This window comes from Macaca mulatta, chromosome 17, assembly GCF_049350105.2.
Source record: "Macaca mulatta isolate MMU2019108-1 chromosome 17, T2T-MMU8v2.0, whole genome shotgun sequence".
Taxonomy (NCBI): Eukaryota; Metazoa; Chordata; class Mammalia; order Primates; family Cercopithecidae; genus Macaca; species Macaca mulatta.
In genome coordinates this window covers 107,522,378-107,662,249 of record NC_133422.1, presented here as the reverse complement: position 1 = coordinate 107,662,249, position 139,872 = coordinate 107,522,378, and the positions used below count along the sequence as shown (strand labels likewise).

The following is a 139,872-nucleotide window of genomic DNA, read 5'->3' as shown; positions in this document are numbered from 1 at the left end:
CAGGACGCTGAGGCAGGAGAATGGCTTGAACCTGGGAAGTGGAGGTTTCAGTGAGCCAAGATGGTGCCAGTGCACTCCAGCCTGGGCAACAGGGCAAGACTCTGTCTCAAAAAAAAGAAAAGAAAAAAAGAGGCCAGGCGCGGTGGCTCACGCCTGTAATCCCAGCACTTTGGGAGGCCGAGATGGGCGGATCACCTGAGGTCAGGAGTTCGAGATCAGCCTGGCCAACATGGCGAAACCCCATCTCTACTAAAAATTCAAAAATTAGCCGGGTGTGGTGGCGGGCACCTGTAATCCCAGCTACTTGGGAGGCTGAGGCAGGAGAATCGCTTGAACCCGGGAGGCAGAGGTTGCAGTGAGCTGAGATTGCACCACTGCACTCCAGCTTGGGGGACAAGAGCGAGACTTCATCTCAAAAAAAAAGAAAGAAAGAAAGAAAGAAAGAAAGCAGCTACAAACGTCAGCATGTTCATAATTCTGGACAGTCGCTCAGTGGTTTACTCCAGGACGGGCGCTCCGCTTCTCCACATGCCTGCAGCTGGGTGGAGGGGCATCGACACGTCCCCTCCCTCCCTGCACCCGCCCCAGGGCCCTCCGCCCCACTCCATGGATGCCATTGTGTTCAGCTCACCCTGTTCTTTATGTTTAGAATACCAGGAGCACTGGTTTTACTTTGAAGCTAAATGGCAGTTTTATTTGGAGGAGAGGAAAATCAGTAAAGACTCAGAAAATAAAGCCATCTTCCCCGACAATTATGACGCAGAAGAGAGGGAAAAGGTGAGCCTTGTCCTGGCACTGAGGCAATGTCTGGCACACCAGTGGTGCTCAATAAGTGCATAGCAAGTGGGTAGATGGGTGGGTAGGTGGATGGATGGATGGATGGATGGATGGATGGATGGATGGATGGATGGATAGATGGGTGGGTGGATAGAAGCGTGGGTGGGTGGAAGGGTGGGTGAATGGATGAATGGATGGGTGGATGGATGGGTGGACAGGGGAATGGATGGGTGCATGGGTGGGTAGGTGGGTGGGTGGGTATATGGATGGGTGGTTGATTAGGTGGATGGAAGGGCACGTAGGTAGAAGGTGGGTGAATGGATGGGTACGTAAATGGGTAGGTAAATGGATGAATGGATGGGTGGATGGATGAGTGGATGAGTGGGTGGATAGGTGAATGGATGAGTGGATGGGTGAATGGATGGGTAGGTGGGAAGGTGGTGGAAGGGTGGGTGAATGAATGGGTAGGTAAATGGGTGGGTGAATGGATGAATGGGTGGGTGAATGGATGAATGGATAGGTGGATGGATGAGTGGATGAGTGGGTGGATAGGTGAATGGATGAGTGATGGGTGAATGGATGGGTAGGTGGGAAGGTGGTGGAAGGGTGGGTGAATGAATGGGTAGGTAAATAGGTGGGTGAATGGATAAATGGGTGGGTGAATGGATAGGTGGATGGATGAATGGACAGGTGAATGGATGGGTGAGTGGGTATATGGATGGGTGGGTGGGTGGATAGATGAGTGGATGGGTGAATGTATGGGTGGGTGGGTGGTGGAAGGGTGAGTGAATGGATGGGTAGATAAATGGGTGGGTGAATGGATGAACAGATGGGTGGATGGATGAGTGGATGGTGAATAGATGGGTGGGTGGGTGGGTGACTAATCTCATCTCTACTAAAAATACAAAAAATTAGCCAGGCGTGGTGGCGTGCGCCTGTAATCCCGGCTACTCGGGAGGCTGAGGCAGGAGAATCCCTTGAACCTGGGAGGCGGAGTTTGCAGTGAACTGAAATCGCATCATTGCACTCCAGCCTGGGCGACAGAGCCAGATTCCATCTCAAAAAGAAAAGGGTGGGTGGATGGAATGGCAGGTCACTAGGATGGGCCCAGGAAGCTTGTGCTGTAATGTACCCAGAAGTGGCTCCACTTGGGCACATGCCCCTGACCCACGGCTCTCTTGTCAGACCTACAGGAAGTGGAGCTCGGAAGGTCGAGGGGGAAGACGAGGCCATGATGCCCCCATGATAGCCTATGACGCCCTCCTTGCAGCAGGCAACAACTGGACTGAGCTGTGTCACCGGGCCATGTTTCATGGAGGTGAGATGTTCCTTAATGGCCGTGGCTTCCAGGAGGGTAGCGCCCTTCTCCTGAAGCACCCCCTTGGAGTGTCCTAGGATGGCAGGCATTCAGGCACCCCCTCCTGAGCCCCAGCATATGCGTCCTTCTCTTCCTTTCTGGAACCGCTTTGGGAGGGCGCAGGCTCCAGGGTACACCGGCTGACGTACGTGCACTCACGTGCAGACGTCACAGGATACAGGTGTGACCGCAGGTCCTGCTGTGAGCTCCAGCAGACCAAGAGTCTCTCGCCTGGTCCACGAGCCTGGAGGGCAGTGCGGCCTTGGAGTAGGTGCGGTGTAGGGGTATGGAGGCTCCTACCCTTGCCACTGCTGCCTCAGGCTGGCCACCTTCGCAGGGTTCTGTTCCGAGGTCACTGTCGTCTTGTCCTTTGCTCTGCAGCCTCTGTGCAAAGTTGCAGACTGCCGCCTGGAGTTAGGTCCTGGGCTCGCATCCTGCTCCATCCATGCTGGCTCTGTGCCGGCCAGGCCGTCTCTGGCCATGGAGGGAGAGGAAGAAGCCCAGCAGAGTGGCTGTGGCAGCTCCAGGCAGCTCCTACCCATAAGATCAACCCCGTGCCTTGTGGGAGCAGCTGTCAGGTTCTGTGAGACTGGCTGAAATTGCCTCACTTCAGTGAGCTGAGCTTGACCAGACATGAGCTGGGAAAAGACAAATGTGGCCCCGTTTGGTCAGGAGCCTCTGCACAGAGCCGGCTCAGCCCCTGAGGGGTTTCCTCTGTGACCCTGGCTCAGGGGTGGGACCGTGCGGCCTCGGGCTCCCCTCCCTCCTCCTTCCTTCTGCACCGTCCTGGCGCCTCACTGACTCTTAGTGCTGAAACACCGCTTCACACAGATGCCTGACCCAGGGAGGGAGAAGGGAAGCACCTGTCCCCCTCCCGTTTGCTTTGGGGGGTTTTTTTGAGACAGGATCTCACTCTGTCACTCAGGATGGAGTGCGGAGAGGCAATCTTGGCTCACTGCCACCTCTACCTCCTGGGTTCAAGAGATTCTCCCGCCTCAGACTCCTGTGTAGCTGAGATGACAGGCGTGAGCCACCGCGCCAGCCTGCCTGTCCCTTTTATCAGCCGCCCCCAGCAGAACTGGGGTTTGGCCCACCTTAGGGGTGGCCAGCCCCAGGGGTCTCGCGGTCCTGGTCAGGTGGAGCCCACTGCGACTGCTGCCTTTGCGTTTCAGGGGAGAGCGCAGCCACGGGCACCATTGCAGGCTGCCTGTTTGGGTTGCTGTACGGCCTGGACCTCGTTCCCAAAGGCTTGTACCAAGACCTGGAGGACAAGGAGAAGCTGGAGGACCTGGGCGCGGCCCTCTACCGCCTGTCCACAGAGGAGAAGTAAAGCCATTTCTGCCACTTTGCCCCTAGAGAGCCAGTGCCACCCTGGGGCCCATAGTGTCCTCTCGCAGCCCCCTGGGTGAGGGTGTCCCTGTGCGGCTCCACTGCAGTCTGCGCCTGACTGGTCACATCTAACTCTCATTTCCAATCTCAGAATCCTAACTGTTGCATAAAATACACTGTTTGTCCTGTGGGAATATTTTCCGTCCTCCACCATCCACATTGACATTGTGTGGCTTGTCGCACTTGGACGTCCAGGCGTGGCACTCACCCGCAGTCTCCCGGACAGACGGTGTATTTTATTCCGCCGCAGAGCTAATGCTGTTTACTCACTCACTTCAACAACACTAACTGTGGTGGCCTCCAGCAGGCCCCCGCTGCAGACCCTCCGTCCCGCCTCCGCCTCCACCTCCAGGCGTGCATTTCCCTCGAGGGCCGATGCGCCACCTCCCCGCCCTCCACCCCCCGCCATGTCCACAGTGGGCCGTGTGTGCCTGGACAGAGAAACAGTCACACTGGGGCCTGGGGGACACATATACAAGCATTGCTCTTAACCCCACCCACCTGTTTAATCACACTAGATTTTAAGATCAATCTCTTTTTGAAACAACTCACAGAGAAAACCAGAACCTAAATGGCCGCCTGCCAGTTCTGGCGTCTCTCTGTGGTCTGCCTTAGTGGGCCAGGTCCAGATGCAGAGCAGGCCTTTCCCCTCCGCGCCTGCCCTGCCGGGCTCGCTGACGAGGAAGCGCTGTCCCTGCCGTGAGGTTCTCTCTCAGAGAGTCTGAGAAAAGAGATCACTTGCTCTTGTTTAAAATACATTTGGACGTGATTTTTCCATGCAGCATCTGGTGTGAATAAAACAGCAGTTGACTGACGTTTATCGCTGTGCTTGGCCGCTTGGCTGGGGCCTCTCTTTTTGTTGTGATTTCATTAAAGGGCTCGCCCCTGGGCAGAGTCGGAATCCCGGGGAAGCCCCAGCCTCAGGGAGAGGAGGCCGAGGGGCCGAAAGCCTGGGTGGTTGGAATCTCTGTGGGCATCCAGAATGCAAGCCCTACCCCCACGGGCTTTGTCGTCTCCTATGGGCTAATTTGAAAGGGGGAAGTGGTGGCGTCTTTATGCTCCCACTTGGGATTCCTGTGTGAGTGGACTGGCAAGAGAGGCTGGTGGGCTTCACAGGCGGGCGCCACGGACCCCCACTCTCAGGTGTGTTGGGTTCAGGCTTCCCAGACGGGCCCTGCCAGCCACTTCCCGGCGCCTCCCTCCCCGGCCGCCTCCCCTTGGTGGAAACAACCCTGGCATTCATTCAGTGCAAGGAGTAGGCGTGTCCGGGGGTAGGCGTGTCCGGGGGGTAGGCGTGTCCGGGGGTAGGGGTGTCCGGGGGTAGGGGTGTCCCGGGGGTAGGCGTGTCCGGGGGTAGGCGTGTCGGGGGTAGGGGTGTCCGGGGGTAGGCGTGTCCGGGGATAGGCGTGTCCGGGGGTAGGCGTGTCCGGGGGTACGCGTGTCTGGGGGTAGGGGTGTCCGGGGGTGGGGTGTCGGGGGTAGGGATGTCCGGGGGTAGGGGTGTCCCGGGGGTAGGTGTGTCCCGGGGGTAGGCAGGTCCCGGGGGTAGGGGTGTGGGTGGGGGAGAAGTGTCACGGGGGGTAGGCGTGTCCTGGGGGTAGGCGGTTCCGGGGGTAGGCGGGACCTGGGTGTAGGGGTGTCCCGGGGGTAGGAGTGTCGGGGGGTAGGGGTGTCCCGCTGTTAGGGGTGTCTGGGGGGGTTGGGGTGTCCCGGGGATAGAAGTGTCGGGGGGGTAGGGGTGTCCCAGGGGTAGGAGTGTCCCTGGGGTACAGGTGTCCCGGGGTAGGGGTATCCCGGGGATAGGGGTACGCTTTGCTTTTTCCATAGAGACGCCCGGCTCGTTTTGTGGGAAGTATAGTCCATGCTGGTGGAGGAGTCTGTGGCCTTCTACGCTGGGCAGGCCGCAGCAGTGCAGCTCTGTGCTGAGCTTCCAAATAACCGGACTAACCGAGCTGCTACTGGCGCTTTAAGTCAGAAGAACCGAGAGACAGGCACATCGGGGCGAGGGGCCTCACGTCACACACATCCGTGCAGCGTGGTCCCAGGACCGTGGGTGTGGGGAAATTAACCGAGGATTACCTTTCAGGAAAAGAAACCCAGTTAAGGTAAGTCAGAACTGTTGCTAGCGTACGTAACACAGCAGTAGTACCTGTGTAGCCGGCTTTCCGGAAAGAGGCTTTCCTCTCCACCTGCTGTGTGCCCCGCTGTGTGGAAGGCAAGGCCAGCTCGCATGAGCAGGGCGCGGCTGGATTCAAACGGGGTGGACTCCGTCTCCATCCGCAAATCAAACCCCTCCGTGAGAATCAGAAAGTGAGTCTATTTAGAAACTGATTCTAGATTAGAACACACAAACACAAAACCCACAAGCATCGTAAACAAAAGCCGGCAGTGCCTTGCTTCACTTTCCTGTTACAGAGAGACCCAAAAGTTGAAAAGAAAAAGCCACAGAAAGCACTGAGGGGACACTGAGGGAGACACTGAGGGGGCACTGAGGGAGCACTGAGGGGGCACTGAGGGGACACCGAGCCAACTCTGCTGTTTAAAACGGCACCGGCGGGTTTCATTGTTGTTATAAAAGTGACGTGTGCACAGCTTCCGGAATCCAAATGCGTTCACAGCAGCGTGTGGGGAAAGCAGCTTCCAGCCACCCAGATAACAAGGCCACGGTGGCCCAAGCGTCCTCCCAGGAGCCTCCTCCACACACACACCCTGGCTGTGCACCTGTACGTGAGACACCCCTGCGTTTGCGTGCTGTGCCACACACACGATTCTTTCCCCAAACAGGAAGCATCGTATATGCCATGGTTTGCTTTTGGCTGTTTTCGTTAAACTAGGTTTTAAAATATTTTTCTGTATCACCATACACAGACCAATCTCCACCTTTTTAACTGCTGCCTGGTATTCCATGGTACTCCTGTGCCATAATTCAAATACCCCGTGGGTGTGGCTCTCAGTGGGTTCCGTCGCGTGAGTGGCGTTTGCAAACACCTGCTCTTATGGCGACCTCCAGTGCTGCTCCCCCGCTCTTCTGAAAAGGCATTAGTCTGTCCCTACAGCACAGTGGTGCCGTATTTCATTCTAGGATGCATTTTTGTCTTTCATTTTTCTGAAATTGTGGTGCATCCTATATTTTATGGTGTCCATAGTTTAAATGATGGAGTTTTTATTTTTGTTTCTCCAAGACATTCTTATGAAATAAGGTGTGGCCAAGTGTAGTGACCCAGGCCTATAATCCCAGCACTTTGGGAGGCCGAGGCGGGAGGATCACTCTAGCTCAGAAGTTTGAGACAAGCCTGGGCAACATGGCAAAACCCTGTCTCTACAAAAAATAATAATAATAATACAAAAATTAGCTGGACGTGGTGTTGACGCCTGTAGTCCCAGCTCCTTGGGAGACTGAGGTGGGAGGATTGCCAGAGCCTGAGAGGTTGAGGTTGCAGTGAGTCGAGATCATGTCACTGCACTCCAGCCCGGGTAACACAGTTAGACCCTAAAAAAAAAAAAGAAAAAAGAAAGGGAGGGAGAGAGGGAAGAAGGAAGGAAGGAGGGAGGGAGGGAAGGAAGGAGAAAAGGCAGGAAGGCAGAAAGGAAAGGAGGGAGGGAGGAAGGAAGGAAAAAAGGAAGGAAGGGAGGGAGGGAGGGAGAAAGGGGAAGGGCAAGGGAAGGAAGGAAGGAAGGAAGGAGGGAAGGAAGGAAAAGAGGGCACATTTCACAATCCCCTAGGCCCAGCAAGGTGTGGCTCCCCAGGAGTTCTCTGGGAGCGTCAGCATTGCACATCCCTGTAGATCCACATCTCTTGTGATACATCAGGCACCAGGAAGGGGCAGGTGGGAGGATGAGCACCTCTCACTCCCAGATGGCAGACAAGGATGCTTCAGAGGCAGGTGAGGCCCAGAATATGCCCGTTCTCAGCCTGAAGCTATCGGCAGACACCTCTCTCTCAGGCCCACGAATGTGAGATCTGAAGCCAGGACTTGGGATGGAGAGTCCCAATCATGGCTGAGACAGGACATGGGCATCCTCACAAACACACCACACAGAAATCACACGCTAGGAACATGTGCCGTGTGGGAATATGAGCACGTCAGTAACACACATGTGGTTTAGACTTCAGGCTGATTTACATGAATCCGTTTTCCCAAACTCTTTGATTAAGAGATTTTGCATTTATATTTAAAATTATTGTCTCTAGTGTTTTCATATCTGAAAGCCATGGCAGAGCTGTCCTTGTCCTTCCTTTCCCACATTGGAGGGAGCGGATCCAGGGAGGCTCCATGACTTGAGCGGGCAGGGCAGCCGCTCGGTGCGCCCAGCCCAGGAAGTGGCAAAGCCCAGCCCCGTCAGGCCTAGAACCGTGGGCTCCCTAACAAATGTTATTTCTATCTATTCCATGCTCCCCTAGAAGCAGGGCCCTTTTTTTTTTTTTTTTTTTTTTTTTTTGAGACGGAGTCTCGCTGTGTCTCCCAGGCTGGAGTGCAGTGGCGTGATCTCGGCTCACTGCAAGCTCCGCCTCCCGGGTTTGCGCCATTCTCCTGCCTCAGCCTCCCGAGTAGCTGGGACTACAGGCGCCCGCCACCTCGCCTGGCTAGTTTTTTGTATTTTTAGTAGAGACGGGGTTTCACCATGTTAGCCAGGATAGTCTCGATATCCTGACCTCGTGATCCACCCACCTCGGCCTCTCAAAGTGCTGGGATTACAGGCTTGAGCCACCGCGCCCGGCCTCAGGGCCCTTTTAACTACCCCCATTTTGTAGACAAGGAAACTAAGATTCAGGAGGTCTGAGTATCTCTCCCAGAGCTGCATTTTGTGAGCACAGAGCAGCTTTTAAACCCGATGCATCTGAAAACCACGCTCAAGCTTTCTCCCTTCCCCTAATCCGGGGAGACCTCACCACCACCACAGCCCGCAGCAAAGCCTGGCGATTGCATAACCTCAGGCCCGGCTGCCAGAGGCCAGTGCCACCTGTTTTGGCTATGGGTATAAAAATTAACAGAACATCAGCTGATAAAATTGGTAATACCCGGACTGGTGTTCAATCCAAACTTCTGCGCTTAAAAAACTCCATCACTGAAGTTCATTCCAAAGGTTGCTTTAGGTTGGAAATAACTTTGGAGTCGGAGTGCAGGCACTGCAGCTCCCCTGATTACAATCCCTGGTGTGCAGACGCATTTCCAGTTAACACACAGAAATAAGTTATCAGCTCACTCAGCCCGCTGCGGGAAAAGCATTCACACGAGGTCTCAAAGAACAGCCTGAGACCGTCTCGGGATTTGTGTGCTGCACCCCGACCGGCTGCTGGTCAGCAAACAAGGGCTTAGACAGACAAAGGCAGGGACTGTGTATGATCTGGGGCAGACAGACAAAGGCGGGGACCGTGCCTGATCTGGGACACTCTGTGTCTGGCACCATGCACATCACGAACGTTCTGTCTGATGGCCACCGGGGTGGTCCCCAGGGTCTGAACCATCGTGCAGCCCTGTGGGCACGATGCCTTCCCCACCCTCCTTGTGCCCCGAGAAGGGTGATCGCCCAGGACCCCCAACTCTGGCTCTCCCTCGGGCAGGACAGGCTGCACGACCTGGGGCCCTGGTGGTGCCGGTGGGGACCATGACCAGCCTGCAGATCCGGGGGACAGCCTTGTCTTGTCCCACCCACCAGAAAGCCGGAGAGCACACAGTCCCCAGGGCCCTGCCAGCGGGATGCTCGTGCACCCCGGGGTTCCGCAAAGCCTCACCTCTCCCAGGACCGTCTGTGCTGTCAGGGTCCTTGAATGACACCTGTCATGACACAGCTGTGCTGTCTCCCTCTCCTATCTTAACGGTTCATTTTTAAGTTTGTTTCAAACAAAACTAGCCCCAACAACTCCCATACCCCTTCGCCCAGCATCAGCAGCTGTTACTGTTTTCTCTTGTCTCTCACTGCACCCACGTGAGCATGCGCACACACTCGCACATACGAGCTCGCACACACAATTGTTTCTGAACCATTTGAGAGTGATCTGCCGACCCTGTATCCTCTCACCGTAAATATTTCCGACGAATTTCCTCAGAAAAGAGCAGGCTCTTCCGTAACCACTGTTTATTCAAAATCGGAATTTAACCTTCGGTAATGCTATCATCCAACATAACGGCATTCTGTTGCAATATAATATACTACATTGTAGTTCTTATCATGTGTTAGAAATTTTGCCTGCTGTTTCATCGGTTTCCTTTATAATCTATATATTTGTAGCACAAATTCGTGACAGAAGCTCACTAACCCGAGGACCTGCACGTCCCACAGGTACTGAGGGGCCCGAGGCAGTTGCTGTCATTAGGCAGCGAGCAAGCGTCCCTGGAACCCTCTGCTGACTTACTCATGTCTCAGGCCTGAAAGAGCGTCCAGTGCTTATGGCCTCAGTCAGCCTGGGATGGACAGTGACCCCGTTATCAGTCACAGCCAACTAGACACCCCTTCGCTGGTCACTGCCGGTTGACCAGACGCCCCTTTGTAGGTCCCAGCTAAGTCACTCACATATAAGGTCTTATGTAGGTCACAAAACATGTTCAGGTCAAGGCCTTAGGGTATCCCGGCCCAAAAGGCCACACCCATCGTTAGCCAGATTTATTTCCAGGAAATACAGATACTCAGTTCTCCGACTGGTTCATTAGCACAGTCTGAACTATTCCCCACCTAGTTACCAAAAATCAACAGGGAGCAGTCAGCAAACACTTGTTCTCGGCTTTCCTAGATGGACAGTGACCGCTGCAATAATGCACAGAAGCTGCTGGGGAGGGGCGTGGCCAGATCAGCTCCATCCCGCCTGAGGGCCGCTCTCCCCACCCCGCAGGATCCTGGCCGGGCCCCCAGCCTTCCAGGATTTTTAGAAAGTACTCATCCTTTGGGGTTAGCTTTTCTTTTTCATAAGTCTAATATTAGATTCTTTAGTAATCTCTTCTCAGCCTTTAGGCTAAGATCAAGCTTAGATTTATTTGTAAAATGTTAGGAGCCTCAACTTAAAGGGATCAGTGTTGTTTAAAACCAATCTTAAAAAAAAAAAAAGCTACTAAGGAGGCGAGCTTGCTTCTCTCTCTCTTTTTTTTTTTTTTTTTGAGACGGAGTCTCGCTCTGTCGCCCAGACTGGAGTGCAGTGGCCGGATCTCAGCTCACTGCAAGCTCCACCTCCCGGGTTTACGCCATTCTCCTGCCTCAACCTCCCAAGTAGCTGGGACTACAGGTGCCCGCCACCGCGCCCGGCCTTTTTTTTTTTTTTTTTTTTTTGAGATGGAGTTTCTCGGCTCACTGCAACCTCTGCTTCCAGGGTTCAAGCGATTCTCCTGCCTTAGCCTCCCGAGTAGCTGGGACTACAGGCACCCACCACTGCGTCCAGCTAAGTTTTGTGTTTTTAGTAGGGACAGGGTTTCACCATGTTGGCCAGGCTGGCCTCAAACTCCTGACCTCGTGATCTGCCCACCTCAGCCTCCCAAAGTCCTGGGATTACAGGCGTGAGCCACCGTGCCCGGCCCTTCTCTTTTTATAACACTAATTCAGTGGACCCTGCCTGGTGGCCTAGAGCCGGCCACGGAGCCCACGCCTGGCTGGTCTCTGGGCAGAATGTCACCTGTCATCAGCAGAGCAGTTGGGCCACAGAGGCCACTTATTCAAGGCCTTTGGTTAAACCCTCCCCAGGTCCACACTCTGCTTGGGGACCACATCTCAGGCAGGCGTCTCTCACCCTGCCTGGCCTGGACACTGGCAGGTCCACGTCTCCAGAAAGGTGTCTCGTTCCTCCAGGCTGGCCAGGGAGAACCCCAGAGGGCAGGGAGACCGGTGCTGAGCCGCAGAGGGCAGGGAGACCGGGGGCGAGCCACAGAGGGCAGGGAGGCTGGGGGCAGAGGGCAGGGATGCTGGGGGCAGAGGGCAGGGATGCTGGGGGCAGAGGGCAGGGAGGCTGGGGGCAGAGGGCAGGGAGGCTGGGGAGCAGAGGGCAGGGAGGCTGGGGGCAGAGGGCAGGGATGCTGGGGGCAGAGGGCAGGGAGACCGGTGCTGAGCCGCAGAGGGCAGGGAGGGTGGGGGCCAAGCTGCCAAGGGGAGGAGGGGTGAGTGGCCCCAGGCTCATCCGCAGAGGGGCAGGAAATGGCAGTGCAGGCCTCTGGTGTGGATGGAGGCCCAGGACGTGTTTTGTAAGCACTGTTGGCTGAGGGCATCCAAATGTCGGTCAGAAGCATGTGGGGGCTGGTGCGGGGATGTGTGTGACATGGCTCAGGCTGATCCGTGTTCTGAGCAGGCTCCTGGAACAGCCGCACAGTCGTAGGCCCAGCTGCCGCATGAAACCGGCCCTGCCCTTCTCTCAGAGGAGGACACCACGGCCGAGGGTGTTCCCACGGCCCGAGGGCTCTCCGAGCAGGGCCAGGCTCAGGTGAGCCCAGCACAGCCACTGACCAGGCAGAACAGTGACCTCCGGGCCTCGCTGTCCAGAGCCCCAGCAAAGAACCTGCCGTAGGGTGCTGCTGTCCGTGTCAGGGTGGGCCCGGGTGTGTCTCCTGCGCTGTGATGGACTCTAGTCTCACTGTATTTTCAAACGACCTCTCTGGCTGGCCAGAGCCACTGACAACTAAATTAGGAAAGCCGGGCGCCCTGCTGTTTATACTGGCCCCGGGAGGAAGGCATTCCATTCCCTGTGGCTCTGCAGCTCGTCCAAGTGCTGGGGGGACTCCGAGGGAGGCCTGGTCTCGCCCCGCACTGCTGGGCGGGCAGCGGTCACACAGGGCAGCCCAGACTCAGACAGCGCAGCTCTGACCAGCGGCCTTTGTGGGAGGCTTTGAGGGGCGGGGCGGACGGCCCAAGGGGCAGCGCTGGCTCTGGCACGTGAGGACGGGTTCACTCAGCAGCACGTGGGAGAGGGCGGGGCCACCTTCGCAGGAGACGCGCAGAGCCTTGTGGGGGAGTCGCCGAAAGTCCTGGGCCCCCCTCTCAGTTCATGACTTGGGGGCGCTCCTGGCGTCCGTGCTGTTCCCCTTTGCGGGGACACCGAGGTCTGTGCGGGTCACCGTGGGGCTCCCAGAGCTGGGCCTCTGGGAAAGGCTCCCTGAGGTGGGGGCATCTGAGCCGGGTTGTGAAGGATGAGCAGGAGCTCGTCAGGGAGGCAGCGAGGCTGTTCCAGGCTGAAGGGCACAGCGAGGTTGTGCATGGGGTGGGCAAGTGGGGTGGAGGCTGGAGGTGGCAGGAAAGGGGGTGGCGAGGAGGGAAAGGGGGTTGCGTAGTGAGTGAACCGAGCCTCCGCGGGCGCTGCCGGCGGTGGGTGAACCGATTCTCTGTGGAACGCTGTTTGCCACCCACGGGTCTGCTGCCAGCCCGCCCAGCTGTGCCCAGCGCTGCTGTAGGCTTGGGAAAGTAGAGATCAGAACCAACACAGGTCCTGCCCACGGAGGGGCTCTGCTCTAGTGGGGAGCTGGGCAAAAACAGAGGTGACTCATTTAAAAGTGCACTCGGATCTTAGAAAATTGTAGTGCTGTGACAGTAGTCACCCGGGACGTGCCAGCAGCAGCAGCCGTGGGCCATGGACTCCTGGAATCCCCCGGCCAGTGAAGCCCAGAGCGCAGAACATGCTGAGCTGGGGGGCTGCTCGTGCAGACCCCAGAAGAAGGAACCACCCGCAGGTTCAAGGAACCCAAAGACAGCAGCACCTCGGAGGCTCCCGCGAGGGGCGGGGACCAGCGAGGGTGAGCGCAACAGTGGGCGGTGGGCGCAGGACCTCGTAATGAGAAGGGGCAGCCCAGGGGGACGGCAGGACAGCAGGGAGCAGGGGAGTGGCCAGGCCAGGCCCAGGGAGGAACTTGGTTAATGATGATTGCAAAACACAAAGGCTCTGTGAAGGGGGCTGTGGAATCTCCTCTCGCTCCCGCCCAAGGGTGTCGTCCTGAACTACGGACGCCTCCAACAGCCACAGGTCCATGGCTGAGGCCACCTCAGCGAGGCGGGACTCACCCCAAAGAGGACTTTCTAGCTCTGGCCGAACCCCTAATCCTCAGCCGATAAACCCAGAGGAGCATCCTGATCTCTGCGAGTGAAAACGTGTTTCAGACGATCACACTGCGGGGTGAATGCCACTGTGACAGCTGAAGAGGTGGACGGGGCGGCCGAGTCTGTGCTCTGTGCCCACCTCTGCTTGCCGGCCAGGTCCTGATGACACCCTGACCTCATAAGCGGTCACAGACTCAGATGTGCTGTGGAGCTAAACTGGATTTTGAGTCACTGTGACTCTTACGGAGGGCGTGAGGCAAGTCCAACCTACGAGGGTCCCACTGACACGGCCATACCACCCGGGACAGGCGCTCGGCCTCGACAGGGCCTCCGAGTGTGGGGAGTGGTCCCCTCCCCAAGCCGCCCACCACCTGAGGTCAGGGCAATGGGAATTTAGAAGTCAGCGTGGAGCTCCATTACTCTCTGCTTCCAAACTCGCCTCCCGTCAAGGCAGGAGGATGAGCTGGTTTAATTCCAGCTCCGTTTTTCATCTTTCTATTTGGACGGTGGGGCTCAGAAGCCGTCAGCGAGGGATGAGGGAAGGGGCAGACGGACGTCACTCGTGGCTGAGCCAGGTGGCCTTTATTCAGATGATCAGAATGTCCCCACCGCAGGCAGTCAGCATGGCTGGGTCAGTCATCCAAATGACTCACCTGCAAAGTCATTAAGACGACTGAGACGCCCAGCCAGCGGGGACAAAACGTGTGACAGGCTCTGTGGGCAACGGCCTGAGAAGTTCAGCCTCCTCGGGCGAAGGGAGCGCAGCCCTCCACGGGCAGCCCAGTCACAGCAGAGGGGACGTGCCCGGAGACGCCCGGCGGAAGGCAGGTAGGGCCGCTGACCCTGTGATGGCGGGGGGTGCAGCCTTCAGAGGGAGCACGATGCCCCCAGGCTGGTCCCCCAACCCCGAGGTCGGCCTGCTCCTCTGTCCTCCCCGTCCCCACGGCGCAGCTGAGAGTGCCTGTCCACCCTGGCTTCGGCGGGGTGTGGGCGGCCACTGGCTGGGGCAGTTCTGGGGCTGCCCTGGATCACTTTACCAGCCACGGGGACACAGCGGCTCCTTCCTGGGTGGGCTCCGATGACTCAGAACAAGGGCGTGCCTGGCAGCAGGACGCACAGCTGCTCCTTGGATTAGTTTATTTTTACAGTCGTCCCAGCTCGCAGCACACTGTGGCCTTGCGGCAGGTTCCGAGTTTAGTTTTCGTGTAAGTGTCTCATCCTCGCCTGGTTTGGAAGGAGCGCCGTCTGCCTCAGTGGTTCCGAGTGAGGTCCCCGGACCAGCCTCAGAATCACCAGGGACTCGTTAAAATGCAGATTCCCAGGCCCCACCCCAGACCGTGGATCACAGGCGGTGGTGGTGTGGCCCCGAAATCTGGATCTCAGCAAGGCCTCTTGATCCACTGATGCCCACCGGGGTTTGGGGGAGAACAGCACACTCTCTCCGCGTGAACTCACTGAACCGGGCAAGGGAGGCGTCTGGGGAGGTGGAGGAAGCAGAGTCCTGTGTTCCATCTGTGGCCCGGCCACTCCTCTGTGTGGGGTCTGTCCTGGCCCTGGGTCATCGCATGCCCACGGCAACACAGCCACGCGGTCATGTGGTCAGCTGCTGTCACCTCCCCCATCAGGGCTGCTTGGCAGCAGCTTTTAACAAGGAAATCTGTCCATGGCTTCAAAAACAGAGCTCTCTCCTTTGAAAAACACAGACAGGCCGGGCGCGGTGGCTCACACCCGTAATCCCAGCACTTTGGGAGGCCGAGGCGGGCGGATCACAAGGTCAGGAGATCGAGACCACGGTGAAACCCCGTCTCTACTAAAAATACAAAAAATTAGCCGGGCGCGGTTGTGGGCGCCTGTAGTCCCAGCTACTCGGGAGGCTGAGGCAGGAGAATGGCGTGAACCCGGGAGGCGGAGCTTGCAGTGAGCCGAGATCGCGCCACTGCACTCCAGCCTGGGCGATAGAGCGAGACTCCGTCTCAAAAAAAAAAAAAAAAAAAAAAATGAAAAACACAGACAAACCCAAAAAGAGAAGTATGTTCACACATTTCCTTCCAGTCTGTTTTCAGCCTGTTCAGTTTCTTTCTTTCTTTTTTTTTTTTTTTTTTTTGAGACGGAGTCTCGCTCTGTCGCCCAGGCTGGAGTGCAGTGGCGCGATCTCGGCTCACTGCAAGCTCCGCCTCCTGGGTTTACGCCATTCTCCTGCCTCAGCCTCCCGAGTAGCTGGGACTACAGGCGCCCTCCACCTTGCCCGGCTAATTTTTTGTATTTTTAGTAGAGATGGGGTTTCACTGTGTTAGCCAGGATGGTCTCGATCTCCTGACCTCATGATCCACCCACCTCTGCCTCCCAAAGTGCTGGGATTACAGGTGTGAGCCACCGCGCCCGGCCTCAGCTTCTTGAAAACAATCGGGTTAGAGTGAGCTTTCCACTTGGCGCCACGTCACCAGCCGCGTCTGGCCGCCGACTCTTCTCCCACGAATGTGGACGTGCCGTTGTGCGGCCGCCTGGAGTTTGACATGGAGGATGCTCTAGATTTTTCAACATTATAAACGGCACCGTGAAGGCGGCTTTTCCTGTAATTCTTGAGTCTTTGTTCCTCGTCCCTGATGATTTCCTTAGAATGAATGACTAACAGGTGTGACAGCTAAGATTCTGGGTGCGTCTACACAGAATTACCATCTGTGGAGGTCAGAGGCGGCTCCACCCCCTGCCACAGATGGGGAGACCTTCCAGCTTTGCTCCTGGGGTCACAGCTGCTCAGGAGCAGAACTTACCCTGGACCCAGGCTCAGAAAACACCATCAAATCACAAAGACCCTGTCTCTCCAAGCTGGACCCACTTGGTCCCGTCTCCTTGAAAGCTGGGCTGGTAGGAAGGAGTCCCTGGTGGACCCGCAGAAAAACATCTCACTGGGAACGGGCGGCCCCCAGCCTCAGGGGCTCCTCTGAGCCATTTTGAAAGGGGCTCCAGAGACCCAGCCAAGTGATGCCAGCCCTCCTCCCTCCTCTCTGCAGCCCCCTCCTCCCCTCCTCTCTGCAATGCCCCCCTCCTCCCCTCCTCTCTGCAGCCCCCTCCTCCCCTCCTCTCTGCAGCCCCCTCCTCCCCTCCTCTCTGCAGGCCCCTCCTCCCCTCCTCTCTGCAGGCCCCTCTTTCCTTCCTCTCTGCAGCCCCTTCTCCCCCACTCCTGGGGGGCCACTGCCCACTGCAGTGCTGGTTCCCGCCCAGGAGCTTGTGAGGAAATTCTTTCTCCTCTCTCCACCCACCCCAGACCTGAGCGATTTACCAAATCTTCAGAATCTCTGCTGTAGGGATCCAAGTCCCTGGACCGTGGCAGAATTTATGCTGTTAGTTTCATCTTTCGTACTTAACAGTAGAGACATACACAGGCCACACAGAGAACAGACACTTCTTTAGACTCGCTGTTTCACTTACTGTACAAGCAAAATATGTTTGTTAAATTTTTTTAATATGTTGCATATGCAAAGTGGTTTTCCAAATGTTTTCACAAAACCGTTCAACGTCAACTCCTCAGTGCCCTCAGGAGGAGCGTGGCTCAGAAGTTCCTGCCATTTAACAGGAAACAGTGACCCAGAAAAGCTTTGACATCCCTGACACCCCCGAATTAGCAGCAGGGACAGCCCAGAAGCCACAGCTCCTGGCTCCTAATCTCTGTCTCTCCCTACCACGCTTTCGGGGCCCCTGAGAACATGGGATTGCCCCATAATCAATGTTCTAGAATCACCTTGCAAAAAACATGATGACGAAATAAGTGACGATTCCTTTTTTTCTACAGTCGGAAGAGCAGAAAGGCCTGCAGTGACATCATGTCTGTGGACGCCCAAGCCCTGAAGAAGAAGATGGGCAAGCTGGCCTGTGACCCGGCCGCCCACTCCATCCTCAGCAGCTTGCTGCTGTACGTCACGGGCCGCGCAGACCGGCCCTCGGGGACAGAGGCTGGGGAGAGCAGGCCCAGCCACCAGACCCAGACCCAGGAGGCCACCCAGAGGCCCACGCGCTTCCAGCTCCTGCAGGCCAAGTTCCTGGGCACTGGCCGGGAGCGCTACCTCAAGAGGACCCGGGAGGTGGGCCGGCTGATCTCCAAGGACAAGCAGGGGCCCGGTGGGGGCCTCGTGGGTGCCACCATCAACAAGCTCCTGGAGAAGACCAAGGAGCCGGCCCCGAAGCCCTGCCCCAGCGAGAAGCCCCGCTGGGGCCACCCGGCCGGGAAGAGCACCGTGAAGAACATCCTGAAGATATTCTTGGCCGCCGAGGAGAAGGAGGCGAAGGAGAAAGAAGCGCGCGAGAAGCCCGCCGCGGAGCGGCCCAAAGTCGCCAGGGGCCTCTTGCCGAAGATCACGGGCAAGAGCTCGGTGCTGTCCAAGCTGCGGGAGAAGTTCGAGCAGAACAGCTGCCTGTGCTCAGAGGCCGGGGCGCTGAGGGTGCACACGCGGGAGCGGAGGAAGAGGAACCTGCAGAGGAAGAAGATGCACCGGCCGGAGGTGTGCGTGCTGCACACGGCCACCATGGCCAGCACCTGCGTCAAGACACCGCTCGCCCGCTTTCTGGCCTGCACGGCCGAGCCCCTGCCGGCCCTCAGCATCGCCACCATCGTGTGCGGCCCCAGGAGCTGGCTGTCCCACTGCACCAAAATCAGCCACTCGGAGGCGAGGCGTCTGCCCAGAGGAGAAGCCAGCGTGCTCCCCAGTGCCAGGGAGACGGAACCCAGTGGCAATAAAGCAGCAGGAAAGGGCCCCCTGGAGGGGGAGCCCCAAAGACAGCCAAGGCCCTCGAAGCCCGTGACACCCCAGGTGATGGCTCGGAGGGACGGCCAGGCTTTCCCCTCGATGGCCCCCTCTTGTGCTCCCTGCACAGGTGAAGTCCTCCCTGGCCTTGTGCCTGCATCGTCCCCACTGGGATCGGCCAGCCTGTGGGGCACCAGATCAGCCGCAGGTGACGGGACGGCAGACCCCACAGCAGAGAGCACTGCAGGAGGCGTCCAGGAGGTGAGGGGAGCCAGACTCACGTGGTCTCCTGGGCCCCCGGGTGAGAGTGCAGGGGAGGGCCCTGAAATCACCATGACTGTTTGCAGTTCAGAGGACGAACGGGAAGGAGCAGGCTTCCCAGACCCAGGGAGAGACCCGCTCTTTGCCACCCAGAAGTATTTCCCAGAACAGAAGGTGCCGGGCCACATCCCACCACTGAACACTCCATCGGTCCAGGCTGCTCGGAGAACACAGCCTGCCACGGAGCCCCCACGGATAACTGTCCAAATCCCGGTTGTCCACGAAATGCCAGCCCCTCCCCCCATGCTGCAAAATATGGCAAGTTGTGAAAACAAACGTTCTCGTATTTTTGGAGGAGGGAATGTGGTTGAAAATGCACACACAGAATTTCCCACCGTGACTGAGAACAGAAAGGGTCACCAAGCCCCAGTGGAACTGAGCAAGCTTTCAGAGACCCAGGTGGGACTCGGTGTCTCTTCGCCGCAAGGGCCAGGGGCAGCCTGGGATCCGGCAGCAGCAAGAAGGACTGCAGGTGCCGACCACAGTGTCCCAGAGAGAGTTCCGACACAGACACTCCAGACAGAGAAGGAAAACAAAGGCAGCTTTGAGAATTCACACGGTCCCAGGAATCCTGACGATATTTCAGGAGAGAGGACCTCTGAGCTCAGAGAGGAGAAGCATCCGTTGCCAGAATCTAATGAAATATCAACGCAGAACAAGGGCTCCGCAACGAGTTATCCTGCAGCCTCACAAAACCTTCTGAGGGGAAACACCAGCCATGCCTCCAGCAGCCAGCAAGTCCTGTCCCCGACCGGGAGAAATCCAACAGGTGCCCCCGCGTCGCTGGCGGCACCATCCAAGGGGCATATGGGGCCTGAGGGTGTCACCCCGATGGGCACGACTGTGCCCGACGCGCTGGAGGAATGCAGAAGGCCACTGCTAACAGAGTCCGCTCAGCCCCTGAAGGCTGCCGAGGAAATCACCAGCCATGAATTTCACGAGAACCCACTGTCCTCATTAAATGAACGACCCAAACCAGGTGTGAAAGCCTGTGGGGCGATGGCAGCTGCAGGGAGCATTGTGAGCCGTGCCACGCCTGCACCAGTGCCAGGCAGCACCCAGAGCCCTGGAGACCGCAGAGTGGGAGAGCCAGAGACGCTGGGCCAGGAGGGAAGCAGAGCCTTGTCCAAAAGCCATCCCAGAGGAGAGGCTCTCCCTCAAGACCCCCACAGCCACGGCCTCCTGGCCCCCGGGGGATCCTCGGAGCCCCAGAGTGGAGCAGCAGGGAGGAGCCTCCTGAGAGGTGCGGCCTTCGCCCGGCACCCAGAGGACGCTGCGGCCCTCGCCCGGCACCCAGAGGACGCTGCGGCCCTCGCCCATCACCCAGAGGACACTGCGGCCCTCGCCCATCACCCAGAGGACGCTGTGGCCCTCGCCCGTCACCCAGAGGATGCTGTCGCCCTCGCCCGGCACCCAGAGGCACCCCGATTACACACTTCAAACACGTCGGCAGCCAGCAGACATACGGCAGCTGTAGGAGGCAGAAAGGATGTGGCTGTGGAAGGAAACCTTTTGGGTTTCAGCACAAAGTCTGGAATTCCTGCTTCTGATCATCCTAGACCACAGGCAAAGAGTGTGGCAGAGTCCCTGAGCTATGGCCCTGGCCTCCCACCGTCGCCTCCTGAGAACCCACAGGCAAAGGGCAGGGAGGGTGTCATGTCTCCCGGTGGGGCAGAGCCTGACCATCTGCTTCCCGCGATGCCTCCCATGCAGGTGGACATGGGGTGGGCAGGTGGCACCCACCAGCGGGACCCTCCCCATCTACAGGCACACCTGCCCCCTGCTGCTGGTGACACACAGGCCAAGCTCTGGGCCAGTGTCCCCGACCCTAGGACCCAAGCAGGTGAATCCCAGGGGCGTCCCCTGACACAGGCGGACCTGGGGAGGCAACAGAGTGACCAGGCGCAGGAGGAGACCCCCCAGCCCAGGGGTGCAGGGAAGAGGGTGGTGCCGTCGGGCCCGAAGGTTATGCTGAACCAAGCAAAAGAGCCTCAGACACGGTGGGCACAGGATCTGGCCGGGGACAAAGGGACGGCCATTGGGGTTGGGGGTGCCTGCCAGCGCAGTGACCAAGGTGAGCAGCATCTGCAGGGACCCTGGGAGGAGCAGGAGAGGAGCACAGCGCGGGGGGAGGGCACCAGGGCTGCCAAGAACCCAGCTGTGCCTCCAGGGGACTCCAAGGGGCTGGGAAGCCTGGCGGCCCAGGGACAGGCCCAGAAATGGGCTCAGGGGCAGGCCCAGGGACAGGCCCAGAAACAGGTTCAGAAACTGGCCCAGGGACAGGTTCAGGGACACGCTCAGGAACAGGCCCAGTGGCAGACCCAGATAGAGGCCCAGGGACAGGCACAGGAACAGGCTCAGGGTGGGACCCAGGGACAGGTTCAGGGACAGGCCCAGAGACAGGCCCAGAAATGGGCTCAGGGACACGTTCAGGGACAGGCCCAGAAACAGGTTCAGGAACGGGCTCAGGGGCAGGCCCAGAAAGGGGCTCAGGCACGGGCCCAGGAACAGGCTCAGGGACAGGTTCAGGGACAGACCCAGAAACGGGCTCAGGGACACGTTCAGGGACAGGCCCAGAAACAGGTTCAGGAACAGGCTCAGGGACAGGCCCAGTGGCAGACCCAGATAGAGGCCCAGAAACGGGCTCAGCAGCAGGCCCAGAAAGGGGCTCAGGCATGGGCCCAGGAACAGGCTCATGGGCAGACCCAGATAGAGGCTCAGGGGCAGGCCCAGAAAGGGGCTCAGGAACGGGCACGGGAACAGGGCCGGGAGCAGACCCAGACAGAGACTCAGGGGCAGGCCCAGAAACGGGCTCAGGGGCAGGCTCGGGAACAGGGTTGGGAACAGGCCTTGATATGTGGGATGGCGTCTCGGGCCTGGGAGCAGCCCATCAGTGGCACGGCTGAGGGAGTAGATGCTGCTGGCAGGAGTGGGGCGTCTGGAAGCCCAGCCCCCAGGGATGGTGGACAGTCGGGGGGCAGCGGCCTAGGGGAGCCCAGCACCCGGCACCCACCCCCAGGAAGCCGCCCCCTCAGGGGCACGAGCGTTGCCACCTCTCCCCTGAGGCTGGGAAAGAGCCCAGCTGAGCCCACGCCCGAGGCTGGGGGCTGCTGGACTCCCCAGGCCCCGGCCCAGAAGGGGCCCCCAGACCACCCCGGGGCTGAGAGGGTCCCGCAGGACACGATGAAGGCATCGGAGCCTGAGCGTCACAGGAGGTCCACGCGCCTGGCCAAGTACAAAGCCCAGAGCTTCAGTGACCAGAGGGCCTTCGATTTGTCCTTCAGACCAATGAGCGTCAGGGCCAGCGACACGTCTGAGCTCCCAAAGTGAGGCCCCGAGTCCACACCATGGCTCGCCCAGCACTGTGACATCTGCCCATCAAGGGCCTTCAGGCATTTTCCTGCCTCCAAATGCGTCTTGGAGAATCCCCTACGGAGACGCCTGTTTCCATAATTCTCTCTCCCTTCTTCACAAGCTGACCTTGGGAGGACTGAGCTACATGAGGGTCGGGTCCCTGTCACCCCACAGAGCCACGAGGCCATGGGGGTGGGAGGTGCGGGCCTGTGGCCTCACCAGGCCCTCCGGATTCTTCGTGTCTTCACCCAAGGGCGCCAGCTCACCCCTGTCTCACATACCCTGCAGCGTGGAGCTCACACCTCCCGCAGTGGCACGGTGTGTGCGCCTCCTCGACCTGCAGGACACTGGTGCTTTGGGACGCCTCCCCAGCTCTCACAGGGCCTCCTCCCACCACTCCCTGTCCATGCCCCGCCATGCCCTGCTCTGACGTGGCCGTGTGACACCCACCCTCCATGGGCCCAAAGTGACACACACGGCCCCACCTCGCAGGACTCGAAAGAAAGGGCAGAGTTTCAGGCTGGGCGCAGTGGCTCATGCCTGTAATCCCTGCACTTTGGGAGGCTGAGGCGGGTGGATCGGGAGGTCTGGAGATGGAGACCATCCTGGCCAACATGGTGAAACCCTGTCTCTACTAAAAGTACAAAAAATTAGCCAGGCATGGTGGTGGGCGCCTGTGGTCCCAGCTACTCGGGAGGCTGAGGCAGGACAATGGTGTGAACCCGGGAGGCAGAGCTTGAAGTGAGCCGAGATCGCGCCACTGCACTCCAGCCTGGGGACAGAGCGAGACTCCATCTCAAAAAAAAAAAAAAAGAAAGGGCAGAGCTTTCTCCAGCCTCAGACGCCCAGGCGGTGCCAGGTGCTGTGTGGCTGCTGGGCCATGTGGTGGTCACCAGAGGGTGTGGGGACGCTGGGAGGCCAGGCCAGAGCCAGCTCATCTGGAGGAAGAGGCCTCAGGAAATGCTCACGTTAAGTTCTGAGAAAGGGACAGTGCGGAGCCCTGGGAAGCCGGGATCCCAAGGAAGCTTGGTGCTGAGTTCCCTTCCCTGCAGTCCTGCGGGTGGCTCCGCTGGTGCCGGTGACCTGAGAGCATCGCTGTCTGTCCTCCGTCCTCCCAAACAGCATAGAAGTGTTTCCTGCCCTGGCCAGAGGCAGCCACGACTCCAGCCTTGTTCAGGTGCTGAGATAACGCGTTTCAGGCTGGAATATTTGAATGCTGTCTAGAAGCACAAGACGGAAATCAAAGCGGCCCTTCGTCACATTGCCTCGAGATGGTTCTTGTTGCTACTCCGGACTACTTTTTAGGCTCTTCCTCCATGCATCTATTTTAAAGCACTTTCTTCCCCATGACGGGGTCATGCACCTCCGTGTCGCAATCTATCGTCCCAGGCCACTCGCTGGCCTCTGAAACCCTGACCCGTGAGGCCACCCGGCTGCCTGAGGGGCCCTGGAGCAGCTGGATTTTCAGCGTGAACCGATGCAGCCTGTCGTCCTACGGGGCCCCGCACCCTCGTTTTTGGTGGTGCCCTCCCTGTGGAAAGTTAATTCCTGCTTTTTGAAGGTGTCTTGGCGTTTTCTGCCTTTGCTACTGAGCAGTTTCCTGAAACAGCCCTACACGTTCGCACAGGGGCTGTGGTGCCTGCTGTGAGCACCTCTGTTTTCTGACTCTAAATAGAGGAAGGTGTTTTCCAGTGTTGGCTTTGAGAGGGCGTTTAGCAAGCACGTCCTACCCACGGCGAGGCTGGGGTCTCTCCTACCAGGGAAGGTCCACTCCGGCAGAAAAAAGGGCCCCATTGTGCCAGTGGCTTTGGCTCCGGGGGCCACGCAGGCGGCAGGACGTCGTGCTCCAGGGAGAGCACAGGTTTCCTTCCCGTCTAACAATTAACTTAAGATCCAGCAGGTTTGACCCACCCTCACCTGCTAGGACATGCCAGTGCTGGTGTCTGGAAGGAAGGTCGGGCTGTGCTCAGCTCTGGGGGGCCGCTCCCCACAGCTCCCCTCAGAGGGCCCCCGGGGCTTTCTCTATAAATCGGGGGCTCTGCTCAGCTCTGGGGGGCCGCTCCCCACAGCTCCCCTCAGAGGGCCCCCGGGGCCTTCTCTGTAAATCGGGGGGCTGTGCTCAGCTCTGGGGGGCCGCTCCCCACAGCTCCCCTCAGAGGGCACCCGGGGCCTTCTCTATAGATCGGGGGCTGTGCTCAGCTCTGGGGGGCCACTCCCCACAGCTCCCCTCAGAGGGCACCCGGGGCCTTCTCTATAGATCGGGGGCTGTGCTCAGCTCTGGGGGGCCGCTCCCCACAGCTCCCCTCAGAGGGCCCCCGGGGCCTTCTCTGTAAATCGGGGGGCTGTGCTCAGCTCTGGGGGGCCGCTCCCCACAGCTCCCCTCAGAGGGCCCCCGGGGCCTTCTCTATAGATCGGGGGCTGTGCTCAGCTCTGGGGGGCCGCTCCCCATAGCTCCCCTCAGAGGGCACCCGGGGCCTTCTCTATAGATCGGGGGCTGTGCTCCTGGCCCAGCCGAGGGTTTCTGCTTGGTGTGTGGGTTCTCAGTGTGAGCTGCTGTGTGTGGAGGCTCCTGAGTGTTGGGTGCGCCTCACGTGTGTGGGGCCTGGGGCGGCCCAGCTGCACACAGGATGGCCCGGGGGTACGGATGGGGGCAGAGGTCTTGCTATGGTGCCGCTGGACCCCTGCCAGGAGGACAGGGTCCTCTCTCTCACGGAGCACACGGACCTCCGGAGTCCCTGCCCCTGCAGTCCTGGGAGCCTGCGGCTGGGGCTGGAGTTGGCCTCTCGGAGCCACCCAACCAGAGAGGCCCATGAGAGAGGAACTCAGGGGTCCAGCAGAGGCTGACAGAGCGGCCTCTTTGTCCTGCTGGTGGCCTCCGCTCATGCCTGGGGCGTCCTCCCTGGAGCTGGGGGAGGTCAGGGGCCCCCAGGTCTGTGCGGCTGCCCCTGCCACTCCAGGCACAGCGGCGCGGCCCTCCCTCTTTACCTATTTGGGATTTGAGGCAATGAGTGGCAAGAATGTGATGACAGACACGGGAGGTAAAAATATGTTCACTGGCTGTTCCCTTTAGAAATAAGAAGCGGTGGGACTTGTGTTGCTATTTTTAAATAGACCAGAGAGTGCACCGGAGAAGGCATTGAGTGGTTTTATTTTAAGTGGTGGAAAAAATGATGAGAATCTCCTCCAGATGACAGCTCTGGAAGCGTCGTGCCTGAACCCCTCTCTCAGTCTGGCGGGCACAGTCTGTGAGCGGCCAGGAGGCCACCTGCTCGGCAGGCCCGTCCTCTCCGTGTGCCAGATACAGCCCAGCATGACACTGCCCTCAGCTCGAAAACACCACAGTTACTCTGTGTGCAGGAAAAAAAGACCAGTGACTTCATGGGGAGTTGAGAGTGGTCTGTACGTTCATACTAAGCCGAGACAGGGCAGGTTAGAAGATAGGGTGTGGAAGTATTCACACTGCAGAGATGACCATCATTTCCGCATGGCTAAGGCCCACACCCTCCCAGGGTGAAATAACTACAGCAGAAGAACGGTGCACTAACCACCCCCACGGGCATTTTAAATAAAACCCAAAGAAAGAAAGAGGCCAGGTGCAGTGGCTCACGCCTGTAATCCCAGCACTTTGGGAGGCCGAGGCGGGCAGATCACAAGGTCAGGAGATGGAGACCATCCTGGCTAACACAGTGAGACCCCATCTCTGCTAAAAATACAAAAAATTAGCTGGGCCTGGTGGCAGGTGCCTCTAGTCCCAGCTACTCAGGAGGCTGAGGCAGGAGAATGGCGTGAACCTGGGAGGCGGAGCTTGCAGAGAGCCGAGGTAGCGCCACTCACTCCAGCCTGGGCAACAGAGCCAGACTCCGTCTTAAAAAAAAAAAAAAAGAAAGAAAAGAAAGAAAACAGGATATTTATTTTAGCTTCTTAGTTAACATGGTTAATTTTGTGTATTTGAGCGATTCGTTGACTGCCTCCTCCCTGCAGTTTTTTACGGTTCCTCTGGTTGTTGACAGGCTTGCTGTGAGCCACACGTCTGTGGGTGCAAGTGACAGGAGCTGGGCAGGTGGCGGTGCACTCCAGCGGCAGGAAGGTCCTGAGATGGCTACGAGAATGTGGTCATGCTCAGGACACTCGCTCAGGGAGGGTCATTGTCTAGGATTTTACAAGCTCAGCACCACTTCCTTATTCCGTTATCAGGGTATCTCTGCTGTTGGAGTTATGTTCTTTCGGTTATGTATTAGGTTATAGCTATTTATTAAATTTTTTCTTGTTCATATTCTTCTTTGTATATAAACAATGCTAAAATGGGTTAGTCAGAAAAAATTACTAAATGTCATTTGTTGTATTCTCTCTGTATTTTTACTAACATCATTCAGCTGGAAATAATTTCAAAAAGAAATAAAATACCTTTCCCATTACAAATCTCTTCCTTGCATTATTGAAGCAGCTGCATAAATGAGGTAGGACTCAGGCCTGGGGCGAGGGGCAGACCCCCATTGGGTGAATGTGGCCAGCCTGGGGCAGTGACCCAGGCAGGAGAGAGGGTCTGGAGCAGGGCCCCAAGTGGGAGAGGAACCCCTTAGGGTGTGCTTAGAGAAACAAGGCCATGCGCTCCCCAGACCCTCCCTCCGTCCAGTCAAGACTGTGCCGGCCTCGCCCCGGAGCAAGACCTGGGGAACTGGACTTCGGCCAGTGCACTTGGGCCAGGGTGGGGCCAAAGGGTTGGAGTGTCCTCCCGGACGTGGAGGGAGACTGGACAGAAGGGAGGGAGGGAGTATGGGTGCAATGGGCCCAGCAGGTCTGTGAGACACCCTCCTCTCTCCAGCAACTCCGCAACTCTGTGTGCAGGAGAACTTTGTCAGTGACTTTTCATGAGGGTTTAACAGCGGGTGGTTTAAGCTCACGCCAGACCTAGCCGGAAATGCCTGCATTCTGAACCGCTGCTGTGCCGGTGGGTGGTGCGAGTTCTTGGTATCTGGGGAGGAGGAAAGCTCGTTCCACTGAAACGAGCCGACGCCTCGTGTCTGAGAGCACTGGCCTGGCCGCCGAGGCTTTGGGATGGTGCAGGCACCTCTTGTCCTGAAAGAAAACCCCTGTCAATTAAGGTATGACGCAGGCTTTCGTTAGAACTTCTATTTTTAAGGCCGGGCGCGGTGGCTCAAGCCTGTAATCCCAGCACTTTGGGAGGCCGAGACGGGCGGATCACGAGGTCAGGAGATCGAGACCATCCTGGCGAACACGGTGAAACCCCGTCTCTACTAAAAAATACAAAAAACTAGCCGGGCGAGGCGGCGGGCGCCTGTAGTCCCAGCTACTCGGGAGGCTGAGGCAGGAGAATGGCGTAAACCCGGGGGGCGGAGCTTGCAGTGAGCTGAGATCCGGCCACTGCACTCCAGCCCGGGCGACAGAGCCAGACTCCGTCTCAAAAAAAAAAAAAAAAAAAAAAAAAAAAAAAACTTCTATTTTAAAAGTGCTTATTGAGGGCGTCTGTGCGACTGGTGTACATAGAAGTGTGATCAAACCCTGTTCTTGGGATATTGTTATAAGCTTGGGGTAGTCAAAAGTTTCCCTAAACAGGAGAAAAAGCCCCAACCACAACAGGAAGTGCCTGTACATTTGTCTGTTTGAGCTTCGGTGCATTTGCTGAATATTTATGGCCGCCATGGATTTTTGACAGGAATGGATGTCACGTAGCCCCCCGAAGCCCAGGACTGAGCAGCTGAGCGGTGCTCGCCATTTCTCTGACAGCGAGAGGACTGGCCTGGCTCAGGTCCACAACCCCAGGTGGTGCCTGGGAAGCCACTGGAAGGCACAGGAGCCTATTAGAAAACCCATTTGTGCATACCCCAAACTCGTGAAAGTGCTGAGGCATCTTCTCCTAGAAGAACAAAGGAGGCCAAACAGAGAATGAAGGAAGCAACGCCTACAGTGGTCCATTTCCAAGACAGAATGCCTTGAATCGGCTTAGGTCGGTAAACTACGGAAGAAACAGGATGTCCTAGCCAGTGCCTGCTTGTTGGCCTCCCCTTCTCCCTCCCTTCCCCCTGACCCTTAGGTGCTCTCACCCGAACTAAAGAAGTTTAGTCTAAGATGAAAGTTTACCAGCCTGCAAAATAGCTGGCTTTGTTCTTATCAGCCTGCCCAGCTACTTAGGTCGTAAGTCAAATGCTTAAAGAGCCCCTGAGCTGACTGGGATTGCAATGCATTGTGGGCTGCAACAAAATGCAGCAGGACAACCCTAAAGAAAACACCTACAGCCCCCGCCCGACAACCAACAGATCATGTCCCAGACGACTGTGACCTCAGAGTACTCAGCCTGGGAGGAACCGGGGCAGGGACCTGTGCACGGGGGGATGAATTCCTTGTTGAAACTGCGCTGGGTGTGGCTGCCCATTAGACACCGGATCCTGCAAGACCATCATTAAAAGTCTCACTCTCGGCCAGGCGCGGTGGCTCACGTTTGTAATCCCTGCACTTTGGGAAGCCGAGGCGAGCGGATCATGAAGTCAGGAGTTCGAACCAGCCTGGCCAACATAGTGAAACCCCGTCTCTACTAAAAATACAAAATATTAGCCGGGCGTGGTGGCGGGCACCTGTAATCCCAGCTACTCGGGAGGCTGAGGCAGGAGAATCGCTTGAACCTGGGAGGTGAAGGTTGCAGTGAGCTAAGATCGTACCATTGCACTCCAGCCTGGGCAACAGTGCAAGACTCCATTAAAAAAAAAAAGAGAGATTAGTTAAATAAAGTATGGTGTCTTATTCGGTGAAATAAGCAGTCATTTAAAATTAGCTGAGGAAGAACTTTGTGAAATGGAAAATATTGTACCATTTAATATTTAAAATCCGATATAAGGCCGGGCGCAGTGGCTCATGCTTGTAATTCCAGCACTTTGGGAGGCCAAGGAGGGTGGATCACCTGAGGTCAGGAGTTCAAGACCAGCCCAGCCAACATGGTGAAACCCCATCTCTACTAAAAATACAAAAATTAGCTGGACCTGGTGGGCTCCTGTAATCCCAGCTACTCAGGAGGCTGAGGCAGGAGAACCTACCCAGGAGGCACAGGTTGCAGTGAGCTGAGATGGCGCCATGGCACTCCAACCTGGGCAACAAGAGTGAAACTCCACCTCAAAAAGTAAAACAAAAAAATCTAATATAAAATAGTAGATCCAAATACGTAAATACCTATGAAGGGGGCAAAGGAAGAGAAGTGCAAAGAAAGGTGAGCAGTGGTTATCCACGTACACGATGTGTAGGTACGTTTTCCCGTCGTTATCTGCTTTCTGCGTTAATTTAAATGCATTTGCATAACTTTCAGGGTCAGAAAATAAAGGCCTATGTGTGACCCTGGGGGACTGGATGGAGGCCCAGTGCCCCTGTCGCCAGCTAGGTGGCTTTGCCCGCGTCGCCAGGCTTCTCCAGGGCTCGGCTTCCCGCCTCTTCGTTGGGGACCGCACAGGTCACTGGGGGAGGCTCCGCGGGCGGCAGGTCTCTGGGAGGGGTTGTCACCGTCGGTGCGCAGGGGAGCGGCAGGTCCCTCCTGCACCTGCAGGGACAGGCCTCTCGGCTGCACCGTCCCGCGCCCGCCTCCCTGGCGCCCTCCTCGTCGGACGCCTCCTGCCCGGGCCCGCCAGGGGGCGCTGCCGGCCTCCGGGACGGCGGCCGCTGCGAGAGGAAGCCCCGGCTGCTGCCACATCCCGACGCTGTCGGGAGTCACCGGGGCGGCGCGCAGGCTCCCAGCCCCCTAAGGTAGGGCTGCCTTCCCCGGAGCCGGGGACACAGGCGCACGCGCGGGGACCTCGGCGCTGGCCTCCGGGCTGCTGAGCCCCTCCCTGGTGTGGAGCGGGGGTGGTGACCTCCTTGTGAATTAAGGGAGGGGCGGCCTTGGCATCGGGACCTGGAACCCGGAGAGGCCGCCAGGCTTCCAGTCGTGGCCTTGCCACCGGAGGTCACGTGGTGTTTCCAGATTTCCTTAGTGTGTGCGTGGGTGGGTCCCTGTGGTGTGTAGGGCCATGGCTACTTGGTGTGTGTTCACACGCTTGTGTGCATGAGTGAATGTATATGTGTGGGTCCCTGTGTTGTGGAGGGCTGTGTCTGGGCAGGCTGTGTGCACACGTGTATGCATGAGAATGTGTGCGTGCATGGGTCCCTGAGTTGTGTAGGACCGTGTCTGCTTGGTGTGTGTGCACACGCGTGTGTGCATGAGTGTGTATGTGTGGGTCCCTGTGTTGTGGAGGACTGTGTCTGGGTGGTGCGTGTGTGCATGAGTGTGTGTATGTGTGTGTCCCTGTGTTGTGGAGGGCTGTGTCTGGGTACTGTGTGTGTGCATGAGTGTGTGTATGTGTGGGTCCCTGTGTTGTGGAGGGCTGTGTCTGGGTGGTGTGTGTGCACACGTGTGTGCATGACAGTGAGTGTGTGCATGCGTGGGTCCCTGTGTTGTGTAAGGCTGTGTCTGGGCAGGTTGTGTGTGCATCACAGTGCATGTGTGATGTGCACTGGGGCACTTGTCTGGGTAGTAGAGGTGGAGGCCTGTGTGTCCATGTGTGCACCTGTATGTGCAGGTGCGTGTACCACAGTCTTCTCTTCCCTAAAATAGTAATACTGGGACCTACCTTATGGGGCTGTTGTGACTGTGTGTGGCACTCCATGTGGGGTGGCACAGCAGTGCCCGTGTCGCTGTCACAGGGTGGCCCAACCAGGCGCTGATCCGGCCGCTCTGCCAGTCGGGCTGACTGCATGTCCTCTCCATAGAGAGGAGAAGCCTGCTGGCATCAGGTCCGGGCTCCTGAGTCCCTGAGCCAACCGACTGATGGTCCCTGTCCCCACCCTGCTCCTGCCCCCACACCTGAAGGGCTCATTGTGTGCATTTGCTCTGCTCCACGGGGATGTAAAACCCACCCTTTCCCTGTTCTCCTATCTGTGAGAAGGACATGGTGCCAGGGATCCTTTTTCTTTTCTTTTTTTGAGACCGAGCTTCACTCTTATTGCCCAGGCTGGAGTGCAATGGCGTGATCTCGGCTCACCGCAACCTCCGCCTCCCGGGTTCAAGCAATTCTCCTGCCTTTACCTCCCGAGTAGCTGGGATTATAGGCATGCGCCACCACACCTGGCTAATCTTTTTTTTTTTTTTTTGGCTGGTCTCAAACTCCTGACCTCAGGTGATCTGCTGGCCTCAGCCTCCCAAAGTTCGGGGATTGCAGGCATGACACACCACGCCTGGTCCTTTTTTTTTTTTTTTTTTAAGAGTCAGGGTTTCACGTTATCGCCCAGGCTGGAGTGCAGTGGTGCAATCATGGCTCATGGCAGCCTCAACCTCCTGGGCTCAAGCAATTCTCCCACCTCAGCCTCCTGAGTAGCTGGGACCACAGATATGCACTCATTTTTGTATTTTTTGTAGAGACAGGGTCTTGCTATGTTGTCCAGGCTGGTCTTGAACTCCTGGGCTCAAGCAATCCTCCTATCTTGGCCTCCCAAAGTGCTAAGATTACAGGCGTGACCCACGGCCCCCAGCAAGGGATATTTATGGAGGTCCCTGGGCAGTTCAGGTAAAGAGGATCGCACTGTCTGGCACGGAGGCTCATGCCTGTAATCCGAGCACTATGGGAGGCTAAGGCAGGAGGCTAAGGCAGGAGGATGAGTTAAGCCCAGGAGGTTGAGGCTGCAGTGAGCCAAGATTGCAACACTGAACTCCAGTCTGGGCAACAGAGCAAGACCATGTGTTAAAAAAAAGAAAAGAAAAAAAAAGGCCAGGCACGGTGGCTCACACCTGTAATCCCAGCACTTTGGAAGGCTGAGGCAGGTGGATCGCTTGAGCTCAAAAGTTCAAGACCAGACTGGCCAACATGGCAAAACCCCGTCTCTACAAAAAATACAAAAAATTAGCTGGGCGTGGTGGCAGGCACCTGTGGTCCCAGCTACTTGGGAGACTGAGACAGGACAATCGCTTGAACCCAGGAGGCAAAGCTGAAATCATGCCACTACACACCAGCCTAGGCAACAGAGTGAGTGAGACTTCAACAGGATTAATGAGAAGAGTCTGTTTTTAAAACACACCTTCTGGCCGGGCCCGGTGGCTCAAGCCTGTAATCCCAGCACTTTGGGAGGCCGAGACGGGCGGATCACGAGGTCAGGAGATCGAGACCATCCTGGCTAACACAGTGAAACCCCGTCTCTACTAAAAAATACAAAAAAACTAGCCGGGCGAGGTGGCGTGCGCCTGTAGTCCCAGCTACTCGGGAGGCTGAGGCAGGAGAATGGCGTGAACCCAGGAGGCGGAGCTTGCAGTGAGCCAAGATCACGCCACTGCACTCCAGCCTGGGCGGCAGAGCGAGACTCTGTCTCAAAAAAAAAGAAAAAAAAAAAACACACCTTCTTCTAGGGCTTTGATAGAAGGAGGTTAAAGTGCTTTGTTTTTGCGTCCTCTGAGAGGGTGGCTGCTCCCGGGGCGTACAGCCCCCACCGTTTCCCCCTCTGATGCACAGAGAGAAGTTTCTTCTTAGCAGACCTTGGCCCACCAAGCCAGAAACGTGTCCAATAAAGCTCAAAGAGGAAAGAGAGTCAACCAAACTCACTTTTGGAGCACCTCCCACGGTAGAGAGGTTACGCAGGCTACAAAATTGTGTGAAAGCCTCCCTGCCCTGCGACTTCGGTGAACCTTGAGGACACCATGTGAGTGGAATTAGCCAGACACAAAAGGACAAATTCTGTAGGATCCCACTTACGTAAGAGTGACAAGAAGGGAGAGGCTGAGGTGCAAATTATGATTTAAAGAGTTGACTTGAGCCAAGGTGAGGACAGCTGCCTGCAAGACTCAAACCCAAGTAGCCTTGGATATGCCCCATGAGATCTTTGTTACAATCAGGATTTTAAAGGCAAAAGAGGAAACAGGGAGTGGCTGATACAAAATTGTGTTTCAGGAATTCTTGTTGGTTTACAGAAATAACATTGATTAGTGAAGGGCTGTGCACCCTTATGCTGCAGGGTGTGGGTTGTGTGTGGGGGATGGCATTGTTAGCTTAATTCACAGCTAGCAAGTTCCAAGACATCAACACACAGCTCAAGGTATTGGAGGGTGATGACTGCGGTTGTTACCAGACAGCGGTCCTGATCCAGACCCCCAGAGAGCATTCTTGGATCTCGCGCAAGAAAGAATTCAGAGCGAGTCCACAGAATAAAGCAAAACCAAGGTTATTAAGAAAATAAAGAAATAAAGAACAGTTACTCTATAGGCCGAGCAGCCCTGAGGGCCGCTGGTGGCCCCTTTTTATGGTTATTTCTTGATGATATGCTAAACAAGGGGTGGATTAAACATGCCTCTCCTTTTTAGACCATATAGGGTAACTTCCTGACGCTGCCATGGCATCTGTTAATGGTCATGGCGCTGGTGGGAGTGCAGCAGTGCGGACGGCCAGAGGTCACTCTTCTCGCCATTTTGGTTTTAGTGGGTTTGGCTGGCTTCTTTCCTGAAACCTGTCTTACCAGCAAGGTCTTTACGATCTGTGTCTTGTGCCAACCTCCTATCTCATCCTGTGATTTAGAATGTCTAACCTCCTGGGAATGCCGTCCAGTAGGTCTCAGCCTCATTTCACCCAGCTCCTACTCAAGATGGAGTTACGCTGGTTCAAACACACCTGACGCTTCCTCCTTCCCTTTTATAAGAGAACCCTTCATCCTAAGAGTTGCAAGGGATAAAGATCCATCTTCTGTAACTTTTTCAGGCTGAATAGGGGCGATGATATTCCTGCCTAACTATTAGGGTCTCTTGTGTTCAGGGTAGAGAGGCGCTCAGTCAGAAGGCATCAGTGTGGTGAGGGCTCTTCATAACCCTTGAGTTCCAACAAAAGGTGATATCTGGGCAATTAATAAGTGTTCAGTTTAAGAAAACATTGAGCAAGTTTATTTTGCATACCTACACAGAGTACAACAGCAATATATTCCACAATAGTAAAGCAAAATAAGTAAAATTATTCCAAGTAAACTAAATTAGAAGGCTTTCCATGAACTGGGCAACTATTGGAACCAAGATGATATGAGGTTGCTAGCCAATTCCAATGTGCCCAGAATTAGAATATTGATTCAGATTTTTACATTACCCATCCCTCTTATTTCTTCTGAGCAGCAGTCAGAGTTCACAGGTTGGTTCACAGGAATAAGAAAGGTTAGCCTAAATTGCAGAGACGAATCTAAAAAAAATCGATGATACTAGAATTTAAAAACAATGTTTCAACAATGTATCGGGAGGTTGAGGCAGGAGAATGGCATGAACCCAGGAGGCGGAGCTTACAGTGAGCCGAGATCTTGCCACTGCACTCCAGCCTGGGCTACAGAGGGAGACTCTGTCTCAAAAACAAACAAACAAACAAACAAAAAACAAAGAAACAATGTACCATAGTTTTTGAAACATAATATTTGTCTCTCCAGTTTCCCATTTTTACTAAAGACAAATCATGTAAGACTGATTTACTTTATTATACTTGGCCTGGCCTGATTATTTGTATAAAGTACAGCAAGAATATTTTTCACAAAGTCTCTTTTTAAATTGGCTTTGAGGGAACTCTGTTCCATAGAAGGAATCTTAGAGAAGATTTTTTTAGAGCCGAGCCCTGACATGGGTTTGTACCCTCAAATACCTAGGAGTTGAGTAAATTTCTCTCCTCTCCAGTTTCCAAGATAACTTGTGGCTCTTGGGCCTGTTAGAAAGTGACATCTTTTTTTTTTTTTTTTTTTTTTTTTGAATCAGAGTCTTGCTCTGTCACCCAGGCTGGAGTGCAGTGGCGCAATCTCTGCTCACTGCAACCTCTGCCTCCCGGGTTCTTGCCATTCTCCTACCTCAGCTTCCTTAGTAGCTGGGACTACAGGTGCCCACCACCACACCTGGCTAATTTTTTATATTTTTAGTAGAGATGGGGTTTCACCACGTTAGCCAGGATAGTCTCGATCTCCTGACCTCGTGATCCACCTGCCCTGACCTCTCAAAGTGCTGGGATTATAGGCGTGAGGCACCACGCCTGGCAGAAAGTGACATTCTTTACTTACCACAGGTCAGGAACCCTGTATAGGGACTGTGGAGACAAGGTATCAGGTCAGTTTTCCCAAGGGGCTTTATCGGCTCTGTAAGTCATGTTTAATTTCTTAAAGGAAAACACATAATTCCAGTCAAAGCCTTGGTAAAATAAACATTTTTTCCAGTTGTGTCCTGTTGCAAAAGAAAACAGATTATTGGCCAGGCGCAGTGGCTCACATCTGTAATCCCAGTACTTTGGGAGGCGGAGGTGGGCAGATCACCTGAGGTCAAGAGTTCGAGACCAGCCTGGCCAGCATGGTGAAACCTCATTTCTACTACAAATACAAAAATTAGCCAGGTGTAGTGGCAGACACCTGTAATCCCAGGTACTTGGGAGGCTGAGGCAGGAGAATCACTTGAACCTGGGAGGCAGAGGTTGCAGTGAGCCAAGATTGCACCACTGCACTCCAGCCTGGGTGACAGAAAAAGACTCTGTCTCAAAAAAAAAAAAAAAAAAAAAGAAAAAGAAAAACAGATTCTTATTGCACTTCTTCAAATAGCTATATTGCCATACATTAAGAACACTCACAACTAGTTTCCAAATTTTGGAGAAATTAGGTAGAGAGAAACAAATATGCTCCAAATTTTGTTCATACAAGTATACTTTACTCAATTATTAAAAGCTGTAACTACTAGCTCAAAAGTTTCCTTGATTCTGAAAAACAGAACAAAGGATCAGCAATATTTTAAGCAAAAAGTTAAAAAGATTACTTCTGGTTTCTATTAGTTTAGTCCATGTAGTTAACTTCTGTTTGCTATTCATGGACATTTCAGCTCTCCATAAGAATTCTGAAAGTTTTTTCCTCTATTCTGATGTCACAATCACCAAAGTTATCAGAAACCTGCACTCAAGAACATCTGTCAAAGTCCTGTAGCTGATTATAAACCGCCTTCTAAAGAGGACCAAAACAAGACAACTATTGTTTGTGGATGACAAAACATCTTAGGACAGCCATCATTAAAACCACAATTGATAAGGAAATTTGATTACTTCTGTGGCATACAAAATTTTACATAACAATTATATCTATTAATAACATACATTAAGTGTTATGAGAATTATAGTAGTTTTAAAAGTAATTTTGGAACACATACCAATAACACATTTATATATAAAAATACAGCCCAAAGAAAACCAAACACCATTTTATATTTGACAGTGCTTCCTGTAGGATTCTTTTTTTTTTTTTTTTTTTTGAGACGGAGTCTCGCTCTGTCGCCCAGGCTGGAGTGAGTGGCGCGATCTCGGCTCACTGCACGCTCCGCCTCCCGGGCTTACGCCATTCTCCTGCCTCAGCCTCCCGAGTAGCTGGGACCACAGGCGCCCACCACCTCGCCCGGCTAGTTTTTTGTATTTTTTAGTAGAGACGGGGTTTCACCGTGTTCGCCAGGATGGTTTCGATCTCCTGACCTCGTGATCCGCCCGTCTCGGCCTCCCAAAGTGCTGGGATTACAGGCTTGAGCCACCGCACCCGGCCTTTGTAGGATTCTTGTACCCAATAAGCCAAATGTCATTGTTGCATTAGTGCCCCCAGCCTAATCTAGAATCTAATGCTCCCATGTAGGTAAATTGAAGAATTTTCAAAAGTCAAAGAAGCAGTTTATGACCTTAAAGCATTTAGCAAGCTTAATATCTGACCTGCATGATTTAGACCAAATGTTTACATTTTTGAAGATATTTTTATTTTACCAATAATCTTTAAAACTGCCTTTATTTCCTAAAGATTGCTTAAGTTACATGAACTAAAAGGCATTACACTTTTAAATTTTCTGATAAAATTTCTGATTTAAGCTCTTACTGTTATTAAACCAATTAATCAAAGCTCTTTCATATACAAACGTCAGGCTCATAACACATATAAACACAGACAGAAGATAAAGGACTCATTCCCTAAGCCAGGAATTGTACCCTGAACCGAGGCCACCACTGTGAAAAGAGAAAGCACAACCACATGGTTACGAGGTGAAGCTCCCAAGGACACACAAGACAGGAAGGAAATCTCATCCAGTTTTTTTCAGGGACTTACAGCAAAGTTCATAACTGACCAGTTTGCTGGTCCATCTTGAACAAACCTAAGAATAACTGGTGTTCCTAAGGAATAAGAGAAATCTAAAAGTTTGGAAAACATATTTGGTGGAATAATCGAGGAAAATTCGCCGGCCTTGCTAGAGACCTAGACATCCAAACACAAGAAGCTCAAAGAACACCTGAGAAATTCATTGCAAAAAGGTCATTGCCTAGGTACATTGTTATCAGGTTATCTAAAGTTAAGATGAAGAAAAGAATCTTAAGAGCTGTGAGACAAAAGCACCAGGTAACGGTAACCTATAAAGGAAAACCTATCAGATTAACAGCAGATTTCTCAGCATCTAGCTATTTATCTTACTTCTGTTTCTTTCCAACTTTTTGCTTTCTCTCTCTTTTTTCCGGTCTTATAAACTAGGGAAAGGGGGAGGTAGGGGAGAAGCCAGGAAGGACAGCAGGAGAATTGGTGGTCTCATTCTATATTTTTCCCCTTTGAGAATTTTCACTTTTTAGTGGGAGTTTTCACTCTCATCCTCACTTTCTGAGTCTCTTCGTGAGATAGAGCGACATGTAATACACATGTGCTGAAGTTTTATGCTGAACCAAAGTAGCAACAAAACCTTTTATCATTTGAAAAAGCAAGGGTAATACACAGGGGAGCAGCAAGCAAGTTCCTATTACTAGCAATACACCTACAATGAGGGTTTTAAATCCTCCTGTAGCTGGAAACCATTTTCCAAATAAAGACCGAGGATCAAACTCGTGCCAAACCTGTACAGGCACATGTGCCAACTTTGTCATGTCCTTGACTATGTTTTCGACCACCTGTCCTTGATCATCTATTTGTAGGTAGCAATTGGTTAAGTTAAATTTTCCACAGACTCCTCCTTCAGCTGCCAGCAAGTAGTCCAAGGCCAGTCTATTCTCATAGATAGCATTTCTCATTTGGATTTCCTGCCGAGCTAAAACAGTCAAAGCTCTGACAGTTTCATTAGTAATTATTTCTAAGACGGCCTGCAGCCGTACAATCTGATTGAGCATGTAAATGGGGGTTCAGTGTCCCCATGAGCGGTCTTGTGCCCATGTGGCAGGCCCATAATACTGTATAATCCTTTCAGAAGGTCACTCATTATCTTTCCAGTTTCCTGTAACTATGCTTCTCTTTTCTCGGGAGGCGTAGACAGGGAAACCTAGGAGCTCACTCATTTTTACGGGTAATAAGAAAAAGGACGGCTTAATAGTGCCAGTAACACAACTACCTACCCATTTATTAGGTCACCGAATGTAGGCTCTGTGCCCACATATCCAGTATAGTCCAGCGGGAGCCGTCCAGTCCTGATAAGATTCTGGATGAGCCCAGGCAGTTTTTAATTTAGAAAATTTACTAAATGGGTTCTTTTCAGTGTGATTTAGGCCCCACCAAGTAATTGTCTTTGTTGTGCCGTTGTATAACTTCTGTCCTATACAATTAAGCTTTCCTACAGGGATGATGAAGTCTTTTCCTTCTCTAGCTAGACAGTGTTGTCCAATAATTGAGGTTTTTAGGATCCAGAAGTTGCTAGCTTGGGCCTTCTGAACTGGAATTACATCAGGAGCTGGATCAGTGGGCACCAACTCTTGGGCTTCCCAAGGCCATCGATCTCCGTTAGTGGTTCCCCCGCATACATAACAGGAAGCAACATTAAGGGAATGAGCTACATTTTCTGCTAATTGGAGAAACAAATTTTTTGTCTTTTTCGGAAGTTCTGGTGCTGGCAGATTCGTAAAAGGTTTGAAACACTGTTTTGGGAGAGCGCTTGTGGACCTCCCTTCAGACTAAAATGGCAACTTGGGGGTTTAACCCTGTCCCATCGATCCCCAGGATTACACGTTCTCCCTTTTTCCAACGGGGATCTAGGGGATGGGTGATTATGAGTTCCGGTGGGTTACAGTGACCGGCAGCATAGGAGGGGTGGCGGGGGTCTAGGGGATGGATGATTATGAGTTCCGGGGGATTACAGTGACCGGCAGCACAGGAGGGTTGATGGGGATCTAGGGGTTGGTGATTATGAGTTATGGTGGGTTACAGTGACCGGCAGCACAGGGGGGGTTGGCGGGGGTCTAGGGGATGGGTGATTATTAGATCTGGTGGGTTACAGTGACCGGCAGCACAGGAGGGTTGGCGGGGGTCTAGGGGATGGGTGATTATTAGATCTGGTGGGTTACAGTGACCAGCAGCACAGGAGGGTTGACGGGGATCTAGGGGATGGGTGAGCAGCATAGGAGGGGTGGCGGGGATCTAGGGGATGGATGATGATGAGGTCTGGTGGGTTACAGTGACCGGCAGCACAGGAGGGTTGGCGGGGATCTAGGGGATGGGTGATTATGAGTTCTGGGGGGTTACAGTGACCGGCTGCACAGGAGGGTTTGTGGGGATCTAGGGGTTGGTGATTATGAGTTCTGGGGGGTTACAGTGACCGGCTGCACAGGAGGGTTTGTGGGGATCTAGGGGTTGGTGATTATGAGGTCCAGTGGGTTACAGTGACCGGCTGCACAGGAGGGGTTGGCGGGGGTCTAGGGGTTGGTGATTATGAGTTCCGGGGGGTTACAGTGACCGGCTGCACAGGAGGGTTTGTGGGGATCTAGGGGTTGGTGATTATGAGGTCCAGTGGGTTACAGTGACCGGCTGCACAGGAGGGGTTGGCGGGGGTCTAGGGGTTGGTGATTATGAGTTCTGGGGGGTTACAGTGACCGGCTGCACAGGAGGGTTTGTGGGGATCTAGGGGTTGGTGATTATGAGGTCCAGTGGGTTACAGTGACCGGCAGCACAGGAGGGAGGAGGGGTTGGCTTCCCGCTTCTGAAGACAAACCGGGTCCTTTTTGTTCTTTTTCCAAGTAGCCCAAATAACACATGGCCAAAAGGCACAATTTTCACAAACCCCTGACTCATGACAAACATATTTATTTTCTACTCTGTAGCTCCTTTCACAGTTAACAGAACCACATCCTGTTCCTAGCTTGTTACTATTAATGGCTGAACAAGCGTTAAATCTTAAAGCTACTTGTTTGGGGATTCCTTTTCCTTCTGTTCTAGTTATTATTTTACTTGTATCACCTAGGAAACGGCCAGTTCTTAATCTTATTTCGAAAACGGTGGTTGCAGGGGGCTCAGATGGGTTGTAACACACATCAGGTTGGTCATTTCCCGGGCTACATACCTTGTACTGAGTGGCATTATACAAACAAGTTTCTTTTAACATTCCCACACATTCATAATAACTATAGAACAGAAAGATTGTTTTAATTTGCTGTCCTACCTCAGTGACCTGATGAACACACTGGGAACAGTCCCCATTTTGAGTAAGGTCAGTTGAAGCCCTTACTGTATAAGTCCAAAGTTGAAGAAAAATGAATCCCACGATGAGATTCCTCATGCTTCGGCCGTGCGTGGACCAGTCAGCTTCCAGGTGTGACTGGAGCAGGGCTTGTCGTCTTCCTCAGAGTCACTCTACAAGGATAGTCCGGGCTTGGTCTTGCCTCCCAGGTTTCAGGAGCTGCAGGTTTTACACGGCTGTGGGGGATCCAGGCTGGGATTCCCTCTACCTTCACAGCGGTGGGAGTGGTCAGGACGACAGTCTGGGGTGCTTTCCACCATGGGCACAAAGAGGCTGTGTTCCAGTCCTTGATCCACACTCGATCACCTGGGGAGAAAGGGTGAACTGGGGAGAATAAGCTAACAGGGCATCTCTCACTTACCCAGGCTGAGATTCTTTGTGTAATTTTTCCTGAAGCCTGTAGCTGTCGCTGTAACTCAATTTCACTCAACTTTTGGGGAGTGTCTGGAAGTCCCCGCAATATAGGAGGGGACCTATAATATAATATTTCATAAGGAGAATGTCCTGTTCTTTTAGAAGGGGTACATCTAATTTTAAATAATACCATAGGGAGAGCCTGTATCCATTTTAATCCTGCTTCCTGACATACTTTCCCTAAACTATTTTTGATAGTCTGGTTCATCCACTCCATCTTTCCGGAACTCTGAGGCCAGTAGGCGGCATACAATTTCCATGTGATCCCCAATACCTTTGTCGTCTTCTGTACCCAGTCAGCCACAAACGCCGGCCCGTTATCTGAGCCGATCCGTAAAGGCAGTCCAAATCTAGGAATAAGATCTCGAAGAAGCACACGGGTTACTCAGTTCGTGTTGGATAAGCCTCCACCCACCCAGAGTAGGTACACACAAGAACTAGTAGATACTTGTTACCGCCACACTTTGGCATCTCTGTGAAGTCCACCTGGAGATCTTCAAAGGGGGCTGCTCCATAAGCCTGTATTCCGGGCGGAACGGCTGGACCTTGCCTCGCATTGTGCTGTCGGCAGGTAACACACCACTGCGTCACCGTTTTGGCAAGGGCTGACAAACGCGAGATGTAGAAATACCAGCCTAACAACTTTTCAAGTGACTCCTGACCTAGATGGGTGGTTTCATGCACAGCCAGTACAACAGCGGCTTCCTGCAGCTGTGACACAGCTACTCTCCCATCTGGTAACCGAATCCATCCTTCCTCCATCTCTTGTCCTCTCTCTCTGCCTGGAGAAAGTCCTTTTCTTCTTTAGAATAAGTAGGTACAAGATCAGGTGCTTGAGGGAGCAGGGGGCTGTGACTGATGCCCGGAAGGGGGCAGATGCTGCTTTTTGAGCTTCTGAGTCAGTGCAGGAATTTCCCAAACCCAAGATGGAAGCTCGCTCGTGTCCTCTGCAATGCATAACTGCCACCTTGTGGGGTTTCCATACTGCTTCTAATAATTGCAAGATTTCTCGTTGAGACTTTATGTCCTTTCCCCCAGAGTTCAATAGGCCCTTTTCTTTATATGATGCTCCATGCACTTGAAGGGTTAAAAAGTCATACCAAGAGTCAGTGTAAATGTTTACAGTCTTACCTTCACTGAGTTCTAAGGCCTGAATTAAAGCAATGAGTTCAGCTTTCTGGGCTGAAGTGCCCTGGGGCAACGATCTGGCTTCAAGAACAGTGTCCAGGGTTACCACTGCATACCCTGCACGTCTCTCTCCTCGTGCGTTGATGAAGCTGCTCCCATCCACATATAGCTCCCACTCTACTGTTGCCCAAAGCTGGTCCCGGAGGTCAGGTCTGCTGGAGTAAACTGAGTCCAACACAGTCATGCTCGACAGGGCTCTCTGATACTAGGAGCAAGGTGGTGGGGTTCAGGATGTTACAAACTTCAGTGGTTATACGGGGATTTTCACAGAGCAAACTTTGGTACTTGGTGAGTCTAGCATTCATTAGCCAGTGATGTCCTTTAGTATTCATTAAAGTCACCACAGCATGGGGGGCCTTTATGTTCAGGTTTTGCCCAAGAGTCAGCTTGTCTGCTTCTTGTACTAGCAGAGCAGTTGCTGCCAAGGCCCTCAAACACCGGGGCCATCCTTTAGAAACCCCGTCTAGTTGTTCAGAGAGGTAGGCCACCGGCCTCGGCCAGGCCCCACAGTTTGGGTTAAAACTCCAACTGCCATCTTTTCTCTCTCTGACACATACAATGTAAAAGGCTTTGTCAGATCGGGTAGCCCCAGGGCTGGGGTTGACAGAAGTTTTTTCTTTAACTCATGAAAGGCTCGCTGTTGTTGGGATCCCCATTCAAAAGGTTCCAGGTCCCCCCCTTTGTGACCTTGTGCAAAGGCTTGGCTAATACTGCAAAGTCTGGGATCCACAGTCTGCAAAACCCCACAGCTCCTAAGTATTCTCTCACCTGCCTTCTGCTCTTAGGCGCCGGTAGATTGCAAATGACCTGCTTTCTTTCTGATCCCAGGCTGCGTCCCCTGTCGGATAGTAAATCCCAAGTAACGTACCCACTGTCAGCAGATCTGAGCTTTTTTCTTGGACACTTTATACCCACAATCCTCCAGATGTCGGAGTAGGGCATCGGTTCCCGTGGTGCACCCGACTGCCGTGGGGTGTCCCAGCAGAAGGTCATCGACGTACTGGAGCAACACGCAGCCTAGGACTCTGGTGGGAAACTTCTGGAGGTCTCGAGCCAATGCCTCCCCGAAGATGGTTGGGGAGTTCTTGAACCCTTGGGGAAGCCAGGTCTAAGTGTACTGAGTAGTGACACCTGACTCCAGATCTTCCCACTGAAAGGCAAAGAGCTTCTGGCTCTCAGGGGCTAATCTGATGCTAAAGAAAGTGTCTTTCAGGTCCAAGCAGGTGAACCAGGTGTCCTCAGCTGGCAGCAACCCCAACAATGTGTACGGGTTAGGTACTGTTGGATGTAAAGTCACTGTAGCTTGATTGACCAGGCGCAAATCCTGTGCCGGCCTGTAGTCCTTGGTCCCTGGCTTGGGAACCGGCAGGAGGGGAGTGTTCCATGGAGACTGACAAGGAACTATAATTCCAAAGGTTCTTTGGCGCTTGAGATGGACCTGGCTACCTTCAAGAGCTTCTCTGGGGACCTGGTTTTTGCCTGACCAGCTGGGCCCCAGGCTTAACTTCTAGAAGTGCAGGGGCTTGGTTGGTGGCCAACCCTGGAGGGTTGCCTTCTGCCCACACTCTTGGCCACCGCTGAGCCAGAGCTGGTCTTATCTCTTGGCCTGGCTCAGTTAGGAAAAGTCTCCATTCCTCCTCTCGGGGGACCATAAGGGTCATCATGACTCATGTCCCAGGTAACTTTAGCAGCAAAGAGCCGTGCTCTGTAAAAGAGATAGTGTCAACTTGCTAAGCAAGTCCCTTCCCAACAAGGGCAAGAGACAGTCAAGCATGTGTAAAAACTGACGAATCACGTTACGTCCTCCTGCAGTACAAGTCCGAGGCAAGCAGAAAGCTTGCTTTGCTGAAACCTCCGACTATGTCAATGGTCTTTTTGGATAAGGGGGTGACTGGGGCGGTTACTACAGAATGTTCAGCACCGGTATCTACAAGAAAATCGATGTCTTCACCCCCAACTGTCATCCGGACCGTAGGCTCTTTGGGGGCACTTGAGCCCGGTCCCCCTCAGTCCAACAACCCTTCTGCCAGGTTGAGCAGGGCCCCTTCCTCCTTGTCTGGGGCCTCCTGCTCTGAGTCTCCTTGTTTTCCTTTTAGCTGAGGGCATTTGTTCTTCAATATGCTATTTCTTTACAATAAGCACATTGGTTACACTGCAGACTCTGACAGCCAGGCTGAATTTCTTTCCTGGGCGCCCCCTTCCCTTGCCTCTTTGGGGGGACCCCTCTGGTTGCTGCAGCTAGCAGGTCAGCATTTTGCCGGGCCTGACGTTCACTCTCTGCGGTTTTCCTTACGGCAAACTGCATCCCTGTTTACAAACACCTGGTGAGCTATTTCTAATAACTGTGATATATTCATCCCTGCAAACCCAGCGTGTTTCTGCAGATTTCTTCTAATGTCTTCTGCGCTTTGACTACTAAAGCCGTGTTAATCATGCGCTGATTTTCAGGGCTATCGGGATGGAAGGGAGTATACAAACGATAGGCCTCACACAGTCTCTCATAGAATTGTGCTGGACTTTCTCCTTTTCCCTGAATGACCTCAGAGACCTTGTTAACCCTTGTGGCCTTCTGGGCTCCCTCTTTAATCCTCCCAGGAGAGCTTCCCTGTCGCGGTTCAGCCTTTGCATGTCCTCTCTTTAATCTGGGTCCCACCGGGGTCGGTTCCTGGGAACTGGGTCCTCACATACTCTCGGGGGTTTCAGTAATCAGCTGGTGCATGTTCCTCCAGCCACTTAGTTGCTGCTTGGAGCACTCTCCACCTTTCAGCCGTGTTAGAGAGGAACATGAGCAGCTGGTGGCAATCAGCCCAGGTGGGGATATGGGTCTGGATAATAGTTTGGAGCAAATCAATTAGAGCTTGTGGCTTTTCAGTATAGGACGGGGTATTGCTTTTCCAGTTGAGAAGGTCGGCAGAGGTGAAGGGCTGGTACACAAAACACGCCTCTCCACCATGCACCTGTCCTCATCTATCCCAGTATTCCGCTGCTCTCTCAGGGGCATTTGTACCCCAGTTCTGGGTCGTAAACGAGCTGCCAAGGGAGGGGTTTCTCCCGAGGCTTCACCTTCTCCCTGTCTACTCTGGATGGCCTAGGGATATGTTTGTCTTATGGAGGCGCAAGCACTGTGGGCTCAAGAGTGGGGAGCCTCTCTCCCTGGTAAGGGGAGGGCACCCCTGGGATCACTAGTTCCATCTCCTGCAATGGATCTCCTGGTGTTGGGTCGAACAGAACTTCAGGAGTTGATTTCCCTCGGTGGGTGGAGTGGGATCCTTCCTTGGCTCTCTGTCCTCTGCTACTAGCACTGCTGCCGCCTGCCCTCTTAGCCACTGTGGGGGGTCTAGCACCAGCTGTAACCAAGTGTCTTTGTATGGGAATCGGTCTGAGTGTCCTGATTTACCAGTTACCTTGTACCACAACTTAGAAACAAGGGGCCTGTTCAGGCTTCCTTCTGATGGCCAACCCACTTCTAATGCTGGCCAATCTATTTCACACAAAGTTCTAAGTTTCCCAGGTGGTCTAGTGGTTAGGATTTGGCGTGCTCACTGCTGCGACCCAGGTTCAATTCCTGGTCAGGGAATCAAGAAATGTAGCAGGACAAGCCACAGACAAAACTCCTCAGACACCAGGTTAAAGAAAGAAGTGGTTTATTCAGCCTGGAGCATCGGCAGATTCGCGTCTTAAGAGTCATGCTCCCCAAAAAAGAAATTCCTAGCCCTTTTAAGGGCTTGCAATTCTAAGGGGTCCACATGAAAATTTCATAATAGATCAAGCAAGCATGAGGAATGTGACTGGGGGCTACATGCATCAGCTAACAGAACAAGAAGTTTTACAGTGCTTTCTCATACAATGTCTGGAATTTACAGATGACACAAGTAGTTTTGGTCAGGGGTTAACATTATTAATATTATTATTATTTTAACCACCAGGGCCGGGCGGTAGCACCAAGGTCATCTGGCTATTTATCTTACTTCTGTTTCTTTCCAACTTTTTGCTTTCTCTCTTTTTTCCTGTCTTATAAACTAGGGAAAAGGGGAGGTGGGGGAGAAGCTGGGAAGGACAGCAGAAGTGGTGGTCTCATTTCAATGCCGGTAACCCCAGTGCTTCGGGAGGCCAGGGCGGGAGGATGGCTTGAGCCCAGGAATTTGGCACCACCTGGGCAACATAGCAAGACCCCTATCTCTATAATAACTAAAAAATTAGCCAGGTGTGGTGGCACGTGCCTGTGGTCCTAGCTACTCAGGAGGCTGAGATAGAAGGACCACTTGAGCCCGGTAGTTCCAGGCTGCAGTGAGCCAAGATCACACCACTGCACTCCAGCCTGGGTGACAGAATGAGACGCCGTCGAAAACCACCCCCTCACCAGAGGGGAAAAAAAAAAAAAAAAAAAAAGCAAATCTCCAATGCATAGAAGCAGAAAGTAGAAGAGTGGTTGCCAGGAGCAATAAATAAATAAATTGAGAGCGTTTAAAAAAATCTAGACTTGGCTGGGCGCAGTGGCTCACGCCTGTAATCCCAGCACTTTGGGAGGCGAGGCAGGTAGATCATGAGGTCAGGAGATCGAGACCATCTGGGCTAACGTGGTGAAACCCCGTCTCTACCAAAAACACAAAAAATTAGCCGGGCATGGTTGCAGGTGCCTGTAGTCCCAGCTACTCGGGAGGCTGAAGCAGGAGAAGGCCTGAACCCGGGAGGCTGGAGCTTGCAGTGAGCCGAGATCACACTACTGCACTCCAGCCTGGGCAACAGAGTGAGACTCCGTCTTTAAAAAAAAAAAAAAAAAAAAAAAAAAAAAAATCTAGACTTGATACTGTTTCTGAAAGGATGATTGCAAGTGTGTCAGACCTGTGAGGTCTCAAGAGTCAGGCCAAACGCGGTTTTCTTGTGTGGAGCAGAGCAGCAGGGTGTGGGGAGGAGGGTGGGGGGCCCATTGACTAGGCAGCAGATGTGAGAAAGCTGCATCTGAACCCCTGCCCAGGCTGTCTCCCAGTCGGGTCCCAGGTTGGGGCTTGGCCTGGCCAGGCCTGGTCTGGAGTGGGGGACCTTTCTAGCTGCCTGGGTCTGGCTGCCCACCCTGCACAAGCCTGGGGCTCCGGCCTCTCCGTATCTCTCCTCTCCACTCTTCCTGGAGGGCGCTGCTCTTATCTGACCTGCTCCCACAGTCTCCTACATCTGGCCCAAAAATACACTTGGTGGCGGTCCCGCCATCACACTCAGGCTTGGGAGCCAGCGGCCCCCGGTCTGTGCCGCCTGCCACACTGCTCTCCACGGCAGTGGTGGGGAAAGGAGGTTAGAACCCCATCTCCATGGCCAGAGGGCAGGAATGAGGGAAAAGGGGGACCGTGAGGCTTCCAGGCCTGGGGTTGGAACAGGAGCTGGGCGGTGTGGGGCTGTCTGGGCTGCAGGACTCCGGGTGCTGGGAAGTGGGGAGCAGGACTGTGTCCATTGCTCCAGAAAGCACGAGGGACGCGATGTAGGAAACCGGCTTCAGTTACAGCTGGAGAGGGGTTCAGCGGGTCACCGACTTAGGCAGAGAGGAGCCCAGACGACGGTTCGAAGACCCTGGGGACGGACGCCCACCTGTCAGTCCTGGGTTGTGGGGCACCCGTAGGCCGAGGGGCAGGAGGCTATGGCCCTGACTCCTGGTTTGGGTCTAAACATCCCAAGGAGGTGAGAGCGTAGGGTAGGGGCTGTGCGATCTTTGAAAGGAAGGACGCCGCGTGTTACCAAAAAGGCCAGTGCTGCGGAGCTGGGCTGAAAGCGTGGGGAGTTCCCAGAACCAGCAGACTAGGAACGGAGGAGCCGTGTCGGGGGCTCTGCTCTGCCGAGCACTGAACCCCCACAGTCATGCAGGGGCTGGAGAAGGGTGAAAGGCAGAGGCAGGAGTCTACACTTAGGGACCGGTCCGTTCCACACGCTGCTGTCCAGGCTCCTGGGTGGCACTCGCATGGAACATTCCGGAAACACCGATGGGAAGGTCCCAAAGTTGGTTCCCAAAGGCCCTGACGGACCCGCAGGGGACGCTGAGCCTGTGATCCTCGCCTCACCCAGACAAGGTCGGGCTGCTTCTCCCGGGAAAGCGCGTCTGGAGTCCGGGAACGGCCGCTCCTCCTGGGGCCTGTCCAGGGCGCCCTGGGCCTAAATCACAGGCGGGGAGAGGCGTGTCGGAGAAGCCCCCGCTCCAGACCCCCGGGGGACCCAGGGCGAGGTCGCCCCAGCACCTCACTTCTGGGGTCTCCCCTTTGCCACGTCGCCAGAGCAAAATTCAAAATCCGCAGTTCTGGCAAATTTCCGGGGCCTCCCGGACACCAAAAGCAGCTGAAATCTCAGGACAATGTCATGGAGCGCGGACCGAGAAGAAGCCGTTCGGAACCAGCGCTGCCCGGATTCTCCCAGGCCTGGCTCGCCGGTGGGGGGACCCCGGCCCTGGTTTGGGGGGGCAGGAACGGGCGGGCGCCCCTGGGGGCCTCTCATTTGTGTGTTGGTCTCGGCCTTAAAATGCAGCGGAGAAAATAAAAAATAAAATACAAATAGGAGTCAGGTGTCAGAGTGGGATCCGCCAGGCACTGAGGATTGAAGGAATCGCAGAAGCAGCTCTTCTCACCCGGGTCCAGGCCGCGGGGATCTGCGGGGGGCGCCCCGACTCTGCCCTTCTGCCCGACCCCGCCCGGGACGCCGCGGCCTCCGAGGCCCCAGGAGCAGGCCCCGCCCCGCCCCGCCCCCACCTCCACCCCCACCCCCACCCTCAGCCCCCCTACTCCACCCATTCCCCCCTCCTCGCCCGTTCCCCCCTCTCCGCCCGTTCCCCCCCACCCTCCGCCCATTCCCCCCACCCTCCGCCCACTCCCCCCCACCCTCCGCCCATTCCCCGCCCTCCGTCGCCCGCCCCTCCCCCGGTCCTCCCCCGCCCCTCACCCCCTCCTGCCCGTCCTCTCTCCCCTCCCCCTCCCCGCCCCAGCCCCGCCCCCCCGCGCCCGCGGTCCCGCCGGAAGGACTTGAGCGCCCAGGAGCCGGGAGGCGAACCTGGGACCCGCTGGCCTCGCTCGGTGCGCGCCTCCCTCCCCACATGGAGCCCGCCGAGCGCTCGCGGGTCCCCAGGTGGGTGGCGCGGGGTGCGGGCGTCCCCGGCGGCTGCGGTCCCCAAGCGGGCCCCCGACCCCCCAGAGGAAACTTCGGGGACGCCGGCCTCCTTCTCTCCGTGTTGCAGGATCGACCCGTACGGATTCGAGCGGCCTGAGGACTTCGACGACGCCGCCTACGAGAAGTTTTTCTCCAGCTACCTGGTCACGCTCACCCGCAGGGCGATCAAGTGGTCCCGGCTGCTGCAGGGCGGGAGCGTCCCCAGGAGCCGGACAGGTGGGTCCCGGCGGCGCAGGTGGGTCGCGGCGGCGCAGGTGGGTCTCGAGGGCGCAGGTGGGTCTCGAGGGCGCAGGTGGGTCCCGGCGGCGCAGGTGGGTCCCGGGGGTGCAGGTGGGTCTCGAGGGCGCAGGTGGGTCGCGGCGGCGCAGGTGGGTCTCGAGGGCGCAGGTGGGTCGCGGCGGCGCAGGTGGGTCTCGAGGGCGCAGGTGGGTCGGGCTGGGACTGGCAGGGCAAAGTTCGGCCTCCGGGAGCGGAGGGAGGGGGAGGAACCTTCCCGGGCAGGTCGGGACTTGGCTGCGGCTCCGAGCTAGGGCAGCCGCAGGGACCTGTTTTCCTGCTTTGGGATGGGCCGGCTGGTCGGACGCGAAGGAGACCCGTCCCTCCCAGAAGGGAGCCAGATCGGGATGGATCAAAACTCGATCCATGCCGGCTGCGGTGGCTCACGCCTGTAATCCCAGCACTTTAGGAAGCCGAGGTGGGCGGATCACCTGAGGTCAGGAGTTTGAGTCCGGCCTGACCAACATGGTGAAACCCCGCCTCTACTAAAATTACAAAACTAGCCGGGCGTGGTGGCGCATGCCTGTAATCCCAGCTACTCCGGAGGCTGAGGCAGGAGAAGCACTTGAACCTGGGAGGCGGAGGTTGCAGTGAGTGGAGACTGCGCCATTGCACTCCAGCCTGGGCGACAGAGCAAGACTCCATCCTTGTGACGGGACCCACAGGGTCCTGCTCCACCTGCCGCTCCCCCGCGACCCCAGGCCTCCTCCTGCTGCGGTGAGTACTGGCCTGGCCGCCCGCCCACCCGCCTCGGGGTTAGCTGCAGGGCCCCCTCCTCAGGAGCTCCCCAGCCTTCCCTGTGCGGAGGGCACCGCCTCACCTCTGCCTTTCCCAGCACAGCCTCTGCTGGAGTCAAAAACCCTTCCTCCCTGTCCCGGATATTTCATTCACTGCTCAGTCCTCAGAATCTGCGACAGTGCCAGGCGACTTCCCTGTGTGTTCAGTGAATGAATGAAGTGCCTGCCTGGGGTGAGGGCTTGGTAGGAGTGTGCCCTGGAGCTAGGAACTCAGATGAGTGGGGTCAAAGGGGAGTCCTGGGGGCTTCCTGAGAAGGGGGATGTGAATGGCAGCTGAGCTTCAAGGGATGAGCTGTGTGCTCCAGGCTGTAGGACCTGGTGGGGAGGGGCAGAGATGAAGCCGGGGTCCTGCACCTGGGCGGAGGGTCGGAGGTGTGTGGTGACCACGGCCAGGCACAGAGAAGCCAACTGTTAAAGGTTTTCCAGGCAGGGGGTGATAAGATCAATTTTTGCTTTTATTTATTTATTTGAGACAGGGTATCCCTCTGAGTGCAGTGGCACAATCACCACTCACTGTAGCCTTGACCTCCTGGGCTCCAGCCATCCTCCCCGCTCAGCCTCCCACGTGGCTGGGACCACTGGCGCCGCCACCACTCCAGGCTAATTTTTAAATTTTTTATTTTATTTATTTTTTTATTTTTATTTTATTTATTTTTTTTTTTTTTTGAGATGGAGTCTCGCTCTGCCGCCCAGGCTGGAGTGCAGTGGCCGGATCTCAGCTCACTGCAAGCTCCGCCTCCCGGGTTTACGCCATTCTCCTGCCTCAGCCTCCCGAGTAGCTGGGACTACAGGCGCCCGCCACCGCGCCCGGCTAGTTTTTTGTATTTTTTAGTAGAGACGGGGTTTCACCGTGTTAGCCAGGATGGTCTCGATCTCCTGACCTCGTGATCCGCCCGTCTCGGCCTCCCAAAGTGCTGGGATTACAGGCTTGAGCCACCGCGCCCGGCAATTTTTAAATTTTTTATGGAGATGGAAGCTAATATCCTATATGCTTCCCACAGATGCATCATGTCCCATCCCTGTGGCCTTTGCATATTCACATGTTTCCAGTGGAACGTGTGTCTTTATTTTTCCTTTTGATTTTTTCTTTTCTATTTATTTATTTTTGAGACAGAGTCTCACTCTATCTCCCAGGCTGGAGTGCAGTGGTGTGATTTCAGCTCACTGCAACCAACCTGTGCCTCTTGGATTCAAGCGGTTTCCCTGCCTCAGCCTCCCAAGTAGCAGGATTACAGGCACCTACCATCACGCCAGGCTAATTTTTGTATTTTTAGTAGAGACGGGTTTCACCATGTTGGCCAGGCCGGTCTCGAACTCCTGACCTCAAGTGATCCGCCCACCTTGGCCTCCCAAAGTGCTGGGAATACAGGTGTGAGCCACTGCGCCTGATTTATTCTTAAAAGTTAACTGGTCTTTTAATTTTAAAAAGTAAGATAAAAGTATATAAGACATGTGAACTTAAAAAGCATAATTTATGTACATGGCAAACACTTTAATCATACTAAGGGCTACAAAGTGCAACAGGGAGTTCTCTCCCACCCCTGGCCTCCATCTCCTGTAGAGATGACCGAAGGGGACTGTCGTTCCATCCCCTCAGGAACAGAAGTGCACGCTTGGTTCTGCAGTTTGCTTTAAGAGCAGGGAAGTCCGTGGGAAGTCCTGTGGCTGTGACCTGGGGGTTGGTTACAGCAGAACATCTGAAAGATGTACGGTTGTGCATAAACTTTTTGTTTTTACAGAAAACACAACTGCACATTCATTCTTCTGTCTTTGCCTTGGTCGTTTGGGTCTGTCCTCTTGCTCTCCTTTTCTTTGAGTAGGGGCTGCTAACTTGGGTCCCCTATTTTCCTTTTTAGGGAACCACTCAGTGCGTTGCCCCCACTTTCCAATATGGATTTGGGAGGGGGTTCTGGGAAGAGCAGGGAAAAGGAAAAAAGCAATCCGGATGCAGAATCCTCCAGATTTTTATTCTTTTCCCCAATCCTTTGCAGTTATTTTACACGTAATTCAACAGTTTGTTTTTGCCTTTTTTTTTTTTTTTTTTTTAGCGTTGGTCTCTATCAACTCTTTCTAAAAACTTCACTTTGTTTTTATTGAAGTAACAACCTTCTTCTTTTTGCTTTATTTTTTTTTAATCTAATTTTTTTTTTTTTTTTTTGAGACAAAGTCTAGCTCTGTCAGCCAGGCTGGAGGGCAGTGGCGCAATCTCGGCTCACCGCAACCTCTGCCTCCCAGGTTCAAGCAATTCTCCTGCCTCAGCCTCCTGAGTAACTGGGATTACAGGCACCTGCCACCACACCCCTCTAATTGTTGTGTTTTTAGTAGAGACGGGTTTTGCCTTGTTGGCCAGGCTGGCCTCAAACTCCTGAGCTCCAGTGATCCACCCACCTCAGCCTCCCAAAGTGCTGGGAAGACAGGCGTGAGCCACCAAGCTGGGCTGATTTATGTAATGTTAACTGGACTGTGTAATTATGGTAGCATCACTGGCATGAATGGGTCTGTGAGCAAATACATCTCTTTGGTCCCCTATGAGCCTCAGCGTGCGGGGTGGGAGCCACAGGGCTGTGGGCCTGCTCTGCAGTGAGTGGGGATGCTGGTGACTCCGGTGGGAGGCTCCAGGAGTCTGTGGTCGCGTGTGTCCCTCCTGGCCTGGGGCCTGGGTTCCGATGTGACCGTCAGGGTGCTCATGGGCACTGGCAGAGCCTCAAGTGTGGAGGGTCGGGCATAAAACAGGAGTGGGAAAGTTATTCCAAAAATGGGAATACAACTTCTTCCTGCCAGGTATTCTGACGGTGGTAAAGTTCTTCTGTTTTTGGAGGATTTTCATCTGCACTTCCCATGTTAAAGTCTCCAGGAACACAGTCATCTACCAATCTCAGCAATCCACATGTCTTAAGGGATAGTTATAACGTATTCTGCCTGATCACACTCTTGGTGGGTACAATAAATACTGTATTTTCCTTTTTCCGTAGCAAATATCCACCAGGAGCCCTTAGGAAGACAACTTCCTCTTCCTCCCTAGAAAGACTAAATTCAACAAACTTAGTCCTGTTGAATTCCTATTTCATTCTCCATCTCGAGAAGGGAGGTCTGCAGGGAAGCAGCTTCAGGGCCATTGGCTTCTTGGAGACCTCCTTCCTGGTGGCTTAGAATATTAACACCACCTAAGTTAAATTGAGAAAACATATTTTCAAAGATACACCGAAAAACTGGGGATTTGCCTAACTTTGTCCGGGTAGACAGATGGATGTCAGTTCTCTGGATGTAGCTTCTTTTTAAAAATTTCCCAACTGTTTTGAATTGATATGTTATACTTCTGCAAACATTAGTAACGCTCTGTGGGTTAGCCCTGCCCCTGGGAAAGTGTCAGTCTGTGAGGACAAGTAAACGGTTTTCATTCTTCTATAAAGAAACAGTGTAAATCCAGATAACAAACTTATCAAAAAATCCCAGAATTCTTTGTTCTGTGAAGCTTCTGGTGTTGCTCCAACGGCCAGAGCTGCTGGGGGACCTCGGGCGCAGGCTTGGTGCCTTCTGTTCACCTTACAGATGAGGAAACCGAGGCACGCTCAGGGTCTGGAACCTGCAAGTCATAGGGAAGCACAGTGTCTGACTCCAGAGCTGGTGCATTTAACCATTTTGACCTTTCCCTTAAATACAACCTTGATATTATTGTTATTATTTGAGTCAGGGTCTTGCTTTGTCACCCAAGCTGGAGGGCAGTGGGACGATCGTAGCTCACTGCAGCCTAGACAAGCAGTCCTCCCGCCTCAGCCTCCAGAGTAGCTGGGACTACAGGTGTGCACCACCATGTCCAGCTAATTTTTAAGATTTTTTTTGTAGAGATGGAGTCTCCTGGGATTACAGGCATGAGCCACTGCACCTGGCCTATCAAACAGCAATTTACAGTAAAATTCACTCTTACCAGTATATGGTTCTGTGAATTTGGACAAACACACGGCTAGGCAATCATCACCACAATCAAGATTCTGTCACCTTCAACAATCCTGTCCTTTGAAGTCGGCCCACTGCCCACATCATTGACCTCTTCCCCATTCCTGTAGTTCAGCCATTTCCATGGTGTCGTCCGTGGAATCATACAGATTGTAGCCTTTGAGTCTGGTTTCTTTCATTTGATGCATTGGAGATCCATCCAGGACTTTGTATGTGTCAATAGTTCATTCCATTTTATTGCTGAGGTACTTCATTTTGTGGATGTACTACAATTTTTAAAAATCCCTTCATCAGCTGAAGACATTTGGAATGTGTAAAGCCAACATTATAACATTCACCTACAGGTTTTTGTGTGAACTAGTTTTCATTTATCTTGACTGAACACTTTGGGATCGCTGGGTCATATGATAAGTGAGTGTTTAACTAACTATTAAGAAATTACAAACCGTCTTTCCAACGTGGCAGTAAAATTTGGCATTCCCACCACAAATGTGTGAGTCTTCTAATTGCTCCACAGTCTTGCCAGCTCTTCATATTGTTGGTAAACACCAACATTATTTTACCAACATTATTTTAGTCGTTCTTTTGTAGATGGACTATTCTGTCTGCATTAAATTTCCTTTGCACTTTTATCAAAAAGCAAGTGGTTCTGTTTGTGTGGGTCTCTTTCTGGATTCCTTTTTATATCCCATTATTCCATTTGTCTTAACTTTTCTCCAGTACCACGTTGTCTATCTTACTGCAGGTTTATAGTAAAGCATAAAATCAGGTAATATGTCTCCTCCAACTTCATCTTCAAAATTGTTTCGGTTCTTTTCACTTTGCATATAAAGTTTAGAATCAGCTTGTCATTGTCCACAAAAAATTTTTTTCCTGGAACAGTGATAAGGAGGTGTATATAGGAATCTGTAGATCAACTTTGGAAGAAATGACTTTTTTTTTTTTGAGATGGAGTCTTGCTCTGTCACCCGGGCTGGAGTGCAGTGGCGCGATCTCGGCTCACTGCAAACTCCGCCTCCCGGGTTCCCACCATTCTCCTGCCTCAGCCTCCCAAGTAGCTGGGACTACAGGAACCCGCCACCATGCCCGGCTAATTTTTTTGTATTTTTAGTAGAGACGGGGTTTCACCGTGTTAGCCAGGATGGTCTCGATCTCCTGACCTGGTGATCCACCCGCCTCAGCCTCCCAAAGTGCTGGGATTACAGGTGTGAGCCACTGCGCCCAGCCAGAATTGACATCTTAATATTGAGCCTTGCCATCTGTGAACATGGTGTATCTATTAGTTTATTTCAGTCTTACTTGATTTCTTTTGCAGTATTCAGCATTTGGATCCTGCAAATATTTCGTTAGATTTTTACCTAAGTATTTCTCTTTTTTTGTTGCTATTGTAAATGATGCCAATTTAATTTTTTTTTATGTATTTATTTTTTTGAGATGGAGTCTTGCTGTGTCTCCCAGGCTGGAGTGCAGTGGTAAAATCTCAGCTCACTGCAACCTCCGCCTCCCAGGTTCAAGAGATTCTCCTGCCTCAGCCTCCCAAGTAGCTGGGATTACAGGTGCGTGCCACCATGCCTGGCTAATTTTTGTATTTTTTTTAGTAGAGATGGGGTTTTGCCATGTTGACCAGGCTGGTCTTGAACTCCATACCTCAGGTGATCCACCTGCCTCGGCCTCCCAAAGTGCTGGGATTACAGGCATGAACCACCATGCCAGGCCCCAATTTTAAATATACGATTTCCAGTTGTTCATTATTAGTTTGTAGAAGTACCACTGGTTTTTGCATGGCCTCTTCTTTCTGCTTCTGTCCCTCTCAGAACAGTCTCTGCCTGTGCTGGGACTCGCCCTCTCCTGCTGTTGTTTAGCACAGAATGACCAAATACTCATTCAGAGCATTCCTGGTCAAGCTGCCCTCTAAGAGTCATGAGACCTACAGCAAACCTTAGTACGAATTGTACTAACTTGGAGGAAAAGTCAGGCTGAATTATTGGTGTCTTTGGTAGAATTTTTAAAATAAAGCAAAACATGTTTTTCTTGTTCCTGTAAGCAGTGCGAATAAACCATAAACCAAGGGTACTGAGATGTTCTTGCATGAACTTGATCCTCCAAATATGTTTCTAAACCAGAAAAGAGGGTTTCTTATGAGGGATTCTTTTTTTTTTTTTTTTTTTTGAGACAGAGTGTCACTCTGTCACCAGGCTGGAGTGCAGTGGCATGATCTTGGCTCACAGCAACCTCTGCCTGCCACATTCAGGCGATTCTCCTGCCTCAGCCTCCCGAGTAGCTAGGACTACAGACACAAGCCAGCACGCCCAGCTAATTTTTTTATTTTTAGTAGAGATGGGGTTTCACCACGTTGGCCAGGGTGATCTCGATCTCTTGACCTTGTGATCTACCCGCCTCCGCTTCCCAAAGTGCTGGGATTACAGGCATGAGCCACCACACCCAGCTAACTCTGGTATTTTTAGTAGAGATAGGGTTTCACCATGTTGACCAGGATGGTCTTGATCTCTTGACCTCAGGTGATCTACCCACCTTGGCCTCCCAAAGTGCTGGGACTACAGATGTGCGCCACCACGCCCATCTAATTTTTGTATTTTTATTAGAGGATGGGGTTTCACCATGTTGGCCAGGATGGTCTCGATCTCTTGACCTCGTGATCCACCCACCTCAGCCTCCCAAAGTGCTGGGATTCCAGGCGTGAGCCACCACGCCCGGCCCTTAAGAAGGATTCTTTGGCTTTCAGTGGATGGCATTAGTGTCTGTTTTCTCTCTCCTCTGGGTCTTCCCTCCTTGCCCTTGTATCATTCGTCACGTATTTAGTGAGCTATTATTGCCTCCCAGGTTCCATTCCAGGAGTGGGAGGCCCAGTGGACAGACAAGGGCCTGTCCTTCCAGAGCCTGATTTTCTCAGTAATCACCTAGCACACAATCATCTGCCCGTGTCCAGAGGATCATACACTGTGATCACCTTGGAATTGGAGCTCATAAAGTTTTACCCTATAGTCCTTTTCTTGACTGTAGCCTATGAAGTTATTGTAAGTTTTTATCTGCTAAATACAGCTGGTGCCTCAGATTTTTTTCTTTTTATGGCAGCTTATAGAATTTCGCAAATTGCATATGCCTTCTTTTCTAAAGTATGGTTTCTTTTAAAATAATGGTTTCTTTTCAAATATGTGCAGGGCCGGGCACGGTGGCTCACGCCTATAATCTCAGCACTTTGGGAGGCCAAGGGGGGTGGATCACAAGGTCAAGAGTTCGAGACCATCCTGGCCAACATGGTGAAATCCTGTCTCTACTAAGAATACAAAAATTAGCTGGGCATGGTGGTGCGTGCCTGTAATCCCAGCTACTTGGGAGGCTGAGGCAGGAGAATTGCTTGAACCCGGGAGGCAGAGGTTGCAGTGAGCTGAGATTGCACCACTGCGCTCCAGCCTGAGCGACAGAACAAGACTCTGTCTCGAAAAAAGTAAAATATGTATAGTGTAGTATCAAAGGAAAACAGCAAAACTTTAAATATTTGCTTTGAAAATTAACTGTTTTGTAGCTTAAGAGTACAGTGTCGCAACTTTGGACTTAACATAATTAATTCGGATGTTAGTCATGCATATCTTTTCCATCTGCCTAAGAAATTACTCAGTATTACTAATGAAGATAGCTCATGGCTTTTGGCTTCTGTCTCTATATGTTTATTAGAAAATACTAATTTTAGAAAATTACTAATTACTTTTTCACATTTTTATTGTCAATTAAAATATCCTCACGAAATGGAGTAGCTTTCAATGTATAGAGATAACTGCACAAGGAGGACAGTGACGTCTGCCACTAAAACCGTGGTCTCCCAGGTGCGGCGTCCCACCTGAGGTGCTCACAGCTGAGCCCAACCAACGTCCTTGTTCTCAGCTTGCCCTCTCACTGTTTTGCCCCTTTGCTGCTCCTCTGCACTGCTCTTAGGGAGCTTTCCGGGGCAGCCGTCTGACCGTGGCTCTGTTTCCTGACCACCTGCATGGGATGGCGAAGTGGGGGTGGGGGTGGTTCTGTAGCCAGTCTGATTTGTGCTCTGTTGAGAGGGGGAGGAGAGCAGAATTTTTGAAGGAGTATATGTACCAGTTTTGGTGGAGATGGATGAAGTTCTGGGTATCTCTAATACTCGATTTAAGAAGGTAAGTGGTGAGAGCGGAAAGTGTGGCAGGAACGTGTGGGCCCTGCAGGCCTCTGGTCCAGCTCACACGCTGTCTGTCCTCTCGGCCTTCAGTGAAGCGCTATGTCCGGAAGGGGGTCCCGTTGGAGCACCGTGCCCGCGTCTGGATGGCGCTGAGTGGGGCCCAGGCTCAGATGGACCAGAATCCCGGCTACTATCACCGGCTTCTCCAGGGAGACAGAAACCCCAGGCTGGAGGACGCCATCAGGACAGGTGAGGCAGCGGGGATCAGGCTCTGGCACAGGGCCCGGGGGCCAGAAGGAACTGGTTTCCACCCAGTGTCTAGTCTCAGTGTCCAGGAGTGAGTGGTGCATCTGCTGGTTTTAACTTAAAGTCACGTCTTCCTCCATGAAAGAATAAAAACTGAAGCCTTTGCAAGGGGAGAACAATGATCGTAATTCACTCAGCAAATATTCACGTGCCTAGCTGGCTAATACGAAAATGGTCACGAAGGAGCAGACATGCTCCATGAAGACCTGCAGGACAGTGAGAGGCAGCCTCTGTTGCTGGCGGGCTTTGCGCCGGGCACTGGTCGCGTGGCCGTCGTACGCAGCCGTGTTCATGAGGCTGCACACCAGGGCTTCCTTTTTTGTGTCTGTCATAATTGCTGGACTCCCTTCTCCTCTGATTTTCTCAGTAATCACATAGCCATAGGGTCCCTGGCTCTCAGAAGTTCAGAATGCTAACAAAATTGATTAACCTAAGGCCGGGTGCGGTGGCTCATGCCTGTAATCCCAGCACTTTGAGAGGCCGAGGAAGGCAGATCCACCTGAGAATAGGAGTTCGAGACCAGCCTGGCCAACATGGAGAAACCCCTCTCTACTAAAAATTCAAAAACAGCCGGGCATGGTGGTGCATGTCTGTAATCCCAGCTACTCGGGAGCTGAGGCAGGAGAATCGCTTGAACCCGGGAGGTGGAGGTTGCGGTGAGCTGGGATCGCACCATTGCACTCCAGCCTGGGCAACAAGGGTGAAACTCCATCTCAAAAAAAAGAAAAAAAAAAAGAAAAATTGGTTAATCTAAATTGAATAATTAGATTTTTAGAAAGTACATCTGCCCTTCTGATTTTAACAGTTTTTGAGAAATACACACTTAAACACAATATACTTAATTTAAAAAAACCCAGTGGCTTTAAAGTGCTGTGAGGTTAGAAAGACTTGGGAGGGTGAGGACACGGTGCATCCTGCTACCCTTCCTAGGGGTCTCCTGTCCACAGGGCTGAGCCAATGGGGAGGGGGCTACCCAGGCTGGGGGCTGGGGCTGCCGGGGAGAGGCTGCATCCTGACCGCAGAGTGTTTGCCGCCAAAGGTCTCCAAGCAGATGGACAGCCTGGCGGCCAGAAACGCTGATTCAGGTTGGGAAGAGGAGAGCTTGGGTGCAGTGGGGAGGGGGTGCATAGTACAACAGAGCACTGCTGTCTGAAAAATGAGTTTAAAGGCTCTGTTTTGTGGTTTTTTGGATGATTTTTTTTTTTTTTTTTTGAGACAGGTGTCACTCTGTTGCTCAGACTGGAGTGTAGCCGTGCAGTCACAGTGAGTGCTTACTGCAGCTTCTACCTACCAGGCTCAAGTGATCCTCCTGCCTCAGCCTCCCACGTAGCTGGAAATGATCAGGACCACAGGTGTGCACCACCACACCTGGCTCATTTTTTTAATTTTTATTTTTTTGCAGAGATGGGGTTTTGGTTTTGAACTCCTGGGCTCTGAGGATCCTCCCTCCTTCACCTCCCAAAGTGCTGGAGTTACAGGAGTGAGCCACTCGCCTGGCTGAATCTTTTTTTTAATTATGGTAAAATATGCCTAATATAAAATTTACCATTTCATTTTCCCAAGCTGAAGCTCTGTCCCCATTGTCAAGCACCACCCCCGTGTCCTTGCCCAGCCCCTGACAGCCCGCAGTGCACTTGCCTCTGTGCTTTGGCAACTCCGGGGTCACGTAAGAGGAGTCCTGTGGGCTGTGTCCTGTGCGGCTGGGGTCCTTACCCTCGCCTCAGTCCTCACGGATCCTCTGTGCTGCATCTCGTGTGAGAATTTCCTCCTCCTTTGAGTGAATAATATTCCACGCATGGGCAGACAACATTTTGTTCATTTATCCACCTGTCAGTGGACCCCTGGGCTCTCCTGCCGCATGGCTGTTGTGGGTGGCACGGCCGTGAGCCTGGGTATGTGGATTCTGCTGGGTCCCTGCTGTCAGCTGTGGGCTCCTACCCAGAGTGTGGGGCTGCTGGATCCATGGCAGTTCTGTGCTTAGTAATTGGAGGCACTGGTCAGTTATCTTTCAGGAGCCATGCAGTGGATGGTCCAGCCCCACAGAGCCAATGCCAGGCCACGCAGTGCAGACAGAAAGCTCCCCTGCACTTCCATCTCCACAGTGGAGATGGAGCCATCTCCTTTCCCACAGGATATTATCAAAACATCTCAAGACACTTAGCATGGTGGCTCACGCCTGTAATCCCAGCACTTCGGGAAGCTGAGGCAGGCAGATTATTTGAGCTCAGGAGTTCAAGACCAGCCTGGCCAACATGGCAAAACTCCGTCTCTACAAAACAATACGTAAATTACCCCAGGCATGGTGGTGTGTGCCTGTAGTCTCAGCTACTCAGGAGGCTGAGGTGGGAGGATCACTTGAGCCCTGGAGGTCGAGGATGCAGTGAGCTGTGATTGCACCACTGCACTCCAGCCTGGGTGACAGAGTGAGACCCTATGTCAAAAAATATATATATATGGAAAAACTCAATAAAAATATTACATAGAAATGAACACAGCTAGTCACTCTAGTCTGAAATAGCAAAAATACTAACTTCCCCTTGACTGATTCCAGTTTTTGGAATGTTTAGAATTCCATTAAAAAAAAAAAAAGGCTCTTTTGTAAGAAAACACACAATGAGAAATAATGTGCTCTGAGGCACTGAACTAATGTTCGCCCAAATCTAGTTTTTTGTAAGCAAAGACAAGGCCTGGGGCCAGAGGTTGGAAACAGACTCACAGTATTTTGCAGCCGTTATGGAGAGACCAGAGGCGGTTGGGTTCCTCCAGAGTGGGGTGTGTGCACATCTCAGCATCACGGCTGGCGGGGGCTGCTGTGAGTCAGCCTTGGAACCGGCCGTCCGCTGGTGACCGCGTGGGGTGCCTGGTGAACACCTCTAACGGAGGTAGGGCCAGTGGGAGCAGAGACCAGTGGAGTTGTCGAGCCGGCATTATCCTTCCTGCCTGGCTTGCGTCCAGGGTTAACGTGGAGGTCAGCTGCAGTGAGGCCTGGCACTGGGCCAGCGTGAGGCTTGGTTAGTCTCGGGGACCCATGTGGTATCCGGATCCCCCGGCACTAGACAGCTTGTCCAGGGCCACTGTCCTGCCAAGAGATGCCTGGGCTGGACAGTGGGGGGGTTGGTGCCGAGGAAGGAAGAGGCTGGCAGGGATGCCTCCTGCACACGCAAGCTGACAATGCGGGGTTTATTCAGTTCTCAGTTCTCAGCTCTCAGCCGTGTCCTTTATCTCTGAGGAGTCTCAGTTTATTCTGTCTCCTGCTGTTTTGCATCTTCGGAATTAGGAGAGTGTCCCAAAGTTCTGTGGGCATTTCTCTCCACCTGTCACCCTGGGTCCTCGAGGCAGAGCTGCCTCCACTGTGCACAAGGTCCGAGGTGCAGGAGGCCTGGGCATTTCTCTCCACCTGTCACCCTGGGTCCTCGAGGCAGAGCTGCCTCCACTATGCGCAAGGTCCGAGGTGCAGGAGGCCTGTGCTGGGGGCCGGGAGGAGACGGGCATCGAGGAAGGAGCGCCATGGCCTGGCCGCCAGCTCTGGGGTTGCTCTGCCGTCCCTGACTCTGCGGGAAGGACGGTTGGGGCCCCCCTCCACCCCGAGTCCAGGATCACCCCCTCCTTCCTGGCCCAGTGAGCCTGTCGCTCTGGCTGTGTTGAGTCTGCTGTGCGGCCAGGGTGAAAACCAGTCCCTAAGTCCCAGGTGGAAGCCAGGTGGCCACCCTCGGGGCAGCTGGAGGGGTGGGAGGCTTGTGGAGCAGACACCCGTGGGTGATTCCTTCTGAATTTCCCGCAGACCTGAACCGGACCTTCCCCGACAATGTGAAGTTTCGGAAGACCACGGAGCCCTGCCTGCAGAAGACCCTGTACAATGTGCTGCTGGCATATGGGCACCATAACCAGGGAGTGGGCTACTGCCAGGTGAGCCTCGGGACCCTCCGACGCAAGCATGAGGTGGCTGTGAGGACGGGTCTGTCCACAGCTGCGGGCTCGGCAGTGACGGCTTCATGTCTCTGTCAACAATGTTCATGAATTCCACATCCTGACGCCCCATCGAGGTTCGGACACCGTTTGCCAGCAGGGAGGACAGGGAGCAGCAGCTGACAACCTTGTTTCGGCCTCAGGCAGCGGGGGGAGAATCAGTGAGCACGGGACACAGAGGGCGAGTGCTGTGGGGTGTGTGTGTGCTGTGGGGTGTGTGTGTGCTGTGGGAAATGTGTGCTGTGGGGCGTGTGCTATGGGGCATGTGTTGGGCACATGTGTGCTGTGTTGTGGGGTGCGTGTGCTGTGGGGTGTGTACTGTGGGGCATGTGTGTGCTGTGGGAAATGTGTACTGTGGGGCACGTGTGCTGTGGGATATATGTGCTGTGGGGTGCGTGTGCTGTGGGATATATGTGCTGTGGGATATATGTGCTGTGGGATATGTGTGCTATGGGATATATATGCTGTGGGGTGCGTGTGCTGTGGGATATATGTGCTGTGGGGTGCGTGTGCTGTGGGGTGCGTGTGCTGTGGGGTGCGTGTGCTGTGGGATATATGTGCTGTGGGGTGTGTGTGCTGTGGGATATATGTGCTGTGGGATATGTGTGCTATGGGATATATATGCTGTGGGGTGCGTGTGCTGTGGGATATATGTGCTGTGGGGTGCGTGTGCTGTGGGATATATGTGCTGTGGGGTGCGTGTGCTGTGGGATATATGTGCTGTGGGATATGTGTGCTATGGGATATATATGCTGTGGGGTACGTGTGCTGTGGGATATATGTGCTGTGGGGTGCGTGTGCTGTGGGATATATGTGCTGTGGGGTGCGTGTGCTGTGGGATATATGTGCTGTGGGATATGTGTGCTATGGGATATATATGCTGTGGGGTGCGTGTGCTGTGGGATATATATGCTGTGGGGTGCGTGTGCTGTGGGGTGTGTGTGCTGTGGGATATATGTGCTATGGGATATATGTGCTGTGAGGTGCATGTGCTGTGGGGTGCGTGTGCTGTGGGATATATGTGCTGTGGGATATGTGCTGTGGGGTGCGTGTGTTGTGGGATATGTGCTGTGGGGTGCGTGTGCTATGGGGTGTGTGTGCTGTGGGGTACGTGTGCTGTGGGGTGCGTGTGCTGTGGGATATATGTGCTGTGGGATATGTGCTGTGGGGTGCGTGTGTTGTGGGATATGTGCTGTGGGGTGCGTGTGCTGTGGGGTGCATGTGCTGTCGGGTGCATGTGCTGTGGGATATGTGTGCTATGGGATATATGTGCTGTGGGATATATGTGCTGTGGGGTACGTGTGCTGTGGGGTGCATGTGCTGTGGGGTGCATGTGCTGTCGGGTGCATGTGCTGTGGGATATGTGTGCTATGGGATATATGTGCTGTGGGATATATGTGCTGTGGGGTACATGTGCTGTGGGGTGCATGTGCTGTGGGATATATGTGCTGTGGGGTGCGTGTGCTGTGGGGTGCTTGTGCTGTGGGATATATGTACTGTGGGATATATGTGCTGTGGAGTGCATGTGCTGTCGGGTGCGTGTGCTGTGAGGTGCATGTGCTGTGGGGTATGTGGGGTGCGTGTGCTGTGGGATATATGTGCTGTAGAGTGCGTGTGCTGTGGGGTGTGTGTGCTGTGGGATATGTGAACTATGGGGCATGTGTGCTGTGGGGTACGTGTGCTGTGCAGTGTGTGCGCTGTGTTGTGTGTATGCTGGAAGGCTTGTGTACTATGGGGCATGTGTGCTATGGGATATGTGTGCGGTGGGGTGCACGTGCTGTGGGGTGCGTGTGCTATGGGATGCGTGTGCTGTGAGCTGTGTGTTGTCCTCTGAGGCCACTCCCAGAGTGTCTGCTGTCTACACTGTCATCCCCCGGCTGGCTCCGTGGTGTGAACCAGCAGGTGCGGTTGGGAGAGTCCTTGCGCCTCCTGGAGGCCACCTAGCTGGGTGCATATTAAGGGCATTGCTCTTAGTAACTGGTGGAGCGAACAGGCCGGAACTGGGGGCAGCCAGGAGCCGTGCAGTCTCCCAGCCTGTGTGTGCCCTGCCTGGGCCTTTCGCCGGTGGTGCTGTTCCAGTCTCTGAGCTCGCCGAGGGCAGGGCAGGCATCTGGGCAGGGCTGGCCTCCCCGATGGTTTCCAGGTGCACACATGGCCTGTGACTGCCTGTGAGTCCCAGTGGCTGGGAGCCTGGAGCCCATGACTGCCACCAGGATTGGAGAGTGCTTTCCTGGCATTTCAGGTCATGTGCTTCACAGGTTTCTAGGGGTTGTGGCTGGCTTAAATGTTTCTAGGAGGACGGGGAAGGACATTGTCGCGATGGTTCGAACCCAGCAGGCCCAGTGATGCCACCAGAAACTTCCTGTAGGAGCCAGGAGCCAGGCGTGCACCAACCGGAAAATGCAGTTTGAGCGAACGTTTGTGGGAGTGTGGAGCCCCTGCCTGGACAGCCCTGGGCCTGGCCCCTGGCAGAGTGAATGCTCCCAAGGAGAAAGGGTGGACGTGTGCATGAGGAATGCCCTGAGACAGGCCAGCAGCAGAGCCACAGGACCGCGCCGTCCTCACCAGCTGCTCCACATGCTGCGCGTGTGCGGCTCTGTGGCGGGCAGGCAGTGCCGTGTCAGGTGAAGCTGGGAGAGTCCCTCCTTTGCAGACAGAATTGCTGCCATTCCTTGCTTTTATGACTGTCCAGGAGCAAGAATTTGGCCTTATGGAGTTGAGGTAGAGTGGGCAAGAAACCCTCTACATCATTCTATTTTCTGCTCCTTCGCGTTTTAAAAACAACTTTAATAAAATGCAAACACCAGCCTGGGCAAGGTGGCAAGACCCCATCTCTACAAAATATGTTAAAAAATTAGCCAGGTGTGGTGGCACACGCCTGTGGTCCCAGCTACGCAAGAGGCTGAGGTGAGAGGGGCATTTGGGCCTGGGAGGTCAAGCCTGCCATGAGCCATGATTGCACCACTCCAGCCTGGGCAACAGAGCAACACCCTGTCTCAAAAAAAACAAGAAACAAACCAAAAAACACCACCCACCTGGGTGGCCCTTTCCTATAATCATGCGCTTTGGGAGGTCAAGGCAGGAGGATTGCTTGCTTGAGGCTAAGAGTTCAAGACAAGCCTGGGCAATCTAGCAAGACCCCATCTCTATTCTTTTTTTTTTTTTTTTTTTTTGAGGCAGAGTCTCGCTCTGTCGCCTAGGCTGGAGTGCAGCGGCGCAATCTCGGCTCACTGCAAGCTCCGCCTCCCGGGTTCACGCCATTCTCCTGCCTCAGCCTCCCGAGTAGCTGGGACTACAGGCGCCCGCCACCGCGCCCGGCTAATTTTTTGTATTTTTAGTAGAGATGGGGTTTCACTGTGTTAGCCAGGATGGTCTTGATCTCCTGACCTTGTGATCCGCCCGCCTCGGCCTCCCAAAGTGCTGGGATTACAGGCGTGAGCCACTGGGCCTGGCCCCAAGACCCCATCTCTATTCTTAAAAAACAAACCACAGACACAATGTTACATACTAACAGAATGCCAGAGCTCAGCTGGCATTTGGAACCTACAGGCACATATGCACATGTGTGTGCGTAGATGTGCACCTGTTAGCTTGCTGTGGACCCCTAGGGAAACACCACAGCCTGGTAAACAGTGGAAATGAATTCTCTCAGCTCCAGAGGCTGTGCCACAGCCTGGTAAACAGTGGAAACGAATTATCTCTCGGCTCTGGAGGCTGTGCATCTGAGGTCGTGGCGTCTGCGGGGTCTGAGGTCATGATGTCTGCACGGTGGGTTGTTTCTGAGGCTGTGACAAAGGGACTGTGCCAGGCCTCGCTCTGACTCTGCTGGTTCCTGGCAGTCCTGGGTGCCCCTCAGTGGGCAGCATCACTACTCCAGTCTCTGCCTCCATCTCCACGTGCGTTCTCCTGTGCGTGCCTGTGTCTAAAGCTCAGCCTAAGACAAGGACACCAGGCTTGGATTAGGGCCCACCAACTCCTCCATGACCCCATCCGTAATGACATCTGCAACAGTCCTTTTCCCAAACAAGGTCCCAATCTGAGGTACTAGGGGTTAGGACTTCAACAGCTGAATTTTGGGGCGGGGGACACAGTTCAATGCATAGCGGACGTGTAGAGTTACACCGTGCACACAGGGTCTCGCTTTGTCACCCAGGCTGGAGTGCAGTAGCGTGATCTCAGCTCACTGAGCCTCAACCTCCTGTGCTCGAGCAGTTCTTCACCTTGGCCTCCTGAGTGACTGCGACCACAGGTGCACCACCACGCCTGGGTGATTTTTGTATGTTTTGTAGAGATCAGGGTCTTGCCATGTTGCCCAGCCTGGTCTTGAACTCCTGAGCTCAGGTGATCCTCCTGCCTCTACCTCTCACAGTGCTGGGATCCCCCACCACGCCCGGCCATGTTCTGCTTTTTCTCCATGATGATCACCCACCTGCATTTCCATGTGTCCACTGTCCACATTGTCACCCTCTCCCAGGACCAGTAGCACTGTCCGCTCGAAGGGGTCCGCTCTCGGCCACAGAGGTCCCCCCAGGTCCGCTCTCGGCCACAGAGGTCCCCCCAGTCCGCTCTCGGCCACAGAGGTCCCCCCGGGTCCGCTCTCGGCCACAGAGGTCCCCCCAGTCCGCTCTCGGCCACAGGGTCTGGGGCTGCCCTCGATGGAGAGGGTCACATATGTGATGTTTGAGGCAGCACCCCTTTGGCAGGTGTGCGCATGGATTTCCCGAAAGGGTCTCCACCACGAAATTCTCCCAACACCCGCGTGTCAGAACATGTTCCTTACAGTTTTTATAAAATGTGGTCATTGGTATAGTTTTCTCTCTGGTAGAAAGTTTCATGTTGTTGATATATAGTAATTTCTGTAGAAACCAAAGGTAAGTTATGTTTTTTTATCACAAGGTTACCATTAGTGGATGAGTCTTTGATTTTAGTATTCAGGATTTCTTTTTTTTTTTTTTTTTTTTGAGACGGAGTCTCGCTCTGCCGCCCAGGCTGGAGTGCAGTGGCCGGATCTCAGCTCACTGCAAGCTCCGCCTCCCGGGTTCACGCCATTCTCCTGCCTCAGCCTCCCGAGTAGCTGGGACTATAGGCGCCCGCCACCTCGCCCGGCTAGTTTTTTGTATTTTTTAGTAGAGACGGGGTTTCACCGTGTCAGCCAGGATGGTCTCGATCTCCTGACCTTGTGATCCGCCCGTCTCGGCCTCCCAAAGTGCTGGGATTACAGGCTTGAGCCACCGCGCCCGGCCCAGGATTTCTTTAAAGTGTTTCCCTTTGCTTTTACTTTTCTTCACGTAAGCTTGACTAAACACATTACTAGATGGTAGGTATTTAGTGACTCTAGAGTTCTACTAAAGGATCATTCTGGAATTATGCAGGTTTTAGGGAAAAGCAGGAGAAATGGAAACTGGGTAGTTAGTAGCTGAATGATTGCAGAATCGTATGGAGGCTTAAAACTCAATGTGAATTTCTGTTTCTCCTTTTTCTAATTTCAGGGAATGAATTTTATAGCAGGATATCTGATTCTTATAACGAATAATGAAGAAGAATCGTTCTGGCTGTTAGATGCTCTTGTTGGAAGGATACTACCTGGTATGTTGAAAATTCCTGCGGTATGCCTGAACTGTCCTGTTTCTGGTGCTGCCAAAGTGATTCCGCTGAGAAATCAAGATTTAATTAAAACATGGTTGAATAGTTTGGGAGTTGAGGTTAAAATCTTTTTTTTTGAGACAGAGTCTCGCTCTGACGCCCAGGTTAGAGTGCAGTGGCGTGATCTTGGCTGACTGGAACCTCTGCCCCTGGGTTCAAGTGATTCTCCTGCCTCAGCCTCCCAAGTAGCTGGGATTACAGGTGTGTGCCACCATGCCCGGCTAATTTTGTATTTTTAGTAGAGACGGGGTTTCACCGTGTTGGTCAGGCTGGTCTCAAACTCCTGACCCCAGGTGATCCGCCCGCCTCGGCCTCCCAAAGTGCTGGAATTACAGGCATGAGCCACCGCGCCCGGCCAAAAATCTTTTTGCAGTAAAAAAATGTCTTTGAAATTGAGTCGAAGAGGAGAAACCCATGTAAGTGGCCAGGTCCCGGCTGCAGCGGCTGCTTGCTCCTGGGCCAACAGAGGGTCTTTGCTGTCTTGACCCTTGCGGGCAGCTGGGCCTGCGTGGTTGGCTCACTCCCTCCTCAGTTGGTAACTTCTGTGTCCGTTGAGGGCCACAGTGTAGCTTGTATTGATCACAGAATCTCTGAGAGGCTGTCTTGGTTTCATGTGTGTATTTGTTACCGAGTTTGTGAATACTAGCAAGAGCACGATTGTGCTATGTATATCCATAGTTACTTTTTAAGTAAGTACTTACTTTTTAAGGTGAAAACCTTCTTTTCAAACCTTTCCACTTTTCTCTGTATTAATGTTTAATTATTTAATAATTAAAATGTATTTATTAGTAAGTTATCCATGGGTTATAGTGAAGGCCAGTGCAGACGATGGGCTGCAGGCTCAGGTCACTTGGGAAGAGAAGTTGAGGAGCCGTCGGACAGGCAGGACCTGGGGCTGAGACCACTCTGCCCTTCCCCAGCCTGGCTGTGGTGCTGGGCCAAGGGGCTGCGTGTTCATCCTGTAGGGCAGAGGAGATGTGAGGGGCAGCCGGGCCAGTCCCCAGTGTTTGGAGCCTGGTGGGGGTGTGTGGCTCCAGCTCCTGCCTGGTGAGCGCACGGCGTGTGTCAGGTTCCCGCTGAGCTGTGCTCGTCCTCAGGACAGCCACACCACACAGACAGTCACCCACCCCATTTCCAGGGTGAGGACACCGAAGGCCGGGAGAGTTTGCGTGCTGGCCTGACCACCGCTGTACGTGGCCGAGCCTGGTTCAGATCCTGGCTGTGTGACTCACAGACCGTAGTGCGTGTCCTCACGGACGGGGCGAAGCTCAGTGCATCGTTAAGGGCAGGGAGGAATCAGTGCCACCCTCAACCCAAGGCCACAGAAATGGAGATGCCAGAGACCAGCCTGGCGGAGCCACCCCAGAGGAAGGGAGCCCCGCAGAGCTCCCGGGAGCGGGAAGAGCCGTTCGCCCGGCTGGAGGCCACGGACCCGGCGCAGCAGCAGCAGGAGGCAGAGCCTCGCGGGGCGGAAAGGATGCCGACCGTCGCAGCTCAGTTCGGTGAACGCCTGGACCAGGTGGAATGGTGAAACCAGAGGCAGACGGAGTTAGGAGACATCCAGATGTGGGATTGGCAGGACGTGGACACAGGCTCACAGCCTGCTTCAGTGATGTCCGAGAGCAAATCACGGCGAATCTTCCCATCCGTGGGCCGTGCAATTCTTTTCACCACATTTTTGTTGGAAACCTATCGTGTTCTGGGCACTGTTCAGGGGTGTGGGAAACATCGGGGAGCACACACGAGTTCCGTCTTTGTGGGGGGTGGACCCCAAGCAGCAGCAGGTGAGAGCTCAGGTCGGAGGGCTCAGTGCCAACCCAGAGGGCAGGGGCAGGTCCCGCCGTGCTGGTGTGATGGACAGATGCATTCTCAGTCCATGAGACGTCATTTCCGATATTCATTATGAGATTAAGTTGAACGAAACTGCAATGCAAATAGGTCTGGATTCAAAAAGAAAAGAAAGTATAAAAACTAAACTTTTAGGATTATGGGAGGAAAAGGGGTTATTCCGATCCCGGCAGAGCTCTCCCAGCGGCAGAGAAAAGAGGCAAATATACGTCCTTCTCTAAGTTATAGTGACCAAAGTAGGTCGTTTCAGTGCCACGGTCATCCTGCTCTAATATCCGTCCTTCCCTAAGTTACAGTTACCCAAACTAGGTCACTTCAGTGCCACTGTTACCCTGCTCTTAATTGCTGCTTTTTAAGTTATACAAGAAATACACAGACATATTCTCATTTCAGAAGTTCAAAAAATACAGTACTTTTTATAGAATAAAAAGTGACAGCCAGGAGCAGTGGCTCGCGCCTGTAATCCTAGCATTTTGGGAGACCGAGGCGGGCAGTTAGGAGTTCAAGACCAGCCTGGCCAACATGGCAAAACACCATCTCCACTAAAAATATAAAAATTACCCAGGTGTGGTGGCGGGCGCCTGTAATCCCAGCTACTCAGGAGGCTGAGACACAAGAATCAGCTTGAACCTAGGAGGCTGAGGTTGCAGTGAGCTGAGATCACACCACTGCACTCCAGCATGAGAGACAGAGTGAGCCTCTATCGAAAAAAGAAAAAAAAAAAACAAGGCCAGGCAGAGTAACTCACATATAATCCCAGCATCTGGGAGGACACAAGGTGGGAGGATCACTTGAGCCCAGAAGTTCCAGACCAGCCTGGGCAACAAAGTGAGACCCCTCCCATCTCTACTAAAAATAAAAATTTAAGTAAAAGTGATGACCTGCCCTCACTAGCACATCCCCATTTATCTCCCACTCAGAGGTAACTGTTATCATCAGTCCGATGTATGTATTTCAGAGTTTTTATAGACCTATATAAACATACATGAAAGACTGAAAATTAGTGACACAGGAACAGCAAAGCAAAAGAAAAGATAAACTGAGACAAAAATCTGGTTCTTTGGGAAAACTGATAAATAGACAAACCTCTGGCAAGACTGATAAGGAAAAAATGTAGCCGGGCATGGTGGCTCACACCTATAATCCCAACACTTTGGGAGGCTGATGCAGGAGGATCACCTGACATCAGGAGTTCGAGACCAGCCTGACCAACATGGTGAAACCCCATCTCTACTAAAAATACAAAAATTAGCTGGGCGTGGTGGTGGACACCTGTAGTCCCAGCTACTCAGGAGGCTGAGGCAGGAGAATGGCATGAACCCGGGAGACAGAGCTTGCAGAAAGCCGAGATCACCTCACTGCATTTAAGCCTGGGCAATAGGACAAGACCCTGTCTCAAGTAAATAAATAATAAATAAATAAACACACAAAAGCACAGGCACTGAAGAGAAATCTTTGTTGAGGTGTAATCCACATATCCCACAGTCCCCCCTTCCAAGTGTACAGTGCAGTGGTGATTGGTGCATTCGTGACTTTAGAACAGGTGAGCGAAGATCACGCCACTGCACTCCAGTCTGGGTGACAGAGTGAGACTCTTATCTCAGAAAAAAAAAAAAAAAAGTATAAGATATAGTAGAAATGAAAAGGTGCTATAATTTGAAGATTTGTAGAGATTTTTAAGAATCAAAAGAAGAAAATGAAGAGACAGTAGTGGATAATTCTGAGAAAAAAACAGCCTAATGAAGTTGACTTGAGAGAGAAAATAGAACATCAGATGGGTGTGTGCATGGACACACTGGGTTTTTGCTGCTATCAGACTGTGAAGGAACAGGTAACTCCTGCTTTTTAATGTTTTTGTTTTATTTATTTTTATTTATTTTTTCAAGACAGAGTCTCGCTCTGTTGCCCAGCCTAGAGTGCAGTGGTGCGATCTTGGCTCACTGCAAGCTCTGCCTCCTGGGTTCACGCCATTCTCCTGCCTCGGCCTCCGGAGTAGCTGGAACTATAGGCACCCACCACCATGCCTGGCTAATTTTTGTATTTTTAGTAAGAGATGGGGTTTCACCATGTTGGCCAGGCTGGTCTCGAACTCCTGACCTCAGGTGATCCACCCACCTCAGCCACCCAAAGTGCTGGGATTACAGGCGTGAGCCACCGCACCTGGCCATTTTATTGTATTTTTTTAGAGATAGGGTCTCAGTCTGTTACTCAGGCTGGAGTGCAGTGGTGTGATCATGGCTCAATCCAGCCTCAACCTCCTTAGCTCAAGTGATTCTCCTGCCTCAGTCTTTTGAGTAGCTGGGACCACAGGTAGACACCACCATGCCTGGTAGATTTTTTTTGTTTGTTTTTTTTTGTTTTTTTTTTTTTTGAGACGGAGTCTCGCTCTGTCGCCCAGGCTGGAGTGCAGTGGCGCGATCTCGGCTCACTGCAAGCTCCGCCTCCTGGGTTTACGCCATTCTCCTGCCTCAGCCTCCTGAGTAGCTGGGACTACAGGCGCCCGCCACCGCGCCTGGCTAATTTTTTGTATTTTTAGTAGAGACGGGGTTTCACCGTGGTCTCGATCTCCTGACCTTGTGATCCGCCCGCCTCGGCCTCCCAAAGTGCTGGGATTACAGGCGTGAGCCACCGCGCCCGGCCGATTTTTTTTTTTTTGGTAGAGATGGGGCCTTGCTATGTTGCCCAGGCTGGCCTTGAACACCTGGCCTCAAGCAGTCCTCCTGCCTTTGCCTCCTAAAGGGCTGTGGTTAATTCCTGTTTTTTTTTTTCTTTTAAATAAATCTTGGGGCTCATACCTGTAATCCTAGCACTTTGTGTGGTGCATGCCTGTGGTCCCAGCTACCCGGGAGGCTGAGGTGGGAGGATCACTTGAGCTAAGGAGGTCGAGGCTGCAGTGAGCTGTGGTAGTGCTACTGCACTCCAGCCTGGGTGACAGAGCAAGACCCTGTCTAAATAACTGATTAATTAATCAATCTTGCAGAAAATATAAAAAAGGAACTGCTCATCGCTTCATGTTATGAAGCTAGTATAACCTTCACACCATACAGGCTAATCTCACTGATGAACAGAAGTATGTAAATGTTCATTATTAATATTAGCAACTTGAATCTACAGATGATTATGAAGTATTTTTTTAGTTTGAAGATAGTTTATTCCAGAAATGCAAGAATGGCTTAATCATATGGACTAATCAAGGGCAAAGCCGAGCCAAGAAGGCTTGAAAGAACAACACTGGGGCCAGGCGCGGTGGCTCAAGCCTGTAATCCCAGCACTTTGGGAGGCCGAGACGGGCGGATCACGAGGTCAGGAGATCGAGACCATCCTGGCTAACACGGTGAAACCCCGTCTCTACTAAAAAATACAAAAAACTAGCCAGGCGAGGTGGCAGGCGCCTGTAGTCCCAGCTACTCGGGAGGCTGAGGCAGGAGAATGGTGTAAACTCGGGCGGCGGAGCTTGCAGTGAGCTGAGATCCGGCCACTGCACTCCAGCTTGGGCAACAGAGCGAGACTCCGTCTCAAAAAAAAAAAAAAAAAAAAAAAAAAAGAACAACACTGGAGATATATTATAATGCTCTAATAATTAAAATGGTGTGGTATTAGGTTATGAATGGATAAACAGACCAATGGAACAGAATTGCGAAGCCAGATAGAAATCAACCAGTCTGTGGATCTATTAATCTATGGGAATGTCTTTTGTGAGATATGTCGATTAATGGGAAAAAGACTGTTTAAAACATGATTTAGTGACACTTGACTGTATGGAAGAAAATAAGATTAAACTCTTATTTCAATTCCAGATGGATTTAAGACTCATGTAAAAAAGTAAAACTTTGAAACTCAGAGAACAAAATACAGAACAATTGTGTCATGTGGGAGTAGGGGAGAAGTTCTTGAACATAATTCAAAAAGCATAAAAGGCATCAATAATTTTAATTACATGAAAATTTAAAAACTAATTTTGGTAAGAGACATCATAAGCAAAGTAAAAAGCTGCTGGTTTGAGAAAGTATCTTTGATCCATGTAATTAACAAAGGGTTAGTGTGTGGACTGTGTGTGAATTTCTAAAAATCTAAGCAGAAAGGCAGGGTGCGGTGGCTCACGCCTGTAGTCCCAGCACTTTGGGAGGCTGAGGCAGGTGGATCACCTAAGGTCAGGAGTTCGAGACCAGCCTGGTCAACATGGTCTAACCCTGTCTCTACTAAAAATACAAAAATTAGCTGGGTGTGGTGCCATGCACCTGTAATCCCAGCTACCTGGGAGTCTGAGGCAAGAGAATCGCTTGAACCTGGGAGGTGGAGGTTGCAGTGAGCCGAGACTGCACCGTTGCACTCCAGCCTGGGTAACAAGAGTGAAACTCCGTCTCAAAAAAAAAAAAAAATCTAAGCAGAAAAAGAAACAGCTCAGCAGAACATCAGGTGAAGAATGTGCCCAACAGGCAATTTACAAAATAGAGACCGGAAGAGCGGAATGGCCAGCAGACCTGTCAACCCATGGCTGAGTTCCCTGGTGAGCGTGAAGGTGCAAACGGAAAGACTGGGGTTGGAGTGGAGCCTTCTGCAGCCACCGAGGCCTCCAGGCCCGTGACACAAAACGAAACCTCCCTGCCGTGGGGCAGCGACCACGGGGTGCGAGCCCGTCTGGGCATTGAGGATGTCGTGCGCATTGTCGTCTTTTTCCTCGGAGGAGGCCGAGACTGGCGGGGATTAAGTAGCTCGCACACAGTCCGCCAGCAAGTCGAGGGGCTGAGATCCCATCCCAGGCCTCCGCGCCCGAGGCCTGCACCCCACATCTGCCTCCCCGGTTTCCCCCACCGCTGTTGTTGCAGAAGGCAGGAGGACTGTTTGGTCCATCGCTGTGAGTCACAGAGGGGGTCCAGTTAAGGGAGTTACTTTTACCAGCAAATGCCTCTAATCCCAATTCAGTTTGGAAGTGACCTGAGGACACGCTCCCCGTGGCCTGTGACCATCCACACTCAGACGCGCCACACCCCGGGTTCTCAGCCCAGATCACCTGCCACACCCGCGGCCTCTTGTAGAGCCCATGAAGGTGACAGCCATCAATCACCATCCCAGCAAGGCATGGAAAGGACGCAGGAGGAAGGTGCAGACGCCGCTCCCCGGGCGGGCCATGGGTCCTCAGAGGAGGAGATTGGCCTGGGTCCTGCCACTGACTGAGGGTGGAGGGAGTCCCGTCCCGGGGCCCTCAGTCATGAGTCAGTGCCGTCCTGAATTAGCCCTCTGCATCCTGAAAGATGGGTTTGACCTGGTTTCCTTTGAAAAATAGGGAAACAGGTCAGGTTTTAATAACTCGCCATAGAAATACCTCAGCTCTGGCTGGAAGGACTGGCTGAGATGTGGACCCACAAGGCACATTCTCTCAGGCCCATGAGCAGAGGTGGGTGGAGGGAGGCTCTTGGCACCGCACTTGCCACATCGGAGGCGTGTTTCCTGCGTCCCCCCGAGTGGGGTTCCCTGAGGTCGCCTGTCCTGAGGGTGGGGCTCACGTGGCCTGGGCCACACACCCGTTGGGCTGGCTTTGTCACAGGAGGCTCATCGCTGGGGTCAGGAGCGGCTGTCTGGGGATCAGACTGCACTGAGTCACCAGGCGGGCGGGCTCACCACACCCAGGTTTCCAGACCTGTGAGCCTCAGGACTTGCACCTTAAGTGTGAGTTTATTCCATGAGAGGGTTGCACAGAAAGCACTTTGTACAATCTGAGGCCTCTTGATACCAGCTTTCGCCATAAGCTACTTTTTTTAAAAAAAGAACACTATATATTAGGGAAAAAAGTGATTGCTGCCTTTCCGTTCAGGGTCTCCTAGTTACAGCAGATAAAGTTTAATTGAGTTGTGCGCTAACAAATTGCTGAATTTAAGACAGTTGTTCTGATTTAGTGGGATCTTGGAATTTAAGTAATTGCTCAGTTTTCTACCAAGTATTTAACCAGAGGTCTTAGCTACTTCTCAAGTTTATTTATTTATTTTTTTATTGGAGACAGGGTCTCACTCTGTTGCCAGGCTGGAGTGCAGTGGCACGATCACAGCTCACTGCAGCCTTTGACCTCCTGGGTTCACGTGACCCTCCCACCTCAGCCTCCCAACTAGCTGAGACTACAGGTCTGCACCACCATGCCCAGCTAATTGTTTTTTGTTTTTGTTTTTGTTTTTTTTTTTTTGAGACGGAGTCTCGCTGTGTCGCCCAGGCTGGAGTGCAGTGGCCGGATCTCAGCTCACTGCAAGCTCCGCCTCCCGGGTTTTTACGCCATTCTCCTGCCTCAGCCTCCCGAGTAGCCGGGACTACAGGCGCCCGCCACCTCGCCCGGCTAGTTTTTTTTTCGTATTTTTTAGTAGAGACGGGGTTTCACCGTGTTAGCCAGGATGGTCTCGAACTCCTGACCTCGTGATCCGCCCGTCTCGGCCTCCCAAAGTGCTGGGATTACAGGCTTGAGCCACCGCGCCCGGCCCGGCTAATTGTTTTATTTTGAGTACAGACAGGGTCTTTTTGTATTGCCCAGGCTGGTCTCAAACTCGGGCTCTCGCCTGTAATCCCAACATTTGGGAAGTCCTAGGTCGGTGGATCACTTAAGGCCAGGAGTTCAAGACCAGCCTGGCCGACATGGCAAAACCCCATTTCTACTAAAAGTACAAAAATTAGCTGGGCACACCTGTAATCTCAGCTGCTTGGGAGGCTGAGGCACGAGAATTGTCTGAGCTTGGGAGGTGGAGGTCGCAGTGAGCCGAGATCGCACCTCTGCACTCCAGCCTGGATGTCAAACCAAGACCCTATCTCAAATAAATAAATAAATAAAAGAAAAAAATAAAGCACAGGCACTGAAGAGAAATCTTTGTTGAGGTGAAATCCGCTTATCCCACAGTCCCCTCATTTCAAGCGTATGGTGCAGTGGTGGTGGGTGCATTCGTGAGTCTGGCAGAGGTTGTAACTGGATCCCATCTTCCTGTGACCACACTGCTCCGTGCGGTTCTCTGCGGTTCGCCACGCACATGGGCACCTGGGCTGTGGGTCTTAGCATTGCCCTGAGTTGCACGTGAGGAACCCTTAGGTCCCTTACGTCTGTGCGTGGGAACCTGCACCTCTTTCTCTTCCTGTCTAAGCACTTGGGGCAGCCAACCCGCCGAGCTTGGCGCCGCAGGCTTTCCTGATGGGAATACACCGGCGCCCTCTCCTTGAAATTCCTGCGGACTGGCGGCTGAATCAAGACCCGATGTCATGAGTCCGTTAGAACAGGCAGGATAAATGCTGGATCCCTTGGCATTATGTCCCCGCCCTCCAGATGATAAATTGGCCTCTGGTCACTGGAAGGGGTTGGTCAGTGCTGTGTGTCCATGTAATTGTGGGCTCCTGGGCTGCACACACTGGAGGGTTTTTATCCTTCTTGAAGCTCAGGCTGCCCCATTCGTGGCCAGCAGGAGCCTCTTCTGGTTGGCCCCTGAGTCCTGTGGATGTGACTGTGGTGCCGACGACTTCCTCAAGTCTGCAGGACGGGCTACTCTGGGCTCATCCCATGGGCCTTCTGCCCCAGACCTGGACCCGCCTGTTTCTCCAGGAAACTCTGGCGTAATGTGCATCACTGGGCCTTCGTCAGTGTGGCTCCTGAAGCTTGTTCTTGGGTGGATTCCTCGGGATGTGTTTGTGGGAACTGTACTCATGGAGCCCTTGAAGGCTGTCGGGTGGAGTCTGGGAACTGGGAGGTGATGTTGGTGTTGACTAGGGTCGAGGTGGCCATGCTGTTGTTTGGGGAAGCACACCCTGGAGCATTTGGTGTGATGGGGCAATGGGTGTGCAGCTCTGCCTCACACAGGTCAGGAGATGGAGGCAGGTGTGCGTGTGCACGTGTGTACCCATGTGTGGTGTGCGTGTGCATGTGTGCCTGTGTGTGGTGTGCTTGTGCACCTGTGTGTGGTGTGTGTGCACGTGTGCGCCTGTGTGGTGTGTGTACGTGGCATACGTGTGCACGTGTGTACCTGTGTGTGGTGTGCGTGTGCATGTGGGCACCTGTGTGGTGTGCGTACGTGTGTACCTGTGTTGTGTGTGCACGTGGGCACCTGTGTGGTGTGTGCACGTGTGTACCTGTGTGTGGTGTGCGTGTGCACGTGTCTGTGGTGTGCGTGTGCACGTGTGTACCTGTGTGTGGTGTGCGTGTGCACGCATGTGCCTGTGTGTGGTGTGCGTGTGCACGTGTGTGCCTGTGTAGTGTACGTGCAGATAGGGAGGTGAGGAGGGGAGCAAATGTGCAGAAATGTTCACAGTTGGGGAATCTGATGGGAATGTGGGAGTTCTTTGTGCAGTTCTTACTGTTGATATTTCATGGCTATAGGTATTTTAAAGTTTATTTTTTATTTTGTTGCCCAGGCTGGTCTGGAACTCCTGGGCTCAAGCAATCCTCCCACCTTGGCCTCCCAAAGTGCTGGGATTACAGGCATGAGACACAGCATCCGGCCCAAAATCCTTTTTTTTTGAGATGGAGTCTCACTCTGTCACCCAGGCTGGAGTGCAGTGGCAAGATCTCGGCTCACTGCACGCTCCGCCTCCCAGGTTCACGCCATTCTCCTGCCTCAGCCTCCCGAGTAGCTGGGACTACAGGCGCCCGCCACTGTGCCCAGCTAATTTTTTGTATTTTTAGTAGAGACGGGGTTTCACGGTGTTAGCCAGGATGGTCTCCATCTCCTGACCTCGTGATCTGCCCGTCTCGGCCTCCCAAAGTGCTGGAATTACAGGTGTGAGGCACCACGCCCGGCCCCAAAATACGTTTTTAAAAATGTAAACAGAAAGCTGGGTGTGGTGGCTCAGGCCTGTAATCTCAGCACTTTGGGAGGCCGAGGTGGGTGGATCGCCCGAGGTCAGGAGTTCGAGACCAGCCTGGCCAACATGATGAAACCCCGTCTCTACTAAAAATACAAAAAATTAGCCGGGTCTGGTGGCGGATGCCTGTGATCCCAGCTACTTGGGAGGCTGAGGCAGGAGAATCACTTGAACCTGGGAGGCGGAGCTTGCAGTGAGCTGAGATCACACCACTGCACTCCCGCCTGGGCAACAGAGCGAGACTCTGTCTAAAAATACAAAAAAAAAAGTAAACCAAATAGCAAAACCAGCCTTGCAGCTTCCTTGCTGTGACCTGAGCTTTGTCTGAGAAGGCTCATGCCCCGTAAGTGCTACGCCACGCCGAAGCCTCCTCGAGCAAGGACATGCAGAGAGGCTGGCTCGGGCGGTGGGGGTGCACAGCTGCTGGGTGGGCGCCTGGGTGGCTCCCGCGCTGGCTGTCCTTGCTGTGCCTTCTCGGCATCTCCTCCTGGGCCGCCTCCCATGCTGCAGCCTGCGCCTCCTGGTACCCTGGCCCCACAGCTCACAGAGGCAGGGCTAACCTGGTAGCAGCTGCCCCTGTGCCCCCAACCCCCAGGTCATGCTCCTGGTCTCCGCCGTGGTCAGTCTTGTGGCTCAGGTGAGGAGCAGAGACCCTGTCTGTTGGGAAGAGGTGGATTCCTGCTGTCTGGATGGAAGCTGGGGCTGGGCAGGTGCTTCTTAACAGGAGAGCTGCGACCAGTTTCTATGCACACACCCGGGTTTCCATGCACACACCTGGGCCTCCATGCATGCACCTGGGCTTCCATGCACATACCTGGGCTTCCATCCATGCACCTGGGCCTCCATGCACACACCTGGGCCTCCATGCACACACCTGGGTTTCCATGCACGCACCTGGGCTTCCATCCATGCACCTGGGCTTCTGTGCACACACTGGCCTCCATGCACACACCTGGGTTTCCATCCACACACCTGGGTTTCCATGCACATACCTGGGCTTCCATCCATGCACCTGGGCCTCCATGCACACACTGGCTTCTATGCACACACTGGCTTCTATGCACACACCTGGGCTTCCATGCACATACCTGGGTTTTCATGCACACACTTGGGTTTCCATCCACGCATCTGGGTTTCCATCCAGGCACCCGGGTTTCCATGCACACACCCGGGTTTCCATGCGCACACCTGGGCTTCCATGCACACATTTGCATCAGCTGCTTCCTTTGCCCACCTGGGCACCCAGCTTTCTCCTTGGCATTGATGCCATTATCTCATTCACGTAGTAAGCATGTTTTGATTATCTTTTATAAGTCACTCCCATTGTGTTAATACTGAAGAAGAGGGAGAAGTCTAAATAAAGATCAGAACCGCCCACTACCCCTATCAGTGGGGGTGGGCACCACAAATGATATTTTCAGTGCAAGCCTGGGTCGTCTTTCTGTGCACACGGGATGCTCTATTTCTTGTGCCTTACCTGTCGCCTTACCTGCCTCCGAGCTGGCGGCCAGGAGGCCGTGCTTGGGAAGTGCCTGTTACAGCAGTCAGTGTAGCGCTTAGTAACAGGTGTTTAGGGATCGCCACATCCCGGATTATCGCATGAATGAACGAATGAATGGTAGTTTTAGAAACACCTAGAGTGCTTTGTGTGTAGTCACACATCCCATCTTTCTCATTTGACATCACATGGTGGGAATTTCCACGTATCTTGCAGTAATTTATTTTTATTTGTTTATTTATTTTTGAGATGGAGTTTCACTCTGTCGCCCAGGCTGGCGTGCAGTGGCACGATCTCAGCTCACTGCAACCTTCATCTCCCGGGTCCAAGCAATTCTCCTGCTCAACTTCCTGAGTAGCTGGGCTTTCAGGTACCGGCCACCACGTCCAGCTAATTTTTGTATTTTTAGTAGAGACGGGGTTTCACCATGTTGGTCAGGCTGGTCTCAAACTTCTGACCTCAGGTGATCTGCCCGCCTTGGCCTCCCAAAGTGCTACGCTTACAGGTGTGAGCCACTGCGCCCGGCCAATGCAGTAATTTTTTAGCTGTCTCCCAGTGTCTCCGTGGCACTGCAGAGTGTGTTATGCGTGGATTATGCCTTCCTTAACTGTTGGTGGTCGGGGAAGAAGAAATGTCTTCCCCTGCACACCTGAGGCCCCCCAGCTGGGCTCTGTACGTGGGACCGGCCGAAGACTGAATAATGAGTGAGAAAAAGACGTTGATTAACACGAGCGTCACGCACACCCTGGAGAGCACCCGGATCGGGGGACACAAAGTGTGGCTGGAGCCCGGGCGTGTTCACCATCCTGGGCAGCCTGTCACCTTCAGGCTTCTGGACAGGGAAGGGAACCGGGACAGTTGAGTCCACAGGCTGCCGTGTGAGGTTTGAGATACGGATTTCAGTGTGTCTTTCCTGGTAGGGAAAGGGAGAGGGAGACACCGTGGGAATGGAAACTCCCTTCATAGAAGGCTGCACAAACCATTTAATATTTTGGCAGCCCAGGAATTCCAGACCAGCCTGGGCAACATGGTGAAACCTTGTCTCTACAAAAAATAAAAAAAATTAGCTGGCTGTGGTGGCACACACCTGTGGTCCCAGCTACTCGGGAGGCCGTGGGGGGATCACTTGAACCCAGGAGGTTGAGGCTACAGTAAGCTGTGATAGCACCACTGCACTCCAGCTTGGGCAACAGAGTGAGACCCTGTCTCAAAAAAATAAATTGAGTCTTCAAGTCACACCTGTTATGTTCTAATTGGAAGCACCAGTGTGAACTGGCCTGTGAGTGCGTGTGAGAGCGTGGTCTTGGGACTCACACCTGCTCACGGAGGACGATCTGCAGAGTGGAAATCAAGTAGAGGAGGAAGCCGCAGCCACGTGCAGACGCCTGTGGTCACCGTCATTGTGTGGCCCCGGCCCATGTCTGACTGCAGACCCTGAGGGGTGTGTAGGGGAGTGTCAGAGCTGTGCCCCGCCCCGTCCTGGCCCGGCAGGCGCCGTCCCAGAGCCTCGGTGACGAATGCACAGTGTTGGGTGGTTTGCAGAGGCGTGGATGTCCCTAGAAGGATGGACAAGGAGCCTTGGGGGGACGGGGGCAAGACCAGGTTGGGAACATCAGTGCCTGCGCCTCAGCCTGAGGGATGAGCCCCTTCTGCAGGGAGCGGCCGCTGAGCCGGCTGGGCCTGGGAGGAACCGCCTTGCCCTTGACGTTCAAGGAAGGAAAAGCAGCTGCGGCTTTAATTTAATCCTCCCGTTGGTGGCCGGCTCAGCCCGGTGGAGTTTAGGGAATGAGTTCAGTGCCTCTATTTTTGGAAGCTGCTCTAAGCTTCTCTGTATCTGGGGCCAAGGTCAGGCTGTGCATCTCTGCAGACCCCCTGCTGCCCAGCGCTTAGGGCCCCCTGCCACGCCACCTGTGGGACTGGGGCCACCTGCAGAGTCAGGGTGAGCACTGATGGTTCCTCGCTCCTCTGTCCCCAGCTGGAGCGGGATGTGCTCAGGTAAGAAGGTGAAAGAAGAGGAAAGCGCTCAGAACCCCAGAGGCAGATGCAGAACAAGGATATGGAAGGGAGGCATTTTTAATCCCTGGTGCCTGCTCACTGAATTGGCTCTGGTTAAATCACCTTCAGAAGCATTAGTGTTTACTATTAAACTGACTTCACTGTGTGCTTACTCTGAAAAGCAGTGACAGGACCGTGATGTTGCGTCAGCATTTGTGATGGTTCTGTTTTAACCAAGATATTAAATTAACAAGAACAGGACGGGCGCAGTGGCTCACACCTGTAATCCCAGCACTTTGGGAGGCTGAGGCAGGCAGATCATGAGGTCAGGAGTTCGAGACCAGCCTGACCAATATGGTGAAACTTTGTCTTTACTGAAAATACAAAAACTAGCCAGGCGTGGTGGCGGGCACCTGCAGTCCCAGCTACTCAGGAGGCTGAGGTAGGAGAATTGCTTGAACTCGGGAGGCAGAGAGGTTGCAGTGAGCCAAGATGGCACCACTATACTCCAGCCTGGGTGACAGAGCGAGACTCTGTCTCAAAAAAATAAAATAAAATTTACTGTAACTCATTACATGAACAAGTTAAAAAATTACATAGGAAACACAAAAGTGCTTTGGTAAGACAAATGTCCATTCAAAAGAAGGGCACGCTGTTGGAAGTATTTATCTGAGTACATTTTATTTCTATTGTGGTAAAATACACAGAACATAGAATGTACCATCTTACCCACGTTTTTCCCATGAGTGGCACAAGGGCCGCTCACCTCGCTGTGTAACCATTGCCGCCGCCCTCCCCAGAGCTGTTTCATCTTCCTAGACTGAATCTCGGTCCCGTCACTCCCTCCCTCCCGCTGCTGTGGCCTGACTCCCTCCCTTTCTAAGGCTGAATAATATTCCATCGTGTGGACATTCACATGTTGCTTGTCTACTTGTTTGCCGACGGACATGTGGTTGCCTCCATCTCTTGGCTGTTGTAAATAGTTCTGCTAGGAACACGGGGGTGCCAGCACCTCCCTGGGACCCTGTTTTCCACCTGCAGATTTTTTTTTTTTTTTTGGACGGGGTCTTGCTCTGTCTCCCAGGCTGGAGTGCAGTGGTGCAATCTCGACTCACTGCAACCTCCACCTCCCAGGTTCAAGTGATTCTCCTGCCTCAGCCTCCCGAGTAGCTGGGGTTACAGGCGCCCGCCACCACGCCTGGCTAATTTTTGTAATTTTAGTAGAGACAGGGTTTCGCTATGTCAGCCAGGCTGGTCTTGAACTCCTGACTTTAGGTGATCCACCCACCTCGGCCTCCCAAAGTGCTAGGATTACAGGCATGAGCCACCACGCCTGGCCCTCCACCTACAGATTTTAACTGATGCCCAGCCAGGTGGCATCCAGCCTATCCCTCCAGCCTCAGGGACGTCCCGAAAGGCCTGGCTGTGGGGATCGCTCCCCACGAGACCTGTGTCTGCAGGCCTCAGCCTGACTCTTCCTCTCCAGCTTTGTCCTTCCCTCCTGGGAGGGGTCGCCCCGGGGTGGCCCTGTTATCTTCGTCTGGCTCTGAGGGGAATGGGGCTTGTGGAGGTGAAAGGAGTGTCTCAGGATCTCTTCTCCCCGCTGCCTGGCAGATTACTACAGCCCGGCCATGCTGGGCCTGAAGACCGACCAGGAGGTCCTCGGGGAGCTGGTGCGGGCGAAGCTGCCGGCCGTGGGGGCCCTGATGGAGCGGCTGGGCGTGCTGTGGACGCTGGTGGTGTCCCGCTGGTTCATCTGCCTGTTTGTCGACGTCCTGCCCGTGGAGGTGAGCGCCTCACTCGGGCCCCGGGGTGGGTGGGCTGCCAGGGAGTGACGCCGGGTTCCTGTGTCTCTGCAGACAGTGCTTCGGATCTGGGACTGTTTGTTTAACGAGGGCTCGAAGATTATATTCCGGGTGGCCCTGACCTTAATTAAGCAGCACCAGGAGTTTATTTTGGAAGCCGCCAGCATTCCAGACATTTGCGATAAGTTTAAGCAGATAACCAAAGGCAGTTTCGTGATGGAGTGTCACACGTTTATGCAGGTGAGTGTCTGTAGGGCTGCACGTGGCTCCGTCCCCTCTCCCAGGGGGCCCCACCTCACCTGCAGCCCGGGGGCTCCTCTGACCACCCGGAGGGTGCACAGGACGGGCACCAGTGAGCACAGGGCACAGGACGAGCCTCCAGCTCTGTCCTGCGTCTGCCCCCTGTGCCTGGCCTCCGAGGGCTTTCCTGTCTACGGCAGCCCTGTCTTCTCGGCCCTGGCACTGTGGATGCTGGTCCTGGTCCTAATGGCTGTACTCATCTGTTGTGTGTGGTGCTAGAAGTGTGGCTTCCCGAGGCCCGGCCTCTCCACTGGGTCCTGGGCCTGGCGCAGGATGTATAGACTCAGGCCCTGATGAGGGGGTCGTGGGAACTGCACCCGACAGGCCTTCTGAGGAGACTTGAGACGCTAGGAGAGGCTCAGGCCCGGAATGCAGAGTCAGTAGCGTCCTGAGAGGGAGGGAGTGGAGGCTCGGGGCCACTCTGGGTGCAGCAGGGCAAACGTGGCGGTGTTTCAGCAGCCGGGGCTTCATCGAAGAGAAGACCATGTTGGCTGGGCATGGTGGCTCATGCCTGTTATCCTAGCACTTTGGGAGGCCAAGGTGTGTGGATCACCTGAGGTCAGGAGTTCAAGACCAGCCTGGCCAACACAATGAAACCCCGTCTCTACTAAAAAATACAAAAATTAGTCATGTGTGGTGGCTCACGCCTGTGTAGTCCCAGTGACTCGGGAGGCTGAGGCATGAGAATCACTTGAACCTGGGAGGTGGAGGCTGCAGTGAGCTGAGATTGCGCCACTGCACTCCAGCCTCGGCAACAGAGTAAGACTCTTGTCTCCAAAAAAAAAAAAAAAAGTCTAAAGGAAGCAGATGGTCTTTTCTTCAACTGCTTGATTCATTTAACATTTTTGAGCAGCAGAGCTGCAGTCGTAGGCCCCAGGGCAGGAGTGAGATGGTGACAATCTGTGGGTCACCCCAGAACCCCTGGGACGTGGGCGGCTCCTCCCTCACCTCACACTAGGCCCGCCCATCTGTCTGCCACAGTCTGGGAGAGCTAAGGTAGAAATGTGTTGTTGGGTTTGTTTTTAAACTAACTGTTTGCCTTCCAGAAAATATTTTCAGAACCTGGAAGCTTATCCATGGCCACCGTCGCCAAGCTGCGCGAGAGCTGCAGGGCCCGGCTGCTGGCACAGGGGTGAGTGTGCCCGTCTCCTGTGTTGCTCGTCTCTGCACAGACGGCGATTCTCCTTTCCAGAGTTGACACTGGACCAGCTTTCACTGCTTTCCTTTTTAGTGTTGTAAATACTTGACATCACTACACTGTAGTTGTGAATTTTTTTAAAAGAGCAGTTTAAAACCAGGTCATTCTACCAGCTTTTGATTAGTTATGAAGTCATACTTTTTAAAGAAAACTTTTTACCTGAGATATCAATAATATATAAAATGTGAGATGTGGCTTTGTATCTAATAAAGGATGCTAATCAGTTTCTCAGCTGACTGGAAATTAACACAGTGGTCACTGAGGCCTCCCCAGCGGCAGTGTGAATATTCCACTCCTTTCTGTGGCTCAGCACTCAGTTCATGTGAGGTTTTGCACGCAGTAGGTGATTTCTCTTTAGAAAGGTCATTTTTTCCCTTCAACTTTTAAGGTCTGGGTACAGGTGGAGGGTGAACAGGTTTGCTGCACAGGTAAATGTGTGCCATGGTGATTTGCTGCACAGATCATCCTGTCACCTAGGTATGAAGCCAGCATCCCTTAGCTATTCTTCCTGATGCTCTCCCTGCCCCCAACCCAATAGGCCCCAGTGTGTGGTGTTCCCCGCCTTGTGTCCATGTGTTCTCATCAGAAGCTCCCACTTATAAGTGAGAACAAGTGTTTGGTTTTCTGTTCCTGTGTTAGTTTGCTGAGGATAAGGGTCTCCAACTCCATCCATGTCCCTTCAAAGGACATGATCTCATTCCTTTTTATGGCTGCATATTATACCATGTATCTATGTATGAAAGGTTATTCTTTTAATGATTTAAAATTTTTTTTTTTTTTTTTTTTTTGAGACAGAGTCTCAGTCGCCCAGGCTGGAGTGCAGTGGCGCGATCTCGGCTCACTGCAAGCTCCGCCTCCCGGGTTCCCGCCATTCTCCTGCCTCAGCCTCCCGAGTAGCTGGGACTACAGGCGCCCGCCGCCTCGCCCGGCTAATTTTTTGCATTTTTAGTAGAGACGGGGTTTCACAGTGTTAGCCAGGATGGTCTCGATCTCCTGACCTTGTGATCCGCCCGCCTCGGCCTCCCAAAGTGCTGGGATTACAGGCGTGAGCCACTGCGCCCGGCCGATTTAAAAATTCTTTTACATGAATGAACCAGACAACTGTGCCAGGAACTCGGGCCACTCCAACACCATTCCCTACATCTGGCACCGAGACCACCCTCACCCCTGTTTCCCTGACACCCTTCTCTCTGCACTGAAACCACCCTCACCCCCGTTTCCCTGACACCCTTCTCTCTGCACCGAGACCACCCTCACCCCCCCGTTTCCCTGACACCCTTCTCTGCACTGAAACCACGCTCGACCCCCATTTCCCTGACGTCCTTCTCATGAGCTCCCATTTAGCTGACAAAAGGACAAGACCCACACAAAAAAGAAAGAGGCTTTTTATTACATTGTTACAGGCAATGCATTACGTGAGCCGGTCCTGTGTACAATCCCCAAGCCGCGGCGAAACATCACGAGAAGCACCTATCTCACATTGTACACAGCGCAGAACAGGATCACCCCGAATGTCAACAGAAGACCGAAAATCACTTTACAAAAAAAATAAAAATAACACCCATTTTTATATTTTAAAAAGTGCCAGCCCTTGAGCCGCAGAGCATGAGATACCCAAGGACACGCCACCGCTGGAACGAGGCCGCCAGCCGCGTGTGGCCAGCCTGTCCTGGCCTTTAAAGCTGAAGTGCTCCAGACATTCATCTCTGGAGTTCCTGTGTCTTAGGATTTTCCCTCTCTACTGTTGTAATGTGTGAGCATGTCAGCCTGACGACGAGTGACCTTCATGCATCCTACATGTGACGGCCGGAGGCTTTCCCTTTGTAAGGCTTAAATCTGAGTGCAGTAAAGAATGAAGAAACCAAACACCAGAATCCTAAAGTCAAATGATAGTGGAGCCAGTGCCAATTTAGAGCAGCACTCCCACCCTCCCTCCGAGAGAGCAGCACTCCCACCCTCAGAGTTCTACTTTGGTAAATATTAATGTTTAACCAGTTAGCAAAATATTTAACCCAGTTAGCAAAATTAACACCGTCATTTCAATAGTTACTCTGTTGTGCATAGTAAATGCTGCAAGATGAACTTCACATTGGATGAAGCAGATTTGAGAAACGTTTGCCAGAAAGTGTGCCTCCCCCTCGACAGGACCCTAAGCCCAGGGAAAGGAACAGAGGCCCCTGCAGCTGCTGTGCCTGCTTGCCGGGCTAGATCGTCTGGTAGCCGGCGTGACTCCTCTTCCTGCCGACGAGGTAGGCGATGAGGACGATGAGGACCAGCCCCGCCAGGGCGCCGCCCACAGCGATGGGGATCAGCATGTTGTTCTCGTCCAGCAGACACTCCTCCACTGCCAAGACAGACGGATGGCGTCAGGCCTGCGCTCACATGGGGGCCTGCAAACAGGCCTCTCTCCCCACCCACCCTCCACATCAGCCAAAAGGCAAGAGGAACCCTGGCGGAAGGTTCCAGGTCCAGCTGGAACTGTCACTTGGGGAAGCCGCTGCAGAGACTGGTGCTCTCTGCAAGCGAGGAAACCACACACCTTTCTTCCCCGTCTGGAATCGGGCTGTGGCCGGACAGCTGTGCTGCGTCCAGGGCCTCTGGGCACATCAGATGACAGTTTTGTATTTGACTTTCATGGGAGAAGTGCCACCGCTGTTTCTTAAAATGATCCCTCACTCTCTGTTTTTTTTTTTTTTTTTTTTTTGAGATGGAGTCTGGCTCTGTCGCCCGGGCTGGAGTGCAGTGGCCGGATCTCAGCTCACTGCAAGCTCCGCCCCCCGGGTTTACGCCATTCTCCTGCCTCAGCCTCCCGAGTAGCTGGGACTACAGGTGCCCGCCGCCTCGCCCGGCTAGTTTTTTGTATTTTTTAGTAGAGACGGGGTTTCACCGTGTTCGCCAGGATGGTCTCGATCTCCTGACCTAGTGATCCGCCCGTCTCGGCCTCCCAAAGTGCTGGGATTACAGGCTTGAGCCACCGCGCCCGGCCTGCCACCGCTGTTTCTTAAAATGATCCCTCACTCTCACATGGTACCAGGGGCTCCTAGCTGAGATACGCTGGGCCTCGCTAAGGCCGGGGGAGCTTCCTCAGACCGGGAAGAAGAAACAGCTCCTTGCAGAGGAACAGAGGCATGGCCCCAGCCCACACAGAAGCAACTATATGTCCACAGGCGGAGTCTGAAGCGCGTCCTCCACACCCCACGACAGCTGCCCTCGGTGACACTCACCAGAGCCAAACTGGCCACCTTCCACCTTGAAAGCCTGGACCCACACTTTGAATATGTTGACTGAAAAGGCCTTCGTGACGCGGACGTGCTCCTCGGCGTTGCACTTGTAGGAGTTGCCGACGGTGGCCTGCAGGGCTCTCAGGGAGCTATTGGCAGCTTTAAAGGCAGGGTCTGCAACACACACAGAAGTCTAATGACTCCAGGACACCCTGGGCGCGGGGGGAAGCTCGCAGGGATGGTGGGTTCTCACCTCTGGCGTCAGGAAGAGTTGTAATCAACTGGATTCCTTGTAGGAAAAACCGGCTAGAACTTGCATTCTTAAAAAGAAAAATGATCTTTAACCACTGAGCAGATTCATAGAAATGATCTTTAACCACTTAGTAGATTCACACATTTATCATCAAACTTGAACGGTCATTTGGTAATAAAGCTGACTTCCTACGTTTCTAGTATCAGGACAAAACTGCAGAGCACCTTGTCTATAAAAGGCGTTGTGTATCTCTGGGGAATGAAAATTTTAGTTAGTTCCTTCTAGACCCTTTTCTGAGAGTCGTGCTCTGTTACCCAGGCTGGAGTGGAGTGATCACCGCCCATTGCAACCTGAACTCCTGGGCTCAAGCGATCCTCCCACCTCAGCCTCCCAAGTAGCTGGGACCACAGGTGTGCGCCACTACGCCCAGCTAACTTGTTTTATCATCTGCGGAAACGGAGCCTCCCTGTGCTGCCCAGGCTGGTCCTTCCAGACCTCTTGAGAGAGTGAGATTCTCTGGAAAACGGGGACTGCAGGAGCTATCACAGCACAGGAAAGCATGATTTGGAAAGCTAAAATTGTAAGAAATTGAACTGTTAATTCAGCTGCACAGCCATTTAAAGACTGACAAGTGACAATTATATGCTTCATGTCTTATGTTGCTAACTGCACAGGCGTCCACCCAAGCAGAAATGCCATCACAGAGCCACAGGGCAGCAGCATCTGAGGCCAGGAGGCCACGCAGCAGACCCTCATCCTGCATCCCCTCCCCTGCAGCCACTCCAACTGTGGGCACGGCAGCCCCGCCCACATCACCTGCTCCATCTGTGAACAGAATGGAGAAGGGGGAGGGGAACCAAGGAACTCAAAGGCCCAGGATAAAGGGAAGGCAGAAAAAAGTGAGGCCGCCTCCTTCCTAACGCTGCCTCCCATGAGCAGACCCAGGTCACAAAAAGATGTGGCGGAGACACAGTGGGTGCCCCCAGAGGCGCCGCCCCAGCCTCACCATCCCGAACTGGAAGACCAGGACGGTGCTGCCCTCGCTGTGCAGCTCCAGAGTCACCAGGTGGGCGCCGCAGCTCCCTCTGGCCAAGGTCTTGTTGGGGTTGATATTGAGAAGCCTTGTCACCGTCTGCGTAAGACAAGCAAGCAGGTCAGCACCGTGGCTCAGGTCTTCCACACACTCGCAAAGACACACAGTCCCGAAACCATGAATTCAAGGCCACATTTGTCTTAACCCAAATCAGAAGGAAAACACTGAAAGGCCACACAGATTTCGGTGATCTGTGCAGATTTCGGGGTCCCAAGATGACTCCCTGCCCCCGTGAGTGCAGCGTCCCCGCGTGGACGGCACCCAGCAGCACCACCTCCCCCGCAGCAGTCAGCCTTGCAAACTCACCCCATGGCACGCAAATCGACCCCCACAACCCCCACAGCCCGTCACTATTAGGGGAGAAAAACTATTTCAAAAGAAAACTATAAAAATGTAACACTTAAATGTTTCCATGATAAATATGTAAAGAAACCTTAGGTTCTATCAGGGGCCAAGTGAATGTTTTAGGCTCCATGGGCCACACTGCTCAACAGGCCGTGCTGGAACACCAGCCTTGGATGATGGAACCAGCAGGACGGCTGTGCTCCTACAAAACAGACTCCCTGACACAGATGCCGGCTCTTGTCCTGCAGGGTCACGTCCTGCAAGCTGAGCTCCCACCCTGCCTTACAGCATGACGTGCGGAGATGCTCTCGGTGCACAGGGAGCAGAGGCCCCACCCTGCTGTACCGTCCCCCTCGCCCAGGCGAGGCCCAGGCCTACCGTGTTGTCCTTCCTCTCATAGGTGAGGTTCAGCTGCAGCCCCATGCTGGCCAGCAGGCAGGTCCCGTTGGTGCCGCTCACGTTGTACTTGTCCACAGAGGGGCTCTCGGGCACGGGTGAGGGCGAGGGGCTGGGTGGCGCAGGCGGCGCTGTGGTTGGGGAAGGCCTGTCTTGTTCACAGCGCGTCTCTGCAGGTACAGTGGAGGGAGATCCAGGTCCGGGTTTCTCATAACCATCAGCAGTTACAGTAAGATCCAAACTCAGAAACAAAACTACACCTGTGGGCTCTGGCGTCCTTGGTGACTAGTTTCTCCGTCGCCCAAGGTGGCTCTCGCTAGTGCCTTTCTACATGCACAGGACAGAGCCGGGTCCTGCAGACTGCAGATGGCTCGCACAGGCCCCCGGGGCACCCTCAGCCTCCACCTCCCACTACCCAGAACAGTTCTGCCTGGGCAGCAGGCACTGCCCACCACATGCCACGCCCCGTGGCTGGACAGGGTCCACTGTGCCACCCTCTTCCTAAAGTGAGGGTGAGAAGGCCTTGACCGCTGTCACGAAGGAGTGGACGCAGGAGGCTGTGCTGCGTGGCCAGCCACCTCCCCCCATGGGAAACGGTGACGACTCAGAAACTGCTCCCTGAGCTGTCGGGTTGGTGCCAGGATCGTGCTGGAAATAGTACCAAGAGGAAAACAGGGTTTGCAGCGCACACAGACCAGCCAGGTGGGACGCAGCACAGCCAAGGAGGCCCTCTGGCAGGACAGGGGTCAGGCAGCCTCCGCAAGGACCCCACGTGTGAGCAGACGCTCAAAGGTGGCCAAGGCTAGCCAGCTGTGTTGGGTTTTCATCTGGGGAGGTGGCTGTGAGGGATGGGCAAGCATCCTCACGAGGGAGAAGGTACTGAATGTGGGTGCGTCTGAAATCCCCGGACAAGAGGGCACAGTCCAGGGAGTCTGTGGAGGGGCCACATGGCACCCCCAGGGAACGTACAGCAGTCTGAATGTGACTCTGTCCCTCAGCAACTGACCCACCAACACGTTCACAACACAAATTTATATTCAAAGTCAAGGCAGACTGAACCCTCGGCAGAGCTCTACTGAGTCTTCTGTGGCCAACACTCACACCAACACACCATCAACCTTGAAATCAGGTTCTTTTACCACTTGTTTCTGTGGATACTCAATAATATTTACATAATTTCTACCCAATTTGATCCTTTCCACAACTCTGCTAGGCTGAGTCAGCACGCGTGAGCCCCAAATATCCAGGGTGGGCAACCCTGCGGGGGATCTGCCCCCATAACTCCATCAGTCACTTGTTGCTTCCGCTTCCATCTCAACAGTCAGTGGCCAATTTGACCTTCACACACCATCTACTCAGGGGAGGAAAGAGATAGGAGATGTCACCTATGACTGCACCCCAACAGGTTCTGGGACACACAACGCAGGAGTCCCCCGCACCCCGGTGTAAAAGCCCCTTCTGGACAGAGCAGAAGATGGCAGAGAAGAGCTGCAGTAACCACACGAAGCTCTGAAGTGAGAGGCACCGACAGCCCCTGGGAGCCGTCCCAACCGGGGATGTGCTCAGGGAACCTCGCTCACTGCCCTTGGCTAAGCTGCAGGTCGACCAGTCCTTTCCAAAACAGCTTCACCTGCTGGGCGCGGTGGCTCATGTCTGTAATTCCAGGGCTTTGAGAGGCCAAGGAACGAGGACTGCTTGAGCCCAGGAGTTCAAGGCCAGCCTGGAAACACTGGAAGACCCTATCTCCACAAAGTATTTCTAAAAAATTAGCCAGGCATGGTGGCATGAGCCTGAGTCCCAGCTCCTCAGAAGGCTGACTCGGGAGGGCCACGAGCCTGGAGGCTGAGGCTGCGGTGAGCAGTTACTGTGCTACTGCACTCCGGCCTGGGAGACCCTGTCTCAAAAAACAAACAGCAGCTTCACGGTTCCTTTATAAAATATCACAGAACACGGTCAAACAGGCAAAAGTTAAATGTGCAAAACCCAATCAAAACTGGCCAGTCTCCAAATTCTAGTCTAGATGGCCACACGACACACAGAAAAAGTGTCACCTACGCTGCTCTGACAATTATTTTTAAGCTGTGATCCACGTAACACGTTCATTTCCCCCCTTGTTTCTGTAGAGTGGTCACGAGAAGTTGGAAACACATCATCAGGTCTAACCACCAGTTTAAAAAATTGGAACTTGAGAAATGAGTGTGGATAAAATGCCCTCTTCCTTCTACCCGAATTACAAACGCAAAACCCTCACTCTCCTTCCCTGAACTCACACTATTAATACCCAAGTCCTTCCTGCTGCGGACGAGGACTGACGGACGGAGAGATCGTCACAGAACACGCTGGAGAGCGCCCTGCGCTGCCCGGGGGGAGACGGTGGCACAGGAGCCTCTCGGAGACCTGAGGACCTGGGGGTCCACTGCACGCCTCCCCCAACCCCCTCCGGAGAGCAGCACTAGCCGGGCCTTTCCAAAGCTCATGTGCTCTGAAGGCCCCTCCTCTCCTGGCAACAGCAGATACTCACACCAACCTGCAGGCTGCAATTCAGAGCCTCAGGGGGTCTGTGAGGATGAGACTGGTTCGCACCCAGGCTCCCGGCTCATAGCTCCCCCCCCACAGCCCTCTTACAGTCTTCTGTGAAAATGTTGGCTGTGTCAGGCCTCTGACCTTCTCCTGCCCCTTTCACCTGTCCTAAGGCAGGACTCTCATCCTCCCCACCTTTCTGATGGTAGGTCTTTTTTTTTCTTTCTTTTTTATTGAGACGAGTCTCACTCGCTCTGCCACCCAGGCTGGAGTGCACTGGCGCGATCTCAGCTCACTGCAACCTCCGCCTCCAGTGTTTTACCATTGATTCCTTCTATTTAAGCTAAGAGTCAGACTCTGTTCCTAGGAATTAAAAAAAAATGCCGCCAAATTGGGTGGGAGGTGAGACATGGTGACCTGTGTATGAAGGTGACCTCTATTTCCAACTCCTAACAGGGGTCAGGCAGTCCTCTGACTCATTCAACAAGCGTGCACCTATCAGACCCTGAGGATAAAAGACGACAACACCCCACTCCTCCAGGTGAACTCTAAACCCAGAAGCCTGGCTGGGCCTCACCGTAGATCTGCTAACCCCATGTGGGCCTGGGCTGGAAATCCGGTTTGGAGAGACCCCTGGCTGACTCCAGCCTCAGGCACAGCTGTACTCAGACCTTCCGGAGTGACAGTCATCTATCCTGTTTTTGTTTGTTTGTTTGAAATGGAGTCTCACTCTGTCACCCAGGCTGGAGTGCAGTGGCATGATCTAGGCTCACTGCAACCTCCACCTCTCAGGTTCAAGCGATTCTCCTGCCTCAGCCTCCTGAGTAGGTGGGACTACAGGCACCTGCCACCACGCCAGGCTAATTTTTGTATTTTTAGTAGAGATGGGTTTTCGCCATGTTGGCCAGGTTGGTCTCAAACTCCTGACCTGAGGTGATCCACCCACCTCGACTTCCCAAAGTGCTGGGATTACAGGCGTGACCCACCGCATCCAGCCACATCTGCCCTACTTTGAAGATGCTCAGGAAGGAAGGTACAAAACCAACAGGAAAGTCCATTCAAAGTTGGCTTATGCGGCCGGGCGCAGTGGCTCACGCCTGTAATCCCAGCACTTTGGGAGGCCAAGGCGGGCGGATCACAAGGTCAGGGGATCGAGACCACAGTGAAACCCCATCTCTACTAAAAATACAAAAAATTAGCTGGGCATGGTGGCGGGCACCTGTAGTCCCAGTTACTCAGGAGGCTGAGGCAGGAGAATGGCATGAACCCAGGAGGCGGAGCTTGCAGTGAGCCGAGATTGCGCCACTGCACTCCAGCCTGGGTGGCAGAGCGAGACTCCGTCTCAAAAAAAACAAAAACAAAAACAAAAACAAAACTTGGCTTCATTTCCTTTAAAAATAAAATCTACGAGGTCCCCGAGCTTTATTAGATAAGATGATGTATTGAAAGGCAATACAGGCCGGGCACGGTGGCTCACATGTGTGATCCCAGCAGTTTGGGAGGTCCAGAGTCCGAGACCATCCTGGCCAACATGATGAAACGACCCCCCTACTAAAAATACAAAAATTAGCCAGACGTGGTGATGTGCACCCATAATCCCAGCTACTCAAGAGGCTGAGGCAGGAGAATCGCTTGAACCCAGGAGGCCAAGGTTGCAGTGAGCCGAGATTGCGCCACTGCACTCCAGCCTGGGCGACAGAGCGAGACTCTGTCTCAAAAAAAAAAAAAAAGCAAGATGAATGAGGCTTTCTGGTCCAGCGCCACCCAGGCTGGAAGCAGCCTCCAGGGGGCCCCACCCCAAGCACACGGGCATCTCCACAACGGCTGCCTCCAGGAGGGGCAAGTGGCCAGGGCTGGGCTGTTGGGCCTTTTCCACTTGGAATCACATGCGTGGTCTCCATTAAAAAAGGAACCAATGTCCGGGATCTGGACACGGAGGGAGGCTGTGGGAGGCTGTACATGCACAGCAGCAGAGAATACACGGAAACCTAAGACTGCTCTCAAAACTAGTCTATCTTAAAACTAATTATTAGCCTGAAGAAACAGTTTCTCAGAAGAACCTAACAAGCTTCTCCGGACCTGTGAAGCCTTGTCTTTCGTCTAGAGAATCCTGCCACCCGTCTCAGGTGCTCAACATCCTTGCTGACCTTCACCTAGCAGCCCCTCACTTCCAGGCAGAAGTAAGGGAGCCATCACGTGACACGCACCCTTCGGTCACAGAGCCACATGCGGATGTGACACGTTCTGCAACCGTGTCCGGGCCTGGCCAAGGGAGTCCCCAACCAAGGTCAGCACCCAATTCTCTCTCACTTCCCAAAAGCTCTGACAGAGAGTGCATGCCTTTCCTTCTCCTCTTCAAGCCACACTGATGCAGCCCAGAGGCAGCCAGCTAGGTGTGGAGCCCAGATAATTTGGAAATCGATAACCGGGAACACGACCCCCATGTGTCACTCTTAACTCCCACTCGGTAGGGAGTGCTGCCCTAGCTGAAGTCATCTTTAGCTCTGCATGTCTGAGAGCATGAACACACCTGGACAGGCTGCCAGACGGCCGTCCTCAGACACACGCAGCCCGTGACCTGGACAGGCTGCCAGACGGCCGTCCTCAGACACACGCAGCCCGTGACCTGGACAGGCTGCCAGACGGCCGTCCTCAGACACACACGGCCCATGTGAGGGGACTCTAGCCCGCTCTTCCCGATGAAGCAGACACGACTCCAGGCTCCGTGTGAACAGAGGCTGCACCAGGAAAGGGGCTGTCACCACGGCCCCCGGGGCCCTGTGCTGAGGATTAAAGGCAGCAGCACCTGTAGAGGACCCAGCTCCTAAGTGTGTTTCCGTCCAAGCCTCCCCTATGGGAGCCCACACGGCCCCACCAGGTCCCAGTCACACCCGGGGTTTCCCATGTTTCCGTCCAAGCCTCCCCTATGGGAGCCCACGTGGCCCCATCAGGTCCCAGTCACACCCGGGGTTTCCCAGTCGGGCTCCTTTTCACCCACTCATCAGGGGAGGCAAAGTTTGCTATAAAGCAAGAGACAGTAAATACTTTAGACGTTGTGGGCTGTGGCTCTCTGTCAAGACAACACAGCCCTGCCACTGTTCATACAAAAGCAACCACAGATAATGTGTAAATAAGTGAGTGTGGCTGCGTTCCAAGAAAATTTAATTAATTTATGGACACTGAATTTTAAATAATCTTTGTGTGTCAATAAATACTCGTTTTCTGATTTGTGCTATGTTACATTTATAAACCAAAAAGCCATTCTTAGCTCATGGGCTGTATGGAAATTGGAGTTGGGCAAGACCGGCCCAGCACCAGGGGCTGCCGACCTGCAAGAGTGCCTGCTCCTCGGGGAGCGGGAGACGGACGAGCCTCCTGGAGCCCAGCAGTCACTCCTCAGCCTTTAAGCAAGACTGCTGAGGAATGTTGCAAACCAAAGGTCTCCACAGCAGTTCTCAAGACTAGAGAAGGCTGTGATGTCTCCATATATTTCTAGAAGCCAGGAAAGCCCACCCTAAGGGATGTCTCCACACATATTTCTATCAGCTGGGAAAGCCCACCCTAAAGCAAATCACAGGCTCTCACACTTCAGCAAAATGACAACAACCTATGACCTGGACTGTGAGGCTCAGGAGAGAAGCTCCTCAACAGTAAGAGGATTTACCAGGTGTTTGCTACTGAACTCTGGGCCAGATGCTGAGATACACACTTTGCATGCATTTCTCTTTTAATTCTAACAATCTTCCAAGACAGGCTTTTAATCTTATCCCACATGCAAAGAAAATGAGAGGTAAACTACTCTGCTCAAGATCACAGGGCCAGAAGGTGGCCTGGACCCTGCCTGACCCCAGAGCCCGGTGGCTGGGTTAGCAGGTGCATCATCGCGGCCCTGACCTCCTCAGAGAGGCAGTGCTGGTCTTTCTGCACCTGTCCCTAAGCTGGCTGGCAAGAGCCGGATGGAGGTGAGACTAGGTCCCTGTGTGAAGGCAACTGGCTCACACTGCGAGAGATCTGTGACCTGATCCCACCATCTCTGCCCCAGCAGAACTGGCTCACACTGCGAGAGATCTGCGACCCTGATCCCATCATCTCTGCCCCAGCAGAAGCACAAAGGTTTCAACTGCTTTGCCCTTCTGACATTTTCAAGTAATAATTGTATGTATTTACCATGTGTCAGGATGTTTTGAAATACATCTACAGCTAAAATCAAACACTTTTTTATGGTGAGAAGAGTTAAAAATACATTATTAACTGCAGTCACATGCTGTACAACAGATCTCTCCAACTAATTCCTCCTGCCTTCCTGAAACTTTCTATCTTCTGACCAACTTCGCCCCCCAGCCCCTGGTGACCACCATTCTCTCTACCTCCCCGAGTGCTACTTCTTTAGCTCCCCTGGGAGGGAGACCACACAACATCTGTCTCTGTCCTGGGATATTTCACTTCAATCTTCTACCCTTTATAATCAACATGTGTCCACCCTCATCTACAAGTCACCTGCCCTAGGAAGAAGGATGAGAACGTTCTGCAGAGACGTCCCTGGCCGTGTGCACACGCCTTCCAAGCAGAGCCCAGCGCCAGGACACAGAGGAGTGAGGTCACCCACAGTCACTGCAGCCCAACTACCCACCCACTAGCACCAGAGGGCCAAGGGTCAGTGTCCTACCTTCCCTGCTGAAGCTGCTGTTGGAAAGGTACGCCTGGATGGTGGCATCGTGGAGCGTGACGGTCACGTTGTTCATGTGGACCTGGGTGCCACTAACACATCTGTATTTTTTATCTATATCTGCCCTGATGTCAGTTATAGATTCCACAGTCTTGATTTCTAGATTAAAAAAAAAAAAAAAATCACAATTGCAAACCACTTTTAGTACTTAGTTTATGTGTTTTTTATTTTAGCCCTGACATCAGTTACAGATTCCACAGTCTTGATTTCTAGATTTAAAAAGAAAAATCACTTGTCGTACTTAGTTTATTTTATGTGTTTTTTATTTTTTTTGAGACGGAGTCTTGCCCTGTCGCCCAGGCTGGAGTGCAGTGGCGTGATCTCGGCTAACTGCAACCTCTGCCTTCTGCGTTCAGGTGATTCTCTTGCTTCAGCCTCTTGAGTAGCTGGGATTACAGGCACGCGCTACCACGCCCAGCTAATTTTTGAACTTTTTGGAGAGAGGGGGTTTCACCACGTTAGTCAGGCTGGTCTCGAACTCCTGACCTCATGATCTGCCCGCCTCGGCCTCCCAAAGTGCTGGGATTACAGGCGTGAGCTACCATGCCTGGCTGCGTGTTTTTTAATTTTTTAGAGAGAGTCTCACTCGGTCACCCAGGCTGCAGTGCAGTGGCGCCATCTTGGCTCACTGCAACCTCTGCCTCCTGGGTTCAAGCGATTCTCCTGCCTCAGCCTCCCGAGTAGGTAGGATTACAGGTGCCTGCCACCGCACCTGGCTAATTTTAGTATTTTTAGTAGAGACAGTGTTTTGCAATGTTGGCCAGGCTGGTCTCAAACTCCTGACCTCAAGTGATCTGTCTGCCTCAGCCTCCCAAAATACTAGGATTACAGGTGTGAGCCACTACACCCAACCTGTAATTCTCAGGTAAAAGTAACTTTAGACAATCCTCCAACCCAATTTTCTATCACTTTATAATCGGCCCACTTTGGTTCTTACCTTTGGAGCTTGCATTGGGGAAAAGGTGTGTGTCTGACAAGTTATAAACAAAACTCATGAGCTGGACGCTGTAACGAGTTGCATTTCTTGTGAAATTGAGGGTTAGTGTCTGTCCTCTTCCAAAAGCGATCACGAGGCTGGGGTCAGAAGTGTTCTCTTTGCCACAGGAGCTGCTGTTGAGCACTACTTTGGCATCTGATGGCAGGTCAAAGGTCATGTTCTAGAATAAACACAATTAAATATAACCCAATTGGGATACAGGTTATTAAAAGTTCAAAGAGAGATTTTCTGTAAGTCTGATATAAACTTATACTCCATTTCCAGCTATCACTACTGAGATACTCATTTTTAATATAAACCAAAGAAAGGTTAGTATTACATGTCAGTAACAGACTGAAAAGTATTTCCGGTATAAGAGACAGTTGACTTAATAATTCTTATAATCAAAAATTTGCAGCTGGGCACGGTGGCTCACGCGTGTAATCCCAACACTCTGGGAGGCTGAGGTGGGGGGACTACTTGAGCCCAAGAGTTCAAGACCAGCCTGGGCAACATAGCAAGACCCCATCTCTACAAAAACAAAATAAACTAATTGTGGTGGCATCTGCCTGTAGTCCCAGCTACTCAGGAGGCTGAGGCAGGAGAATCGCTTGAGCCTAGGTTTGAGGCTGCAGTGAACTACGATTGCACCACTGCACTCCAGCCTGGGCAACACAGCAAGACCCTGTCTCTAAACAGAACAAAACAACCCCATAAATTTTCTGTTAATATAACAGAATTTAAAGCGTCTTGAAATTGAAATAATTCAAACCGGTTTCAGGGTGAGATATATATTTGAGAAAAGCTATCACTACTTTTTTGCTATAGAAATATTCATTTAAATAATGTTTCTTTAAACAAAGGAAGTGTTCATAGCAGAAATGTTTAAATTTACTATTATAAGCAAAACAAGCAACTGGAAAACCACCTAATGTTCATCAAAATAAACCAGATAGGTCAAATGAACTACAGTGAAGCAGTATACTAATGTGGGCCAAAAAAACACCACGAAACTACAGAGGTGATAAAGACATGCATAACAGCATAAGGTGACCTCATTTGTGAAACATAATTTACAACAAAATATTTTAAAAATCCAACCACCAAAACCAAACATTAAAAAAGTGATGTAGAAATTAAATAAAAAGTGCTTGGAGACCAGGTACGTTGGGGCACGCCTGTAATCCCAGCACTTTGGGAGGCCGAGGTGGGCAGATCACCTGAGGTCAGGAGTTCGAGACCAGCCTGACCAATGTGGAGAAACCCTATCTCTACTAAAAATACAAAAATTAGCTGGGCACATGCCTGTAAACCCAGCTACTCGGAAGGCTGAGGCAGGAGAATTGCTTGAACCCAGGAGGCAGAGGTTGCTGTGAGCCAAGACCGCACCACTGCACTCCAGCCTGGGTGACAAGAGCAAAACTCTCAAAAAAAAAAAAAAAAAGGCCGGGCGCGGTGGCTCAAGCCTGTAATCCCAGCACTCTGGGAGGCCGAGACGGGTGGATCACGAGGTCAGGAGTTCGAGACCATCCTGGCTAACACGGTGAAACCCGGTCTCTACTAAAAAATACAAAAAACTAGCCGGGCGAGGTGGCGGGCGCCTGTAGTCCCGGCTACTCGGGAGGCTGAGGCAGGAGAATGGCGTAAAAACCCGGGAGGCAGAGCTTGCAGTGAGCTGAGATCCGGCCACTGCACTCCAGCCTGGGCGACAGAGCGACACTCCGTCTCAAAAAAAAAAAAAAAAGTGCTTGGAGGCCAGGTACAGTAGGGTCCGCCTGTAATCCCAGCACTGTGGGAGGCCAAGGTGGGCGGATCACTTGAGGCCAGGAGTTTAAGACCAGCCTGGCCAACATAGTGAAACCCATCTCTACTAAAAATACAAATAATTAGCTGGCCATGGTGGCACGCACCTGTAGTCCCAGCTACTGAGGAGGCTGAGGCACGAGACTGAGTCAAACCTGGGAGGCGGAGGATACAGTAAGCCGAGATCTTGGCACTGTACTCCAGCCGCCTGGGGGACAGAGTTTGACTTTGTCTCAGAAAAAAGAAAAAAGGCTTTGACATACTTGTCAAATTTGAGACTGGACTTTTTTTTTTTTTTTGAGATGGTCTTGCTCTGTCACCCAGGCTGGAGTGCAGTGGCAAGATCATAGCTCACTGCAGCCTCGACCACACAGGCTCAATCAATGCTCCCACCTCAGCCTCCCAAGTAGCTGGGATCACAGGCACGCTCCACCATGTCTGGCTTTTTTTTTTTTTTTAAAGAGATAAGATCTCGCTGTCTTGGATTTTTAAACTATTCTGTTATTACAAAAGGCTTTAATCATCCCAAATAAACACAAAGCCATTTCAACAAAACTACTAAGGAACATTTTAATCAAACTAGTACAGTCTTTGTAGAACTGCATGTCAAACAACCATTTATATACATTTCTTGGAGTATAATAATTTCTCTAAAGTAAATCAGGCCAGGTGCGGTGGCTCACGCCTGTAATCCCAGCACTTTGGGAGGCTGAGGCGGGCGGATCACAAGGTCAGGAGATCGAGACCATCCTGGCTAACACGGTGAAACCCCATCTCTACTAAAAATACAAAAAATTGGCCGGGCAAGGTGGCAGGCGCCTGTAGTCCCAGCTACTCAGGAGGCTGAGGCAGGAGAATGGCGTGAAAGCGGGAGGCGGAGCTTGCAGTGAACCGAGACTGCGCCACTGCACTCCAACCTGGGCAACAGAGTGAGACTCTGTCTCAAAAAATAAATAAATCAAAGTCACATTCACAGAGCATGAAAAAGATTCAAGACTTAATTACTGATAGGGGAGTGTGTTAACAAATTATGGTGAACTAACATAATAAAGTATTACATTATGATCATAAAAGACAATCATGAAGAAAACTAGAGCTGGGAGCGGTGGCTCACCCCTGTAATTCCAACACTTTGGGAGGCCGAGGCAGGCAGATCACTTGAGGTCAGGAGTTTGAGACCATCCTGGCCAACACGGTGAAACCCCATCTCTACCAAAAATACAAAAATCAGCCAGGCATGGTGGTGGGCACCTGCAGTTCCAGCTACTCAGGAGGCTAAGCAGGAGAACTGCTTGAACCCAGGAGACGGCCAAGGTTGTGGTGAGCTCAGATCATGCCACTGCACTCCAGCCTGGACGACAAAGCGAGATTCCGTCTCAAAAAAAGAAAAAAAAGAAAACTAGAAAAATGTTCATGACAGGCCAGACGCAGTGACTCATGCCTGTAATCCCAGTTCATTGGGAGGCTGAGGCGGGCGGATCACGAGGTCAGGTGATCGAGACCATCCTGGCTAACATGGTGAAACCACAACTCTACTAAAAATACAAAAAATTAGCCGGGCGTAGTGGCGAGTGCCTGTAGTCCCAGCTACTCGGGAGGCTGAGGCAGGAGAATGGCATGAACCCGGCAGGCAGAGTTTGCAGTGAGCGGAGATCGCACCACTGCACTCCAGCATAGGCGACAGAGTGAGACTCCGTCTCAAAAAAAAAAAAGTTCATGATAAACGGTGAGGTGCAGCACATATAGAAGTTTGTTACCGTGCCTGTGGCTATGGCACATGACAACACAGGTTACTGACAACGCCAGAAGGAAATACGCAGATAGGAAAAGTACCATGTTTATATGGGGCCATTTTTTAAAGACTTGGTTGAAATGTTAAAAATCATCTTTCCACACACACAAGGGAAGCACGAAGTGCCCTGGTGTTTCCTACCTTAGGGCCACTCTTGGTGTCGTAGTTCACTGAGAAGGCAGCAGAGAAGTTGGCCATTATGCAAGCGGTCCCGTTGCCATTTTTCACTATAAACATTGCTGCTGATGCACAATGCGTGAGGCCTGTCAATTCCAGGGAAGACAGAGACCATCAAAAACTCTCCAGAAAACACGACTGAGTATCCCCAGTTTCCACAGCTGTAGCAGTGATGGGTTTTGTTACAAGATTCCACAAGATTCCACTGTTTCTCTGTTTTTTTTTTGAGACGGAGTCTCACTCTGTCACCAGGCTGAAGTGCAGTGGTGCAACCTCGGCTCACTGCAACCCCCACCTCCTAGGTTCAAGCAATTCTCCTGCCTCAGCCTCCCAAGTAGCTGGGACTGCAGGCACATGCCACCAAACCCAGCTAATTTCTGTTTTCAGTAGTGACAGGGTTTTGCCATGCTGGTCAGGCTGGTCTTGAACTCCTGACCTCAGATGATCCACCCAAAGTGCTGGGATTATAGGCGTGAGTCACTGCACCCAGCCTCCACTGTGTTTCTTAAATCCAATCAAGAACCAGACACATGGATTACGCGGCCAGTTCACCTGGTGCCCTGTCCCTTGCGGATACTGTTCTGGAATTGTCATCTCTAAGCCCATCTGATTGAGTTTGCCAGCCTAGTCTTTTGCTATTTAGCGCTTTATTTCAGAACACTTATCAAGCCGGGCGCGGTGGCTCAAGCCTGTAATCCCAGCACTTTGGGAGGCCGAGACGGGCGGATCACGAGGTCAGGAGATCGAGACCATCCTGGCTAACACAGTGAAACCCCGTCTCTACTAAAAAATACAAAAAAGGCCGGGCGCGGTGGCTCAAGCCTGTAATCCCAGCACTTTGGGAGGCCGAGACGGGCGGATCACGAGGTCAGGAGATCGAGACCATCCTGGCTAACACGGTGAAACCCCGTCTCTACTAAAAAATACAAAAAACTAGCCGGGCGCGGTGGCGGGCGCCTGTAGTCCCAACTACTCGGGAGGCTGAGGCAGGAGAATGGCGTGAACCCGGGAGGCGGAGCTTGCAGTGAGCTGAGATCCGGCCACTGCACTCCAGCCTGGGCGGCAGAGCGAGACTCCGTCTCAAAAAAAAAAAAAAAAAAACAAAAACAAAAAAACTAGCCAGGCGAGGTGGCGGGCGCCTGTAGTCCCAGCTACTCGGGAGGCTGAGGCAGGAGAATGCCGTAGACCCGGGAGGCGGAGCTTGCAGTGAGCTGAGATCCGGCCACTGCACTCCAGCCTGGGCAACAGAGCGAGACTCCGTCTCCAAAAAAAAAAAAAAAAAAAAAAGAACACTTATCAAGAAGGCACATGTCAATTTCTGCGTCATCCTAGGCATACGCTGCTCGGCCTTTTTCAGAGGATCTCTGTAAGACGTGGTGCCTTGAAGGCACGACTCGCCCATCTGCAGAAATCCAAGGGAGAGTCTGCAGGATCTTTCACTGTGGTCCTGACCTGCTACTTAACATCTGGTCAGTTTTATTTCTCATGGACTCAAAGGGCTGAGCTCTTTGCCCAATTTCAGAAAGGTCCTCACAGCACCGCACATCCGGTGGAGTGGCTTCCCTTCCCCTTCCTGAAGCAAAGGGACAGAATGGAAGCGCTAGAGGTCTTGCCAGCTTGACAGTGGTCACTGCTAAGTATTTCCTCTCTTACCCCACTTCCCTGATCAAGATGTTTGGCAACAAATGCAATCTGATCACTATGGTAGAGACGCTGGTAATTGTACAAATCGCACGTTATTACACAGTTTTTTCATTACAGACTGGAAAACAGGTGGTTTTGCCTGTTCTAAAGCCAAACACCTATCTGCCACCACTGGGAACCATGCAGAAAATGGCATGCTTTCACTTGTCTCTGCTGCCACAAGCTCATGTATGCCAGTCCGGTGAGCACTCACCCCCGGGCTGATCTCACACTGCGTGAGCACACACACACCTGGCTCTCATTTGTCACGCCTAAGTGTAAGTGCAATTCAGGCACGCTGTGAGGGCAGATACTGAAACACAGGACGCTCAGCTTTTCATTTAAAATCCTAGTCCCCCAGGCCGGGCGCAGTGGCTCAAGCCTGTAATCCCAGCACTTTGGGAGGCCGAGATGGGCGGATCACGAGGTCAGGAGATCGAGACCATCCTGGCTAACATGGTGAAACCCCGTCTCTACTAAAAAATACAAAAAACTAGCCGGGTGAGGTGGCGGGCGCCTGTAGTCCCAGCTGCTCGGGAGGCTGAGGCAGAAGAATGGCGTAAACCCGGGAGGTGGAGCTTGCAGTGAGCTGAGATCCGGCCGCTGCACTCCAGCCTGGGCGACAGAGCAAGACTCCGTCTCAAAAAAAAAAAAAAAAAAAAAAAAAAATCCTAGTCCCTGGAAAAGTGATGGATTCCAACGAATCCAACTCATTTCAACCTTGGGTCTTTCACAAAATAAAATCTTTAGGGCAACTATTCTTCAAGCCTAAAGCAAAGCGTATAACCAGAAGTCCCACCTATCTTCCCTTTGGTAGAGGAAATACCAAAATCTATGTCCATAAAGAAAAGGTGCTGCCAGGCACGGTAGCTCACGCCTGTAATCCCAGCACTTTGGTGGGAGGCTGAGGCGGGTGGACCACAAAGTCAGGAGTTCAAGACCAGCCTGATCAACATGGTGAAACCCCGTCTCTACTAAAACTACAAAAATTAGCTGGGCATGGTGGCAGGCGCCTGTAATTCCAGTTACTCAGCAGGCTGAGGTAGAAGAATCGCTTGAACCAGGGAGGCAGAAGTTGCAGTGAGTCAAGATCGTGCCACTGCACTCCAGCCTGGGTGACAAGAGCAAAACTCTGTCTCAAAAAAAAAAGAAAAAAGCCGGGTGCGGTGGCTCAAGCCTGTAATCCCAGCACTTTGGGAGGCCGAGACGGGCGGATCACGAGGTCAGAAGATCGAGACCATCCTGGTTAACACGGTGAAACCTCGTCTCTACTAAAAAAAATACAAAAAAATAGCCGGGCGAGGTGGCGGGCGCCTGTAGTCCCAGCTACTCGGGAGGCTGAGGCAGGAGAATGGCGTAAACCCGGGAGGCGGAGCTTGCAGTGAGCTGAGATCCGGCCACTGCACTCCAGCCTGGGCGACAGAGCGAGACTCCGTCTCAAAAAAAAAAAAAAAAGAAAAAAGAAAGAAAGAAAAAGAAAAGGTGCTACAGGACAATGAAATAAAGTAGGGCGTGAAAGGAAACCTCCAGCCTACTGTCTGCGTTGCTTGGTTTTTCAACCCACACTCTGCAACACTCAGGCAGGATCATACTAACGGCACTTCCAATGAATCTAGAGAATCTAGAGAAGATTCTATCACTTATTTTCAACATAGTAAAAGTTTCTAAAAACAGACAAAATATTCTCACTCTTGTGAGAGATCAGATGAGTGCACAGAAGCTGCAGCAGATGCCAGCAAGAAAGCAGCAGCGGACAGGCAGACACAGCAGACACCAGAGACTTAACACTGACGGGAGCTCAGCATGGACAGGGCCACTGCCCACCCTGCCCTCAGCTGAGGAGTCACAGGGCTCACAGCCACCACTGACAACCCAGGTGCCCGCATGGGAGCACCCACAGGCCGGCTTTTTATTAAGCTGCCCTTTTATAAGTTTTCTCAAACACTTTTTACCGACCCAAAGCATTTCATTAGGAAATACTTCAAACTAAGTAGTTTTTCAATTATGCAATTTTCTTTCAGCTTAGTACATATGCTGAAGGTTTCAGCTTTTTTATTTTTATTTTTTAGAGACTGAGTCTCCCCACTCTTGCCAAGGCTGGAGGGCCGCAGCCCTCCACCTCCCAGGCTCAAGTGATTCTCGTGCCTCAGTCTCCTGAGTAGTTGGGACTACAGGTTTGTACCACCACGTCTGGCTACTTTCTGTATTTTTAGTAGAGACGGGGAAGACAGGGTTTTGCCATGTTGGCCAGGCTGGTCTCCACCTCCTCACCTCAAGTGATCCACCTGCCTCGGCCTCACAAAGTGCTGGGATTACAGGCGTTAAGCCACCATGCCCGGCCAGGTCTCAGCTTTCAGAGGAAAACACAGAAATATTATTAAAATAAATGTAAAGTGAGCTCTGGCAGCACAAGATGCCTGCATTAGTCTGGAGAGACCCAGGAATTCTGAGTTATTAAACTTATGCTCAGAAGGCAATTTTGGTAAAGAGGAAAATAAGAGCATCAACACACAGAGCTTGGAGAGAAAATGTATGTATGCTAAAGGTCAGAAGTTTTTAAAAAAATTCCACAACAGGCCAGGCGCGGTGGCTCACGCCTGTAATCTCAGCACTTTGGGAGGCCAAGGTGGGTGGATCACGAGGTCAGGAGATCAAGACCACGGTGAAACCCTGTCTCTACTAAAAATACAAAAAATTAGCTGGGCATTGTGGCGGGCACCTGTAGTCCCAGCTACTTGGGAGGCTGAGGCCGGAGAATGGCGTGAACCCAGGAGGTGGAGCTTGCAGTGAGCAGAGATCGCGCCACTGCACTCCAGCCTGGGTGACACGGTAAGACTCCGTCTCAGAAAAAAAAAAAAAAAAATCCATAACACTGGCAATTGGTTATCAAAAAAAAAAAAAAAAAGACAGACAAAACACCTTCTCAAATAAGTTTCAATGTTCCCAGTACCTGACAAGTGTCACAGTCCAACAGGACAGCTGTTGGCAGCATCGCCAAGGTGGGCACCCTGGCCTACTGGTGACGGCTATCTCTGGCAGTCCTGTACTCAGACATGAACACGATCACTTCTCCAGGGATCACATAAAGGAGGAACTGTGGCTTGTTCCTTCAAAATACTCCCACTTGGGAGAAATCCTATTCTCTGAAACAAGTGCCGCTGTGGGAAGCATGCGTGCTTCTGAGTCAGAGGCCTCAGTTCTTGGCTCCTCCAGCACTTACTAGCTGTGCAACCATGGCCAGCAGCAGAGCCCAATCCCCAGTCTCTGCGCCCAGAGCAGGAGGGGAAAGTGCCAGTGCCTCGGGGCTGTCGGAGCAGCTGAGCATTTGGTGCCCAGCACTGATGCCAGCTATTATTAAACATCTGCACAGGCACAGAAGGTTCCTATCAAGTTCATCATTCGATCCTCAGTATCTGACACAAAATATCAAAAACTATCTCATTTAACAAGCACTTGGAATGCACTTACTTTGTGCCAGGTGCTGCTCTAAGCACATCCCAATTATCATGACAACTCTTCACAGGGAGATTAAGGCACAGAGCGGCCAACAAACCCACCCAGGTCATGCAGCCAGTGAGTGGTGCAGACCTAGATCTAGAAGAGGGTCTTCTGGCTCACTGCACGTGCCCCTCTGAACCACACTGCCTCTCCAGCACTTGACCACTGAGGGAACGGGCTTCCAATCAGGAAACGCTGGGTGCCGTGGCTCATGCCTGTAATCTCAGCACTTTGGGAGGCTGAGGAAGTGGAGGACTGCTTGAGGCTAGGAGTTCCAGACCAGGCTGGTCAACACAGCAAGACCTTGTCTCTTAAAAAAAAAAAAAATTAAAATTTTTCTGAATTAAAATTAATAAAAATTAAGAAATACTTGCTTTTGACATTAAAGATTACCATCTGAAAAAATGAGTAAAAAACTTCATTTTAAAAAATTAGGCCGGGCGCAGTGGCTCATGCCTGTAATCTCAGCACTTTGGGAGGCTGAGGTAGGCACATCACCTGAGGTCAGAAGTTTTATACTAGCCTAGCCAACATGGCGAAACCCCATCTCCACTAAAAATATATATATATGCAAAAATTAGCCAGGTGTGGTGGCACACACCTGTAGTCCCAGCTACTCGGGAGGCTGAGGCAGAAAATCACTTGAACCCGGGAGGGGGAGATTGCAGTGAGCCGAGATCGTGCCACTGCACTCCAGCCTGGACGACAGAAAGACATTCTGTCTCAAAAAAAGAAGAAAAGAAAATTTATTAAGAAATCACATCTTAGGCTGGGCGCGGTGGCTCAACACCTGTAATCCCAGCACTTTCGGAGACCGAGGCGGACAGATCACCTGAGGTTAGGAGTTTGAAACCACCCTGACCAACCATGGAGAAACCCTGTCTCCACAAAAAATACAAAATTAGCTGGGCATGGTGGCGCATGCCTGTAATCCCTGGTACTTGGGAGGCTAAGGCAGGAGAATCAATTGAACCCGGGACGCGGAAGTTGCAGTGAGCCAAGATCGCACCACTGCACTCCAGCCTGGGCAACAAGAGTGAAACTACGACTCAAAAAAAAAAAAAAGAAATCACATCTTAGTTTTTCTTGGCTTGATTCTTTTAAATATGGTATTTTTATTCTACTTAACCAACGATGTACAATCATTTACAAAGAATTAAAGGAAAAAAATACCATCCAAGGCACTGAATCACCACCTCTAGAGGCAGGGTATAAGAGAGAGAGAGAGAGAGAGAGAGAGAGAGAGAGAGAGAGAGAGAGAGAGAGAGAGTGTGTGTGTGTGTGTGTGTGTGTGTGTGTGTGTGTGTGTGTATTTTTTTTTTTATGGAAACAGAGTCTTGTTCTGTCACCCAGGCTGGAGCCCAGTAGTGTGATCTTCACTTACTGCAACCTCTGTCTCCTGGGTTCGAGCAATTCTCCTACCTCAGCCTCCCAAGTAGCTGGGACTACAGGGGCACGCTACCACGCCGGGCTTATTTTTTTTGTATTTTAGGAGAGACGGGATTTCACCATGTTGCCCAGGCTGGTCTCGAACTCCCGAACTCATGCAATCCGCCCGCCTCGGCCTCCCAAAGTGCTAGGATTACAGGTGTGAGCCACCGCGCCTGGCCGTATATTTCTTTTTAATTTTTTTGTAGAGACATTGGTCTCACCGTGTTGCCCAGGCTGATCTCAAGCAATCCTCCTGCCTTAGCCTCCCAAAGTACTGAGATGACAGGCATGAGCAACTGTGCCTTGCTGTGGTATGTATATTTCTAAAAAGCTGATCCTGTGGATCTATGCATATGTTTGGTTAAGAGCCACTGCTATAAATTTGATCCTTTCTTCATGTATGTACTCAGCATTTACTACGTGTCACTCAGGAAGGGAGATACACAGGCAAAAATAATCCCAGTGCAGCCAACCAGATACTACCATGCAGAAGCACATGCAATAAAAGTCTTGGGTACAAAGAAGAAAGAGTAACGTTGTCTGGGATGGGGCTAATGTAATACAGATTCAAAATTATAGGGCTACCAAGACATTCTGACCTCAAATCTACTGACAAAATAGTTCTTTCCATGGTATAACTGACAATCTGCACAATCAAAGGTAACATCAGTTAGTATAATTTTTTTTTTTTTTTTTGAGACGGAGTCTCGCTCTGTCACCCTGAAGTGCAGTGGCACGATCTTGGCTCACTGCAACCTCCGCCTCCCGGGTTCAAGCAATTCTCCTGCCTCAGCCTCCTGAGTAACTGGGACTACAGGCCTGTGCCACCATGCCCAGCTAACTTTTAAAAAATATTTTTAGTAGAGACAGGGTTTCACCATGTTGGCCAGGACAGTCTCGATCTCTTGACCTAGTGATCCGCCTGCCTTAGCCTCCCAAAGTGCTGGGATTACAGGCATGAGTCACCGCACCTGGCTTTTCTTTCTTCTTCTTTTTTTTTTGAAATTGAGTTTTGATTTTGTCACCCAGACTGGAGTGCAATGGCACGATCTTGGCTCCCTGCAACCCCTGCCTCCCGGGTTCAAGCAATTCTCCTGCCTCAGCCTCCCGCGTAGCTGGGATTACAGGCGCCTGCCACCACACCACGCCCGGCTAATTTTTGTATTTTTAGTAGAGATGGGGGTTCACCACATTGGCCAGGCTGGTCTCGAACCCCTGACCTTAGGTAATCCGCCCACCTCGGCCTCCCAAAGTGCTGAGATTACAGGCGTGAACTACTGCACCCAGCCAAGTATAAAGTTTTTCAAACCTCCTAAGTGACAGTTGCTCAAGTGGAAAGAGTAAGGCGGTCATCCTGCTGACATCAATGGTTTAAACGGTCACATTATGCAATCACAGCTAATCGGATCTATCAAGACAAGTTTCGGTTCATGCTTGTCTGAGGTTTCTAAGTATTCAAACATAATAGCTTTAAGCAATGCCTAATTATTAATATAGTGGAAATTCGTAATTGAGCAGTTTTTTTTTTTTTAAAAGGTTTTTGGTGAATTTGCACATTAAAATAAACATTTTAAATATCTTTAAATACAAGTTGTTAAAAGGCCTTTTTTAAAAGTTGGATTTTGGCCAGGCATGGTGGCTCATGGCTGTAATCCCAGCACTTTGGGAGGCTGAGGCAGGCGGATCACGAGGTCAGGAGTTCGAGACCAGCCCGGCCAGCATGGTGAAAACCCATCTCTACTAAAACTACAAAAATTAGCCAGGCATGGCGGCGTGCGCCTATAGTCCCAGTCACTAGGGAGGCTGAGGCAGGAGAACTGCTTGAACCCAGGAGGCAGAGGCTGCAGCGAACCAAGATCACACCACTCACTGCACTCCAGCCTGGGTGACAGAGCAAGTCTCTGTCTCAAAAAAAAAAAAAGGTGGGCCGGGCACAGTGGCTCAAACCTGTACTCCCAGCACTTTGGGAAGCAGAGGCAGGTGGATCACGAGGTCAGGAGTTCGAGACCAGCCTAACCAACACGGTGAAACCCTGTCTCTACCAAAAATACAAAAATTAGCCCAGCATGGTGGCGGATGCCTAATCCCAGCTACTCTGGAGACTGAGGCAGAAGAATTGCTCGAACCCGGGAGGCAGAGGTTGCAGCGAGCCAAGATTGTGCCACTGCACTCCAGCCTAGGCACAGAGCAACTCCATCTCAAAAAAAAAGTTAAGATTGTAAACATAAAAGATATAATGGAACAGACCTTAGAAGGCTAATTACATGAGCAATATTCCAATCACTGTATCAGGGAGTTATGGATTTTTCACTTCATTTTTAAAGTGAGGTTTTTTTGGGTTTTTTTGTTTCGTTTTGTTTTGTTTACGGAGTCTTGCTCTGTTGCCCAGGCAGGGGTGCAGTGGCGTGATCTCGGCTCACTGCAACCTCCGCTTCCCAGCTTCAAGCAATTCTTCTGCCTCAGCCTCCCAAGTAGCTGGGATTACAGGCGTGGGCCACCATGCCCAGCTAATTTTTGTATTTTGTAAAGACCAAGTTTCACCATATTGGCCAGGCTGGTCTCGAACTCATGACCTCATGATACGTCCGCCTCGGCCTCCCAAAGTGTTGGGATTACAGGCGTGAGCCACTGCGCCCGGCCTAGAGTGAGTTTTTAAAACATGAAACGAAACATCAAAGTCATGAGGCTTGTGAGCATCTGTAACAAAGAACAATGCAGTTGCTGTGACACGACAAAACTTGTTTCTGCAACTCCTCTCATTAACTACACTGGACCCTGTCGCAGGAGCTGAGTAAGGCTTCAGGTTTACTACTGGAATAAGTTTATCTCTGTGGCTATTCAGGCAGTTCAAAGAATTCATTTTACACAACAGGCAAAACAAAAAAGTGAAACCAAAATCCATTCACTCACAATAACAGAGTTTTAGTGTTGGATGGGACTGAGGGATTTAAAGAAGCCAAGGCAGATGGGTACAGGAGTGTATTTCTATATCTACTCAACTCACATACACTCCCTCAGCTTGATTCTACATCACCTTTCAGATCCTGGCACTTAAGATAATCTTCCCATATTACTGGGGGGATGGGGAGGAGGTGAGAAAACAGTGCCCCAGAGGTGGGGCGGCGGGGCACATCCGGATTGTCTTAAAGAGACAGCACACATCCTCTTATGAAGAGAGAATAAATAATTAGAATGAAATTCACCAGTCAATAGAATATTGAGCACCTACTGCCCGTCTGGGCTCTATAAACTGACAGAAGAGCACGGTGCTTCCCTACATGTTCCCGGGTCCCGCATTTTGGCCTATAGGAACGGCGCTCTTTAAACTACTTACTAGACACGAACATTGCCACCGTGAGTCTGACGCCAGCTTTCCCTCATCTTGTCTGCTACGGAATCTTGTGAAATCCCAAAGAGAACTTTAAAAATTATTTTAACATACACGTGAATTCACAATAACATAAATACACTCGCATCTCCTCCACACCGCTGCAAGAGGCGAAAGGTTCAAGTACAAAGGTGGGGAATGCTGGCGCCGGCTTCTCCCTGTCCTGGCTGAAACCCATGTTGGGAAGAGCTTGATCTAGGTCACCCGCCCGGGGGCTGAGACCACAGACGTCCCTGCTACCTTCGGCGGCGCAGCCTCGTCTAGATCTCACCGCCTCAACTTGCCAGGAAACTTAACGACCTGAAAGCACCAGACCGCCGAGCTTTCGCACTCAACATCCCAGAAAAACTGAGTTCAGTGAGACAGACCCTAGAGGAGCCAGGTCTTGGGATAAGACCTCCTGGTCCCCTAAGCACCTGTCACTGAGTTCTGCCCCGACCCTACGACCCCGAGAGAAACACCCGCCCGCAGGCAGAGCCGGCCGGGGCGGGGAGCAGTGGGTGCGGGGCGACCCGCGGGACAACGACCCGTCAGCCACCCGCCCTCAAGACCCAGGGGCCTCGTCCCCGCCCGGTCCCGCCGCTCCCAGGCCCCGCCTCGACCCCCTCACCGAGCAGCAGCAGCAGCAGCAGCAGGGACCGCCGGGCGCTGCCGGGGGCCGCCATGGCGCGAGGCGGCCGGGTACAGTGCAGGGAGCGGGGGCGCAGGCGGCGGTTGGGCAGCGGACTGCCGGGCGCGGGGGCGGCGGCGGGGCGCGGGAGCCAAGGGCTGGCGTGAGAGACGGCGGCGTTCCCAGACGCAAGAGGCCCGGCCACTGCGACGCCGGCACGAAGAAGACCCCACGGCCGGCAGCGCCTGTCACGTGAGCTGCGCCGCGCCCGGGCGTCACGTGACCCCGAGGGTCTCGCGAGAGCGCGCGCGTCGGGCGCCGGCGGATCGGCTCACCGCAGGTGCAGCAGCCTCCAGCACCGCGCGCCCCGTCACGCGTGATGCAGGCCGGCACGTGACCCGCAGCGGCACGTGACCCTGGACCCACGTGACCTGGCCTGGTCCGGGGGCCTGGGGCTAGCCGAGGTCCTGAAACGGGAAGTGGGTGGGTTTGGGGAAAAGGAAGAGGAAGAGTCGTGGCGGGAGAAAGTGAGGAAAGAGGAAGCCCGCGACGGGAGAAAGGGCAGACGGAGCGCGGACGCCCAGGCCTCCCGTCATCCTGCGAGGCCGGGCCGGCCGCGTCCCATCCGCGGGCGTCTTTAGGGACCGGAGGGTGGTCGGGGTGGCAGCCGGTGACCGGCCGGGTGCGCGGCCGGGGATGGGCGAAGGGTTTGTCTTTTGGTAAGTGGGAAGCAAGTTCCTCACACAGGGAGGCCACAGTGCCCAAACTCTTGAGTGGTTTTAGGAAGGAAATAAGGGATTTGAAATAGGTCAGTGCAGCCTTCCGCTGGTTAATCGCAGACTGAGGGAAGACGGCACCGGGCTGTCCAAGGCGAAGGCGAAGGTGAAGGTGCAGGTGCGATGGCGATACTCCTCGGCTTACACAAAGTTCCTGTGGAGCCCCCCCCTTTTTTTTTTTTTTTTTTTTTTGAGACGGAGTCTCGCTCTGTCGCCCAGGCTGAAGTGCGGTGGCGCGATCTCGGCTCGGCTCGTGTAACCTCCGCCTCCCGGATTCAAGCGATTCTCCTGCCTCAGCCTCCCGAGTAGCTGAGATTACAGGCACCCGCCACCAGGCCCGGCTAATTTTGTATTTTTAGTAGAGACGGGGTTTCACCAGTTGGCCAGGCTGGTCTTTGGTCTTGAACGCCTGACCTCAAGCAATCCACCTGCCTCGGCCTCCCAAAGTGCTGGGATTACAGGCCTGAGTCACTGCGCCTGGCCCCTGCATGTTAGAAGTCTGAAGATGCTCTGTTTTTCGGCTTGTCACCGTATAGGATTTATGGCTTTTTGTTAAAATACTATTTAAGCAAGGCCCCTCCGCTACTGCTTTGTATAAAGCACCCTTCGCATAAGTAACTACATCTTAGAAAAAGGTTTAATCTTACGTTTCAAAAGGCATCATACCGGGCCGGGCGCGGTGGCTCACGCCTGTAATCCCAGCACTTTGGGAGGCCGAGGCGGGCGGATCACAAGGTCAGGAGATCGAGACCACGGTGAAACCCCGTCTCTACTAAAAATACAAAAAATTAGCCGGGCGCGGTTGTGGGCGCCTGTAGTCCCAGCTACTCGGGAGGCTGAGGCAGGAGAATGGCGTGAACCCAGGAGGCGGAGCTTGCAGTGAGCCGAGATCGCGCCACTGCACTCCAGCCTGGGCGACAGAGCGAGACTCCGTCTCAAAAAAAAAAAAAAAAAAAAAAAAAAAAAAGGCATCATACCAACAGGGACCGGATGTTCACCTAGTTAACAGGTGAACACTCAACCAGATAAAGACACAACCAGGCACACTCTTATTGTCCTCATCAGAGGACTGTGACCTTAAAAAGGGCAGGATCTGACCAATTCAACACTGGCATTTTGATAGAGCCCGTCTTGCTGTCACTTGTGCTTAGCACCCTGCATCTGCTGCCTAAGGATCTGCTCACATCAAAGACTTCCTTGGAAGACAATGACTTCTGTCTGGATCAGGCCGGAATACACTCCTTGTTCCCGTCATCATTTTCCTTGGATTGATCCATTAACCCTTTTTCCTATCCCCTTTTCTTGGTGTCAAATGTTACTTTGTTTGATGGGGAATGTTTACTCCATAATGTTTGTATTTTAAGTACACTATGATGTACAGCTTGCAGTATTGACTGACTCGTGGAGTGGCTTGAGCCTCTGCCCATGGCTCTGACCACCAAGTTAACAAGTAGTGCTGAAGGGAACTGTCTCGAGGCAACTCCTCGTAGCTCGTGGCTTTTATGATTGAAATAGCATCAGTATATTTCCACCTTGTGGAAAGACATAAACGCGTGTAGACCGGGCTATGTCTGACCTTGTGCTGTTCACAACATGCCTTGAGAGAGATACTTTTGAACTGAGGCCTCTCACGCGATGGGTACAGCAAGTGCTAATAAACTTCTGCTTGTTTCTCCTGTTGCTCTGAATTTTGTTTTCAGGAGAATGTCTCAACTAATAAAGAGAGAAAGAAGAGAAATTGTATTTTCTCCCCTACAGTGGAATTACGCGATACTCTAGAGGTTTACATTTGGGGACTCCTCATGCACTGCTTCTTAAGGAGGCTAGAAGTGGGGTTGTAGGAGTGGTGTTTGAACAAGCATACTGAATATTACAGTTTTATGGTACAAAACAAAAACCTGCTTAACAATGCGAAAATAGAATCTAATGCTGGACAAAATCTTAGTTGAAGGAGGTTCGGAGAATGACAGTGATTCCCACACTGTCCTAAAGTGTGTATCAGAACGCAGGGAGGGCATTTATCCAAAAAAAGGCTCAGAAACACTCATCTAGTCCAAACCGTACGTATCTGTTCTTTCCTGCTGTTGCCCCGTGCTCTGGCCATACTCACCTATTTACTTTACCTGCCTCCAGTTTTTGTGGTTTACAATTATTTAGACAAAGTGATGCTCTACTCCCTCCCTTCCTTTTTCTTTTTTTCCTTCTTTTTCTCATTCTTTCCTTTTTCTTTTCTTCCCCTTTTCTTTCTTTTTTGTTTTGTTTTGTTTTGTTTTCAGACAGGATTTCTCTCTGTCTCCCAGGCTGGAGTGCAGTGATGCAATCAAGGCTCACTGCAGCCTCAAGCAGCCTTCCCCCCTCAGTGTCCTAAGTAGGTGGGACTGCCGATGCACACCATCACACCTGGCCAATTTTTAAAAAATTAGCTGGGATCACCGGCATGCACCACCATGCCCAGCTAATTTTTGTGTTTTTAGTAGAGACGGAGTTTCACTATGTTGTCCAGGCTGGTGTTGAACTCCTGACCTCAAGTGATCCACCCTCCTTGACTTCCCAAAGTGCCTGGAATACAGGCATAAGCCACCGTGCCCGACCTTTTTCTTTTTCACTTTTTTATAGCTTTTCTTTGTTTTTTAAGTTAGGAATTCAGTGTGGAATATATTTCCCTGAAGACACTGTCAACCTAAAATCATCAAGATTGTCAGAATCTAGTTTAAAGAGAGATTATTCAAGCGCAAAGTTTGAGGACAGGCCGCCCAGGAAGCACAGATTCCAAAGAACGGAAGTCAGTGTTCTGACATGTAGCAGTTTGGGATCATTTCTATAGATGAAGTTTAGGGAAACTTAATACAATTCCGGCATCTTTCTCTCTGAGGGTGAATGCACAGTTACTGTGCTCTGATTAGCGAAGGTGGTCTTTTCCTATTGGGAAAGGTATGTTTGGCGTCGCACATAGAGTATGTCATGGGGTCGTTGTGCCATCTAGTCTGAGTTAGGACAGATGCACAGGACAATGAAGGAGGCGGCTGGTCCACAGCAAAGATCAGTAATGGGGAGCAGGGAAGTCTGGTCTCTCCTAGTCATTTACAAAACAAGAACAAGAGGCCGTGTGGCCAGCTATCAGCCTAACCAGTCCAAGAAGCTGAAGTTGCAAACGTGCTGCAGGACTCAGGCCACAGGGCCTAGCTTCCCCCTTGGCACAAGAAATGTAGAGGCTCCTGAAATTCTCTTCTACAATTTTTGCCACAAGAATTGAGGTTTGGTAGCTGATACATGGACTCAGTATTTGAAATAAAGTAGTGGTTGATAGGTAAAAATTGAGATAGTCTTTTTATAACAATTCTAAACGGTATTTTAAATAAAAATAGAATATAATGATCCCCGCCTTGCCTACCACTATTACCCAGCTTCCAGTTACTACTTAAAAAAAACTTTTTTTTAGAGATTAGGGTCTCACTGTGTTGCCCAGGCTGGGTTGCCCAACACTGCAGCCTCATCCTTCTGGGTGCAAGTGACCCTTCCACCTCAGCCTCTCAAGCAGCTCCGACTACAGGCACGCACTGTCACACCTGGCTAGTTCATTTTTACTTTCGTATAAAAGACAGGGTTTGCTGTGTTGCTCAGGCTGGTTGCAAACTCCTGGGCTTAAGTGACCATCCCCCTCGGCCTCCCAAAATGCTGGGCTTATAGGTGGGAGCCGCTATGTCCAGCCCAGTTACCTACATTATGGCTCAACTCACCTTGGGCATTTCTAGGTCACAGTTGGAATCCATGATTTCATCAAGAAGCCCTGGTTTGGGCCAGACACAGTGACTCACACTTGTAATCCCAGCACTTAGGGAGGCTGAGGTGGGAAGATCCCATGAAGACAGGAGTTTGAGACCAGCCTGGCCAACATGATGAAACCCTGTCTCCTAAAAATACAAATATTAGCGGGCCGTGTTGGTGCAGGCCTATAATCCCAGCTACTCCGGAGGCTGAGGCAGAGGTTGCAGTGAGCCAAGATCATGCCATTGCACTCCAGCCTGGGCAACAGAGTGAGACTCTATCTCAAAAAAAAAAAAAAAAAAAAAAAAAAGCCCTGGTTTATTTTGTTGAAAAATGGTCTTTAGAGATGAGGTCAGAGTCAAAATAAAAATGTAGAGATTGGCCGGGCGCGGTGGCTCAAGCCTGTAATCCCAGCACTTTGGGAGGCCGAGACGGGCGGATCACGAGGTCAGGAGATCGAGACCATCCTGGCTAACACGGTGAAACCCTGTCTCTACTAAAAAATACAAAAAAACTAGCCCGGTGAGGTGGCGGGCGCCTGTAGTCCCAGCTACTCAGGAGGCTGAGGCAGGAGAATGGCGTGAACCCGGGAGGCGGAGCTTGCAGTGAGCTGAGATCCGGCCACAGCACTCCAGCCTGGGTGACAGAGCGAGACTCCGTCTCAAAAAAAAAAAATGTAGAGATGACTCTCCAAATTTAACGTTTTATTTGGGAAGAAAGCATTGCAATTCAGGTGTCAACCCCAAATAATGAGATTCAGAAAATCTGGTTACCTATAGTGTGTATTTGAGGGCAGAGCTTGAAGATGGCCACCCGGGAAGGCACTGACTGCAGACAAATGGGGTCAGCGTTTCCAAGTGGAGAAGCTCAGGTTTCACTTACCAGGCGGAGACAGAAGCTCCAGCAGGATCACCATGGTTTTCATGCGAAGCCAGGGGCACACGCCACAGCGGTTCCATTGGTTAGGGGGTCTCTGTGTTTCAAGGAAGATTGCATTATGACTCCGTGAGGAGGGGTAGTGATTGGAGGGGGTCTTATCTCCGGTGCCATTTGGTCTTTATTATTTACAGGAAAAAAGGCAGAAGTTGCAGCTGCGTGTGGCATGACCTAGGCCGCATAGCCACGTTCCCCTCAAGGCTCAGGATAATCCACAGTTTCAAAGGCTTTATGTTTGATTCTTTCCTTTTCACAGGGGCATACACACAAACCGCGTGTCTTCAGTATGTCTGAAGAACAAAGAGAAGATTCGGGATTTGATAAGAAGGAGGAAGGTCTTGAGAGAAAGTTCCCTGCTGCTGCTAAAGCTCTGGGGAGCTGGCAGGGGCTGGGGCGTGGGTGGGGTGTGGGTGGCGGCAGGGGCAGGGGCGGGGAAGTGTGTCCTCGGGGACTGTCAGGTGTCTCGGCAGCCATGGATGGAACTGGATTCAGGTTACAGCAGCGGGTCTCGCTGCCAGGCTTGAAGAGAATGGCATTTTGGAGCAATATTGTGTGTCCTGAGTGCTTTCTCCCCAGGCTCTTTGACTGTATTTAGTTGGGTGTGGCAAGAATGACCCAATTTCTCTGATCAACTGTCATCGAGATCACAATCTATTTTAACAACTGGTTTGTCAAGCTTCTAGCTCTTTTCAGTACACAGACCTAAGAAAGACAGAACATTTAAGTAAAAGAAAATCAGGACTTTATACTGGGATTTTCTATTCAGATGAAAATTACGGAGTTTTAACTTTTTTTTTTTTAATTTTTTTTTTGAGATGGAGTTTTGCTCTTGTTGTCCAGGCTGGAGTGCAATGGCGCCATCTCAGTTCACCGCAACCTCTGCCTCCCAGGTTCAAGCGATTCTCCTGCCTCAGCCTCCCGAGTAGCTGGGATTACTGGCGTGCACCATCATGCCTGGCTAATTTTTTTGTATTTTTAATAGAGACTGGGTTTCTCCACGTTGGCTTGACCGGTCTCAAACTCTCGACCTTAGGTGATCCTCCAACCTCAGCCTCCCAAAGTGCTGGGATTATAGGCGTGAGCTACCGCACCCGGCCACACTTCTTTTTTATGTCTATATTTGCACCTGTGTTTTCTTACACTGACAATCTTGACTTCTGACAAGGGTCTCGTAATTTGCTTTCTCCTACAATCTGTGAGTGACAGCTTTGTGGCACAGCACCCAGGTAACCACCAGGACCGCTGGGTGCCTTGAGGGTCTGTCCGCAGCTCTTTTTCGTCTTTAGGGCACGTCCTCCCAGGGCAGCAGCCGGTGCTCTGTGTAAAAGTCACTCGAGGCATCTTCTTTGTGTGATTGTGCCACCCACTGTCTATACAGTTAGGTCCATTGACTTCATTTCTTTCCAATTTTTAAGGAGTGCTTTCTCTTCCTTCCTTCCTTCCTTCCTTTCTTTTTTCTTTTTTTTTTTTTTTCGAGACAGAGTCTTGCTCTGTCACCTAGGCTGGAGTGCAGTGGCACAGTCTTGGCTCACTGCAACCTCGAACTCCTGAACTCAAGCGATCCTCCATCCTCAGCCTCCTGAGTAACTGGGACCACAGGCACGTGCAACCACGCATGGCTAATTTTTTGAATTTTTTGTAGAGACGGGGTCTTGCTGTGTTACCCAGGCTGGTCTTGATCTCCTGGGCTCAAGCGAACCTCCTGCCTTAGCGTCCCAAAGTGCTGGGATTACAAGCTGGTTTGAACTCCTGAGCTCAAGTGACCTTCCCACCTCAGCTTCCCAAAGTGTGGGGATCATAGGCGTGAGCCGCTATGCCCGGCCTGAACCATAAATGCATTTTGTAAAGCAAAAAAAAACAAAAACAAAACAAAATTAAAACAAGCTCCAAAAGGTCACAAATGTGATTCCGTGCACATGACATTCTGGAAAAAGTAAATCACTAGGGACTGCTGGGGTCGGAGGGAGCCGGCCCCACATTCCAGGATGACAGGACAGTTCTGGGGTTGGGGGGAGCCGGCCCCACATTCCAGGATGACAGGAGAGTTTTGGGGTTGGGGGGCTGTGGGGGTCCTGGAATGACGGGACAGTTCTGTAAGGAATATGGTGGTGGAGGACATTCTGAATATTTGTCAAACCCATAGAGATGCACATCACAGACTACATTTTACTGTATATTAATGTTGGAAATCAACCTGGATGTAGGGATGGGGGAGGATCCAAGACAGAATGCAGGCTGTGACCAGCAAAGACAGGTGCATGGGAGCGAGTCCCACAGCCACACTGAAGGATGTGAGGAAGAAAGGAGCTGGTCTAAGTGACTTGGTGTCTTCACAGGATGCTCTTGGGGAGGAAATATAATTGTCCTCAACCTCCATGAGTTCTGAGTTGGGACAGACTCCTGTGACAAAAGACAGGCTAACAAGAGAAAAGCGAACAGGTGGTAAACACACACAGTACCTATCAGTGGGAGGAATCTCAATGGGCTAGCTGTTTGCATCGCTAGAAAGGCATACATGAGGCTGAGTAATTTACAAATAAAAGAGGTTATTTAGGCTCATGGTTCTGCAGGCTGCACAGAACGCATGGTGCTGGCATCCGCTTCTAGGAAGGCCTCAGGGAGCTTCCAATCATGGCAGAAGGCAAAGGAGGAGCAGGTGCATCACCTGGCAAGACAGAGACGCCAGGCCGCCTGAAACCACCAGCTCTCGTGAACTCAGAACAGGTTCTCGCTTGGTACCACGAGGAGAGAACCAAGCCATTCACGGGGGAGCTGCCCCCATGACCCAAACATCTCCCACCAGGCCCCCTCTCCAACGTTGGAGGTCACATATTTCCACAGGAGATTTGGAGGGGACAAACATCCAAACCACCTCACTCAGTGAAAATAAGAAAGCAGTGGCTTACAACTCTGGCTTACAGCATCTTCAGGAAAGAACAATAAACTTGCAGACAGAGGGCAAAGGAAAGCAGTGTTGGGCTTCCAAAGGTGGGAAATTGTGGGAAACTAAAACATATGGGAGGAAACGAATGGGGTAAGGTTTGCTTGCAGATTTCCCTGGTACCTTCTCTGGGCTGGCGAGCGTCCAGAGCTGTCTCCAGTAAAGGAGAAATTATATCCTGTCGTAGTGTAGAAGAGTTTTTCCTTCATTTGCTGCTAAATTGCTTTTAGCTCAAAATAAGTTTTATGTCAAAGAGGCATATTTTACAGTGACACATTCTGGTTTCCTTTAATACAGTGAGGGTAAAGGTGTACGAGCTGTTCAGAAACACCGTTCTCTAGAAACACCGTTCTCTAGTTGGTAAATAGAAACACCGTTCTCTAGAAACACCGTTCTCTAGTTGGTAAATAGAAACACCGTTCTCTAGAAACACCGTTCTCTAGTTGGTAAATAGAAACACCGTTCTCCAGAAACACCATTCTCCAGAAACACCATTCTCTAGTTGGTGAATAGAAACACCGTTCTCTAGTTGGTGAATAGAAACATCATTCTCTAGTTGGTAAATAGAAACACCGTTGTCTGGAAACATCGTTCTCTAGAAACACTGTTCTCTAGAAACACCGTTCTCTAGTTGGTAAATTTGTTTCTCACAGGGGTATGGATTAGCAAACTATGTGTTTGCCAGTGTGGAACAAACGTGTGGATAGAGAGAAGTTATGAGTAAGGAAAGGCACAGGTGAGAATGAGTTCTGTGGCACTGGATGGGCAGGCCCTGGGGCCTCAGGATGAACCCAGGTGTCTTTAAATAGATACAGCCACATAGTTACAGAAATAAGCAGACCTGCAGATGCGTGCACACGTGAGTCACGGGCCTCCTCTCCTCTCCTGGCTCCAGCTGCCGACAGAGCTAAAGCTGCAGCACTCAGCCACAGCAAGCACAGCCCGTGGCTGCATTCTGGTCTCTCAATACCATTCTCCAGTAAAGGAATCTGGGCTCCTTGGAGAATGGTTGATCCAAGACTGGGAGGGAAAATGCAAAATGAGCCTGGAGCATCTCGTGGCCCCAGGACATTAGGAGGTACTTGAAAAGCAAACTGACAGGTGAGATAAAAGGACCCAGATGCCACCCCCAAAAACGTTTCCAATGGCCAAAGCTGGAAGTTTTGAGTAGGAAAGTAAAGAATAATAGCTTTGGCGTATGAGTGAAATAATAGAATAAATGTCCGTTGAATCCCTTCGGATGGAAATAACTGAATAAGTAGAAGAGAAGAAACAAATCTTCCTTACAGAAATTCCCGTCAATCCATGCAGAAAGGAGGAGGGAAGTGGAAAATTAGCATTTCCACCATCATAAGGATTGCTGCAGGCTGTGTCCCCCAACAGACCTGAACAGGAACGTTTAAGGGGAAACAAGTATCTGCATCGCCTTGAAGCCTCCTGGCCACCATGAGCTGAGTCCACTGATGGAGGCTGGTGTCCCCTGTGGCAGGATCTGCTGGCACCGTGTGCCTCCTGACAAGCCACCACGCATGCCCAGCCCCCTCGGCACTGGCCTTCAGAAAGCAGACCAGTGCAGACGGAAGGCAGGTCTACCGGGTACCTGACCAGTACTCCTCAAAACCTCAAGGTCGTGACAGACTGCGAAAGAAAGATGAACTGTCACAGACGAAGACACCAAGGAGACATGAGGACCAACGCAGAGTGGAACCCTGGACCAGCCGCTAGAATAGAGATAGGGCATTTGTCCAAAATTGGTAACATTCAAATGAGCTTTGTAGTTTAGCTAATGGCAGTGTACCAAAATTCATCTCTTGTTTTTGATGGATGCACCAGGGTTCTGTAAGGAGTTAACATGGGACTGGATGAAGGTATCAGGCTTCTGTAACTCTTATGTCTACAGCCAATGGCATTTTCACTGGATCACGTTGCACTTACAAGTTCACTGAGGTAGGCTGACATCTTTATGGTGTTGCATCTTCTTACCCAAGGGCTGTGGGGAAAAGAAAGAGAGATCAGACTGTTACTGTGTCTATATAGAAAGAAGTAGACATAAGAGACTCCATTTTGTTCTATATTTGAGATGCTGTTAATCTGTGACCCTACCCCCAACCTTGTCCTTGCGAGAGACATGTGCTGTGGTGACTCAAGGTTTAAAGGATTTTGGGCTGTGCAGGGTGTGCTTTGTTAAACAAGTGCCTGAAGGCAGTATGCTTGTGAAAAGTCATCACCATTCTCTTAATCTCAAGTACCCAGCTCTGCCTAGGAAAGCTAGGTATTGTCCAAGGTTTCTCCCCATGTGATAGTCTGAAATATGGCCTCGTGGGAAGGGAAAGACCTGATCGTCCCCCAACCTGACACCCGTGAAGGGTCTGTGCTGAGGAGGATTAGTATAAGAGGAAAGAAGGCCTCTTGGCAGTTGAGATAGAGAAAAGCATCTGTCTCCTGCCCGTCCCTGGGCAATGGAAAACCCGATTGTATGTTCTGTTTACTGAGAAAGGAGAAAACCGCCTTAGGGCTGAAGGTGGGACGTGCTAGTGGCAATGCTGCTCTTTATGCACTGAAAAGGTTTATGGAGATGTTTGCATATGCATATCAAAGCACAGCACTTTTCCTTAAACTTATTCATGTCACAGAGATCTTTATTCATATGTCTTGCTGCTGACCTTCTCCCTACGATGATCCTATTATCCTGCCACTTCCCTTTTTCTTTCTTTCTTTATTTTTTTTTTGAGAGGGAGTCTCGCTCTGTAGCCCAGGCTGGAGTGCAGTGGCCGGATCTCAGCTCACTGCAAGCTCCGCCTCCCGGGTTCACGCCATTCTCCTGCCTCAGCCTCCCGAGTAGCTGGGACTACAGGCGCCCGCCCCCTCGCCCGGCTAGTTTTTTGTATTTTTTAGTAGAGACGGGGTTTCACCGTGTTATCCAGGATGGTCTCGATCTCCTGACCTCGTGATCCGCCTGTCTCGGCCTCCCTAAGTGCTGGGATTACAGGCTTGAGCCACCGCGCCCGGCCGCCACTTCCCTTTTTCTAAGATGGTAAAGATAATGATCAGTAAATACTGAGGGAACTCAGAGACCGGTGCCGGTGCGGGTCCTCAGTATGCTGAGCACTGGTCCCCTGGGCCCACTTTTTCTTTCTCTATACTTTGTCTCTGTGTCTCATTTCTTTTCTCAAGTCTCTCATTCCACCTAACGAGAAATGCCCACAGGTGTGGAGGGGCAGGCCACCCCTTCAATAGCACTTAAATATGTCCAAGTCTAGCTTAAGTTACTTATTTATTTATTTTTGAGAAGGAGTCTCACTCTGTCACCCAGGCTGGAGTGCGGTGGCACAATCTCCGCTCACTGCAACCTCCGACTCCCAGGTTCAAGTAAGTCTCCTGCCTCAGCCTCCGAATGACTGGGATTACAGGCACCAGTCACCATGCCCAGCTGATTTTTGTATTTTTTTTTTTTAATTTTATTTTTTTGAGATGGAGTCTCATTCTGTTGCCCAGGCTGGAGCGCAATCAGCTCACTGCAACCTCCACCTCCCGGGTTCACGCAATTCTTCTGCCTCAGCCTCCCGAGTAGCTGGGATTATAGGCGCTCACCACCACACCCAGCTATTTTTTTGTATTTTTAGTAGAGACAGGGTTTCACTATGTTGGCCAGACTGATCTCGAACTCCTGACCTCATTACCTGCCTGCCTCAGCCTCTCAAAGTGCTGGGATTACAGGTATGAGCCACGTGCCCTGCCTTATTTTATTTGATTTGATTTTTTATTTATCTTTTTCTTTCTTCCTTTTTTTTTTTTTTTTTGAGACGGAGTCTCGCTCTGTCACCCAGGCTGGAGTGCAGTGGTGTGAACTCGGCTCACTGCAAACTCCGCCTCCCGGGTTCACGCCATTCTCCTGCCTCAGCCTCCTGGGTAGCTGGGACTACAGGCGCCCACCACCCCGCCCAGCTATTTTTTTTTTGTGTGTATTTTTTAGTAGAGAGGGGGTTTCACCATGTTAGGATGGTCGCGATCTCCTGACCTCGTGATCCGCCCGCCTCAGCCTCCCAAAGTGCTGGGATTACAGGCGTGAGCCACCGCGCCTGCATCTTATTTTATTTTTTAATTGACATATAATAATTGCACATATTTATGGAGTACATCGTGATGTTTGGATCCATATAATGTGTAGTGATCAGATCGAGGTAATTAACGTATCTGTCAAATCAAACATTTATCATTTCTTGGTATTGGGGTCATTCCGCATCCTCCCTCTAGCTATTTGAAACTAATCCCCCTCCGGTGCTACAGAACACTGGAACTTGTTCCTTCTGTGATTTTGTAACCTTTAGCAAATCTCTCCCTATCCATGATTGTTTTCTTTTCCCAAGAATCAGCAAATCGTCCCCCATCGGAAGAGACTACTGCTGTGGTGATCAGAATCTCTAGCACTGGACCTGGGGGGAGGACAGGTTGCCAGGAGTCCCTCCCTCGAGCCTGCCGTTCTCCCTGGGGTCACATCAGAGCTGAGCTGTGTTGAGGCTACTCAGAGTGTGGGCTTTGGCACCAGGCGGACCTGAGCTTGAAGCTTCTGTCATTTGTCACTGGGGTCCTTGATTTTCACTTCTTTACTGTGCTCGTGCACACTTACCTCAGCAGCTTTTCCTGTTGGTCCATTAATAACATAAGAGGCAACTGATCATGCTGATGGGTGTACAGTTAGGGTTAATGAATGCGGCGACCGATCGTGCTGATGGGTGTACGGTTAGGGTTAATGAATGCGGCGACCGATCGTGCTGATGGGTGTACGGTTAGGGTTAATGAATGAGAGGCAATGGATTGTGCTGATGGGTGTACGTTAGGGTTAATGAATGAGAGGTGATGGATCGTGCTGATGGGTGTACGGTTAGGGTTAATGAATGAGAGGCGATGGATCGTGCTGATGGGTGTACGTTAGGGTTAATGAATGAGAGGCAATGGATTGTGCTGATGGGTGTACGTTAGGGTTAATGAATGAGAGGCAACGATCTCGCTGATGGGTGTACGTTAGGGTTAATGAATGAGAGGCGATGGATCGTGCTGATGGGTGTACGTTAGGGTTAATGAATGAGAGGCAATGGATTGTGCTGATGGGTGTACGTTAGGGTTAATGAATGAGAGGCAACGATCTCGCTGATGGGTGTACTTTAGGGTTAATGAATGAGAGGCGATGGATCGTGCTGATGGGTGTACGGTTAGGGTTAATGAATGAGAGGTGATGGATAGTGCTGATGGGTGTACGGTTAGGGTTAATGAATGAGAGGGCGACTGATCGTGCTGATCAGTGTACAGTTAGGGTTAACAAATGACATGTCAGAAAAATGTAAAACAGGAAGTGTTAAAGTAAAATATATGCTAATAAGCAGAAAAACAGAAGCAAAACTCCCATAATATAATTTTTTAAATGAGCCCCTTCTATGGGAATTTAGATTACTTTTTTTCTGCTTAAAATAATCCCTTTGGCCGGGCGCAGTGGCTCAAGCCTGTAATCCCAGCACTTTGGGAGGCCGAGACGGGTGGATCACGAGGTCAGGAGATCGAGACCATCCTGGATAACACGGTGAAACCCCGTCTCTACTAAGAAATACAAAAAACTAGCCGGGTGAGGTGGCGGGCGCCTGTAGTCCCAGCTACTCGGGAGGCTGAGGCCGGAGAATGGCGTGAACCCGGGAGGCGGAGCTTGCAGTGAGCTGAGATCCGGCCACTGCACTCCAGCCTGGGCTACAGAGCGAGACTCCGTCTCAAAAAAAAATAAAATAAAAAAATAAAATAATCCCTTTGGGGCCAGGCACAGTGGCTCACGCCTATAATCCCTGCACTTTGGGAGGCCAAGGTGGGAGGATTGCTTGATTCCAGGAGTTTGAGACCAGCTTGAGCAACATAGGGAGACCCCATCTCTACAAAAAATACAAAAATTAGCTGAGTGTGGTGGTGCATGCTTGTGGTCTCAGCTACTTAGGAAATTGAGGTGGGAGAATCGCTTGAGCCCGGGAGGTCAAGGCTGCAGTGAGCTGTGATTGTACAACTGAACTCCAGCCTGGGCAACAGAGCAAGACTTTGTCTCAAAAATGATAAAATGGGCCGGGCACCGTGGCTCACACTTGTAATCCCAGCACTTTGGGAGGCCAAGGTGGGCAGATCACAAGGTCGGGAGTTCGAGACCAGCCTAGCCAATATATGGTGAAATCCTGTTTCTACTGAAAATACAAAAATTAGCTGGGCATGGTGGTGGGCACCTGTAGTCCCACCTGCTTGCGAGGCTGAGGCAGGAGAATTGCTTGAACCTGGGAGGCAGAGGTCGCAGTGAACCAAGATGCTGCCACTGCACTCCAGTCTGGGCAACAGAGTGAGACTCCATCTCAAATAATAATAATAATAAAAATTTTAAGAAAATAATGCCTTTGGGAGCATCTTTTTTTTTTTTTTTTTTTTTTTTTTTTGAGACGGAGTCTCGCTCTGTCACCCAGGCTGGAGTGCAGTGGCCGGATCTCAGCTCACTGCAAGCTCCGCCTCCTGGGTTTACGCCATTCTCCTGCCTCAGCCTCCCGAGTAGCTGGGACTACAGGCGCCGCCACCTCGCCTGGCTAGTTTTTTTTTTTTTTGTATTTTTAGTAGAGACGGGGTTTCACCATGTTAGCCAGGATGGTCTCGATCTCCTGACCTTGTGATCGGCCCGTCTCGGCCTCCCAAAGTGCTGGGATTACAGGCTTGAGCCACCGCGCCCGGCCTGGGAGCATCTTTTATACCTATGTGTTGGTTCATCTTGGATAGTTTCCTTTTGAGAGACTCCTTGAAGAATGGCTGGGTCAGAGGGTGTCAGCCTTTCGGCTTCTGTGTCTGAGTTGCTTTCCAGGAGCTGCTCGTGAGAAGGCCTTAATACTGTCCTGAGTGTTAGGTGCTGTGACTTAAGCCTCTTAAAACGGGCAAGGTTTACCGATTTCCTTGAAGTACTTAAACCCTGGTAGTCTTGTTTTTAGAAGGTTATGAAACAGGAACCCTCTCACAAAAAAGAACCAAAACTTTTACCTTCTTCGAAAGTGGGTTTAAAAAAAAATAGTTCAAAGGCGTTTGCAGCAAGAGAAATTCGGTAACTGCAATAATGCTCATGTTCCCATTACAGACTCACTGGAATGATGTCTCCTGAGAGCCCTGGGATCCAGGGTGTGCTTAATTCGAGCCTGTTTTTATTTAAGAATGAAATCCTGCTAACCAGAGCCTATTCCTAATAACGGAAAACACAGAATGGGAACTGAAATCCACATGAAGCCACTTCTCTAGCTGAACTCATGACTAGGCTCAAAGGGGGATTTAAAAATGGCTCTGTGCGGCCGGGGGCGGTGTCTCTCGCCTGTAATCCCAGCACTTTGGGAGGCCAAGGTGGGCGGATGACGAGGTCAGGAGATCGAGACCAGCCTGGCCAACATGGTGAAACCCTGTCTATACTAAAAATGCAAAAATTAGCCGGGCGTGGTGGCGGCGCCTGTGGTCCCAGCTATGCGGGAGGCTGAGGCAGGAGAATTGCGTGAACCCAGGAGGTGGAGCTTGCAGTGAGCCGAGATTGCATCACTGCACTCCAGCCTGGGCGACAGAGCGAGACTCTGTCTCAAAAAAAAAAAAAAAAAAAAAAGGCTCTGTGCTGCCGTTGGCATACAGCAGAACTGAGCATCACGGGGCAGACATGTCAGAACCGTGTTCACGTCATGCCTGAGGAGGTGGTGATGAGAGGAAGGGTGTGACGAAAGGCCTGCAGACACATGCCCATCTGTGGTCCCCAGGTGGCGTCTGTTAGGAAGGCTACCTGGAGGCATCAGTCATCAGTTAATCTGGCCATTATCTGTTTCCATTTCATAAGAAGAAAACTTTAGGATCCAGACAAGAGCATGAAGAAAGATCTAAATGACCATGGCACTGACTTTGAAAAAATCCTCAACGAGGATTTATCTAGGCAGAGCTAGGTAAAAATGCCTCATTCATTTTCCATTTTTCCTTTTAATTTTTATTTTGGAGAGTCTTGCTCTGTTGCCCAGGCTAGAGTGCAGTGGCGTGATCTTGGCTCACTGCAGCCTCTGGTTGCCTTCTAGGTTCAAGTGATTCTTCTGCCTCAGCCTCCCAAGGAGCTGGGATTACAGGCACGTGCCACCATGCTGGGCTATTTTTGTAATTTTTTTTTTTTGAGACGGAGTCTCGCTCTGTTGCCCAGGCTGGAGTGCAGTGGCCGGATCTCAGCTCACTGCAAGCTCTGCCTCCCGGGTTCCCACCATTCTCCTGCCTCAGCCTCCCGAGTAGCTGGGACTACAGGTGCCACCACCACGCCCAGCTAATTTTTTGTATTTTTTTTAGTAGAGATGGGGTTTCACTGTGTTAGCCAGGATGGTCTCAATCTCCTGACCTCGTGATCCACCCGTCTTGGCCTCCCAAAGTGCTGGGATTACAGGCTTGAGCCACAGCGCCTGGCCATATTTTTGTATTTTTAGTAGAGATGAGGTTTTGCCATGTTGGCCCGTCTGGTCTTGAACTCCTGGCCTCAAGTGGTCCGACTGCCTCGGCCTCCCAAAGTGCTGAGATTGCAGGCGTGAGCCACTGCACCTGGCCTCTTTTAACTTTTAAAATCAACTTGATTGAGGTTAGTTTACATAAAATAAATAAATCCATTTTAGGTACTGTTTGAAGAATTTTGACAAGTATACTCACCCATGAAACCACCACCCCAATCAAGATAGGAAACACTTTCTTCAACCCAGAAGGCTCTGGCATGCTCTCTGTGGTTCACCCGACCCCTAAACCCGCACAGCCACGGGTCTGCCTTGTCGCGAGAGATGAGTTTTTGTATGACAGTATTTCACTTGGTTGGAATCACAGAGTGTGTACTTCGTTGGGTCTGGGTTCTTTCTCTTTGGGTGATGTTTTTGAGGCTCGCCCATGTTGCCGTACGTACCACGCATTCACCCTTTTTAGTGCAAAGGCATATCCCACTGTTTGGCGCTACCATCATTTTTTTGCTTGTTCACCTGTTGAAGGACATTTGGGTTGTTTCCAGTTTTTTGGTTGTTACAAATAAAGCTGCTGTGAATGTTTGTGTGCAGGTCTTTTGTGGACCCGTGCTTTCCCTTCAGTAAACACCTGGGAGTAGAATGGCTGGGGCACGTGGTAGGTGCGTGTTTACCTTCCAGAGAAACTGCCACCTGTTTCTCCAAAGTGGCTGCACCATTGCATATTCCCCACAACAGCGTCTCCACATCTCTGCCAACACTTGGTATTGTCAGTCTTTTTGTGTTTTAATTTTTTCTTTTTCTTTTTTGTCTTTTGCAACAGAGTCTCGCTGTGTTGCCCAGGTTGCTCTCAAGTCGTGGCCTCAAGCAATCCTCCCGCCTCAGCCTCTCAAATAGCTGGGATTACAGGTGTGCACCACCACTCCCAGTTTGTCTTTTTAATTAAAAAAATTATAATAGCTTTGTAATAGTATCTCATTGTGATTGTCATTTGCATTTTTCTGACAACTAATGGCATGGAGGCACCTTTCATGTGTCTAATATCCATTTATATCTTTTTCAGGGAAGTGTATATTTAAACTTTGGCATATTTTTAAGAATGGTTTGTTTTCTTATTGTTGAATTCTGAGTGTTCTTTACATATTTTGGACACAGATCCTTTGTCAGCTCTATGTATTGTAAATATTTTCTCCCATTCTATGCCTTGCCTTTTTGTTTTCTTAATGGTATCTATCAAAGAGCAAGCTTTCAGTTTTTTTTAATGTATTTTATTTTATTTTGAGACAGGGTCTTGCTCTGTCACCCAGGCTAGAGGGCAGTGGCGCAATCATGGCTCACTGTGGCCTTGACCTCCCAGGCTCAAGTGATCCTCCTGCCTCAGCCTCCTGAGTAGCTGGGACTACAGGAACGTGCCACCATGCCCAGAAAATTTTCTGAGTTTTTTATAGAGACAAGGTCCACTGTGTTGCCCACGCTGGTCTCAAACTCCTGGGCTCAAACAAATCCACCCGCCTTGGCCTCCCAAAGCGCTGGGATTCCAGGCATGAGCCACCGCGTCCAGCTCAACACCCCCTTATCCTATCTCAAGCATTTCTTTCTACTGACTTCAAGTCTTTAACTCTTTCAACCAGTTTCCAATCAGAAAATCTCTGACTCCATCCATGACCTGTAAGACCCTTCCAAACTTCGCTTCAAGATGCTCTGCCTTTCCAGGCCAAACCAAAGTATACTAACCTGCATCTGTTTACAGCTTTGCCCACAACTTCTGCCTCTCTAAAATGTGTAAAACCAAACTAGAACCCAGCCACCTTACGCGTATTCTCAGGACCTCCTAAAGCTGTTCCCTGGGCCACGGTCACTGGTATTGGCTCAGAATAAACCTCTTTCTTCTTTTCTTTTGTTTTCTTTTCTTTTTTTCTTTTTCTTTCTTTCTTTCTTCTTCTTTCTTCTTTCCCTTTCTTTCTCTCTTTCTCTCCCTCCTTCCTTCTTCTTTTTTTATTTTTGAGATGAGATCTTGCTCTGTCCACCAGGCTGGAGTCCACAATCATAGGCTCATGCAGCCTCAAACTCCTGGGCTCAAGGGTAAACCTCTTTCAATATTTTACAAGTTTGGCTTTTTCATCAAAATTGCCTTGGCATCTTTGTTTTTTTGTTTATTTGGTTTTTGCTTTTTCAAGACAGGATCTCACTCTCATGACCCAGGTTGGAGTGCAGTGGTGCCATCACTGCTCACTGCAGCCTCGACTTCCCAGGCTTAGGTGATTCTCCCCCTTCAGCCTCCCAAGTAGCTGGGAATACGGGTGCGTGCCACCACACTCAAATAATTTTTTGTATTTTTAGTAGAGATGGGGTTTCACCATGTTGCCCAGGCTGGTCTTGAACTCCTGAGCTCAAGTGATCCATGTGCCTTGGCCTCCCAAAATACTGGTACTAGAGGTGTGAGCCACTGTACCCGGCCTGGCATCTCTGTTGAAAATACCTTGACCTGATGTAAGTGGATGAAGTTTTGTACTCTCTGTGTAACTCAGTTGATCTATATGTCTACCCCTTTGCCAATATCACAATGTCTTTATTTATAGTAAGTCGTGGTATTAGGTAGAGTAAGTCTTCCAACTTTGTTCTTTTGAAATTTGTTTTGACTATTTGCACTTCCATATACATTTTAGAATCAGCTTGTCATTTTTCTATAAAGAAAGCCAGAATTTTTCTGGGCTCTGGATTGAATCTATATATCAGTTCGGAGAGGACTGACATCTTAATATTGGGTTTGACAATAATGTGGTATACTTCTCTACTTATTTTAGTCTTCAATTTTTTTCAACCATGCTTTGTAGTTTTCAGTTGTGTTAGATCATTTGGGCTGCTATAACAAAATGCTGTCAATTGGGTGACTCATAAACAATGGACATTTATTTCCCACAGTTTGGGAGACTGGGAAGTCCAAGATTGAGGCGTTGGCAGACTCACTGTTTGGTGAGGGCTGCCTCCTGGATCTTCGATGGTGCCTTCTTGCTGTGTCCTCACATGGTGGAAGGGTCTAGTTCTCTGGGCTCTTACAAGGGCAGTAATCCCATTCACAGATTCCACCTGCATGACCCCATCACGTCCCAAAGGTTCAACCTCCTGATACCATCACTATGGGGGTGAGGATTTCAACACACAAGTTTTGTCTACAGCATCATATAACCATCTGAATCTGCAAATGTCTCTCTAAACATGCTCTCATGCATCCGACAAATTTTTGGTCAATTATTTTCATATTCATCAAATAAAAAACATTTTCTAACGTTCTTTGTGATTTTTCTTTGACTCATGGATTATTGAGTTACAAGTGTGTTATTTATTTGGAATTATCTCTTTATATTATAATTAATAATTCAAAAATATATTGCTTTTTTTTTTTTTTGAGACGGAGTCTCACTGTGTCACCCAGGCTGCAGTGCAGTGGTACGATCTCGGCTCACTGCAACCTCTGCCTCCTGCCTCAGCCTCCCGAGTAGCTGGGACTACAGGCACCCACCACCATGCCTGGCTAATGTTTTGTATTTTTATTAGAGACGGGGTTTCACCATCTTGGCCAGGCTGGTCTTGAACTCTTGACTTTGTGATCCACCCGCCTTGGCCTCCCAAAGTGCTGGGATTACAGGCATGAGCCACCACGCCCAGTCTATTGCTTAATTTCTAACCATTTAGTTATTTACAGTTATCTTCCTGTTAGATATCTAATTTCATTGTGATCAGAGGATGCATTCTATATAATTTTAATCCTTTAAATATATTAACTCTTGTTTCATGAGCCACCTGTGCTCGTCCTGGTGTGTGTGGCTGTTGTTGGGTGTAATGCTACATGACTGTCATAGGTGGGTGTAACGCTACGTGACTGTCGTTGGGTGTAACGCTATGTGACTGTCGTTGGATGTAACGCTACCTGACGTTGTTGGGTGTAATGCTACATGACTGTCAACTAGCTCAAATTAGAGAGAAGTGTTTTTCAATTTTTTTCTGTCCCTCCTGATTTTCTGCTATCTCTTCTCAGTTACTGAAAGAAGGGGGTCAGCACTCCTGCTGTGCCTATGGGTCAGCCTGTTTCCTGTTGCTCTTGTCCGCCCATCAGCTTTTGCTTTACATATTTTGAGGTCTATGAATAGAGGCCTGCCCAGTTAGGGTTAAGGCTTGGGAGGAACGTCTGTGTTTTACCATTATGAAAGGTACCTCTTATCCCTGTGAGATTCCTTGTCCTGAAGTCTACTTTGATCTTAATGTAGCCGCTCTATCTTTCTCATTCGTCTTCATGGTATGTCTTTCTTTGTCTTCTTTCTCTTTAGACAAGGTCTCAGCCGGGTGTGGTGGCTCACGCCTGTAATCTCAGCATTTTGGGAGGCTGAGGCGGGTGGATCACTAGAGGTCAGGAGTTCGAGACCAGCCTGCCCAAACCCCAGCTCTACTAAAAATACAAAATTAGCCGGGTGCAGTGGCAGGCACTTGTAATCCCAGCTACTTGGGAGGCTGAGGCAGGAGAATTGCCTGAACTTGGGAGGCAAGAGCTGCAGTGAGCCAAGATGGCACCACTGCACTCCAGCCTGGGCAACAGACTGAGACTCCATCTCAAAAAAAAAAAAAAAAAAAAAAAGGCTCTATCTTGCCCAGGCTGGAGTGGCGTGATCTGGGCTCACAGCAATCTCTGCCTCCCAGGATCAAGCCATCCTCCTACCTCAGCCTCCCCTCACCCTCCCAGGTAGCTGGGACTATAGGCATGCACCACCATGCCTGGCCAATTTTTGTTTTTTTTTTGTAGAGATGGGGTCTTGCCATGTTGTCCAGGCTGGTCTCATACATGTGAGCTCAAGCAATCTGCCCGCCTCAGCCTCCCAAAGTGCTGGGACTACAGGCATGAGCCACTGCACCCAGTCTTGTCTTCTTTTTTTTTAAGAAGCACACTACCATGGTTCATTTGGTTCATTCTATTTGTTCAAGGACTCAGATTGCAAGCATTAAATCAGGTATGGGCTTTGATTCTGTGAGCCCAAATTCACACACTGAAGAAGATAAAAGCAAACAGTTTTGCATGTATATGGATGAACACTAAAGGCTCTGGGTTCATCTCACTGTGGTTTTAAATTTCCACAGCTTAGCTTGTATCCTTTTAGCTTGTATCCTTTTAGCTTGATGACCACAGGCACTTTCAACCACTGTCTTACACACTTCCTTCCAAGTTTCCCGATCATTGTTAGTTCCCATTTCTGGATTCAATTCCTGGAGAGAAACACCTGCCACACTTGAGTCACTGTGTTCTCCCCAAATCCATCCATGGCAGAATCCAGATCACACCCACTTCCAATCACACAGTGCCGGGGTAATCCAACATATGTAAGAACGCCCACTGCGTTCCAATCACACAGCGCTGGGGTAATCCGACGTATGTAAGAACGCCCACTGCGTTCCAATCACACAGCGCCGGGGTAATCCGACGTATGTAAGAACGTCCACTGCGTTCCAATCACACAGTGCTGGGGTGATCCAACATATGAAAGAACGCCCACTGTGCTGGAAACCTCAGTTATGATGCAGTCAGGCTCTCTCTGTACCAGGTTGAGACGACTCTCCCCCTCTTTTGTTTTTAGACGGAGTCCCAGGTTCAAGCAATTCTCCTGCCTCAGCCTCTGAGTAGCTGGGATTACAGGAATGCGCCACAACACTCGGCTAATTTTTCTGTATTGTTAATAGAGACGGGGTTTCATCATATTGGCCAGGCTGGTCTTGAACTCCTGACCTTGTGATCCGCCTGCCTCGGCCTCCCAAAGAGCTGGGATTACAGGCGTCAGCCCAGTGGTCATGGAGTCATCTTTATCTGCCACAGTTTCAGGTGTCTGAAGAAATAAGCTGCCATCTGCAGATCCACCATTCCTCCTTTACACTGATCTTCTGTAGCACGCACAAGAGCAAGCTCATCGGCGACCTTCCCAGACGCAGACAGCACGCGCCTCGCCAGCTTGTCCAACACCCCCACAGTGATCTTCTTGTTTGGGACTGTGGCCTCTTCTGCAGCTGATGCAAGGAGTCTTTCCTTAAGAAATGCCCTTGTGGCCGGGCGCGGTGGCTCACGCCTGTAATCCCAGCACTTTGGGAGGCCGAGACGGGTGGATCACGAGGTCAGGAGATTGAGACCAGCCTGGCTAACACGGTGAAACCCCGTCTCTACTAAAAAAATACAAAAAACTAGCCGGGCGAGGTGGCGGGCACCTGTAGTCCCAGCTACTCGGGAGGCTGAGGCCGGAGAATGGCGGGAACCCTGGAGGCGGAGCTTGCAGTGAGGCGAGATCCGGCCACTGCACTCCAGCCTGGGCGACAGAGCGAGACTCCGTCTCAAAAAAAAAAAAAAAAAAAAAAAATGCCCTTGTGCCCAGGAGAGAGAAGGCTCTGGAAACTGCTGTAACAGTTGGACAGAGAAGACAATGCCAGCTGTTTGTGTCTCATTGTCTTTCTTCATCCTTTAACTCATCTGTGTCTTTATTAAAATGACTCTCTGGGCTGGGCACGGTGGCTCATGCCTGTCGTCCCAGCAGTTCTGGAGGCGGAGGCAGAGGATCCACTTGAGCCCAGGAATTTGAGACCAGGCTGGGCACATAGTGAGATGTCATCTCTACAAAATAAAAAAAATGGGCCAGTTGTGTGGCACACACTTGCTACTCAGGAGGCTGAGGTGGGAGGATTGCTGGAGCCCGGGAGATTGAGGCTGCAGTGAGCTGTGATTGTGCCACTGCGCTCCAGCCTGGGTGACAGAGCGAGATCCTCTCTCTTGAAATAACAGTGCCTTTCTAGTAGACGACATATACTTTGGTCTTAATTTTCTATACAGTTTGAAAATCTTTGCCATTTAATTGGAGTGTTGTTTATGTCATTGTGACTAATGAAATTAATGACATGGTCAGGTTCAAGTCCACCTCTTTCCATTTCCATTTGTCCTATCTGTTCTTTATTCCCTTTTAAAAGTGAATTTCCAGGCTAGGCGCAGTGGCTTATGCTTGTAATCCCAGCACTTTGGGAGGCCGAGGCAGGCAGATCACAAGGTCAAGAGTTTGAGACCAGCCTGGCAACATGGTGAAATGCTATCTCTACTAAAAATACAAAAATTAGCTGGGTGTGGTGGCAGGTGCCTGTAGCCCCAGCTACTCGGGAGGCTGAGGCAGGAGAATCGCTTGAACCCAGGAGACAGAGGCTGCAGTGAGCCAAGATCATGCAACTGCACTCCAGTCTGGTGGCAGAGCGAGACTCCGTCTGAAAAAAAAAAAAACGTGAATTTCCTGTCTGCCTTTTGTAAAACAAAAATAAAATTCAGAGCCCCTCAGACCATCTGAATGGACCCCTGTTATCAGGGAGGGCATTTCCAAGGCTAACCTGATGGGCTGGCTCAGGCCGTGATGAGGGCAGGGGTTGGACGTGCCTCATGATGATACCCCCTCTCATTTGGAATTACTGACAGAATGGACTCTAAGCCTCATGAGAATCTGTTCCCTCTGAGGCTGCATCTGCTTGCTGAAAGTTTGGTCTCCCCAGTCCCTTATTATAACCCAGACATTCCTTTCTGTTGATTCCAGGTCTTTAGATAATAACTCTTTCAACCAACTGCCAATCAGAAACATTTTAGATCTCCTACAACCTGGAAGCCTCCCGCAGTCCCCTTTCCAGACCAAACTCATGTACATCTTACATGTCTTTGACCGACGTCTCATGTCTCCCTAAAAGTAAATCAGTCTGTGTCCCGACCACCTTGGGCACATGTTCTCAGGACCCCCGGAGGCTGTGTCACGAGCCACTGGTCACTCATACTTGGCTCAGAATAAACCTCTTCAAATATTTCACAGTTTGACTCTTTGTCGACGCTTTGGATTGAGTGTTCTTTCGAATTACACTTTGTCCCCTCTGTTGGCTTGTTCTTTCTCTCTTTGCCTCTTTCTCTCCTATTGTTAGTGGCTGCACCAGGGTTACCACACCCAGGGTTACCACATGACCATCTCCCCTTGGGCTGCCACACGCATCTCTAGCTCATCACACTCACCAGACTATCTCCTTTCCCATTCTTTGTGTCGTGTCATATGTTTGACTTCTATATATGGTATTAATGCCAACATATATTATTTTTGCTTTAACTAGTTGTTTTTTTTTTTTTTTTGAGACGGAGTCTTGCTGTGTTGCCCAGGCTGGAGTGCAGTGGCCGGATCTCAGCTCACTGCAAGCTCCGCCTCCCAGGTTCACGCCATTCTCCTGCCTCAGCCTCCCGAGCAGCTGGGACTACAGGCGCCCGCCACATCGTCCGGCTAGTTTTTTGTATTTTTTAGTAGAGACGGGGTTTCACCGTGTTAGCCAGGATGGTCTCGATCTCCTGACCTCGTGATCCACCCGTCTCGGCCCCCCAAAGTGCTGGGATTACAGGCTTGAGCCACCGCGCCCGGCCTAACCAGTTGTTTTTAAAGAAAATAATAAGATTGTGTGGCCGGGCGCGGTGGCTCAAGCCTGTAATCCCAGCACTTTGGGAGGCCGAGACGGGCGGATCATGAGGTCAGGAGATCGAGACCATTCTGGCTAACACGGTGAAACCCCGTCTCTACTAAAAAATACAAAAAACTAGCCGGGCGAGGCGGCGGGCGCCTGTAGTCCCAGCTACCTGGGAGGCTGAGGCCGGAGAATGGCGTGAACCCGGGAGGCGGAGCTTGCAGTGAGCTGAGATCCGGCCACTGCACTCCAGCCTGGGAGACAGAGCGAGACTCCGTCTCAAAAAAAAAAAAAAAGAAAAAAAGAAAATAATAAGATTGTGAAGGTAATTTGTGTGTTTACCCACATGTTTGTGACTGCGGGCGCTCCCCAAGCCTGTGGCAGACCCTGGCTTCTGTCTGTCTTCGCTTTCCAGCAGCTGAAGCAGCTCCTTCCTCCTGCACTTCTCTTACTAGAGGTCTCTGTCTGAAAAGGCATTACTTTGCCTTCATTCAGGAATCCATTTTCACTGAATACAGACTTCCAAGCTGACAGTGTTTGCTTCAGTTCTTCATGAACGTTTCTGAAGATAAGCCATTTAGATTTGTATGGAACTGGGTTTTCCTGAGGAAGAGGTGCTGTGCTTGTGTGTGACTGTGACTCATTCCTCTTTGCTGGTGTGTGGTGTGTGTCCTAAGCAGCTTTGTGTGTGTTCACTTGGAACAACCCCATGAGGTAAGTAGGATTATTATCTCCACTTAAAAGATAAGAAAACCAAGGTTTAAAGAAATCCGGGAATTTGCTCAGGAGCACCTGGACAGCGACAGAGGGAGGACCTAGCAGAGGGGGGACCTGGCCAGTGTTAA

At 51.9% G+C, this 139,872-nt stretch overlaps 3 protein-coding genes and 3 long non-coding RNA genes across 10 annotated transcripts in view; 4 read left to right on the top strand and 2 right to left on the bottom strand.

The window, feature by feature from the left end:
* The window catches only part of ADPRHL1 (ADP-ribosylhydrolase like 1), a 43,865-nt gene extending 21,109 nt beyond the window's left edge, over positions 1-22,756 (top strand). The window contains exons 5-8 of one of the 2 annotated variants that reach the window (XM_015121512.3): positions 650-777; positions 1,963-2,095; positions 3,307-3,460; positions 17,316-22,756. In XM_015121512.3, the coding sequence (XP_014976998.3) occupies positions 650-777; positions 1,963-2,095; positions 3,307-3,460; positions 17,316-21,915 (5,015 nt within the window). In that variant the 3' untranslated portion in view covers positions 21,916-22,756. Of the gene's footprint in view, positions 1-649; positions 778-1,962; positions 2,096-3,306; positions 3,461-13,007; positions 14,354-17,315 lie in introns of those variants that run through there. The other variant, XM_028837378.2, reaches the window with a different exon arrangement.
* A 3,937-nt stretch (positions 22,757-26,693) lies between these two features.
* On the top strand, positions 26,694-28,695 carry LOC114673589 (uncharacterized). The gene is made up of 2 exons (XR_003724356.2): positions 26,694-27,041; positions 27,614-28,695. It is a non-coding gene; the product is annotated as an uncharacterized LOC114673589 (long non-coding RNA).
* An 11,248-nt stretch (positions 28,696-39,943) lies between these two features.
* On the bottom strand, positions 39,944-41,485 carry LOC144336203 (uncharacterized). The gene is made up of 3 exons (XR_013407785.1): positions 41,259-41,485; positions 41,085-41,173; positions 39,944-40,702 (listed from the first exon to the last, which is right to left on the bottom strand). It is a non-coding gene; the product is annotated as an uncharacterized LOC144336203 (long non-coding RNA).
* A 7,469-nt stretch (positions 41,486-48,954) lies between these two features.
* On the top strand, positions 48,955-93,922 carry GRTP1 (growth hormone regulated TBC protein 1). 3 transcript variants are annotated; one of them, XM_028837372.2, is made up of 9 exons: positions 48,955-49,093; positions 49,203-49,351; positions 58,415-58,573; positions 62,412-62,536; positions 68,086-68,182; positions 84,015-84,187; positions 84,260-84,445; positions 85,552-85,637; positions 93,135-93,922. In XM_028837372.2, the coding sequence occupies exons 1-9, from the start codon at positions 49,062-49,064 to the stop codon at positions 93,205-93,207; spliced, it is 1,080 nt and encodes a 359-aa protein (XP_028693205.1). In that variant the 5' UTR covers positions 48,955-49,061; the 3' UTR covers positions 93,208-93,922. The 3 variants fall into 3 exon arrangements, with proteins under 3 accessions (XP_028693205.1, XP_028693206.1, XP_014976997.3); XM_028837373.2 differs by lacking the exon at positions 93,135-93,922 and having other exon boundaries at positions 85,552-85,934; XM_015121511.3 differs by lacking the exons at positions 84,015-84,187; positions 84,260-84,445; positions 93,135-93,922 and having other exon boundaries at positions 85,552-85,928.
* Positions 87,073-113,876, bottom strand: LAMP1 (lysosomal associated membrane protein 1). 2 transcript variants are annotated; one of them, XM_015121509.3, is made up of 9 exons: positions 112,952-113,876; positions 102,970-103,091; positions 99,195-99,414; positions 98,198-98,356; positions 90,994-91,181; positions 90,184-90,309; positions 89,178-89,244; positions 88,928-89,098; positions 87,073-88,047 (listed from the first exon to the last, which is right to left on the bottom strand). In XM_015121509.3, exons 1-9 carry the CDS (start codon positions 112,962-112,964, stop codon positions 87,908-87,910), a joined length of 1,206 nt encoding a protein of 401 aa, XP_014976995.2. In that variant the 5' UTR covers positions 112,965-113,876; the 3' UTR covers positions 87,073-87,907. The 2 variants fall into 2 exon arrangements, with proteins under 2 accessions (XP_014976995.2, XP_001087801.3); XM_001087801.5 differs by having other exon boundaries at positions 113,616-113,876.
* Positions 113,877-114,560: 684 nt separating this feature from the next.
* LOC144336202 (uncharacterized) lies at positions 114,561-116,120 on the top strand. Its single transcript, XR_013407784.1, has 2 exons — positions 114,561-115,048; positions 115,360-116,120. It is a non-coding gene; the product is annotated as an uncharacterized LOC144336202 (long non-coding RNA).
* The last annotated feature ends 23,752 nt before the right edge of the window (positions 116,121-139,872 follow it).

Excerpts from the sequence above, each read along its gene's own strand:
- GRTP1 (XM_028837372.2), top strand. The coding sequence starts at position 49,062 with ATGGAGCCCGCCGAGCGCTCGCGGGTCCCCAG. Across the intron at positions 62,537-68,085 it reads AGGGAGTGGGCTACTGCCAG|GGAATGAATTTTATAGCAGG; the intron begins GTGAGCCTCGGG and ends TTCTAATTTCAG. Across the intron at positions 68,183-84,014 it reads TGTTGGAAGGATACTACCTG|ATTACTACAGCCCGGCCATG; the intron begins GTATGTTGAAAA and ends GCTGCCTGGCAG.
- LAMP1 (XM_001087801.5), bottom strand. The coding sequence starts at position 113,670 with ATGGCGGCCCCCGGCAGCGCCCGGCGGTCCCTGCTGCTGCTGCTGCTG. Across the intron at positions 90,310-90,993 it reads ATGAGAGGAAGGACAACACG|ACGGTGACAAGGCTTCTCAA; the intron begins GTAGGCCTGGGC and ends TGTCTTACGCAG. Across the intron at positions 89,099-89,177 it reads AACTCTTCCTGACGCCAGAG|ACCCTGCCTTTAAAGCTGCC; the intron begins GTGAGAACCCAC and ends TGTGTGTTGCAG.